Source organism: Phaenicophaeus curvirostris, chromosome 2, assembly GCF_032191515.1.
Source record: "Phaenicophaeus curvirostris isolate KB17595 chromosome 2, BPBGC_Pcur_1.0, whole genome shotgun sequence".
NCBI classification, from domain to species: domain Eukaryota; kingdom Metazoa; phylum Chordata; class Aves; order Cuculiformes; family Cuculidae; genus Phaenicophaeus; species Phaenicophaeus curvirostris.
Genome location: NC_091393.1, coordinates 95,229,715 through 95,373,893, shown reverse-complemented (window position 1 = coordinate 95,373,893; position 144,179 = coordinate 95,229,715). Strand labels below are relative to the sequence as shown.

Below are 144,179 nucleotides of genomic sequence, written 5' to 3'. Positions count from 1 at the left end.
TGACTAAAACTTTGTAACGCTGGCATAAAAATAGGGATGTGCCAGTATGTGGATGGAGACATACCATTCTCCTCCAGGGAGAGCAGGCAGCAGCTTAACAAAATTGATGTCATACCCAAACTCCACTGAGCCCTCAAAATAAGACAGACTAGCATTTTTAAAATTTCAAAACTGCCCTCTGCACCTTAACTTTCAGGACCTGTGTGAGGATTTACCATTTCTATATGGAGAGCTTTAGATTCCTGGCACACACCGTCCTTATAGATCAGCAAAAGCTATGGGCAGTTTGCTTTAAAAACGGTTCCTCCAGACAGACAATGCTGAGGTCTGTCCAAAATTAAAGTCAATGAACAGAGACTCATCTGTGTTCTCAAATCCATGGGCTGCTCAGGTTTAAGGACAGAAGATTTGAGAGCATTTTGCTGTTGGACTAAGGAGAGCTGTGCTCTAGCATATGCAAAATGTGAGGCAGGATCAGTCCCCCTGTTCCTCAGCTCTCTGCCTGGACTCACACAGACCATACTCAGCTGACCTGGATTCTGCTACATCTCCATGCCTTGCACTTTCCCTGCACATGGGCTCTAACAGATTTTCCATTCAGCAGCTCACATAACCTTTGGGACTTCCCCTCCCTGGACTTTCGTATTTAGGGTGGGGTCTTCTGTGCATCTCATCCTCAATTTTCTTTGTGCTTCAATTCCTCACTTGCACAGTAAGAACCACAGGACTTCAAAGGGTATTTGTGAGGGCACGCAGGGCTGCTCAGAGACTGCAGGAATGGAAGTCTTAAAGTGGGACACTGCAAAACACGTGACAGGAAAATCTTCTAAAACATATGCACATATTTAATAACAACTGATTTTTTGGTTCCCCATGCACAAGGACCCATAAGGACTCTTCTGTCATGTCACATTGTATTAGTCAGAGTCATATCAGTGTATTCCCTTTACAGCAACAGGGGTGGCTGGTTTTCTGAATACTCACGTTCACTATGAGTAAATTTGGGAGTGAGGGACAAGGGGTTACACTAGGACAATTAAAAGCTTATCCCGTTGCCAATTACTTATATTGCTATGCTACCCTTATGCTGTCCCTAGTGAAATTCTCTTAAGTTTTTGGAGTTGCAACGGGGACAAATTTGGCTTAAATGCTTCCAACCTAAACCATTCTATGATTCAATGTGCTTAAATATTTTTTTGTATTAGATATTCGTGGCTGTATTTATATCCAAAGCAATCTGTCTCTTATTACAAACATAAGTCTTTGTAATGGCATAAGCCCAGAATGCAAAGGACATTTAGCCCATAAAAATAACCAAAGTCGGATCCAGTCTCCATTGAAATCATCTACAAAACTCCTATAATTTCTAATGGGAACAGAATCAGGCCCTAGCTTTTCTGCCCTCTGAGGGAAGAGTTGCATTAAGAGATAGTGGTAATATCCCCATATTGATGAGTCACTCACTTTGCAGTACATAACATTTTATGAAGTAGAGAATCACTTTCCCTAAGCAATTACAATTTTGAGACAGGATCTCAAGCACTGGCGAGTTCCTTTGTTTCACAGCCCACTCTTGTGTGGCACTACAGCCATTCTTAACATGCCTGCCTGGTTATTTGCTAGGGTAAATAATTTGTAGAATGTGGTTTCTGTGATAAGAAGAGATCCCAGCTGGATATTAAAGTGTGGGTTAATATTTCAGTGACTGAGGGCTTCCCTTAGACTTCTCACCCTTTTTCTTCAGTTTATTGATTAAGGTCCTGTCAGTAAGAACAAGAATGTCCACCTCTGAAGCATATTAGATCTACCGACAGGAGTCCCTTTTAACCCTTATCAAGTACTGTGTGTGAACAACAGAAGCTTATCACATGTGTAATAACATAAGCAAGTGTGACGACTGCAGAAATCTTTAAAAATCTATGCGTGTTACCTCAGCACTGGCAGAAATGTAGACATTCCTTCTACCACATTTTGGGAAACGTCGCAGAACACCAAGAAAATCCCCACATGTCTCTAGCAAGACTGCCTAGATCTAATGTCAGCTCTGCCCACAGGAACAATGGGCTGTACTAAGAGCATTGCAACAACTGCAATCTACTGCTCTGTCAGAGAGAAAAGTACGTGTTGGTATCAATTGCGCAGCTTTGGTCACTGGAATGGTAAGATTTAATTATTTGGGATGAAGCCTCCAAGCCACACCTCTGTATTAAGAAAGAGAAAAGATGAAAAGAGACAGGGCATCAAACAGCATTTGATAGAGTGGGCCGAGGTGGGGGGTGGCTGCGTTCTTTTCAACTCAGCAACATTTCACAGTACTTAGGCAAAGCGTTACCTTGGCCACTCGCTCTCTCTAGTGGCCAGAATGGAGAACAACCTAAACCTTCAACAGCTTGTAGAAGGCTTCAAATGTCACTAAAGAAGAAACACTTTTAGAAAAGAAAGACAAACTACAAGCTATAAACGGAGATCATTAAACACTTGATCTGCCACTCAAAGCTTTGTCATCTCACCATCACGCTGGGGAGAATGTAGGAAGCAGGACTGAAGTATCTGATTTTCCTCTAAGAAACCTCCTTGAGCTGTTAACTGAACTCCCTGCTTCAGTTTTCGACGTGGTCAAAGTGCCCTTGAGGCACACTGCTATTGCACAGAATAACCTTATATGGGGGAGAGGTATGAATCAACAGTGAAGATCCCAGTTCTGGTTAGCTTTGACATAGTATAGCACGGAATAGAATCCGCACAAAGTCCAACAGCAGCAAAAATGATGCTCCCAGAATTTAAACGGCTATGGGGTCTGCAAAAATACCCAATTCCTTTTTGAAAGGTAAATGCAATTATTATAACCAACACAGTCTTATCAGACAGGCTTTCTGAACCAAAGTATCTGCTTCCTCTTCCACCATAGCTTCTGCTTTTATAAACTTCAGGTTGCCCAGCAGCACTGTAAATCCACTTCTATCATTTCCCAAGGAAGGGCTGTGGACCTTCGAATTATGTTCTACTAGCACTGGAGAAGATGACTTTTAAAATGTAAATAAGAAATAAGAGTTATAGATGAGAGTCTAAAACAAGTGGAAAATAGATGTAAATTAAACAATGACTTACTGCATAACGGCAATGCAAAAGATAGTACCATGGCTTTGGTTTTAAATAGAATACTTTCATTCCATGTATTTTTTTTAATCCAGAGATTGAAGCTACAAGGTACTACCTCAATCTATTGTTTAATGACATTTATAACTCTATAATAGTATTTTGCAAAAATTACTGTTCAGGCTTAACATTTCTGATTATGGAATAGACAATACAGTGAAGTCATGAATGCAAAGTTAGTAAATTATATTCTGTCATTTAGCTTTAAATAATTGTATTCCCGCATACAATAGGCATGATGAATATAAGCGCAAATGAACCATGAATCCCTCCAATTACTCTTATTTAGATTCATTTTCCTATGAATTTTCATTTAATTCCAACCACAATCTCTTAACCATAGATCAAAGGCAGCCCTGTCTTGCAGCAACATGTCTACTTAATATAGTGAAGAAACACCTATAGTCAGTAAAAACAGCATTTCCATGATCTTCCAAGGTTCTTTTATAGCAGTACAGTCTTGTGTTTGAGACTATATTCCGGAGTTTGCAATACTGTCTCTCCTTCTCCAGTATCAGATTGTTACTATCAAGCACACCAATTACATGGAAAATACATTAAAAGCCTTTTACCTTTAACACTAAATCCAGGTAACCTGTGGTGAACAAGGATATGATTGTCCTAGTGATAGAACCTCAGCTCATCTTCCCATCACCACTCACCTCTTGCCCTGATAACATGGAAATGAGCTGGTATGACCAAAATTGCTCATGTTGCCACTCTTGGACTCAAGCCCAAGGCCTGAAAGATTCCAGATCTGGCTTTTCAGTTCAGGCAGATCCTCAGGGGGACAACATGGGCCCTAATTGCAACAGTGCGAATAAAGATGCTTAGCTTTAGCTGTCCCGCTCAAGTCTACAGCCCCTTTGAACATGGCAAGCAGCAGGTCCAAAGTTTCCCAGCCAGAATCCTTGTGCTCCATCTGACTCATGCTTTCCTTTGAGTTGCAAACCACCTCACTTCTGAAATTCCCATGCTGTTCCTGACACCCTGAAACCCTCCTCCTGGATATCATGGTATCAGGTCAGGACAGGACCCCCTGTGAGAATAAGCAAATGCATCCCAACTCTCCAAAAGGCTCCAAAAGGGTCCGGTCATGCCTTCTGTTGGGAACCACAGTGGGGATTTTAAGACCCACACAAAGCCCTAGAGCCGTAGGGTACAAAAATGGCACCATAATTCCTTTGTGTTGTTTCTCTCTCACCTGTTTGCCTCGTAGTACCATAGCACATTTTACTCTTCTGATTTCTAACCTTCGTGGCATACAGTTCATCAGCTTCAGCCCACTTCCCAAGGTGATCCTGTTCACCCATGGAGCCTTCTGCTTCTCTCTCCTGACACTCTCCTATTGTAAGCTAGCAGAATAGGCAGAAGGCAAGGAGATAATCAGGCAGCCGATGTGGTCTGAATACAAGTCTCGTTATCTCTTTATGCATTCTCTCCTCAAATTGTATGACCTGCATTTCAGGCACCCTTGGGCTTGGGATTTACATTTTTAATATTGGGGGCTTGTGATGCCATCCTCTTGTTGGTTAATTGGTATCAGAGAGCAAGTGTTTTCCCTTCCACTGAAATAAATCTCCCCTAAAGCTGCAATTGCTCATTCTTTTGTTCCATCCTCATTTGAAATGGGTTCTGCAAAGCCTCCACACCATGCTAAATAATCTTCAACTCTCACTTTTTAAAATCTGTTGGTTTATGCCTTAATGGCTTTGATGGGCTTTGCTATTCAGTCTTGTTACTTAAACCACTTTCCTCATATTCCTAAACTCTGTGTTTTCATTCATCCTTACCACAGTGGACTCTTTGAAGCTGAAAGGATTTATTTATTATCCAGAATACTTTCCCCCCTTGATTTTGGAAACATACCTTTTTAAAAGACAATGTGACACGGTTCAGGGTATTTTCTTGGTCTAGAATACTGAGCCTAAAACAAACGCATTTTGTGTTCCGATTTGCTGAAAAATCCATCCATACCTCGCAGGGAATCATTTCTACAGTGGATCTGTGTCAGCTCCAAACAATAGAAATGTTGCAGTCATCATCAGTTTAATGTGATCTGAAATAACATTCTGTTTGAATTCAGTTGTTAGTGGTGTTAATAAAAGCTAATCAGTAGCAATGGTGAATTTCTGGAAGATTACTGCATTTGAGTTGTAATTCTCTGTCTTCAATATGCATTGCAATTTTAAATTAAACTAATTTGGACACATATAGGAAATGTCAGTCTGGGTAACACTGTGTAAACAGACTGAAGTATCACAGGGGAGGATCAGGAACAAATAAAATTGTCTGTGTGACTTTCTTCTTAAATCAATGTTGACACTTTTTCTGCTCCTACAATGATAATGCAACTTTCGCCTCTTTCTTAATGTGCTGTCATTATTGTGCAGCCAGAGAAATACTGAAAAGTGTAATCATCATTTTGTCGGTCATTTATTTTAATATTGTTCTCCAAATATTTGAAAATATCAAAAACCAAGAGCAGAATTTCCGAAGCTCATCTGTCAGTTGGAGGCAGTCAGCCCTCTTTCCAACACACACAGCTTCTTCGAAAACTGGAAAGATGTCCATGTATTTGAAGAGTTGCCAGTTGCTTCTAAGCCAGACAGCTGATGTGCCCAGATTCCTCCTTTCTCTGGGGAAAAAGAAATGCAACCAGAATCGGGAGCTGAAGTTGTTCGGTTTTCTCTAATATTTTTACACTGATTCCGGAAAGCGACGGCATGAACAAAACACTTAGGTCAAAAGAAGTTTTCTTCTGATGACTGAAGTTGTGATTCAGCCCCAAAAGACACAGATCTGGAGGCAACCTGAAGCCAGGGACTTCACTTCATCTGGCTTGTATGGGAAAAGAACTGAATCCACACTAAGCCCAAATTTCTGGGCTGATATGGAATAGTGTTTGCCTAATTAAAGTCCAGCTGGAGGCTTATTGTATAGCAGGATACAGTGGGCTTTTACTTCTTCAAAGCAGTTAGTCATGCACACAGGCTTGGCCAAAGACCCTTGCTTCTGTGGCCTAACCAGGCTACAATGGTATTTAATGGGACTGTGACTCTTTTAAATAGCCAAATGGCCCCTGCTGAGCTCTGATGTTCCCTGCAGACACGGTTTCTCACCTGCAGTACTTACACACTCCAAGCTGCAGGCTGAAATACCATTTTCAAGGGTGTGGCCAAATACAGAGGGAAGAGCCAAAGTTTGTTATCTGCATTGGGCGGCCTGTGGTTAACCCACTTAACAACATTAAGGTCAGCTTCACAGTTTTAAGTTGAGAATAACACCATCCATTTTAGTATGTCACAATTAGGGGCTGCACTACCAGGACTAATAGGTGCTTGCAAAGTGGTCTTGAGATTGTAAAGAATTTTAAGGGCTATTTTGTAAAGTTGTGTGCAGAAAGCGACAACAGAGGCCACTCCTTACCAGGTCAGCTGGTCAAGATGGATTTCTCCAGCAGCAGATTCCCAATTGATAGAGTTCCCTGCTCATATTGTTGCTTAGGTTTCACCAATGAAGAATTTGGAGGGATCCTGCTATTAGGTAAAAGGGAAAATCAAAATCCCACAAGAGAAAACCTTCCAGAAGTCCTTTCAGGTTAGAAATGTGTTTCTGCATTACTGGATACATTGGGGCAGGGATGAGGAGAGGAGGAAGTCACCAGCACTCTTATGTCCTTGCACAGTGAAGTGTTCAACAGGACAAGAAGAAATACACCCTGCTTTTCAAAATGCACCACAGACTAGGTGTCATTCACAGCCACAGCTCCCCATGCTTCAAGGACGACCATAAATTAAACTTAAATGGGACATAGCATACCACCTCCATAATCCAGTGGTGCCAACCAGTATCCATGAGGACTGAGACCCGCTGTTAAGCACAGCAAAGACAGCTAGTCTGCCACAGATTTTTCCCCAGTTTTGTACGATCAGAGAGTCTCAGGGCTCACACACGCTTTCAAGACATTGAGTATCAGCTGAGCTGTGGTAATTGCCCACATGTGGACAAAGTGTTTAATGGAGGATTTTGACTCATCTGAATTAGCTTAACTTTTAACAACAGAAATTAGCTCTGTTCAAAGTACATTACCAGCTCAGGGAGTAAGTGCCTGCACATGCATGTTTACCACAGGTCACACAATATCATTAAATATATTATTCCCAAAACAGGTTCACAGAATCTAAGAATGACTTGAGTTGGAAGGAACCCACAAGGATCATCAAGTGCAATTCTTGTCCCTGCATAGGATAACCCCAACATTCACACCATGTGTTTGAGGACATTGTCCAAATGCTTCTTGAATGCTGTTGGTCTTGGTGCCATGACTGCTTCCTTGGGGAGTTGTTCCAGTGCTCCATCAACCTCTGAGTGAAGAACCCTTTCCTAATACCCAACCTAAACCTCCCCTGGCACATCTTCCTGCCATTCCTCTTGGGTCCTGTCACTGGTCACCAGAGACAAGAGATCAGTGCCTAGTCCTTCCCTTGTGAGGAAGCAGTAAACTGCTGTGAGGTCCTCCCTCACACTCCCCTTCTCCAGGCTGAACAGACCAAGTGACTTCAGATGCTCCTCATATGGCTATCCCTCCAGACCCCTTACCAACTTTGTCGCCTCCTATAGACACTCACCAGTGCCTTGATATCATTTTTATACCTCTGGAGCCCAGAACTGCACACAATACTCAAGGTGGGGCCGCACCAGTGTGGCGTAAAGCGGGACATCACCTCCCTCGATCGGCTGGTAATGCCATGCTTGATGCACCTCAGGACACAGTTGGCCCTCTTGGGTACCAGGGCACGCTGCTGGCTGATGTTCAACTTGCTGTCATCCAGAACCTCCAGATCCTTTTCCACAGGGCTGCTCTCCAGCCTCTCACTCCCCAGCCTGCATGTATATCCTAGGTTGCTGTGTCCCAGGTGCAAAACCCGTCACTTGCCCTTGTTAAACTCAGTGCAGCTGGTGATTGCCCAGCTCTCCAATTTGTCCAGATCCCTGTGCAGGGCCTCTTTGCAGAGCTGACACTCTTTATCCTGATTTAATTATTTTAGATGTGGTATTTATTTCGTAAACTAACCAAAGTAAATCCATACACCCCCTTAGTGCTGATGCTTTTATAGAAGAGCAGTGGTATGACCTCTACTGCTTTTATATATTCTCTTGTGATCACAGAGGAACTACATCAGTCACTGTCCACCCTTCCACCTCTGCTGGAAGATAGTAAGAGCAAGCAGGTCATGCAACAGCTAGGTTTGGTCTAAATAAGTCAGGCTAAATAAACCAGCAGCAGGTTCTACTAAAAATTACCTAAGTTAAAAGGGCAAGGCTTGTCAACAATTGCTTAACCAAATAGTGAGGAGTAATTAACTTCAGTGGGCTTGTTTTGACCTACACCAGTTGAGGCAGTGACCACACATACAATTCAGACAGCAGATGGAAAGGGAAGGGGAGGAATTGGACCCCCATCACTGGTCCCGGAGGTTTCAAATTGATCAGAAGCTATGAGGGGAGACTCCTTCAGCCAGCATAACTACCTACCTTGGAAAGGGACATCTGGGATAGCACCTTTCTTAACTGAGAGTAGCAGTGGCTCTACCTGGTTTCTCCACAGGTTGTAATCCTTGCCCACAGCTCTTGCAGCCACTTCCATGCAGTGATAAGAGGCCAAGCATGGCAAACTGGCTCCTGCCCTGTGCTACTTCAGCTGCTTGCTCTGATTTTACTCATATGCCCTTTCTGCCCTAGCAGTGTCAGCCCAGAATTTGATTTGGGGAGTCAACCCAGAAACAAAACAAGACTGCGCCACCTAAGAGAGACAACATCTCTCTCCCTTTACCCAATGACTAGTACTTTTTAACTGCTTCTACTCCCCCTTAAAACTTACAATTCTAGATGCAGAAGAAAATAACTCTTCTCATTAACTTTTGCTGTTACCTATCCTACTAATTACAGGCATTGTGTTTGCAGTCCATTTGCTCTTAATCACCAATTCTTTTCAGTTACTCCTTGTATTCCTGCCTCGTCTTGCTCAGTGAATAGGAGAGCAGTATCTCTTACAGCTCAGATACTTTTTTTTGCATAACCTTAGTGAGGCCTTTTCACCCCTCTCCCAGAGGATATTTATGTGCAGTGAGGGATAACACTAGAAGTCCAGTGATGGCAAGTCCTGTGCCATCTCGTTACAGGCATAGCATATTCTAGCACAGGTGAGCAGTATTTTTCCATGGAGCTTTCTCTGTTCCAAAATAAAAGAAAGAAACCAATAAGCTAAATCTAGCAAGCCACTTAAACAGACATTATTTTCCTGATCATCCAAAGGAGCAAGTGAAGACAAGATACCTACCTCTATGCTTAGAAAAGAAGTTAGAATAAGAGATAAGCTCAGCATTCCAAACCGGAAAGAAAAAAACATGTTGATCATGTTAGCAACCAGACAAACCTCATTAGAGCTGGATTTCTGCAGAGCATCATAGTGACAGAGCACTTGCGAAGTATGCATTTTCTTCAAGCATCCAAGAACAAACTATCTGGACCAGGAGCAAGCTTCCAGTCTTTCTCCAATTTGCCAATTGAACATACAAAGCAAATAATGGGGAAAGGGAAGAAGAAGAAGGGGGATCACAGTATTGCTTTGCCAGAAAACTTCAAAATAAGTGAGAGACAGGAGCGAATTGAGCTACTTATACCACATTACAGTATGAAAAGCATTGTCTGCCTCCTGATTCTAACAGTAATTTGTCATTTTACTGAAGCTTCATTGCATTTGTTTCCTTTAAGAGAGCCAGAAATCTTATATGCCACCCCCTCGTCTTTGAATGAATGTGGTCGGGCTGCCTATCAAGATTTCTCAAGGGAAGGCCAAGATCCATGTGTTGGAAAGCAAACAGTTTCTCTGTGCGGAAACCTAATGGACACAACATAATGTGGAACAGTTTGTCCCAGCAAAGGGCTGAACTACTAATCTTCTCTGGTACCAGCTAAAAGCAGCAAATGCTCCTGCTCTAGAAGTACAGTGAGGTACAGCTCTCAGCCAGTTCACACAAGCAGGCAGCACTGCAATGGATGCCTTGGGATGCCTCTCCAAGTTTCAGTACCTGCCTTCTACCTATGCTCAGAGACAGATAGCCACACACCAGATTAAAGACAGGCTTGAGTAAGAACTCCTATATTAGATTTACCTTGACCTCCAATCTTGTTTGTGCACCAAGAACACAGCAACTGGACACCACTTAAAAATAGAACAATGGTAAAACCCTCTTATTTTATCTGTCTCTCTAGCACTCTAAGGGACTTTTCTGGCTGGGGACTGTGGCTTAGTCAGGTGGAGTGTCAAAGCGTAATCATTATGATAGCTCAGGTCTCTGTGCAAGCTGACCTAATCTCAAGGGGAAACCAGCTCACTGTCTCAGCCAGAGCTGGCCCGAAACATAGTTGCACCCCCAAAACTTCGCTCTTCCCTTCCACTTCTAACATATAACCTACCTATCTTGACCTAAAACTCCAGCAATGTCTTTCTACCCTATGACTTAAATTCCCCATGTCTTTACATGCAGAACTCAACTTTATTTGCAATCTTGCCCTTCCTTTTCTAAGTTCTCTCTTTTCAAGCCTCCAAAGCTGAGGGTAAGTTGCACAGTAGCTCAGGCTTTAGCCAGTTTTGATCCCATCTTCATCTCTGTAACACAAGTCGCATAATCCGTCTCCTTCCTTGCACTGTTATTGGTGATGATACATGTGGACCTGTTTAAGGTGCCAGCACAGCTGAAAATCACCCACACCAAACAAAGACAAAGAAGTGATTAAGTTTTGGACACATCAATCACCTGAACAAATTCACTGCACATGAATGGAAAAGGAGAGAAACTTTTTTCCACGGGAAAGCTGTAACAAAGCATCATGGACCTAGTACAGCAGATCTGTCCCCATAGACAGTGGCCTGGTAAGAAGTGAACCTGACACTTGCTAAGCCCAGGAAGTATCTGTTGTCAGCCGATGAATGGGAGCTTAACAAGATGGGGGCAGATGGACAGGAGATGAGGATAGTCCTAAGGTGGCTCTAGCAAGCAATGTGTACCCAAGGGCAGCTCTGAGCTTTGCACTAAACTGTAGCTTTGCAGTAGAGGCATGCATATTCATTGATCTCAGAGATGGCAAGAACAACCATCAGCAGTGACTCTGATTCATCTGTAATTTCCCTTTCTAACTCTAAATGTGCCCTGTGAAACAGTTCAAGAGTCTTTCTTTGTATGAATTAGGAAATGCTGATACTTTGCTTCATTCATGTATTTCTTTAATCATTAGGTGCCCATCTTGTAGTTGGAAAGCTTCTGATTGTCCTTTAAATGCAGTTCATATCCACCATTTATTATAATAACAGCAGCAACCCTTACAAAAGACAGATTACTCCTGTTTAGGCTACAGGACGGTGGCCTAAACCATCCTGGTATAGGCAATAGCAATAAAAAATAGCATTGGTAATTTGGAGTATTGCTGAACATGCCAATAGGTTTGTTTTGCACGCTGAAAAGGAAATCAGATAATTGTTTTGGCAAGACTGCACGCTGCTTATTACACATGGTTGTTGCAAAACCTCCAGCAAAGATATATTTAAAAAAAAAAAAAGTTTTCAGAGACTCTTAAACTTGTCCCCTTGCCTTGCGCTTTCTTTTTCCCCACCCCAAAATCTCACAGCTTTACTTTGTTCCTGACTGCAAAATCAGCATAAAAATTGAAAACTGACAGGAATTGGGCAAGCAGTTTTTAGGTAAAAGTGAAACAAATCTTTAAAATATTTTGGTAATTTTAAAATATTTAAAGATTGTGACCACAAAAATCAAAGTTCTGTGTTTTGGAACCTTTTATGTAGCGGTCTAACCAAAACCAGCTTCATATAAAAATACACTTTTGCAAGTCAGCCCTCTTCCATAGAGAGAATGATCCCCTTAAGCTACCGCTAAATGGTCATTTGGCCTGCAGGGACTTGTCCCCTTCTCTCATACACTCCCGTTACTAGAATGGAAATGACCCAGGATCCCATAAACCTCTAAGCCCTTTAAATATCAGAGGCATCCAAGTCAAAGAGTAAGAAAAGCTCTTAATTTGGTGTTCATTTCCCTTTTTAAATGCTTGGTGTGAGCCATTTCTGGACCTGGATCCTGCAATGGCTCAAACACAGGTCTAGCTTTTCACACTGCGTGGGATTCTATTTACTTCAGCAATTACAAACACTGGGAGGCTCAGGGACTTACAGGCAAACTGGAAATCAACCTCCACTATCTCTTTAAAAAGGTTCCCATCTATTTGAAAAGCCCATTTACTTCTGGGGGGGGTAGTGGTTGTTAACCTGTTACAGTTGCGTTACACCGTGAGTAGTCCAACTGAAAGAAAACAGCAAGAAGGGAAAAAAAAAACCAGCTCCTACTTCCTCTCTGCTCCCAAGTTAGTTTATTATGTGTATTTGATGGCCCTTCAAGAAGAGGCAATAAGACCCTGAACCTGCAATGACCCCTGTTTCCACACAGAACATATGGACTTCAGTGCAGGGGTTTGCCTGAACAGGGCTCATTGTCAACCGAGACGCAAACATCCCTATGCAAGCAGAAAAACAAAAACATCTTTTAATATCCCCTCTAAGAAGAAAAATAAATCTAGCAGATCTCAAATATTACATTTCTATGAGACACTTTCTATCCTCAGGTTTTAAAACAGGACACATCCCTGTCTGCGCTGGATGCTCTGAGGAGTCTGCACTACTTATGCGTGAGGCACCATTTTGTAGCATCCTGGGCTTTGTTACTCAGCATCCTCAACTCTTCCTGAGCCCTGCTAGAGTTGAGGGCACTCAGGCTTTCTCTGGATGGGACACAAAACTAGTTTACTTTGATCATAAATGCTGGAATTGTTTGTAATTAAATCTAATTACATCAAATCCTCAAATTTAGCCATTCCCCTAACATTTGCAACTTCACTGAAAACAATGCATGTAGAAATCACTAGCATCACACATCCTACTGAAGATGAAGTTAATTTGCAGAATCTAGCCTTTAAAATACAAGGATTTCACAACAAATGTGTTTCTATAGCAACAGAGTAAGCTTATGTGAACTTCAGGCATTCATATTCATAGAAACTCCTGAAGCAAGACTGACTGTTGGCCATAACATCTCTACTCTTGCCAAGTTTCAAATAGTGCATGAATTATGCCAAAAATAAATGGGTGTGACTAATACAAGCACACAGAACACTGAGGGAAAAAGAAACACCCAAGCTTTTGCCTCTAAGGCAACATTTGTTGTTAGAAAAGGTGGGCATTTGGAAAGCATGTCTTTTCCTTCCCTCTATCTTTTTGCTTTACTTGCACTTCATAAAAGCCCCACATGCACATTTGCCTCCCATAAATTGTACAACTGCTAGTAATCGCACATCTTTGCAGTTTATAGAACAAATCTTTTTTTAAAGACTTGCTCCCTTTGTACTCCCCTGGTATTTAAAGAGCACGTGTGCTGGAGGAGGAAAGTCAATCTGTTTTAACTCATACTCTTCTCTCTCACAGAGCTGCAAGCAATTCTTTTGCAGCCTCTGAAAAAAAGCATGCCCGCTCTAAGCCTGTGACAAGCTCTGCAACATCAAATCCATCTCCCTCACATCCTCTCTTGCCCGTCTCATCTCTGCACCCCAGCCCAGCCTGCCCACTCTCATTTACCAAGGTCAGACTTTTCTAAGGGCCAGCCTGCACTTAATGTGCTGTATCGAGATCCAGAAACTTCCTGCTAATTACTGTGGTCACACTTCCTAATCCAACAAGCATCAAACGCACAGTAGTCTCTCAAGTGGAATAGGTCACCCAGCTATCTGCTGCAGGTCATTCAGCTGGCAGATTTTTCTTGATGAAAGATAGTTCTGCAAGGTAGCTGTTCCAACATGAACAGCAATCTAGACTAATTACATGTGATACACCCACTCTGACTCATGAGCTATCATAGAAGGAAAGGGAGGGAGGAAGGGGAAGATGAAGAGAAACAGAAAGAGTAAGCACAGTAAGCCCTTATCTCATCTAGGGAAGAGAGGAAAGTTTCACATTTTCCACTCTTCCCTATAGAATAGAAAGGTTCTGCAGATTTTGGATTCCAAGAATTTATTCAAATCAAGACACTACCCCTCTTTCTCCGACAGTCCCAGCTCCTCTTCCTAGGCTGTACAGCAGCTCCATGTCCCATCACAATTCAATCAAAACCAACATTTCCTTCTCAGAACTTAGTAACTGCTTTGGGGTCTGATGAACTCCATAAAGGCTGAACAACACATACTTCAAAACAAACACAAAGGCAGTGGAAGTATCTCTCTGGCTGTCATTTCATGATGAGTTCCCACAGATTGTTTTACAGTCTTTCACTCTGTCCAAATCCTGATTTTTGCTTAATGGTCGAATTATCCCAAACACATGTTGAGAGAAGAATGTAAAGACATGGGAGGGCTCAGGAGACCAAGGTAGACCACCATGGAGCAGAGGTTCTGCAGCAGGAAAATATAAGGCCCATAGGATTAACTTTATAACTGAACTTGAAACTCAGCCTAGGGATATGGAAGAAACATATCTTCGTTGCATCCACTGCCTCAACATTCAGTCCACCTTCTTAGATCAGGTGTTAGGCCCCAAACCCATAATCTTTCACAGTATGTTTGGGAAAGAATGGTGGCCTCTGACATGCCTTCCCTCCTTTCAGGAGTGATGACATCCACATAACTTCAGCTCAGCAACTAAGTGTGGACAAAACTTTATCGAGGCCTTAAGATGATCATCTCACATCCCCCATAAGTTTATTAGCATAGTTATTTTTCATTTATCTTGACGTTAAATTGATTCAAATCAAGTGATTTGCATAGTTTGAAGAGATACGATTTGATAAAAGTCATCCAGGTCAACAACTGAATGGAAAACATGCCATCTCCTCAGAACAAAGGAGTCAGCCCAGTGAGTTAGACTAAGTAAGATGCAATTTGTGAGATGCAATTGATAGTTGCTTCAGGAATGAGGACACTTGTCTGGGTTTCCTTTCATGTGTCCTGGTCTTGGTGGAGGGTGCATCGATCTAAACGCTAGGTTGCATTTATTGTTTGCTACTGTGCCAAAAAAAGGAAGCCACCCTTCTGCTGCTTGCTAATTATAGTATCTTCTGTTAGGACGGCTACAAATGCTCAAAAATGAAAAGCTGTCCTTATGATTAAGGAGGATGAGAACAAACCTTGCTGATCCATTTTGACAGTCCATTGACAAGTCCACTTGTGCATGATAGAGAAATCTGTTTCCAGTTTCCAGGACCTAGATCTAGAAGCTGAGAGATCTTGTGTGAAGTATGAAAACAACAGAAAAATAAGGGGGAAGGGAAGACGTGAAGAAATCAAAAAAGCTACTCATGGTCGATGGATTATCAAAGAACACCTGTGTTACCTGAACATTAGCCTGGCTTTGCCCTGGATAATTCATAATGCTGGCATCGAGTTGCCACTTGCCTGGAAAATCACATTGGGTTACTCACCGTCACATGAGATGGGCCTGCCTCCAAAGACTGCAGATTCAACCAATGCTGAAAATTGCACGTATTCATAAGCCTTTGCCAATTGGCTGCCTATTTTCTGGCCATAAGGGTTTTGGTAGCTTGCCTTCCAGCCTTGCTGCTAACAGCACTCAACTGAACATAACAACATCTCTTCTGAGCATGCTGGGGCACTAGTAGACACTGCAAAGCCAGGTCTGCCCCTGAGGGCTTGCTCAGAGCTCACAGAAAGGCTTACCTTGACTAATACAGGCCTTGGGTCAAATTCCACTCCCTCATATCAGGCTACAGCAGCCAGCAGTGGGACAAGGAAACAAGACATGGACTCACCCACTAGATTTTACATCACTAATCACAGCTGGCTTATCCTTAGTTTTTATTAGAGGTCACTCCAATTGAACTGAGCCCTTTTATCTCATTCTGAAATGTTGGCTATGGATTTTCTTTTCTTGTTTCACAATCACATTTTGGTCTTGATTGATGGATTCTTGAACTATCAAGGAGTGCTTTCACTCCTATCTGGTCACAGCATAGCACCGTACCACATGAATAGTTTTTTCCTCTCAGAGATTTAATAAAGGGTTTCTGCAGGATGCAAACCTGCAGTCCCTCAGGCTTTAAACCTGTTGTGATTAGTTGACTTCACTGGAAACCTGAGCTTTTGTCAAGCTCCATCTTCCATTTCTTCCCTCTAGAAGATAAATTTATTTCTACCTATTTTAACCTTATGTACTTCTCACTCTTTTCTCCCAGAAAATTTTGGCTATTTCTAGGCTGCAGCTTTTTGGAGGAAAAGAAACACTAATTTCTGGCCAAAAAAAGCACATAACTCAATTTGTAGCTGTTACAACCAGGAAGCCTTTATTCTTCTGTGAACAATGAAAGGGCAGTCTCCGCAAAGGTGCAGGATGTTCTGGGTACTGCTACCAAACTGCCCACCATCTCTACAGCTGAGTCAGAGGCAGCCCATCACTTTGGCCAGGTGCACTAGCAGTCCTAACCATGCCTAGAGGAGATAAATTTGGTCTTGAGTCCCTCAAGGCTGCACTTTGTGTTCAATACAGACAATATCCAAAGGTCCTTTGATACTCTGCTCCCAGGTAAGTGGCCAAATACTTCTGGGAATTGAGGAGTCTTCTGCCAATTTGCAATGTCATAAGTATGAGTGACAAAGGACACGCTATTGCTCAGGGCTTCCCATTTGCCAGCTCACAGGATCCAAAAGACCATGTACTTTTAGTAGAGAGCACATTGACCTCACCATGAACTACCCGAGGCCAATGGAAAAGACTCACACAAATATTCATGGATGTTCAACAGAGCCACGGATAAGTGTTTGTGGATGAGTCCTATTACTTGCACTAAAGGAGTTTAACTACTTCTAAAAGAGAGGAGAGAAACTACATTCCTAAGTATTATATTAAATAACTCCAGTGCTTTAAATAAGTGCACTAAAAATCTATTGAAGTGTCAGATTCAGAATGACTCTGCTCTTGGCAAATGAAGGCTTCGGTTTTCCTGGTAGCAAGATGGAGATCTGGTGTGTAGAGATGAAAAACATTTCTCTCATTAATTTCAATGGGTCTGCCTGGAGACCCAAATCTTAAGCACATGCTTATGTACTTGATTGAACACAGAAAGGACTTAAGCACATGTTTAAGTGTTTTGATGAGTGTTGCCATATGAATTTCAACATGGATTTATGGATCTATGGCTTGACTGACAGACTCAACCCTTTCAAACATATATCATCTAATTAGTGCCTGAAGGGAAAGGACTAGATATAGAACATTTGTCTTTTAGCGCACAACTCACACAGCATTTCATGATGTCTTGGCACTTATTAATTGCATTCAGTTTGAATATAAACACCGTCACATGATCCTTAATCGAGAATTGGCTGAAATACCATAAACAAAGTATTACAAAAAGAGAGCAGGGAGGATGTGTCTCAGGGGGTGCCACAGGGAATTTTGGTTGTGTCCAGTCTTGTCCTCAAACAATAAGGCAAACAGAATCTAAAACAAGCCAGAATGTGTAGATGGTAGAAAACAGACATGAGAAGAGCTAGAAAAACAGAGTACCTAGAGAAGTATGAAACTTGGTGGAGAGAAAGAAAGGAAGAGTTATAATAAAAAGGAAGAAAGACATTTCTGTCTTCTTCCTCTCAGCTGGACCAGAGACAATATTCTTAACACCTTCTGTCCAAAGAGTTAAAAAAAACTGCAAATGATCCAAAATATGCACAGAGCAATAGTAGAGACAGCATCACAGCATTATACAAAGCAGTAAGAGTGGGATACTGCTTCCAGGTAGAAAGGCAGATGTAGAAGTTTTCTGTAAAACTACCACATCTTTAAAAAAATAAACCTAGAAGCAGAAATGGCACCAGAATAAATCCCCTTCCTGCCTTCCCTCTGTCTGCCCACCTTCTTCTCTGAGGCTCTTCCAGCTTTGCCATCTCCAGGTCTATAGCCTATGGGCTTCAGTCATCCCAAATCCTGTTACAGGCTGGGACTTATGACAGAGGCAGGATAAACTCCTTTTCCTAGCTTTGTCATGGCATCTGGGAAATTCCTTCCTTGCTCAAGTTATCAGAGCCCAGGATGAGGATGGGACTGCATCAGCTGGCAGTGGAAGAAGTGGATGACATAGAAGCACTCCTGGATTTGAATAGGCTCCTATAGGCATGTGTGCCTGCATGTGTCCACAAAAGCATGGAAGCTCCTGCAGAACTGCAGGAAAAAAATCTGAACTTGCATTGGAAATGAAAAGAATGACTGCAGACTTCAGTATCCTGATGGAATACACTCCTACCCTTCAGCTAAGAGGAAGCAAAATGCTGGAGCCTGCATTCTGGCCCAAAGACATTTTTTCACATTAGTTTGGAATTTGCTAAAAGCCACTACAGTTGCATCTATTGATTCATATCATTTTTTCAGATGACCAGAAGACTTACTTTCATCTGTCAATTAATTAATTTATCATTCGGACCTTCCCCTTAAGTAAAAGTGTTCTCTCATAACTTTCATACCATTGTAAATTTTTACCACATGAGGGAATCAAGTAAAATTCATCAGAGCTTTCAATCAATGTGAGATATATATACAGAGAGAAAGATGAAGAAAGTGTAGCAACAGTATTACATTTCAGAGCAAAATCATTTATTCTACCTAACAATGAAGCTGCTATCTAGAAATAAGACTGATTATTCGTAATACTACCCACTGCTATTACCAGAACTCTTTACAGCCCCAGATAAGCTTTTAACCAACATGTTTAACATGTCAAAGTCAATTTGGCTTTCCACATGTATATTTCATAAGATTACTTAGGTATACAACCAGACACCCAAGTATTAAATAGAGTATACATTTGTTTGTATTTATTTAATACTGCCCTAGCTCTTGACAACTTTAAAAGAACATACATCTTTGAAATAACTGCGGTTTCTTTCTGCCATGAAAAATTATGTTTTTTTCTCAGCACTTTAATGGTAGAGGGCTACTATTTTAAAGTAGGAAGAAAGATTGTGTAATTATATATCTTTACATATCACAATATACAGTATCATTTACATAGCTAGAGTAACAAAGGATATCTCCCCTAACAAACATCCAGCAATGGTGAACTCCAGGTAATATAAGCAATAAGGAGTACACCAGGGAGAACTCAGCAGCTAAACTGACCACACAGGTTCAATGGCACCAGTCCCAAGCCAGCTCCTAGAATCACTGGAATGCACTGCAGGTGGAGCTACAATAGCTCCACTAAAGCCGCAGTGCATAGACACAGCTCAGGCCCAGCACAGTCAATGCTAGATCAGACTTTTCAGCCCTGCTGACACAGGGAAGGCTGTCTCTGCCAGTGCTCCAACTTCTAGAGGCACCCAGATCTATCAGCTAATGGCTCAAGGGTTGCTTAACAGCAATGCCACCACTTCTTGCATCAAGCCACTCCTGAGAGACAGATAATTATTTCCACTTCTGCATCTGAGCCAACACACCCTGTGTCTCTGCATGCTCAGGTTGCCCCACATCCATAGCCCAACCATAACCCACAACCCAGACAGCCACTCACAGAACCCTGACAACATCCTACACATAGCTTTATCTGCAGATGGAGCACCACAGCCTCACCTGGAGCATCTGCAGGGATAACACTCACTGCTTCCTCCTCACGTTCCCCTGCCCACCACCAAGCCCATCCTCATCACCACCCATCACAGCCAGTGGAATTAACAACAGATCACTCACCCTTCAGAGAGCAGCTTCTGCTGCCTAGTAACCTCAAACACAGGATTTCATTTCCAGAACCCTCCTTCCAACAAGAGCACAGCTCTTCCACTTCACTCCACTCCAACTGACTATCTTTTTAGAGCTCAAGCTCCTCATGCTGCATGGGACTCCTAAGCTGACTGAACATCTTTTGATGTTCTTGTGCCTGGTAAGGGTGGGAATGTGCCTTCCCACACTGCTTTACAAATACTGAACAACTTCACACAGCCTCTGCAGGACACAGAAACTATTGTATCCCCAGTGGGGAAATTGAGGCAAGCAACTTGAGCGTCATCCCTGCTGACTGTCAGCACCAAGCCTGTGCCTCTCTTACATTAGCACAGTAAATCAGGAGTAGCCATGTGGGCCATAAGCAGATGGCTTATTTTCCTCACACACAAAAAACCTGCCTGAAGTGCCCAGCACCACCAAGCTCTGAAGCTAATTTCCAGACAGTACAATCAGGGCTCCCTTTTGGATGAAACAACTTCACAACCAAAAATGAAAGCCTGAGGAAAGGTCATTATCCATGAAATGCAGACTTACTAAAAAAACACAGAAACCTTCAGCACTTTGTATTTAGCTTACCTTGGAGCATATCTGCTAGTTTAATGGAAAGACACATATGCATGTAAACACTGAAGAACAGGTTAAGAACAACTAGCTGAAACCTAGGTCCCAGTTTTCTTCCTTCTCACATTTCTGAAATAAGCCTATTTAGGGCCAGGATGTTCCTCTGCTTTCATCTCACCAAAATCATGAGCAAAATCTAAACTATTCTTGGTAAAATTCTTCTGGAGCATTCAGCTTTAAAATATATGTATTCCTCCTTCCCACTGTACACTGCATGTACCTGGCAGCACAAGAGAGTGACAAAAAGCCATGGAAGTCTGTGTTCACCTGTGTTCTTCTAAATAAGTACAGAAAATACTGAATATTTTCCACAACTTACTTTGGAAAAGCTCCTGCAGTCATTCTTGCAGCCTACTGAGCAACTCCTCTGATAAATGCAACACCCAGAAAGATTGAGTTCATGTCACAGAGAAACATCCTCACAGCTGAGAATCATTTTCAGGCCTCAAATCCAGCTGAAGAGATGCATTAGCAAATGCAGACAATGTGTTATTTCCTTTTAAAGGAGGTCTGATCAGCACACACGATGAATTCTTAGACACATACATGATATAAATAAATAGCCATGATATTATTATTACTATTGGTGTTGCTGCTGTTGTTATTTGGAGCACCAGGCAAGCTTTTTCAGATTGAGATTTAAACTAAAGAGACCTCACTTTTCCCTATTTATAGCGCATACCTTGGACAGCGCTGACAAGAGTTAAAATCGGGAAATGGGGTAAAAAAGGCTTCCTAAATACCTTGGCATTGTCTGGATGACCACTGAATTTTAATAACAATTTCCTTTAATTGGTAAAAAACCCAAATCATAAGAACAGTTTTATTTTATTGAGGGGGGGAAGAGGAGTCATCTGTTGGCCAGCAATAATCAAAATAACTTCAAGGAGCTTCAGAGCTAGATTTTGTTCTTTACAGCACCCATTTATTGCAGTGGGATTACTCCAGGCAGATATTTTGGTCATGTAGCTGTTGAACACCTCGTGCAGAATAGAGCCCTGCAAGGAGAACTTATCTCCATGCATTTATGCTTTCTATCAGTCACATAACCCTAAGGGGATATAATGAAATGTTAAATAAATAAAGTAAAATAAAAATAGAGACTTCTGGCTCAGATTTTTACTCTGCCCTCCTGCACAAGGTTCCGACTGATTTACCAAGTTAGAATTGTGCCTGGGAGGCACAGGAAAGTACAAGGGGTAAAGAGCTCATTTCTCCATTAATAATTCCTATTATTGTTAGCTTGAATCAAGAATAAGGTGATTCAGAGTGAGGATGTCAGAAAAAAAAATCAAATAATTTGAACAGGCAATAACAGCACACTGACTAGCTGTAGAAACTGGATTACAGGTGGCAGTTCTTCCTCCCAATGGCTGGCCTAGGAGATGATTTTCAGGGTGGAACATGGGACGCTACTAAGGAAAGCAGGAAAATGTACAGTCTTTTGAACGTATTCTCCATTGCCGCAATGCTAAAGTAATATATCCTCCTAGAAGGAGGAAGATAGACTTCATATTTTCACATGCCCTTACATTTCTCAGTCACTGTGGAAGAAGGTTCAGCTGAGGATGAATATATCACTGGAAAGTGATATATTATATATGTGGCTGGAATCTATTCCCTGCAAAGGGTCTTTCTGGCAGGTTACACATGAAGGTGATGTCTTTGGTTGAGTCTAGTGCATTAGGAAAAGTTCATGTATGTCAATAGTTCAAAATAGTGTGACCAGGAATAACAAGAGAAATTCACTCACCGTGACTAGCTCAGGCAGCAGAGTCTTGATCTAGGTGGCTGTTTTTTCCTAGACTTTCTCAGTTGTGGCCCACTGGTGGAGCATATTAAGTCACGTGTACTGCCTCCATCAGACCCCTTCAAGCTCCTAAGTAAGTCCTTATGATCTCATCACAGTACACTGTGAAAAAAAAAAAAAAATCTGCAATATAAAATTCCAACCAAACTGATTCAATTTCACAGATCTTTAAGGACCAAACACTTAAGGACATGGTTTCAAGAGAACATATGCAGATTCTTCTAATTAGATGCAGAAAGAAGTGCTGGGCTGAATGAGAAGCTAGTGTGCAGCTGTGAAAGAAAGGCTGGCTTGTTAAGTGTAAGATATCTCACACACCTGGAATAATACACCTGCTTAAGTATGACAGGAGTAACTGTTTTGTGCCTACAGTTCCCACTGAAGGCCAGGCAACCAAGTTGTCTTTTGTCTTCACTGAATCTGCAGAAAAGTCTCAGGCAAACAACTTAACAGAGAGAAAACAGAGTGTTCCATTGCACAACTTGGATGACATTTTTCTTTAGAAAACACTGCAGGTTGATGGCAGGGCATTGGCACAGAGAAGTTATCTGTAGTTGGTGACTAATTCACCTTTGGAAGATATTGCTCCTACAGCTGACAACAGACTCAGACAGGAGTCCTGCCCCTGAAATAATTTCCCATCAACCTCAATCACTCTGAAAGGTTCTGCCACCAAAAGTTCCCAAGTCAGCTGGCACACAAATGTCCAGACCCTGCCAATATTTTGTGATCCACTTACTGTAAACACACAGCTAATGAATGTTCATTCCCTTAATGGTTCTTTTGGAAAGCAGAGACATGTCTAAGAGCATTTAAGATGTATGTAGTACTCAAAAAAACCTGACAAGCATTCTGACACATCTTAAAAGAGTCACCAATGCCTTCAGCCAAATAAATAATGCTAATGTTGTATAAAGACATGAGTTATCTCTGCATCCTCAATGTATTAATTTCATTACCACTAAACGTTGCAGCTGTTACATATTCTGACCCCATAGCTTGGAGAAGGACAGGAACAAGACTAATGCCGGCGAAAGTTGTTAATTGTTATGAAAACCTTTGCCTAATCGTGAGGGTGGTTTTATGTCAGTCTGTGGATTGCATAGTTCTGCCATCAGCAATGACCACTGCTAACCCACAATGTCCACTTAGCAGAATATAGAATCATGGAATCACTAGGCTGGAAAAGACCTACTGGATCATCAAGTCCATCCATTCCTATCAAACACTAAACCATGCCTCTCAGCACCTCGTCCACCCGTCCCTTAAACACCTCCAGGGAAGGTGAATCAACCACCTCCCTGGGCAGCTTGTTCCAGTGCCCAATGACCCTTTCTGTGAAATATTTTTTCCTGATGTCAAGCCTGAACCTCCTCTGGCGGAGTTTGAGGCCATTCCCTCTTGTCCTGTCCCCTGTCACTTGGGAGAAGAGGCCAGCACCCTCCTCTCCACAACTTCCTTTTAGATAGTTGTAGAGAGCAATAAGGTCTCCCCTCAGCCTCCTCTTCTCCAGGCTAAACAACCCCAGTTCCCTCAGCCGCTCCTCATAAGGCCTGTTCTCCAGGCCCCTCACCAGCTTCGTTGCTCTTCTCTGGACTCACTCCAGAGCCTCAACATCCTTCTTGTGGTGAGGGGCCCAGAACTGAACACAGGATTCGAGGAGTGGTCTCACCAGTGCCAAGTACAGAGGGAGAATAACCTCCCTGGACCTGCTGGTCACACCATTTCTGATCCAAGCCAAGATACCATTGGCCTTCTTGGCCACCTGGGCACACTGCTGGCTCATGTTCAGATATGAGACTGTGCAGCTCTTCCAGCCAACCGTATGCCCCAACTCAGGGAGAAATGCTGACCTCCAAGTGAAAATGAGACGCACCAGGGTCCCTGCCCACCTTCCCACTGAGCTAAACTGCAACTCAGCCACACGGTATCAACAGCCTACAGGAAGATTTGAAACCCATTCGTCTTGATGCCCAGCAGGACTGCTTTTCTCAATAGCTGGGCACAAGATAAGAATTGTATCAATGCACTCATGTGCACGTAGGCACACATACACTGAAACAGAAAGTTGAAAATGATGTTTTAACAATATTGTGCCAAGAGACACCACACAAAAAAAAAAAAAGTAAACATTTGGCTTTACTTTATTTTCTCTAGAAATCCTTAAAGACTGATGGTGGAACCCTTCAAACACAGCAAGAATTTGTCAATATGAAGTAACTTGCAGATGCAGGCAGACACAGCCCATCTCCCACAGGGCTGTATTCACTGACTGCCATCTTAGAAAGCTTCGAAGCACCAAGGGAGTCTAATTCAATCTTCCGGCCCCCTCAGTCCTTCCACGGAGAGCGTCTTACAAGGAAGAGAATAGGCAACCAGCCTCTGTGCGTGACCATGTTGCCATCTAGTGACCGCAACCTAGAGCATACTCGGGCCCTGACACTCCTCCACCAGCACAGACAGTCCAGTGCCTGAAGGAGCAGAGCCTTGAGCAACAATGAGACCTCAGCAGAAGGCTAAGCTGTTGCCAAGATATACACAATTGTTTCTCATGAAGTTACAAGTCTCACTTAAGAAGAAACAGCAAGCTCCTTGAGTAGGGTGATAAGGAACTGAATGCTCATAGAGGCTGTAGCTCTTCAAGAATCATTTTTGTGCCACTCTTCAGCTCTAGGGCGAACACGGGGGTTCCCTTCCCTCAGTTCACACAGAGAGCAGGCAAGACCAACCACAACAGTTGTTTGTGGCCAGCTGGTCTCCATCACTCCTGTGAGATTTGTTTGACTGCTCCTGTAAGGCACGAAGAAGAAAAAACCTTAGGTACTGAACAGCTCAAGGCCTCCTCTGCTGCTCATTGCACCTGGATTCATTTGTAGATTTTCTGGGAGGGGGTGGAATACAGTTCTTTTCTACAGCACAAAGGATGTAAGTACTCAGTACTCTTTTTTTAAATGGCCAAGATATCCAGGCAAATACATTTGTGAATTCCACACATGAGCGCTTCCGAAATTCAACTCTCACTGCTCTTTGGGCATCTTTAACCAATCCAGGCAGAAGACACTCAATTTCCATCAGAGTTGTTTGAGTGGTTTTCAGACTTATAGTCACACACTTCTTTTTGGCAAATTGAGAAGGCAAACTTTCTTTCATTAATATGTACGTGCTCAGTCCATTTGTATGCAGATAACTATACGCATGTATGTGTGTGTATAAATGTATCCAGACACACAGAGAACTCTCTACAGGGTCCAATCTTTTTTACCCTACCTACATGTTGCTACAGAGTCAGTCAGACATCTGGCCAAAGATATAGAGATGCATTTATTTGTGGCTTTCTGCAGTAGCTCTTGTGAGTTTTCCACCTTGCCTAAGCACCAGACATTACCATCCCAAAGTCTCTGTATCCTGAAAATGACTTCTCCCCACAATATCAGGTTTAGTGAAATTTCTCTTTGCTTTCTCCCACATTGAAAGGCCGTCTGTTTCTGTCCTAGCAGGATCACATGTAAATCTGGATCAGTGTCATCTTGCTGGTTCTGTCCATAAATACACACATGAACGCAGATTACAAAAGGCAGCTCATGTGTTTTCTACCTATTATTATCTTTCTTTTGCTTCTGGATCTGAAAAGCCATTGATTTGTTTTTACTAAAATATGAATAAATTTTAGGCCATATATTCCCTGATCAAATACAGACAACAAAAAGCTAATTTCAGCATACTTTTCTCCTTACGCTGCTAAAGAAGTCTCAGTGTGGTTTCCTGAGAGATATGATACACACGGGAACTGCTAGCAGATATAATTTACTGGCTCCAATTTATTAGAGATCAAAAAATGGGGAAAAAAGGCCTCATCTTTCTTGTTCTTCTTGGCAGTGGAACTTTTAGATCACTTAGAAAACTGAAGGGCAAGAAGAAAAGAAACAATGTGAGGATATACAATTGCAATGGGGAGAAAATCATGATCACACTAAAATACCTAAGGGATCTAAGAATGGCTTCCAGAAACCTTCAAAATAATTAGATGCATAAACCAAGTCAGATGCAGATTAGCAAGCACCATGGCCGTTATCCTCAGCAGCCTCAATCTTGATGTAGCTATGCCAGTGTGAAATAGCTGAAGATTTCCTCCGCTGCCGTGACGCTCTAGGGTTTGAGGTAGGGCGGGACAGTTCCCGTGAAATATGGAAAAGAGCCTGCAGCTACATACATCCCTGCCTGGAAGACAAGGGAATCACTCTTCTTAAAACCTTTTCCATCAAAATTCAGTAGCTGATGAAGCTGACTTTTGCCACTCCTGTGAGATTTGCTCAAAATTTCCTGTTAAGCACACAGAAGAAAAAAACATGAAGCACAATGACGGCCATGTGCAGGATTGCTATTTTTGCTTTATTATGCTATATATGATTATTCATGTAGTCAATTTTTCCCAAAAATAACTCACTAGCTGAGACTAGAGACTTAAATTTTGTTCTATTCTCTCCTGTGGGAACTTGTATTTCTCAGCCAATTCCTTAAAATCAGGTTTTCTTTTAGTCTTTAGCAAAGCGCTCCCTTTCCAGAGAGACCACCCAGAAGAATATAGAAAGTTCCATAGCTCCATATTCTTTAAGGAGCAGAATTCTGAGATCAAGTCCCAGCCACTAAGGAGTTAATGTGTCGAGCAGCTACTTCACTTTCTGCAGCTATGTATGTACTGATTAGCAGTGGTTGGAATAAAAGGCTACAGCCCAAGGAAGGCGGAGCATTCTCAGACATAGCAGTCTGGCAAGAAGTTGTCAAGGGAATAGATCCAGAACCCCCAAGAAGAACGAGACAGACTGACTGGGAACAGTTAAGGAACATTCCCTATAAAGGGGAGAAAAGAGCATCTTTCTGAGGTTGTAGAGTCCCAGGAAATTCCCATTAAAACAGGATACAGAAGGGACTAAAAGACCAACAGTCTAGACTGTTCCTAACCTCCTGGAGAGTAATAGCAAAATCCTTTATAGGGAGGAAATGGAAAGTCTTCCCCTGTATTATTTCCCTTTCAAATGTGCTGATGATGGTAGCAATGCTTCTAGAGCTGGTTTCATTCACTTGTTTTGGGGGTCACTGAAGAGACAGCACGGTAGTTGTCTGTCATCATCTATCTAGGCAAAAATTCAAATTGAAAAGCACAGCTGGTTGCCAGTCTCTCCACTCAGCCATGATGTGACCAGAAGCTGCACTACATTACTAAAGAAAGTTATCCCAAAAGGCAAAAGACAAGAGTCCATCCTCAAGCTCATTACTTCTTTGATTAGTTTAATGACAGCGCCAATAACTAGCAATGAATATGAAGAGATGTATGACTGAACTGACATGACCAGCTCCTTTTATGCAGATACCTGAACAACCTCCAGCCCCACCTAGGAACTTTCTTACTGAGTCTTACCCCATTCCAGCTGACAGCACTAGTCATCTCAGAGAAAGCATGGGACGCTAGAGATCAAGAATAATCTGTTCTCCATCCCTGCCTTTGTATTTCACCTTGATTCCATAAGGTTTTGTATCTTTTCTCAAAAAACATATTTAGCATAAACTGTTACAAAATCGGCTATCTTAATTGGGCAGACAAAGAGGATTCTTCTATCTCCTGCTGGATTTTGGTCCCAATGCAATGGGCAATGAGTTCCACAGACTAATTCCATATTATCTGAAGATGCATTCCCACAGGGCAGCTCCGATCCCTTCTAGGAATCAGCAGCTTTGAAGTTTTTCATTTACAGTGAGAATGTTTCTGTGGTCATCTCTGCTTCTTTCTTTCTTCTGTGGGATCTCAAAGGACAAGGGCATGTTTGAAACTGGGCCTGTGTCGCAGGATGGCAATCACAATACAAAAACAGCCTTCCCTGCAAATCAGTTTTAATACATGATCAGCAATGAGCAGGTCTCTTTAAAGATCAGAGACCTAACCGGACCCAACTCTCAATCTGGCATAAGGATAGCGTAAAGATCATGCGCTTTCTCTCACAAAACAGGAGTGAATGGGGGACCAAGTCATGAAAGTGTGAAATCTATGAAAGCAGGGTGCAATGTGCAGGGACTCAAAGACTGAGTCCTGTTGCTTCTGCAGAGAACGTGACAGTAAATTATACTCCACAGATGATGGAACAAGGAGAAAATCCATGCTATCATTCCTACACTATTCTTTATTTGGAGAACTTTATCACATTTCATCTCCTTGATCCTTCTAAGGCAAATGCATCTACCTTACAGCAGTGGCTTCCTTCTGGTACATAATGACTAGATGAACTGAATTCACTGCATGACCTCAGCGCGTGTGTCAAGAACTTTTGTGCCTACGCGCCTCTTTTGGAGGCAAAGATAGGAGCAAGGCTTGTGACTTGCATACTCTCAGTGAACAGGTATCCTGAAATTCTGCTGAGTGTAACATGTCCAAGTACAGCGAAAAGATAGTCCTGTTTTCCCTGAATAATATACTCAGCCTTGGTGTGAAAAAGCCAGGCAAATCCAGGGCCTGACTTTCAGAAGTGTCACAGAATTATGTAACGGTTGAGGCTGGAAGGGATCTATGGAGGTCACCTTATCCAAACACCCTGCTCACATAGGGTCACCTAGAGCTGGCTGCCCCAGGCCATCAGCCTTGTTCCTATTGGCTTTAGTGGGAAGTACTGGTGCTTACAGCACCTGTGCAGGATAGATCTCTCTCCTTAAGTATGCATTTTATTATATAACAATATATAGATGAAGAAAGCAAGTGACAGTTATTCCACAGGAAGTACAGTTATTTGGAATGGAGATGGACTCTCACGCAAAACAGTTTGTAAAGCAGCTATTTCCACGTGCGCCAGAAAAACAGAAATGTTTAAAATATTTATGTGCAGGATTAATTCATAGCCTGTAAACCTCTGATTACAATCTTATATCAGAATGAGACATCTGCTTATTTATGCATCTTAGTAAACCAAAAATGTATAGAATAGCAAAACTGCAAAAACTACCCCCTCCCATGAAAGAAAATATTTGTTGCTATCTCAGCTCTGAAACAAAAAGAAAAGCCATCATCTTTGCAAATAAATTAATTTATTGAAATTATTAAAGAACCAATTGAAAAAATAAGGCTTCTTAGGGAGTGAAATAATTCAGTAATGAGAAATCCTATTATTCTGTTTGAAAGATCTTGACATGCTTTGTAAGAGACTGTTGTTAACTTTACGGATGGGAAAGCCAGTGCCTCAGATGGTGATATGATTTATCCCAGGTCCTTTCATCACTCAGTAGTGGACAGAGGAATATAAACAAGGTCTCCTAATCCCCAGTCCGCTGCCTGTTTCCCTTAGCCTTACCTCTGTCACAAGGAGGACTGCAAGGGCAGTTGATAACTAATGTTTACTCATGTGTCCTCACATTGTTGTTTCTTCAGAAGCCATGTGGAAACCTGGTGGGATGTAACAACACTGGAGGACACTCTGCCACAAATCATTCTTCCTTATGCAACTAAAGACACTAAGATGCAACAGGTACCCACTTCTGCATGAAGGAAAACGAGCGCAATTTCGTACTAAGTTTGAGCAAAACAGCCTTGTGTAGGAAATGCTGGGGAAAGGTTTTCAACTACTTGATCCAAATCGAGAGAGTGCTGCTTCCATCTCCATAACAGGAGCCTCACTGCAGCCACTCATTAATTTGTCACCTCTTTCTTGTCTCCCACCGTATTACCGGTGGGACAAGGACACGTCAGAGCTTCCACTCTTGAGGGTGTAATTATGCATACCCCTGCTGCTGTGCCAACCCCAGCAAGATTCCCACTCCTATTCCCTGTACAGGTACGTCCATCTTCAGGAACATTAAATGACGCAGCAGATCCAGCACAGCCTGTAGGGACACATGCCAGCAGCTTGGGCATCTCCTGCAGGCTGCAGCAGAGGCTTTGACACTCTTCAGTAAGGATGACCAGTTGAGGAAATAATTTCATAGAATCATTAATAAGGTTGGAAAAGACCTCAGAGATCATCCAGTCCAACTGTCAGCCTGATACCACTGTGCCCACTAAGCCGTGTCCCAAAGTGCCACGTCTGCATGCTTTTTGAACATCTCCACCCAGCCTGTTCCAGCACTTCACCAGCTCCTTTGGCAGGGAAATATCTTTTAACATCCAGTCTAAAACTACCCTGGCTCAACTTGTGGTCATTTCCTTTTGGATGTTATTGATGCGTCACTCTAGCAGTCCTGGCTCCCACCTAGGATGCAAAGGGCATAATATAGGTTGTCTGGAGGCAGTGGGTATGGAAAAGGAGGAATATTCCTGTTCAGTATTTTGTACAGGAAATCTCATACATGTCCTACCCAAATTGCTTATGTAGTAGGGCAAGTCTATCATAGGGAAAGGATCATGCTGGTTTGGCTCACTGTGCTGTCCGAAGGGGCTGTTATCACGCAGGCGGTATCAGACACTGCAAGTAATTGTTCTGGGAGCAGCCGGTGCAGTGAAAGCTGCTTCCTACGCATCTTTAACCTACCCTTCTGTAAACAAAACCCTAAAGCTGCAGCTCCCATCAGTGGCTACTTATTATTTCCAGCCGCTGCTCAGAATCACTTCTCCTAGCCCAGCGGAGCAGGGAGCCACGGTAGCGAGCGCTTCCAGGAGAGGGCGGGCGGGACAGCGAGGCGATTCGGGCGATGGACCCCGACCCCGAACCCTCGCCGCGAGGTGTCGCCCGCCCCCAGCCCGGACGGTGCCGAGCCGGCTCCACCCCCGCTCCGAGCCGGTTCCATCCCCGCGCCATCCTGGATCCATCCCCACTCCAACCCGGCTCCAGCCCCGCTCCAGCCCGGATCCACCCCCGCTCCGAGCCGGCTCCATCCCCGCGCCATCCTGGATCCATCCCCGCTCCAACCCGGCTCCAGCCCCGCTCTATCCCGGCTCCAGCCCCGCTCAATCCCGGATCCACCCCCGCTCCAACCCGGCTCCATCCCCGCTCCATCCCGGCTCCAGCCTGGCTCCAGCCCCGCTCCATCCCGGATCCACCCCCGCTCCGAGCCGGCTCCATCCCCGCTCTATCCCGGATTCATCCCCGCCCCATCCTGGACCCATCCCCGCTCCATCCCGGATCCATCCCCGCTCCATCCCGGACCCATCCCCGCTCCATCCCGGATCCATCCCCGCTCCATCCCGGACCCAGCCCCGCTCCGAGCTGGCTCCATTCCCGCTCCGTCCCGGCCCCGAGCCGGCGGAGCGCAGACACCCCCGCGCAAGTCCCAGACCTCCGTCCCGCCCGCTGGGAATGGGAGAGTTTAGGGTCTCGGTTTGGGGAGCAGAAGGGCTCCCCGAGGTGCAGCTGCCTCCCCCCACGCCGCAGCCCTGCGTCCCCCTGCAAACCCAGCGCCCTCTCTGCGCTGGGCAGGGTCCCGGCTCTTCTGCTTTACAAAACTCTGTCCTTCCATGGCCATTCGTTCTGCTCTGCTCCTGTGACACCTGCCTTCAATCCAACCTGGTTTTCACTTGGATTTCGTGGAGTGTTCCAGAGATCAACAGAATTATTTTGGATAAGTTTTTTTTTTTCATCTCACACTGTGTCTTCTAAGCAGTGGGGAAAAAAAAACCCCACAAAAAAACCCAACCAAAAAACGCAAACCCAGCAGTCTTAAGAGGATGCCCAGTATTTCCTCTTGCTAGGAGCTACAGCAATTTGTTGTTAAGGTCAAGCTGGCATCTTTACTAAATGACCCCATCTGGCACAAGTATCTTTCCAAAAGTGACAAAACAAAACTTGATCCTAAAACGTGTCTCTTGCAAGGCTCAGCAGCCTCTGCTCCTGTTCTGTTGACTCCTGGAAGGCAGTTACAAATTGGGACTAAAAAACCCATCTGGGATGCAAACAGCTGCTTTGCTGGGAGAGGAACCCACCTCCTGCTTACTTGTCAGCTCCGGCCTGCTCGAGGGTTACCACCTTACCGAATCTGTAGGTGGGATCACCTTATCTAAGTGCTCCCTAATCCACTGCAGGCACCACCACACTGGCTGGCTCAAAAAGCTGGCTCAAATTTTCCTTCAGCCCATAGTGGATGCTAGATGAACAACTCCATCAATGTAACAGTAGGGTTATCTTTCCCTAGGTCTAGCCAGATGGAAAAGAAAATGAGCATTCTTCTGGGCTGTCACTCTCTGGTGGCTTCCCAAGCTGAATGACCCTTCTCAAACATACCACTAGCCTTTCAGTAAAGATATTTGGCAATCCTGGAGGAGGCCGCCTATCCCTACCATACAAAATATCTAGATCCAGCCCAGACCACATGCATTAATACTCTAGTTCTGAGTCAGAGAGGCTCACACATGCATAACCGTAAGTGTAGGGGGGACGGGAAGAAAGAGGTCACCCACAGCAGCCTCTGAGCAATCCTGTAATGATGGTGTGTATGTAAATGACGTAGGAGGCTTCAGAACAGGAATCTGCACTGAGGAATCTGCACTCAGAAGATATTTGCCCTCTGTGACACAGGGAGTCTCTCCTGATGTCAACAGGAGTGGCAAGGCCTGGTCCTCAGTAGGGAGTCAGATTTCCCTTTTTTCTGTATTCACAGGGTTATTATGAACATCTGGAAAACTAATTCTTTCTTAACGATTGACAAGATTTTGACCATTTCCTTTCAGACAGCTGGCTTAAAGTAGTAAGACACAGACTCTAGGGGTTTAGACTCACTCTTTTTTTCACACGCAGCTTCTTCCGTACAAGAACCAAGCAAAGTTTCTGTTTGTACATAATTGTATTAACCAGCAAAACATAACTGCTGGGGGGAAAGTTTTCCCTAAGACTGAATTTAAATCCAAGCATCCTCCTTCCTTTTCAAGCCAGTGTTCATTATTACAAGATAGATGCAATGGTACTAACTTGGTACCATCCAGTGTTTGTTTGGTGCCTCAAAAAAAAAGAAAATTTAACAATCCTAAACTCTGTGCAGGAAGTTAGAGAGAAGAGTTACACAGTGATTCAATGCACAACAAGGAGATAATTAAACTTGGCACACAGGAGAATCCTTTCTAATTGACTCCTTGGGTCAGATTTTGCTGGCAACCATTGGAAGTGAAGATTAAAAGAGTTTAACAGCTTCCATTTTTAAAAAGTGATTTTTAAGAGGAAATACCACACTTCATTAAGACTTTCATTGGAGCTGCTATGAATTATGTCCTAAACAAGACATACTTCATCACTGTCTTTGTTTGCATTGGTTCTGTAGATTCGAGTGCATTCTAAGGGTGGTTATTTTTTTGTTACCATGGTAAATATTATTTTAACTGTGTATGATCAGCAGTGCCTCCTCTGTTTGCTCATAATCTCAGAGAGTCACAGAATAACAGAATTGCTTAGATTGGAGAAGACCTCTAAGATCATTGACTCCAGTTGTAAACCTAACATTACCAAGAAATATAAAGGATCTCTTCTACTCCTCCATTTTCCCCTCCCAAAGATATAAGCATCAAGATTTTTTCCTTCTTCCTTTCACTCACATAGGTAACAGAAAAACAATCTCTCAGACATATGCAGTGATGACACCTGTTTATTAACCAGTCTGGATGAAAACCAGCTCTCTTTGTACAGCTAAGTATTAAAGATGAATCAATGTTTAATAGCTAGAAGTTAAACTATTTTTTTAGCCTGGCTTCTAAGCGAAATGAGGCTTATGTGATCCTGCTGTCTGTTTTCCTCTCCTTTCCCACTCTCCTCCTCCATTCAAACGCTTTTAAACCTGTTGGCCAATTCTGGCTAATTTTGGCAGAGGGGTAGGGAAACATCTTCGCAACCTCACTGAGCTTAATGAAAATCAGCACCGGGCTGAGAAAAGGTACCCAAACAAAGGAAAGACTGTAGTTCCACAGTCAACCATTCGGATTGTGGAGTGTCCCAGCAGCACGCATGCACTAGCCAGGCTGTACAGCGATTACCTGAGCTTTTCCACCACTAGTGGCTGCTGCTTGACTAGCTGTCGCTGTGGTGGGAAAGCAGGTGGGACTTATATGATAGCTGTGGAGAACTGAAGGTGGTGCAGGGCACTACAAGGCATTGGGTGAAGCTGTAGCTCTAGGGTTGTGTTTACAGAGGCATGGGATAAATATAAAGATGCATAGGAAGCAGCTTCCACTGCATCAGCTGCTCCCTGAACAACTATTTGCAGTGTCTGATACTACCTACTTGGTAACAGCCACCTTCAGATAGCACAGTAAGCCAAACCAGCATGATCCTTTCCCCGTGATGGACTTGCCCTACTACATAAGCAATTTGAGTAGAATGTGTATGAGATTTCCTTTACAAAAATACTGAGCAGGAATTTTCCTCCTTTTCCATAGCCACTGCCTCCAGACAACCTATATTATGCCCTTTGCATCCTGGGTGGGAGCCAGGACTGCTAGAGTGATGAATAAATAACATCCATAAGGAAAATGAAATGGAGGAGGCTCTTACTCAGTACATTTCTCTTTTGTTAATTGTTGCTATATTTCATTCCAACCCCATCCTTCCAAACAGCTGGGGTTGTGACTCAGCTTCAGCAGTTTACATGCTCAGAAGAAAGAGGAGTCACCCTCCTGAGGCTGTTTTCACTATCACTTCATAAAGTCAATTACTCGGCAGGCTTGTCCATCACGCTGATCTTCCTGCAGGTCTCACTCATCCCACATCCTGGATCCTTGTCTTCTCCAAGGCAGCCAACCACAATGGATAAGGAAGGAAAAGTGCAGCCACAAAATCAGGGTCCAGCAAGATAATCCTGCTAGCAGGCGAGCTGCATAGGGAAATGCTGCCTTTGCTCACCTGGTATCATTGTCCTGTCCTCATCAGGCACATATCTAAATAATGGAGCATGAACTGGGCCTAAAGACAGAGAAAAACAAGCCCCACCCTCCAGCCCTGCTGTAGAAATGCCAGCACTGATGTACAGGCAATGCAGACTAAAAAAGGCCATTATTTCTTTGGCTGTGGCACTTAGATCCAGTAGATTTGGTCTGTCAGTCATGAGTCATCTCCCAAGCAAGCTTGTGCCTTCAAGGTATGGTGTAGATGCTTCAGAGCTGACACTTAAGTCACTCTGTATGTATGGGAAGCTTAATATTGCTGTTCCTAAGTAGCAATTACATGATGGTAGGTTGGAAGGAGGGCTTCACATAACCAGTAGCCAGAAAGAAGGAGTCAAAATAAAGTTAATGAGATTTCTTTTTAAGATAACTGCTGTGTCCTTCTTCAAAATAGATCATGGCCCCTTAGGTGGAAATTGAGGAAAAAAGCATAGTGAAAGTAAAAAAAAAAAAAAAAAAAGCAATGAATAGCAACAGGAGAATAAACTGGAAACATACGTAAAAAAAACAGAGGCAAAACAGAGACAGGTCTTTTCAAGCTTCACCCTCCTTTAAGCCCCAGCTCCTTGAGCCAGGAGATTGCATATGATCCTCAGTGTCACTCAAGAAAGTTATTCTCATTTTCTTACTACTCTCTGCAAAGAAGACTTCAAAAACATAACCTTGATGTCCTTTAAAGGAAATCCAGAACAGGCACCCAGATTCGGTTAGCAAACACTGGAACTTTAAAATTGAAGCAACCTGGTGATTCTTTGAGATTTGGCCCACAACTTTTGAACAGCAAGGAAGTGTTCAAAATGCTGTTAATACTGCATAGGTTGGATGAAATAATATTTTGGGCCCTGGAAACACTATACAACTATGCTGCTTTGTGGACATAATAAGACTATTTTCCTTAAAAAGTTGCCGATGTGCAAATACGTAGCTTTCAGTTCAAAGAGAAACCTGGTATCAGAAAGTAAATAATAGGGACAGAAATGGCTACAGACATGCTGAAGCCTGTAAGCTTATTGTAAGGCTAACATTTCCAAGTGCATCTGGAGATGGTACATTTATATTGCTAGAAGACCCAGCTCACGACACAATGACAATGGGACACTACAATGTCATTGGCAGCTGACTGCAAGTCTTCTAACTGCTAATGTTTTAGAATAGGTCAGACACCACAACCCATATTTAGAGCATGCTTTGCAGAGACACTGGCCACCCACAATTCCTACAAGGCTGGGCACAGACATCAAACCAAGCTCTTATTTCCGATGCTGTTTCCAGTCAACACACAAACCTTAGGTAGGGAACATATTGTCAGCAACATCTTCTGGGTTTGTCTTTTTTTTTTTTCCCAGCCTGTTTCCCAGCTTGTCTTACTGAGGAACAAGAAAATCAAATGACTTGCATGGAGGTCACAGAGTGAGTCATCAGCTCAGCCCAGTGACGGTCAAATAATGCTTATTTGTAAAACTATAATTTTATAGTGCTCTACTGCATAGCTTTAAAAATGAACGTATGGGAAAAATACACCCACATATGACAAACGTACTTATACTCTCTCCACTTTGGGTGGACGTTCTGTTAGTCACAGGGAAGCATCTGTGTAAAGCTTTTTTTGTTGCTGCTTTTTGCTTCTCTAGACATTTCATCAAATGGTCCCTGAGTCAGAAGAAGTGGGTTTTGCTATTAAAGTCTGTGTGGAGGCTGCATTCCAAAGCTGTTGGAGGATTCAAAGATAAATATTCCTACTTTAAGGAAAAAGAAAAAAAAATCAAACATCTTGGATTTAACAAACAACAACAAAAATCCAAACTGAAAGTAATGTTTACAAAGACAGCAAATAACTAATGATCCTGCCTGCTAGTCACTTTGGAACTGAAACGTAAGAGGATTTTCATTAAAGCACAAGTTCCTTTGAAATGGCTTTCAACTGTATAGCGTATGTACCTTCCACACTAAAAAAACCCCTAAAACTAGATTGATTCACATTGAAACTAATTCCAACAGCAACAAAATATTAGCCAGGAACCTCATACAGCCACTGTGCAATGAACAAAGCTCTTCGGAGCAGGAGTCGTCTCTGTTCTGTGATTTGTATTTTGTGTGGTAAGGGTGGAATGCAACCCTGTAATAATCTGTCTCAAGGAAATATTTGGGGGTGAGCATATAGGCTATGGCTCCTTTGGCTCACTAATTTGGAAGCCTCATGAATCCTCTCAGATACATGGCTGGCATCAACAATGTATTGGAGAGTCATGCAGTAGAAGACGGTAGAATCATCCTGTGAAAGCTTTTCCCATATACACATAAAACCAGAAACTGCAGAACATACAGGAGGTGTAACACAGGGAGGTTGGGCCATGCTTACTTCAACTTATATCTAAGCATGTTGCTCAAAGCAGCATCCCTGACTTAGTTCAGGGCAGCCACTAAGTGATACTTCCAGACCCACAGTGCTTCCTGCTGTGGTCTGCCATGGACAACAGAAATGTCAAAGAAAGTCTATGCTCTCCCTGTGCAGTATTTGCCATCAGCCCTTACATGGGGCACCTAAGCCTTCATGGGCTTGGAAGGATTTTGTTCTCCTTCATGAAGAAAAAATATTTTCTCCATGTTGCCCTGAAGTGTGCAGACACACAGAATGGAAGGAGTGACTTGCTTAAGGAGGGGAAAGCCCACAGCAAAGCTGGGCCCAAAGGTTGAGTGCAGAGTTGAGTTCTTACTTCATCCCACTTTGCCCATGTCTACCAATATCCCATAGCTGAGATGATCTGCTTCATACTGAAACAGGAGAGGGTTTAAGAAAGTCATCTAGCCTCCTTCACTCACCTAGCTTTAACTTTTTATTGATTGGCTGAACAATGAACAGCTGAAGAGCTCTGCCTCATCAGCTGTTTAAGGTGGAGTGGGACAAGGGAAGGTGATGAGCCTCTAAAAGTGGAGCTTTGCAGAAGGAAAGCTGTTGAGCAAGACTGCACAGAAAAGGGGGACAATTTTGTTTGAGTTGGCCTGGTCCCAGCCTCACATTGCCATTGTTGTCATGGCCTAGGACAAAATAGACCTCAAGCAACATTGATTAGCCTGCTGCACCTCATGTCCAGTAGTTAGATCACCTAGCCAATTATAGAGCTTGTGCCCAAGAAAAGCTTAGAAGATGAATGAATAAAAATATTGACATATTAGCTCATCAGTAGAATAATGAAAACCCCAAACAGATACAAACAATGTTATTGCCTTTTTAATATATTTTTTTTTACTTCAAGCTGAAAACCTGTTTGGGCCAGAATTCTTTGGAATCATGCTACTGAATGTGCCTATAGTTAGGAGATAAAGAAAGAGAGGCATTCAAGCTGCTAGGAGATGTGATCACCACATTAAGGGACTGGTTGCAGCCTGCAGGAACCTGAAAAGAAGCTGGTGAGTGCAGGAGTTAGAAGGCATTGCTATGACAACAAAGCAAACCACCCCTGAAGAGAATAGAAAATATGTACAGCCATGCCAAGATCATGAGCAACGAAACGTATATGGTAAGAGGAGGCAAATGGAACACTGACTTGGAAAACAAAATTATGCCTTTAGCACTATTTCTTCTTTATACATGGCACCTCATCAGGAAAAGCATGCATTTAGCTGAAGGAAAGAAACTTTTGTCAAAGCACCTCTTTGCCCAGCCCTAACGATTTGAGGAGGTAGCACTAAGATCTTAGCTCTATGTTTGCGCTCTCAGATTTCAGTTAGCCATGGTCATTTAAGCTGGTCTCTATGGTTTTTTTCCAACCAACACTTACTGTACTTGTGAACAAATTTACTGCTAAATTTCTTACATTTTCCCTCCTAATAAAATTAATCTAGTTTACCAGAAGATGCCTTTTTATTCACATTCAAAGCCTAGGGTACTCCATGGAGGGTTAAACTTAGAAATTCCTCTAGCATTCTGGCAGAGAAGGTTTCCATGTTCTTCTACAGCTGCACATAAGTCATTAATAAGATACGTCCAAGCAGTTGTCTGGACCATACCTAGTAGAAAGCTCCCTGGTGACAGTGATGCTTGATGACAGTCAACTCTTGAAATCAGAGCCAGCATGGATGTTGACACAAAGGTCCACACTTTGTGTGCTCAGCAAGGAGAGGGAAAATCCTCCGATTACCAAAGTGAAGGAGCAAATGAGCAGGCTGGAGCAATACACTGTAACAGGATGTGCTGAAGAGGTGGTGAGCAGCATCTGGGGTTTGTCGCAGGGAGCAGAGCTGGGCAACTTAGTGTCACAGGATTGTTCTGCATAGGAGATGTCCTACACCGGGAGAGTGACACAAATACTGCTAGAGACAAAGTGGTAGCAGTCTCTACCTAGACAGTCTCACAGTGGCTTCTGAGATTTATCTTTTAAATTAGCTCTGGAATGGGGGGAGAGGGAGTCACATACACAGACTCAAGTGGGTTGTCCTGTCTTTACAAGGTCCTCACAATGCAGCCCCCTGCCTCCTTCCAGCAGATCGGAGCAGTCCTGCATCACTTTCTGGCATAAATACTTCCCAGCTTCAGCCTCAGAGATTTAGTTCCCCTATGGCCAGAGACTATAACACAGAGCTCAGCTGTTACAAACATACACTGTACTCCGTAATACATCTGGAAGACCAGCAAACTAACGCATGGAAAATGTTGTCCTGGGATAGGTGATATCTCATAGTAACAACAACAAAAATGTGCAATTGTACTTGCCTGCCCTGCAAGAGCTACCGTGGCATGGGTTGAACCTCCTAGCAGAGACATGGCCTGTGCCACCAAAGGGAATTTCAGCCTACAGCAATGCCACCTACATACCCAGACACGCTAAACTGTCAGAAACACTCATCTGTCAGCATAGCTCTGTCTACACCAGCGCCTTGCCAGCAGTGGGGGAGTTGATTTCTTTCCACACCCTAGAATTACACTGGCAAACTCTGTAGGTTACACTAAGCCACAGAGTGAAGGCCACGTGTGCATACACTTTATTGGCCTTCATTTGATCCTGTGCATTAAAGGCAGCTGGGCTTCCTCCTTTTCCAACTAAATAATAATTACACCTATTGTTCCCAGTGGGCAAAGAGACCCTGTTCGCACATATCCAGAAAGACAAGGCATATAATTAACACCTTGCTGGGATAGAGTGCTTTTGTTCAGGTTAGTTATTACATGTCTTGCAGCCTGAAAACAGTGCTTCTTACATTCATCTCAGCTCGTTTCCTCCCTGCCTCAGAGCTTAGCTCCCTGCTTCTTCCCAGGTCTTTGTGCACAAATATGTCCATCAGCAGTGCTCAGTAAACTGAGGCCAACCAACAGCTTAATCCAGATGCCCCGAGCAGGGGGTCCTAAACTGTCATGTGCACCCCACATTCCTGCACGCAGGCAGGTGCTGTGACCGTCATTGCTGCTCCTGCCAGACCCATTTGCAAACAAAGGGCAAAAGTCTGCCAAAGAGGACAGGTCTCTCACCTTGAGACTTGGGCTACCGGAAGAAGGGGAAGTTCCACCAAATGGCTGAGCTTAAATAACCTCTCATTGCTCTCCTCTTCCTCCTGCCTTTCTCTTTTCTTTCTCATCTCATTTCCATCCCCACTGCAACTATCATTTTCACTCTGCATTCTGTCCCTTCCTTTCCCATGTGCTGGACTCTACTCTCTGCTGACCAGTGTGGTCAAAAAAAATCTCCTTTTTTCATGTATGTGGATTTAGTTTTTTACTTTTTTTGCTTTAGCCTTCATTTTTCAAGCCTCTGGTTCAGCACATTCAACTGAAGGATCTCAAACAGGCTGAAGACTGGCACAAAGCTGGAAGCAGAACAGTCATGGTTAAGGATGGAAATGGGGTGGACAGGGAAAGGGAGGATATGCTCCTCTCCTAACAGCAATTTGCCATTAGATCAGCTCAAGCTGTAACTTCACCGTTTGTTTTACTAACACAGCAATTTGGATTATAGTGCTATGAGGAGGTAGAGGAGGTTGAACTACATCACTTTGTCGGTAATGATGTTGTCTAGGTTCAACTGTAACAGCAAAGAATCACTTCATTTCATGGCCAAAATCCCATAAGCAAAAGTATTTTATTACCAGAGTGAGGTCTATCTTTATGACATGAGTTTGAGTTTCCCAGGAAAGTAACTCTCAAAAATCCTTTTGGGCATGCTGCTCCCGAGCACACTGAAAGGCCCCAAAACACATGCAGACAGAGCAGGGAAATCCTCCCAACTCCTGTGCCCCTGGATTGCAGTCTCCATACAGGAACTGCTGACAAAACCACTGCTTGCACTGATAGACACCAGCACTCAGGAATACAAGGCAGATAGCAGAAGCTGAAGAGCAGAAGCTACACTCAAGACATGAGGAACCAGAGCAAGAGCAGAAACTAAATGGTTTGGCATAATCAGCACAGGTTTTGGCCATCATTTGACAAACAAACAGCTGCAGCTACTGCCTGACAACAAGAATTCTTGGCAAGCAGCCATGTTACCAACACCCAGCCAACCGGCATTCATGTAGCCAACACTTAATCACTTCACCCCAAGCTTGGTCCAGCTGGTACTACCTGATCTGGCAAGGTCTGTGCAACCCCAGGGCAGTCTTTTGCCCATTGACAGCTTTAACTATAAATGTTCAAAGCAACATACCAATACAACCTTGAGGGAGGAGGAGTGCTTACATCAACTTAAAAACGCCTTAGTACCAAGTTCCTCTGATGGGACCACTCTCTGCTGCCTGTCATCAACATGAAGCTAAAGGTCAGCTCTGTATCAGAGCACTCTCAAGTCAGCTGGATTAACTTAAAACCCCTTTGTCAGCTCCATAAACTAACAGAGTGCACGTCTGGGTTGGTAGCTTATAACATCTTCACTGTCTCAATACAGATAAAACAGTACGGGTGCTCCAAGGAGAAAAGGTCTAAAAAAGACCATTTCACACTAGTACTAACAATAAAAAGAATAGTAGCTGTATTTTGTAATTGGAAAGTGCAGTCACACTCACGCAATCCTGGCTGACTAAAAATTCCTCCAGCGTGCAGCTCTGTCTTCTTTTGCAGCCAACTCTAAATGCAATGGCATCTAGTGTCTTGGGGTCTCACCCCTTCCAATTAATCCAAGAAGCTTTGTCTCCCAGTGGTGCAACAGAAAGGTGATTCTGTGATCTGAGGAAACACTAACTGCTCTTTTTCTCTCTGTTCTAATTCAAATAACAACCAGTCCCACCCTACCAAATAGCCCCTGTTAAAAGCTTTAAAAAGATCTGTACTTAGCACAATGAGATTGCAGCAGACAGGTAAGCAATTAGGCAAAATAAGCAGCAAGTTCTTCTAATACAACAGCCATGCAAAGGTACTGTTCATTTCCTGTGACAATTACTGTATCTAAATGATGTAGGATGTTTAAATGGATTTGATGCATAAGATTTTGCTAATGATCTCTGTTTTCAGGCCTCAGTGTTATGAAGTGTCATGAAAGTCCCTTAGGCATGCAGCCCACCAAACCAGGCAGGACCTAGACAAGCACCTAAACCCACCATGACAGCAATGTCCCTAAAACACACGGTGATATTGTTGGACTATGATTTTGAAATGTTATTCTTAGAATTAACAGTTTAAAACCTGATGTATTCAAATAACCAGCAAAACAAGACAAAATAAAACAAATAAATAAAAGCCCCAGCTTCAGTTCTCCTTACTTTCCAATTATATTCTCAACAATATTTCAGTAGTTGCCTCTGGAAAGGCTAAAATATCCCAGTAAGAGTCAGAGAGTGCCAGGAGAAGGACACCGACTGCTGGAGATGGGTACTACTTCCCCTATCCCATGAAGCTAGCCCAGGGATTTTGGAACAGCAAGTTAGGAGTGTTCAGCAGTGCCCAACAGCCCAGGCAGAGGCAGAAAAAAATTGTCCCAACAGCCCAGGAAACTCCTTTCCTGCTTTCTACTGGCAGTCTCTAATCTGCTTTTGCTGGTGGTGGCTGGAAATAATAGTAGCTATACTGCCTTGGGCATTTTTCTCTAGGATCTCATCTGATCCTCTGAACAGAGACAGCAGATGCACTTCCCTGGGTTCCCAGTCCATTCCCTGGATGAGAAATTATCTGCTATCTCAGTTATCTCAAAAGGATGGCTCTGGGAAGCATGGCTTAGCCTTAAGAAAGGCCCCGTTGTGAGGAAGTAAGCTTAAAGAGAAAAGCAGCAGCAATGCTGGACCACAACATCTGATTAAAATCTCAGGTTTTACTCACAGTTTACTGAAATTCCCTTCCACTTCCAAATTTTCTCATGACAGAATGAATTGCTCTATCAACAAGCATAAAAGGAAATGATTAATTTACCCCTCCCATCCAAACTGATTACCAAGACTTCCATATCTTCAGGACCTGAGTAATGAATGAGCTTCCTGTGATTATAGCCAGGCACACCAAGAGGGCTATAGTGTTAGCATTCACGCCTCTGGGTCAAAAGCTGTAAGGACCACACAGCATTTCTGTGCTCATCAGAGACAGAAGCAACTTTCTAGCATGGTGAACAGTAACCCCTGTAGTATTTGACCTTGTGAACAGGAGTAATCTGGTTAATCATAGAGCACTAGGCTAATGGGAATATGCTGGAGCCCTGGTTTCCCTGCCAGACCAGAGCAAGGGTAGCATGCCAGCTTGGACTTTCTTTCCAAAATGTGAAGCTTAGCTTGCTGAGAGAAACACAAGAGGAATCGAAAGTTCCTATCTCACAGAAAGACAAAATGCTGCCAGTGATTAATGGATGGTATCTTGCTTTTGTACACGACAAGCCTTGCTCCTGGTGAGATGGGAATTCAGCGTGAGCTGGAAGCTGTAATTTCTTACAGCTCCTTCTCGTGTGGTGGCATGGTTCCCAGTTGCTGATCCTACTATGTGCCAGAAGAAATCTGTTCTCCTGCTATCTTTGGCCTCCATGCTATCAAATGCTGACCCCGACTCGGGGCTGTGCTGGTCTGAGTTAAATGGCATAGCAGTGAGACAGCAGGGCTCCTCTGCACTAATGCATTCCCCATTGCTAACAGTGATGGGAAAACCAGGCTGGAGATCCAAGTGGGGACATGATGGTCACCCTCCTCTGTTCTGTCCTGCAAATTGAGCCAAAGTTGTTGAGCCAAAGCCTCTTTTCCAGCTGCTTTCAAGGTAGAAATTACAAACTGTCACCATCATTCTCAAAGACAGTAAAAAACAAATCTCATCCTTAGCGCACAGGCCAGCTGCCCCCCTTCCCCTCAGAGGAAAATGGTTTCTGTGTTAAACTTTCACAACTAAACCTGAAACCCAGTGATGTTTGTTTTAGGTTTTGTTACAAAACTAGAACACAGGCCAAGTTTGGGGGGAAAAAAAACCAACCAAACCAAAAAAACAACAAAACTGGGCAAAGTTTCAAGCAAATCAAGACTGATTTATGGTTTTGAGTGGAACCCATACTCAATTCACTACTTTCACAGTGGTTTAATCTAAAACTAGGCACAATCTGGCAACCTCAAGCTGACTTTTGCTTCAGGTTGAATTGAAAGCCAAACGCAGCACACCTCCCCAGGTATCCAAGTCTACAGGGTCCTTGCAGGAAAGAATAATTCACCATCACAGATGCTCTAGATATCCCATGATTGCACAGCAGTACCTGCACATTGGTGTAAATCACTCCAGTCTCACATGTGCAACATTACTATAATATATGCTGAGACTTTCCATACAAAATACATTATTTAATTCAAATTCTAGCCTGTAATTTTTTATTTGTTGTTGTGTCCCATCCTCCCCTTCCCTCCCATTTCCTTTAATTGTCTGTTTTGCTTTTAATATCTTTGCTTTGGTACAGTTGGCTTTTTATCAGATCGCAGACAAAAATTCTGGGGGTCTTGTATCAAAGGCTGTAAGTTGCAGTAATTGAGAATGCTGTTGTGGCACTGATAGTAATGCATCAATTTTACTGAGAGATAAGGCACATGCCTTACTATGTGTATATACTGCATTATCTCTGAGCTTTCTCCCCCTCTGCCTAACACTGATATTTGTGTACGTTTTAGGCCTGCTTTCAAAGTACTAAACAGAAGCATCCATTCGAAAAAAGTGATGGCAGCTGTGCCACTGGTAGACAGTGCAGGAGTCAGAATTTCACAGAGGCAGAAGGAAGGCTGAAGTAAATAACAGACAACCAAAGCTATTATTTCATGACCCTGTGCCTGACTTCTACCATTATTTCACATCGTTAAATGTAACATCTTGCCTCTCCTTGCCAGCCCTTCTTCTTCCAAGTCCTACTTAATACCTTGTAGATCCGGACAGCGAGCGTTTATACATCCCAGGGTCTGATGAGATGCTCCAGACATGCAGACATTCATAACGCAACAGCCAAGTCAGTACATCAGTATTAGGGCCATGCAGTCCGTGCTTTATACAGATGTACGTGTGTGTTTGACTATACACTTGGAGTAGACTTTCATGGGATTAGCCACCGAGAACATTAAATGCATGCTTAAGTTTTTGTGGGACTGGCAGACCTATCTATTAACAAAAGAAAGAGAGACATAAATACTGCTTTGCACATCTCCAGTCCCCCATCCTAATTCTTTGTATTTCAATCAGATTAAACTTTGCAGAAACATATTATTTCACGACACAAACGCCATGAGGAACAATCCTTTGTATAGGATATCAAAGAACCATCTTGAGTTCCAGTTGAGTTGGCACAGAAGAGGTAAAGCATCCCCAGCCACGAATCTTCCCCAAGCCGGCAGGAAGCCACAGGGAAGTTTGCTTGCTGGAGCCAGGCTCCTGGAAATATGCTGCTCTCTGTAGTGGTTTCAACAGCAACAACAACAAAAAATCCGATAGCAAGTATGATGGGTTTAATTTATGAGCTGTTCCCCCTGCAGCCTACTTGATTCTCTTCAGTGGGTGCAGGGGAATAATTTTGTTGCCATCTATTTGCTCAGGTCCCTGCTGGGAGGGGCTTTGCCTCCTAGGTGGTCCTTTCCCAGGAGGAGGATACGGGTGGAGATACACATCCTCCCCAGCTGCAGTCGTGCTGGCCGAATAGCTCCCACAACCACGATCCCTGCAGGTCTCTCAACCTGCTCCCTTCAAAATATGCTCTTTAAGCTGATTCACCTTGCTGTGACAAGCACCTGGAGACACACTGCAAGCAGCAAACATCTGCTGGCACCTTCACAGGCACATCTCCCATAGGCCAGTGGGGGAATGTTTTGGCTTCCTTCTCTGCAACATGTTGAGCCCCAGCAGGCCATGATAGCCACCTCCAGGCTCTCCTCCGAGCCGACAGACAGTCAGTGGATTTGCCCACAATTCTTCACCTCCATGTAGACTTTGCAGGGAGTTAAACCAAAGTAGCGAATAGCCCAGCAATGCCAAGAAACCTGAGTAACTCTAGTCCTTGCAAGACAGAAGGCATTTTGGGTTGGTGTTCCTTTACTTATCCTACCCCAATTTACCAAGCTATGTGATCTTTTCAAGTGTAAATCATCTGAGGTGACTAAAGTTAGGAAATAATTTCTATATGTTAATAACAACCACCAGTGATGCCACCATTCAGCTTATGTACAGAGCTGTCAAGTAGCAGACCAAATTCCTCCCTGATAAAATCCCTACGAGAGGATGGTTATTCCAACAGGGGTAATTCTTAGTTCTTAATACTAGACACATGACACTTCTTCAGCCTAGTTTTCTATTTACATTTTAAGTATCCTCCTCAGAAGATAAGTGCATCAAGCAGCTGCGCTGTCTACTGAAGTTGACTGAAAAAATGGAAAAAGTATTCCAGCTGAAACACAGCTGGACAACTTCTTTTGTTCTTATTATTTGATGCCCTTCAGGATATAAAGGAAGTCCATGATCCATTGTTTCAGCGACAGAATAAGGCCTGCCGAGACCCCACCACTTCATTAAAAAAAAAACACATGCTTGAGCAACTACAGAAGGCTGTAGATGGTCAGCTCTGGGAAAATCAGAAAAAAATGTTTGCTAGCTTAAAATGTCTTGAATTCAGAATTTCTGTCCCCTGCTAGTTGGAATACACAGTGTTATTTGTTGGTTTGCAAGGAAATGCCCATCATCTAAGCTGCCAATTACCATAAATTTGGTTTTAAAGAGCTACTGCCTTCACGTTAGATGTTATGGCTGGAAAGAAAAGCTCTAGGACTCGACTGTCCCCTGGACATCGTCGTGCAGTCACATTCCCTCTGGACCAGCTCCCACCTTCTCCCTGCCTGAGAATGCCAACAAGTAGGGCAAATGCTTGAGCTGTAAACCACACTTCTGCTTCAGTCAGGTGCTTGGGACGTTTCTCTCACACCTATCAGTATCACCTCTCTTATCTGGAGTTAGCACAAGGCATTTCACTCCTTTGTATGACTCTAGTCTGCCTGCTAATGAGCAAGGAAGTCCCTGGATTGAGCCGGGAGGTAGCGCTGGGTCCACCTCCACACCCATAGCCCTAAAAGGGCAAACCAGCTGAAGGAGAGAACCTTGGAGAGATCCACAGGGCTTCATACTAATAAAACTAGCCACCGACATCTCTCATGTGACCCTACAGATGTACCTCTACAAAACCTGCCAGCAAACTGAGAAAACCAGAAGGTTATTGGGATGCAAGGCTGATGCCAACAATTAGTTTGTTAGAAAACCAGTCACCCAGCCACATGGCCATTTAAAACCAAGTGCCATAAAGCTTCTTGCATCCATCCCCCATTGCCTCAGCTCTTTCCTTATTGCTGCTGCTTCAATAGCTTTGCTGGAAAATAACAGAGCGCTGGTAATGTTCTTGCCTTCAGCCATAGCCTGGGCTCTGCCCCAGGCGCTGTTGTGAGCCTCATCATGTGCCCTTAAGACACAACCAGAAATTGCAAGCACTCCTGGGGCTTTTTGCTAACATGAGCTGTGACACCCCCTGCCCCCCCAAATTCCCCAGTTTACAGTCTCTCTTTTCTTGTTTCTGCAGAAGAAATTGCTCAGCAGGAATTGAATGAGGCAAAAAAAACACCCCCAAGAAGTGTCTAGGAAAAAAAAAGACAAACACAAACACACAGTTTTGGAGCTTCCAAAATGAATGAAACATGGTAAACATTTTCAGCTGTATCCAAAATACAGGGGGAAAGGATATGCATATCTACTTTTCTTGAAAAAAATGGTTTGTTTTGAAAATGCCACAGCATTTTATTGAAATGCCTTTTAAACACAAACCTTTGATTTACTATTCTGAAGTGGCATTTTCCACTCAAAAGGATCTGAAATAAAAGAAAGTGTGGGAAGCAAGAGGGGTAACTAACCTCAAAACAAAGCATTACATTCAAAATGTGAATTGGGCTGACTCAAAATAACATGTTGGGGTTTTTCTCATTTCCCCCAAATGAAGGAAAAAGGAAAAACAACCATTTCTTTTGCTTTGACCCGATACAGTTCTTTTTCTCTCCATTTTCCAGCTCAGACCCTGAACTGACGGACCTATTATTTCCCCAGGTCTTTTCAGAGGGCAGATTATCTGCCTTGTGCCTCTCTGCCATGCAGTGCATGGGCAAACACAGAGCGAGCAACAAAGCTCTGCTCCTTCAGGGCAAACCAAACGCTCAGGTGCCTTATTTTTACTCCGTCTTAACTTCTGCATAAGAAGTAAGTTGGTATTATCCAGGCTATCTGACTTACGAATTTCAGGAGCACCCAAACCGCTTGACACAGATATATTCTTTGTATGAGCACATGAAGCAGGCAGGGTAAGGGGAATCTGCTCATATTTATTCATTCTAACTCTGTCACACTTACTGTGTAGCTTTGGCATTTGCTCCCATGGCTCAGCTTCCCTAGCTCCAGAGCAGAAATGAGCTTCATCAGCACAGCAAGCTGCCGGGCCTGCTCAAGGGTGCACCCTTGTTAACCACCACGCTATTGTGCAGTGAAATTTCTTTGCCTCAATTTCAGCATCTACTGAATACTGAAAGGCTTTAATGGTCTAAAGTTGCCTAACGTATGTGTTTCTTTTGGGATGTTACTCTGCTTGTGAGGGCAGCCAAGCTTTGAGAAAAACAGCTTCTTCCTTCCCCCCTTTCCCCTTTGCACGTTTTTCTTTTTTTGCATCTTCCTCTGTGGGTTTCCGGCGGTTCCTCACAGCCCCACAACAGACAGCTGTGCTCACTGTACCTGTGTATGTGTCTGAGTTTTCCTCCCCAGGAGATTTGCCTAGAAGATAAGCATAAGCTTGCGGAAATCCTGTGACAGGGAAGCCTTTTGTAGCAAGGGTCCCAGTGGCATTTTGTCTTTCTGGGGGTGCTGCTGACAGACACATCCATGCATTTTGTGCCCCCTGAAAACTGGAAGTAGAGCTTTGGGCACCTTACACCATCTCCACAAACACACGAGGCTCTACTACTGCTCTGTAGTTTTGCTATGACCAAGCTGACTTTCATTTTCATGTGGTGGAGGGGAGCGTGGCATTGGGCTTTCAGCCAGGGAATCCTGCATCGTGGTCCTATGTATTGAACCCTGAAGACACAGCACACATGAGAACGTGCATGGGATCAACAAGGAATTTAGCCCTTGAGATCTGGAAGAGCAGAAGTGTAAGTGCACCGAAGTTATGAGGTGCTTACCTGAATAATCCTGAAATGAGAAAGAGCAGTGATGGGATGGAGAGTTGGGAAAGGTGGTGAGATGGGTCAGGCATGTGTCTCCTGTGCTGGAGAGTTCTTTGTATGGAATAAGGTTAGGTTATTGCAGATTAATAAGGGCTTGTTGGGAGAAACAACATACCTAGAAAAGAAAAGCAGGACAAAACAAAATCTCAAAGATGCTTGTTAGAACACCAGGGCAGACCCAAGCTTTGGGCATCTGGTTGCACTAAATCAGACAGAAGTGGAGCACCAAGCCCCCTGAGTTTGGCTGAAGTTATAGAGAAGTTCAGGAGCACCAAGGGCAGGCAGTCAGATTTCAACCTTTCCAAAGAAGCCACTTCAGTTCCTGAGACAGCCACCTTCTCAATTTCACAATAAAACTTCCCAAGACAGATCCTACAATGTTCATCACAAAGACGCAAAAATACACATAAAAAGACACAACCAAGCTCTCCTTTCCCTGAAGCTGGCACTGCATAAGGTGTATAAGACTTTTCCACTTTCACTCCAACCAGAGGGGTATACACATGCATTATTTTTCTTAGAAAAGCAAAAACTATTTCTTGGGCTTTTGTTTAAAAAAGTCACGGCACTGTGACATTTTTCAGCAAAATATTTCAGGTAGGGTTTTCTTGTTAGATTTTTTTTTTTTTTCAGTAAGATGGATTTAGTATCTGGTTCCACAGACTCAGCAAGAGACTAAATCAGAATTTATAGGAAACTGGGAAGTCCCAAGTGGACCTACCCAAGTACAGAGCAAAGATTTAAGATTTATTTGAGGGCATGGAAGCAAAAAGAACAACAGCATTTCCTTTGTGAGGAGCACCTCCTGTGTTCGTGGCTTCTACTTTAAACAGGAATGTTTTCCCTCAGCAATTTTTTATCACAGGGAACTTGGGAGATGTAGTGCAACTGGAAGAGGACAAGGAGGGGAATCCCTAGGGCTTGGTGACAACATTAAGTCATTCAGAGATTCACCTACAGGAAACAAAAGTCAAAAGAGGAAAAGGGAAAAGGTCGGCACCACCTTTCAGTTAAAAACTCTCTGTAAGCCATTGTTTTGTACATGAAAATGTCAAAGGAGGCAGTGTCTTCTGGTGGTGAATATTCCCATATTTCCTCTTCCTTGTGAGCTTGGATAGCACGTCTGGATAGCCCAGTAACCACACAGGCAGCTGAATAACATTTACTGCAATGTCCAGACACAGGAGAGCACTGTGCCTCCTAAATTAGCCCAGGATACTCTCTGACTGTGACGCTTTAGGAGAGGGATTGTCAATATGTGATACTTGAAACAGATTATGAAATCTTTCCCCCCAGTGGGGTTTTATAAGTAAAGAGTGCTGTCAAATAGAGGCAGAAAAGGAAGTCTCACTCTAGCTGGAGTTTGAGGGGTTCCTCTTCACACCTGCAGGCTGATAGAGCCCATCACTCTTTGAAGCTACCTGTTTGGCTCCTGGGAGCCATAGACGCAGAGAACAAATTGGGGATCAATCCCATATGAACCCAGAAAGGAGGAGACTGGTTCTGCAGGGGTGCACAGGCTGTGGCAAGGTTTCCATAGGTGCAGACCTTCAGGGAGCTCTGTAAAAGGCCAGCTGTTGGTCTCACCATGGTGTATATGTGTGTGTGTATATATATATATATTTCCCTGGAGGTGTTTAAGGCACGGGTGGATGAGGTGCTAAGGAGAATGGTTTAGTGTTTGATAGGAATGGTTGGACTTGATGATCCGGTGGGTCTCTTCCAACCTGGTTATTCTATGATTCTATGAAAATAAAGGTGCCAGTGGTATTATTCCTGGTCTACACCACCATACTGGAGAGGATTAAAAAATCTCCAATAGTCTTATTTAAGAGAAAGACACCTAGAGCTGAACAAATAATTCTTTATACTGGGCATGACCAGGCCGCCTCAGCCTGCAAACTACTAAGCACAATCTTCACACCATGGGGAACCACCCAAGCCTGACCCCTGAGCCTGAAAATCATGTGGAGGAGGCGCTGGGAGGCAGAAAGAGTCACCCCATCCTTGAGCTTTGCAGCTCCCTGGTCACGCCAGGTGCCTGGCCACAGTGGTTTTTGCACATACCCTCCAGGCAGTTGGCCACCCCCAACTCAGTGCTGGGTTCAGTTTTCACAGTCACACGTCTTCAAACCAGTCGGAATTAGAGGTTCTGTGATCCGACTTTCATGATTCAGAAGCTTGCAATTCTGCGGGATGTGGGTGCTTCCCTTTCATGGGACATCTGAAAGTCGAAGCCTTGCTCATCTTTGAAATTACATATAGTATTTGGATATCTTTCATGTCGCAGTGCAATTTCCAGGATGAATGCATATACTGCACCCCTTCATGGTAACTGTGTTTTAATTTAGCCCTCTGTGATGTAAGACCCTGAAAAGTGCATTTAAAATTGAAAAGGCAACTGGTCCTCAACACTAAAGGCACAAATATAGTACCGCAAAACATTTTCTGAAGGGTGTGCCTTCTTCAAACACACCTTCATTAGAAAGATTAAAATTCAGAAGAGAGACAGCATATGTCTTACAGTCATTAACAAAAAAAGTTGAGGGAAGCATTATAACTAAGACTCTAAGTGTAATCCTTTATCCAAGTTACATGTTGGCACAAGTGCAAACGAAAGGGCTCTTGTTTAGGCAGCAAAAAATATTTGTAGGTGAAAACACTTCTTTTGAATCATGAAAAATGTGCTTCATCTGTTCAGAGTTATTTTCAAACGTAGAAATCAGGGTGTAAAGAATTTTGCTAAGTTAGAAATGCACACTGGAGTGCTTCTACTCAGGCCTCACCAGGCAAATGATTACAACCATGTTCAATGTGCCACGATGGGGCAGCTTCACAGCAGCACTTCATTTTAATTCATGCTAATGCAAACTATGAGAAGAGAATAAGCAGTGTGTTATTTAGGCTTGAGACATTCAACTTTACTCCAAAATTCTCATAAATTTAGAGTAACTCTGCTACGTCTCACAAAGGTGTTAGAATTCTTTTCTGTCCGTTCTGATAGTAAATCACAGAGGAACAGAGGGGTTGCTTTGCAACTGCCCCCACCCCTGCCAAATTTTAAAGCAAGACAACTATCCATGTTTCTTTCAAGAAGGCAAAGACTTCTCCCTGTTTGTCTATGACCCCAAGAGGGGAGAAGAGCCAAAATCTAGACTGCCATCTCCCAGGCCTTTGATCAAACCTTTCACATTTGTTACCTCCTTAGGCTCAGAAACACCAAAGCAAAGACCCAAATCTCTTCAGAGCTGAGCAGGGACTGATTTATAAGCAGCTTTTCAATGCCACAGCTATCCAGAGCGTTTTATGTGGTAATAAATTAAACACTAGTAGTGTGGTGATGGCTTTGGTACGAGGGGCAGCAGTTATATGGGAGGAACAGGTCTGGAGGGAAAGAAAATTCAGAAAGTGAAAAATAAAGGAAGAGTTCAGACTCTATGACAGGTCTGATGAAAACAAAACTGATAACATTAGAAAAGAATCAGTCTCCAAAACGTGTTCTTCATAAGCTTTCTAGCTCCCTGTTTAAAAAAAAGAAAAAGTGATAAAATGCTTAAAATGCTAGACAGTGCTGCCACGTTGGGGATAAGAAGGTAAGTGTCTGGATCCTCTTGAGAATCTTCTTCTTCGTTCCTCCAGAAATGGACGGCAATTCATAGAATCATAGAATCACCAGGTTGTAAAAGACCCACTGGATCATCGAGTCCAACCATTCCTATCTGCCCCTAAACCGTGTCCCTGAGCAGCTCATCTATCCAACTTTTAAATACCTCCAGGGATAGTGACTCCACCACCTCCCTGGGCAGCTTGTTCCAGTGCCCGATGACCCTTTCTGTGAAAAATTTCTTTCTTATATCTAGTCTGAACCTCCCCTGATGCAACTTGAGGCCACTGCCCCCTGTCCTGTCCCCTGTCACTTGGGAGAAGAGGCCAGCACCCTCCTCTCTTCAACCTCCCTTCAGGTAGTTGTAGAGAGCAATAAGGTCTCCCCTCAGCCTCCTCTTCTCCAGGCTAAACAACCTCATCTCCCTCATCTCCTTGTAAGACTTGTCCTCCAGCCCCTTCACCAGCTTTCTTGCTTTTCTCTGGACACACTCCAGAGCCCCAACAAGCTTCTTGTAGCGAGGGGCCTGGAACTGAACACAGTATTCAATGTGCGGTCTCACCAGTGCCGAGTTCAGAGGGAGAATAACCTCCCTGGACCTGCTGGTCACACCGTTTCTGGTACAAACCAAGATGCCATTGGGCTTCTTGGCCACCTGGGCACACTGCTGGCTCATGTTCAGTCGACTGTCAACCAACACCCCCAGGTCCTTCTCCTCTAGGTAGTTTTATAGCCACTCTTCCCCTAGTCTGTAGCACTGCATAGGGTTGTTGTGCCCCAAGTGCAGGACCCGGCATTTGGCCTTGTTAAACCTCATGCCATTGGTCTCAGCCCAGTGGTCCAGCCCATTTAGATCCCTTTGGAGAGCCTCCCTACCCTCCAGCAGATTGACACTACCTCCCAGCTTAGTGTGGTCTGCAAACTTTGTAGATTGTAGAGTCAAAGAGAAAAACAGAATCAAAGGCAAATGTTTACCTGCCATGGATCTAGGAGGCCTACTTCACTGTCCCTAAAAAACAAGCCAAATCCTTCTGACTATTCTGTTTTCCAGAATGTCTTCCATTTGCTGTTCTCTGGCAGTTTCTAAATAATTCTTTGTAACAATAAACCTCAATTTAACCCCCACTCCTCCCCGCCTGCAATTTTAGCACGATGGTATTACCTGTACAATGAACAAAAAAAAGCCCTTCAGCTACCACTTCAGTACGCACCATATCTTGGATTGTTTTACTACCAGCTTTTAAGGTCAGAACATGCACCCAGCAATAACCAGCCCTTTTATTTTCGTAAGAGATTGGAGAGTCTCCTATCTGAAACAAGAGAGTTTTGTGAGCAGGCTGGGAGCTTTAGGGAGGCAAGCCCATACTTTTAGTTTTGCAGGCATGAAGCTCTCATAACCTAGGCTTGCAGCTCTGGGTTTCGTTAAACCTGGCAGCAAATGCTGCTGGAGATGCAGCTGGCAAGAAGCACATGAAAGGCCTTGCACCCTGTTTCTGCAGATGGCAGATTCTGTTAATACACACAGAGCAGAGCTGTACATTTTCATTCCCTTGTAGGCAGAGCAAGGATACATACCAAAGTGTATGTGCAGTCCCAAAAGATCTGTGTGGGGTGACTAATTGCTTTTCTCCTTAGAAGTGGGCAGGGAAGCATAATATGTTTGTGATTATGAGGACATAAAAGAACTGTGTGATTATTTTCCATGGGAATCCTCGGGAACAGCAATGCAAGCATCTTGGAAGACAGCTGTCCAAGGTGGTGCTCTCTGTACAACGATTAAACTCTCCCAGCATCTTCATCTTGTGCTGCAACTTATCCCTGGAAAAGTGATCAAATGGTTCATGGGGCTAATTCTGAACTTTCTTTAGCTCTAACTCTATGCCTCTGAGACCTTCCAGGACACTTATAAGCCATGTGCTGTATTTTCCTAGCTGGAGGTGTTATGAGGATGTTGACACAAGAGGAAGTATCTACCTGGAGAAGAGGGTAGACTGCTACCTTTTGAAATTAAGTTTTGTCAAACATCTGTAAAGGACTGTGTAGCTCAGCACCACTGGGCAGTTCTGAAGTCAAGGGCTCAGTTAAGGAGGATATAGGCAGGATACATACAACACTTGTTCCACTCATTTCCCCTGCATGCCAGACACCACTAAACGTGTGACCCAACTATGCCCTCACTTCCATATTTCAAAAGCTTAATTTAACTCCAGGAGTGTATCCTGATCAATACCGGGGCGGCGGGTGGGGGGGGCTGTTCTGCCACGGCTGGGCCTGGAATGGGTAAACTGGTGAATATAACTGCTTAAATACTGAGCTAGGACCGTCCACCCACAGCAAGACACTAGGTGAGAAAAGCAGGTCAAGTCATGAAAACTGTTTTTGCCAATGTAAGTAGTCAACAGTTCATCCTGTCACCTGCTGAGGCCAACCAAAGAGCTTTGCAGTAAAGGAGATAGTATTCAGGTGGAATGGTCTCCCATTAGCTGTATAAGAAAGGAAGGAACACCAGTTATTGAGTGAAGTTCGGGTATTGGAAGGTGACTTCCTTAAAATACACTTAAGAGTTCAAGTCCAATTCAAATAATCCCTAAGGAGGGGAGGAAAAGGTGATCATAGTTCTAGTGTTTCTCCCAGATCCATCCACTTTTGTGCTCCCCAAAGTAAAAACAAATTATTTGGCATCTGTTCCTTCATCTCCCATGAGACCCTGGAAACAGCTGTATCATAAATGCAGAAATCTCTCAAGGGTGGAAAGGCATCTTGAGAGGAGAGCAGCCTTTCCCTCATGCCAAAAGTAGCCGAGCTTTACGACTAATCCTGAGACTGCCAGTGCATCCATGACACTAGCAGAGTTCGTGCACACATTTTTTGATGGGATGGGCCAGGGCACGCTCTGAATGCACAGAAGCAAATCACTGCTAGGGAACCAATGGTGATACATGAATGTTTTATAGCAGTTTTTCCTTCCCAGCATTCACCAAAATAAGGTATGCAAGAAGTTCATGAAGCAGTTGTAACACCCATCTCTTGTTGAGTCCATGCCAGGGACTGAGCTCTATTAGGACTCCCAGAAAACATTATCCAGCATCACCACATCTGAAGGAATTGCCCCCGCCAATGTTGCTGTCTCACTAAACCTGCTAAAGCCACCCCATCACCAGGGTGAAATTTAGGGGAGTGTCAAGGGAGGCTGAAGCGCTGAACTCAAGATCAGAGCATTTTCCTACTATCTGCACCACAAAGACAATGTGTCATGTGCTTGTGAGATTACAATTTGGTTTTGTTATCACCTCTTTATATCAAAAGGAAGTAATGCACACAAAGGAAACACCAAACCATCATGTCAGGAGGGCTATAAATCACATACTTCTGAATATTAAGAGGACATCAGGGTGACCGGTAGGAAAGCAAGGGTTTTGAAAAGCCCCCTTTTACTCACAATCCCCTCATTTCAATAAACCTTGCTTTTTTTTTTTTTCTTTCAGAGAGGGCAAAGGAAAGCATGTGGTTTCATGAATACAGCTACAAATGAAACCAGGTTTATCCCATCTGTGTGACCCATGAATGACTGCATGTGCTGGTCAATGCCTTCCTGGCTGACAGGACATTACTGTTGCCCGAGTGTCCCATGGTGTCCAGAAAGGGCTGAGCTCCTGCTCCACCTCTGCTTTCGGCTGAAAGTGCTGAGCTGCTCCTCTAAACAGCCATTTATTTTATTTGAACTGGTGAGCAGTGAATTATTTTGGAGACTTCTGCTCTCCTTCCCTGTTCCTTCCTTCCCCACACATGGTTACAAAAACCAAGAAACGGAGAAATAGGGATAGTCAGACACTGGGCAAAGCAGCCCATGTGGCAGCAAAGTTCCCTTTCTGCTTTCTTGCTCTGGTCTTACCATCCTTCAAAAGGACATCCTGGGACGACTGCAAGGAGCCTTCCACCTCCTCTTCCCCTCGCAGATGTCCGAAATCCTCCCAATAATTCTCCAAACCGCATGTTGAAATCCCACTCTTGCTGAAAAACCCTTTCCATTTCCAAACCCTTTGACCTCCCAAAACGTGTCAACTCTGAAAGCTTTCAAGCTGACTGCAAATGTTGCAGATCATTTCTGTAGCTCTTAAATTCTGATTATAATGGGGGGAAACATGGGTCTAATCATTGCTTTTAAAATATGATTGCTGCTCAAAAGAATTATCGGGGAGGGGGGTAATTGTCTGGAGGATGGCGTGATTCAGGACTGCCGACTTCCACTTCTCACTCATTCAAAGTCACTGTGTGAGTCAGTGGAAAAGTCATTGAAACTAGCAGAGTCAACAGTGTACTGGCATTCATATTTAGGTTCCTAAATCAACAGCATGGAAGATTTCAGCTCAAAGGTACGAATTTTAAAAGCAAGAGCAGGTGAAGCTAGAAGGCTACATTGCAAGCCTGCAGTAAATGCCATCCTAAACTCTGCCACTTCAAATTCCAGTGTGTCTCACCCCAAAGAAGTGCTAGCTAAAGGCGTAACAGCACTTGAGGAAGTCCATTTTCAGTCCAAGCAGAATCAAGGTCCATATAACAGGTTCTCTGCGATAAGTAAAATATTTCTCTGCAAAATAAACATTCCTTTTGAATATAAAACCCAGAATAGTCACAGCACACAAATCATTAGTATGCAGAAGCTGCTGTCTTGAAGCAGTGCCACCAATGGCCAATTAATTCTAGGTACCGTAACGGTCACATCACAGGGAAGCGCTATTCTGTGTGTAAGCATGAGCTCTGTATACAAACAGTAAAATGCACAAAGAGAAATCACACCTCTGAGAGACTTTTCATTCAGTAAAGTCAGTCATCTGGAAAGTGCTACTCACAAGAACCAGCATAGTAACCCGAATATTAGAAAAATAAAATTCAATATTTATCAGTATGGAAGGCATATACACTATAGTAAGAGCTGTACAGTGAGAGAAATCATTCAGAGAATAAATAGCTTAGCAGCTTCCGAATTAGCACGACAGTGAAAGTAGAGATCAAATGCAAGACCTCATAAATCCACAGGAAATGACTCAAGAAACTAGATTGAGTAAAACTTCAGCTTCACAGCCTCAGAAACATTTTCTTCTCGCCATTGGGGCAAATATATGCACACACAAGACAAGTACATAAAAATACATCCAGATCATATGGTCAAGCTCTCAAGCATTTATCAGACAGTGATTAATACCCAATCCTTTTCAGTGGTATATGCATTATAATGACCTTTGAATTACATAATTGTTCCCTGTGTTTTTCATGTGCCCATAACTTTCCTTTTATTCTGGTTCTGCAGTAGCCAACTGCTAAATGCCATGCTCCCCACTTCACGCGTATCAATGCTCCTGCTGACCACGGAGATTTCTGGCATGAAGGATTTTAAGGATGTTAGACGTCTGTGCAATCTCAGCATTGTTTGGAAGGGAAAAAAAAGAGATCGGATGGGGGGAAGTGTGTCAAATCATTACATCTGATCTTTTATGGTACAGCAGCTGAAGACGTTCCTGCCATTTCCTTGCCCCCAACTGCTCACTCCTGCCCTGACACTTCCTTTCGCTGCCAGCTCAGCTTTGCCAAGATGTTTATCATGCTATTCTACAAGCTGGATCCTTGAATAACTTTCCAAAATAAAGAGGTATTAGGGAGTATTATTAGCTGGAACCATTTAGCAGATTTAGCAGTGTAACTCCCCAAGAGGGAGATGCATTAGCACAACCGAGGGGGTGTCAAACTGTGCTTTTGCAGAGGAATGAATGGGTGGGAAGGGAATGGGGAGAGAGACAGCACTGCCACCAGAAAGAGCATGCCACAGGCTGCCAAGGGTAGGGAAGCAGGTTTGCACTCTCAGGTGTTACCTGGTGTTATGGCTGAACAATGACAAGTGCGTTACTATAATATTGCAATGCTACCAAAGCTGCAGATTCTGGTACCGTCTCCAAAGGACATGCTGCTTTTCCTTGGGGGTAACCTCCTATAAAGAAGACCTCAAAGCTTTCATCAGCTCTTGCCTCCTTTGCATTACTAGCAGTCCACAGATTTTTCTCCAAGTTTCCACTTCTGTTCCTGAAAAGAAAATTTACAGCACTTAGAAACTGAAATCCAACAGAGCAAAACCACAATTTCCAGCCCAAAATCTGAAGGCCTCTTCAAGACTAAATCCCACTGACTAGACTTTAAAGACAAACCAATAAAGAGCATCCTTAGGAATTGCAGCCATGCGGGGTATGAATATCCCACTGCAGTGAGAGCTGTGGTGGGACATCTCCCTATCCGCAATGGGAAAGAGATGCTGCAGCCGAAGGGCTTATGGAGGCCAGAAGGGTAAGATAGGACAGATTGCTTGGGTAGGACAGACAGATTTCTTCTCCCAGCATTGCCTGGTCACAGTGGACCTGATGAAGAAAGCAAAAGCAAAACTCACTGCTAGTTATTCAACTTCACGAGCCAAACTTTCTTTTCAAAGCCGGCTCCTGTCTCTCCCTCCTCTGTGGACCAAGCAAGTTTCTAGGGCAGGGGAAGATGTCACTGGAGCTGCGGACACACCACAAGCTGGGCGAGTGTTTCCAGTTATGCCACTGCTCATTGTAGCAAAAAAACAATTAAACTGACAGACAAAAATAGCTGTGTGATGCTACCAGCATGCCTGCACTCACCCCAACGCACTGCTGAGCATGGCGCCACGGGTTGATTTGAGCTCTGTGGAGGGTAAGATGGGGGGGACACAAATGCAAGGGTAGCGAGAACCCCATCTGCATGGGTGGAAGGGCCCCATCACCTCGGGATGTGGCTCTGCAGAGGAGTCAAAAGGTTCTTCTGCCATGTCCTTCTGCGAACATGCTGGTAAGCCTTAATCTCCTATAGGAATGTAAATCCTTCCTATGGGGCCACATCAGCCATGACAAGGAGCTGCACCCAGCCAAACCAGGTTGAGTCAAATTGAGCCAGGTTGAGTTGGGCTAAGCCTCGGTGAGCTGGGCCTGGCAGAGCTGAAATGTGCTAGGTCAGGCTGAATGGGAGCGGCTGGGTGAGGGTGAACACCATTGGGGCAAACTGAGATGAGACCCAAGCTAAGCCAAGATGAGTTGGACCAAGCCAAAGCAAGTCAGATCCAGCCAAGTCAAGCTGAGCCCAGCTGGACTGAGCTGAAGCCCACCTGAACTAAGCTGGACCAACCCAGAGCAAGATGGACCCAGCTGAGTCAAACCAAGCTGAGCCAGACCAAGCTGAACTGAGCTGGGGCAGAGCTGGACCAAGTCAAATTGAGATGGATCCAGATAAGCCAAGCCAGACCAACCTGAACCAAGAGGGAGCCGATCCATATTGAGCCAAAGCAAGGCAGACCCAGCTGAGTTGAGCCAAGCTTGACTGACCTGAACCAGACTGATCTGAACTGACGTGGAGCCAAGCCAGACTGAGCCAAAGCAAGGTGGACCCAGCCAAGTCAAGCTCAGCCAAGCCAGACTGACTGAAACTGGACCAATCCGAACAGATCCGAATCAATGTGGAACAAGTCAAGACAAGCCGAGCTGGACTGGCCTTAACCAGACTGATACGAACCGAGCCAAACCGAGCCAAAGCAAGGCCGAGTCAGCCAAGTCAAGCCAAACCAGACCAACCTGAACTATACAGATCAGAATTGTGCTGGACTGGGCTGAAGCAAGGCAGACCCAGCCAAGATGAGCTGCACCGAGGTGGACCGACCTGAACTGGACCGATCCAAACTGAGTAGGAGGTGACACAGATTGAGTCAAGGCAAGGCAGAGTCAGCCAAGTCAAGCTAAACCAGACCAACCCGAACCAGATTGATCTGAACCGTGCCAGACTGAGCTGAAGCAAGGTAGACCCAGCCAAACTAAGCTGTGCCAAGCCAGAGCTGATCCGGATTGAGCCAAAGCAAGGCAGAGTGAGCTGAGTTGAGCTAAACTGGACCAGCCCAAACTGGACTGATCTGAACTGTGCCAGATTGAGCTGAAGCAAGGCAGACGCAGCCAAGCTGAGCTGTGCTGAGCTGGACCGACCCGAACCAAAGTGAGTGGGAGCCAGTCCGGAGCGAGACAAGGTAATGCAGAGTAAGCCAAGTTGAGCCGAGCTGGACCAACCCAAACTGGACTGATATGAACCGTGCCAGATTGAGCTGAAGCAAGGCAGATCCAGCGAAGCCAAACCGTGCCAAGGCAGACTGACCCGATCCAAACCAAGTGGGAGCTGATGCGGATCGAGCCAAAGCAAAGCAGAGTCAGCTAAGTCGAGCCGGGCCGACCCGAACCGAGCAGGATCGAGGCACAGCAAGGCAGACCCGACCCGAAGCGCTCCGGATCGAGCCACAGCGAGGCGAACCGGCCCCGCTCCGGATCGAGCCACAGCGAGGCGAGCCGGCCCCGCTCCGGCCCGAGGCGCAGCGCGGCGGCCGGGCCCGGGCCGGGCCGAGGCGGGGCGGGGGGCGGGCGGCCCCGGTGGCTGCGCCGCGGGGTCTCGGTGGGCCGGGCCGGGGCGGGCGGCGCCGCGGCGGGGGAGGCGCCACGGGCAGGCGCGTCTCCTCCTTCTCGGCCGCCGCCGCGGCTCCCTCCTCCTCCTCGTCGTCGTCGTCGTCGTCGTCGTCCTCCTCCCGCCGCCCGGGTCCGGCGGTGCCCTGCCCGCTCTCCCGCCGGGGCCGCCCCCCGCCCCGCCATGGCGTGAGCGCGGCCATGGGGCCGGCCCGGCGCCGCCGCCTCCCCCGCGCCTCGCCGCGCCCCCGCGGCGCGCTGACCGCCGCCCCCCGCCCTCCCCGGGCCGCCGCCGCCCCGCCGCGGCCCTAGCCCCGCGCCCCACGCCGCTCCCGTCCCGCCGCGGCGCGGCCTCCCCCCCGCCATGTGAAGCGCAGGAAAAAGATGCGGAGGCGCAGCCCGGCCGCCCGCGGCGAGGGATGAGCCAAGACGGGGAGAAGATGACCGAGGAAGCCTACCCTGACGAGTGAGCGGGGCCGGGCGGGGGCGGCGGGCGGGCGGGGGCCGGCGGCGGGTCCCTTCAACCCCCTCCCCTGCCCGCCCGCGCGGCCGCCATTTCGCGCTCCCCCCCTCCCCACCCCCGCGGGCGCGCGCTCATTTGCATACGGCCCTTTCATTCATAAAAAACCCCGCGGAGGCGCGAGGACACCGGGGGCGGCGGGGCGGGGGGGGGGGGGGGAGGGGGGGTTGGGAAGCGGCGGAGCGGAGCGGGGAGGGGAAGTGGGGGGGGAACGGGGGACGTCGCGGATCTCCGCCCCGGCCGCTGTTTTGTGAATAGGAGGGCGGCCGCCGCCGCCGTCACATGACGCCGCATTCATAAATCCGGTCACCGGCGGCCTCCCCATTCACAACCCCCCCACCTCCCGCCTGCGCCGCCTTCACCCCCTTCCCGCTCCCCTGAGCCCCATGCACCCCCGCTTCCCTGCTCCTCATTCACCCCCTTCCCAATCCCCATGCACCCCCGCTTCCCTGCTCCTCATTCACCACCCTGCCATTCACCCCCTTCCCGCTCCCCATTCACCCCTTCTGCTTCCCTCCCCTTCGTTCACCATCCCCCATTCACTATCTCCCCTTCTTTGCTCCCCTCTCACCCCTTTCCCACTCCACCACCCCCCATTCATCCCCCTCTGCTTCCCTGCTCCCCATTCACCACCTCCCTCTCCTCACTCCCCTTTCATCCCCTTCCCACTCCCCTGCTTCCCATTCACCACCCCCCATGCACCCCTCCTTCCCACTCCTGCTCCCCGTTCACCACCACCCTTCCACTTACCCCCCCCATTCAACGGATATAAACTGGAGAGGGGCAGATTTAAACTAGATATAAGGAGGAATTTCTTCACTCTAAGGGCGGTGAGGCAGTGGCACAGGTTTCCCAGGGAAGCTGTGGCTGCCCCATCCCTGGGGGTGTTCAGGGCCAGGTTGGATGGGGCCTTGGGCAGCCTGGGCTGGTGGGAGGTGTCCCTGCCCGTGGCAGGGGGGTGGAACTAGATGATCTTTAAGGTCCTTTCTACCCCAAACTATGATTCTATGATTCATCCCTCCTGCTCCCCATTCACCACCACCATGCACACACCCCCGTACCCTACTCACCCCTTCCCTGCTCCCAGTTCACCACCATGCTCCTCTCTCACCCACCACCCCCCTACTCCCTATTCACCGCCCTCAGAGAGGCTGCAACAGGGCTTCCCAAAAGCCCGACGGGGCTCTTTTCCCTTTTTTCTTCCCCCGAAATAAAACTTAAATGGTACTGCAGTGGAATTACAGGAAAGGCTTTTACAAGCCGTGTTGGCCCGAGCGTTGTTCCTGGCTATCTCTCTCTGGGTTTTGACAGTCAAGAGAAATGAGTCACTTGCGTGCAGGACTGGTTCTGTGCCAAGCGCCATAGGATGTACTGCGCTTTAAAATGACTTCTCTCAGGGCTTATAAAGCAGCGTCAAAATTGTGCAACTTTTCGGCTCAGTTTTTTTGGAGTCTGAAAAAAAAAATCATCATTGACGGCATGTGCTGTGCTTACACCGTCGTAACATCAAACTTATTTTAAGGCAGTTTACTGGAGAAATGTGAGCAGTGGAGGAAATGGCTTCTGCCTGCAATGGGTGTGCTGAGACGAATTGTTATTTTGGTACTTTTTAATGAAGAGACTATAAATACATGTTTGTATGTAGCTTCTGAAATTGTGGTTATTTTGAAGTTGGTATGGTTCTTCAAAAAAAAAAGGTTGAATTTCTCTCTCACGGATTGCCATGACCTAGCAGGCAGGAAAAATGCAGCCGACTTGTTTCCAATAAAAACCCGCCGGTTCTTGGTTTAGGTTTCTTGGTTTCATTTCTCAGTTTTGCCAAGAGGAGGAGAGGTGGGTTCTTTTCTCTGAGTTTGAGAGCACAGGGGTAAACCTAACCCAACTCAGTGGACGAAAGCTGGTGCTTGCCAGCCTTCATTTTGCCGGAAGACCTTGCTCCAAATGCGTTTTCCTGTAGGGCTCAGTGCAGAGCTGAATGTCAGCACAAAACAGTGAGCACTTGGCTTGTATGGTTGGGTTTTGGTTTTTTTTCCCTTTAATTGTGTAGGCTGCAGTTTGTTTTGGAGTACATTCTTCCTCCACGTGCCATTGCATTGCCATGCCAAGGGAGGCTTTGGCTAATGGGTTTCATGTGCATCCTACCTGGGCTGGGGAGGCAGCCTCTCGGGTCATGCTGCCTCTCCTGGGCACACAGCTTAACCCAGCAAAGTTGTGCTTTCTTCTCTGGAAGATGTGGATTGTCTGTGCCCATGGGGAGCTGGTATCCAGCCCTCTTCCCAGGCCATTGCCAGCTGTTTTCTGGGTAGCTGGATGTGTTGACTTTCAGGGTAGATGATGCAACACGGTCCATAGTCCCATGGACATCCTGAGCAGCTGGTTTGGAATCTGCAGTTGGGCTCGTTGCATTGCAGTACAATCCACGCCTTCGCCTTGCAGGGCACGGTTAGGTGTTTTAGGTAAGCCATGGTTTCCTTCCTAAGCTCTTCGCTTCCAGCGTTGCATTGATTGATAGCGTCGCTGAAGCTGGTGACTCATGGGTTGTTTTTCATTTCGGTGGTGGGTGAAGTGATTTCTTTTTTTTTTTTCTTTTTTCAATATATATGGTGTTAAAAGAAATAAGGACAGACTCTCCTGATAAGTTTTCTTAAGCTGTCAGAACAATGGTAGTATAGGGTGCTATTTGCCCTAGATATCTGGCTTTAATTTGCATAGCTATTCTCATTTCACTGAGTGCAGTGGGCAAATGTTAACATCCAGATTACAAAAAAGACCACTGTTAGGATGCGTTTTAAACTAACCCTCTTCAAGTAAGTTATGGAGATCCCCCCCACCCCACCCCCATCCCCAGTTTTGCTCTTTTGTTTTAATTCCTTGGGAACAGCTCGATAAGATTTTGAGGTTTGACACAATTTATAAAATCTAAGAGGAGAAAAAATATGGCTTAGAATGCTGGAAACTCATTGGTCCCTTCATGACTGCACCATTTCAGATCGATACTTAGAGGTCAATTTGTCATTGCAAAGCGAGTGCCTCTTTCTGCATCTCAGCCTTTACTTCGTCTCCCCTCCTTCCCTCCCATCACTGCTGCACTTCTCCTTTGCACGTTCTGGGGAGGGGACGCCTGGCAATAAATCAGAGACACGAAGCGTGAGCACTGAGCATGAGTAGTGGGAGAGTTTTGGGCAGCGCTACCAGTACCCAGGAGAAGGGCAGGTGCCTGCTGTGAACGATGACCCTCTCCACAGCCGGCAGCTCCTGGGTGGGCTGCTGGCATCTTTCCACTTGCAAGTAGGAGGATGGAACCGAACCCTTAAAGCGATTTGGTTACGCCCAGAGGCTGCTGCCTGCTAGTTCCAGTGCACTGTTCCAAGAAAGTCACAGGAAGCAATTAAATGGAAAAGGTCAGAGAACGAGGAAGTGTTGGTCTGCAGGCTTTTGCTGCTTGGGATGGAGCCGTGACGCCCAGCCCAAGCTAGGCAGCGGTTGCGTCCCCGAGGTCTTCCCGCCACTGGCGAACATGCACTTGATTTATTCCAGCAAGCAGGACCATGCATGCCAAGTGTTTGCAAGTGGGACTGGTCCCCCAGAGGTTTTTAAGTTAAGTGGGATGCATCTCCAGCAGTTTAGGGGGTTGCTGTGGAATTGTCCAGGACAGAAGTATGCAGCATGAGTTCACAGCGGTGCTTTGGAGTGATGTATCTTTCCCAGTCCAGGGAAAGAAATTAAACTTGACTCACGCTCATTCGTCCCAAAATCCCACTTCCCACCATTGCTGGTCAGGGACTGGTGATGCTTACTCTGAATGCCAACTTGATCAATACTGCAGTTTGCCCTTTATGCTAAAAAAAAAAATAATTCTTTTTTTTCTCCTTTTCACCACGCTTTTGCCCAATACTGATGATTTTTCTGTAGCTGTCATAAGCGGCTGACTCAGCTAACCTTTTTTTGCTGCAGGCTTAAGCCAGGGAGGAAGGCATGGGGCATACTGTGTGTCATGACATTATTGCTCGCAAATAGGACAGGAAATGAAGGATTGCCAAAATATAACTGTTTATTTCTTGGCCTGAAAACATGCCTGTTTAAAATATGACATGTAAGTGGCTGCTTTGTTCAGTGACTGGGAGAAGTTGCTGTTTACAACAGAATAATAGGTCTGTTGGATGAAGGATGAAAAAATGCGGGTTACCCTTTCTACTTCTGTCTTGGAAATTATTTGAAAAGGAGCTGTAGGTGGAAGACACGTGGAGGGGGCAAATGGAAAGGAGACCTGTGGGAAGAGTTGCCACAAGCAGGAGAGAGCCAGATTGGAATGTCTCAGCACATTAGTCCATGCGACAGCCACAGGCAGCCCTCAGACAACCTTGATCCTGTATTGAAGAGGAGAAACTTATGCAGCCCCGATTTTGAGCCAGAAAGTGAGTTCTTTCAGCAGGGCTCCCCTCAGCAAGAAATGTGGTGGGTTGGTGGAGTGTGTTGGTGTTCAAGCATAGCACAGATGCGACACCAGCAGTGGGATCATCTTTGACCTGTTTTTGCAGCCTGTTTTTTATCTCACTGGGGCGCACCCTCGAGCGTGGGTTAAAAGGTAGGCTTTATCTGCCTGTTTAATTAAATCCTGAGGCTGCAAACAAAAGTACATTGTGCGGCAAGGCTTGCTCTTAACGTGGCCTCGGTTCGCTGGTAGCTGGATTTAAACCACTAAATTGTTTCCTGTTGGCCACCAAACCGCAGGGAGATGATGGTAATTGTCCTCCTCCTTTTGGACCACGGTGGAAAACAGGAGTTGAGGACTGAGAGAGAACTTAACTCTTGGTTTCAATCCTTTTGCTTTCTTATACATTCTGGTAATCTTGGGTAATGGGTAGCAATCCCTGTAGCAGAATAAGAAGAAATGGTCCTCAAAGCATTTTTGAATTATCAAACCTGGGGGAGATGTACTTGGAAAGTTTGAGTACTGAAAGGGTGCAGGCAGTTGGCTGCATCCTGACACAAGCAGGGCTGCAAGTTGATCCAGCCCAGTGAATGATGGTGCCCTGTTTCTGCAGAACTTGAGATCTTGTGGCTCTTTGGCAAAGATGCACCTCTTGCTTCTCTGTTGTTAGGACCAGCTGTGGCCATAGGAACTGTTCCCTTCAACAAATTCATTGAAAAAATGTTTTGCTTTATTCCTTCTCCCCTGCCCGCCCCCCCCCCTCCTTTTTTTTTAAACAGTAGAAGGACAATCCTTGAAAAAGATGAGCAGGAGTGGAGGGGGCACAGAGATCAGAAAAACTGAAAGTACAGTGCTCTGCAGACTTACTTTTTTGATAGAAGCCCTCTTTGCTAAGCAGAGCATGTGACTTTTTAAGGTCTTAAACATCTGAAGCAATGCAGAAATTTATAAAGAAATAAAATAAAAAGGGTCAGTTGACTGGAAAAGACACTGATAGACTGCGGAGTTGATTGACAGCAGATATGAGCCACAGCAGTCCCCGTTTCTGTGGACTGCAGAAAGCAAGTGAGAAGATGTTGTCACATAAATCCCAGCATAGTAAGAGAGGTCGTCTTCCCCGAGCTTGCCAGCAGAGTGGTGCAGCACTTCCCAGCACCTTGGCTTGCACTGATCTGCTTTGGGTCATGGGTCAACTCAGCTGGTGGTTTCTAATGCTTCTGTTGTTTGTTTGTTTCTTTTTCCTCCCTGTTAGTTTTCTGCCAAAATTTTGAGAGTTTTCTTTTCCTTCCCTTTTTCTTTTCCCTTTTTCTTGTCAAATTACCTTAAATAAGTTATTCTTTTGGTGCTTGCTTGATACTGAAAACCTGACCTCTGAAGCTGCAGAGGAACGCAGCTGGCCTGCACTGGCCATCTCCTTTGTGGCTAACCCTCACCTTTGGTTTTGCATCAGCTTCTTGGAGCAGAGGTTGGGTTTATTCGCATAACTTCTCATGTTTCTTTTTCTTGTGTGGTGAGGCCAGTCATCCAGTGGTCCCCTCAGCTTAGTGCGTTGAGGGTGGTGGGTTGCAGGAGCACAGCCGGGGTGAAGGGTTGAGCCCTGCTAATGCAGCAAGAATAGCAAAACAGTGCTCAAATACAGCAGTTTTGCCCATTGGTGCAGTTGTTTTTAACGTTTTTGTTGTATCAGCATGACCATTGGTGTTGAAGCCTGAAAATATCGTAGCGGTGCTCCTCACCTCATTTCCTCGCCCAGCTCAATGTCAACCAAATGTTGGGTGGGCAAAGGAGGATGATCTCTGAGTCTAAGAGTCTGTCTTCACTCTGTCTCATTGCTGTCACTCTAGCAAACTCACTGGTGGTTCCATCCTCCCCTGCCCTGTACCCATTGTACCCAGGGAAGCGGGCTTACCCCAGCACCCTCAGGCCGGCTCTTTGTTGTGCATTACGTAGTTTTTCCTCAGGCTGAGTGAGGTTGGGAGCAGCTCTCTGCATGGAGCCAACCAGGGGCTGTTCCCTCCTTCCGCTGGGTTTCTGTGCTTTCTTCCCCGCTTTCTCTGTTTCACTTCTTGTTTTGTGCTCTTTCGTTTCCTTTCCCCTGCACTTTTGGGGTTTTTTTGGGGGTTGGGTTTGGATTTTTTTTCTGTTGCTTATTTTATTACCATTCTTTCATGTGTTGCTGTTGTCTGGAACAGGGTTTCTGCCATTGCTGCAACTCCTGCTTCGTGCCAAACCTTTCTTCCTAGCACTGGGAGAAGGTGGTCTCCTGTAACATGCACTCGATGTAGCAGCCAACATTTCACTCCAAAAGCTTCCTGCAATGGAAGTAGGTGCTTCACCTTAAAAGTAAGCTGTTTAAAAGTAAGCTATGTTTTCTCAAAAACAGCCTTACAAAGTGTGCTTTCAAGGCTGTTAGAAGTCTTTCTGCCAACAGCTGGCAGGTTCTACCTGTTGCAGTAGGTCTAAGTGAGATTTAACTCAAATTATTATTTTTGTCTTTGGTCTGCTTGTTCCGAGGCTCTTTGAGAAACTCTCTTCAACTTTCTTCCTTGCAACTCACTTCAAGGACTGTGTTTTGGGTTGTTTTGTTTTATTTTTTTCCCCTTCCCCTTTGTTCTCACTCCTGTGTGCTGTAATCAGAGGAGAGATCTTGAGTCTATCAGCTGAGCCCCACAGCTGATGGCTATCCCAGCTAGGAAGGAAGCTTCTTACTGGCAGGCGTAAGGAAGAGAGGTTGCAGGGCTTTCTAACAAAATTACTTGATCTTCCCATCTCTGAAGTTTTCAAAAGTGAGATCACGGAGTTGTCCACCTCCACAAAGTGCTTGGACTTTTCACAGCAGTGCATAGCAAGGAGAGAAGTGTTTCATGGACTGAAGACTGCCGTGGTGGTAGAGCTCACTCCATGCTAGCTAGGTCTTTTTGTCTGAGGTGCTAGAGAAACTAAGCAAAATGCGAACCAAAAATAGCATCTTCTATGTAGTTCAGGAACAATTAAATGTATTTTTCATTTGCACGTGTAATAAATGGCCTTTCAGAAGTAACACTAGGACTTGTTACCTGTATACATCTCTCTCTACGAACAGAAGTGTCACTTGTTGAGAGCAACCACCTCTCCCCTGTTTTAGAAGGAAAATTGGGTTGGTCGCTATTACACCTCTGCTGTTGCTCTTTGTGAGACTCAGGTTGATTGCACTGGGAGATGCATTGTAAAACCTGATAGTGTCTTTTGATCTAGTGTATGGGAAACATGCCTGTCTGCTTGTAAGGACCTGTGTGGCTGTGCAGGGACAGGAGCATGTTCTCCACATGCACTGAAGTCTGGAGGATGTCTGGAAATGCTTAGATTATTTTTTTAACTCCATTATACGTACGTCCTGTTGGGATAGTCTCATTACTTCTTTTTTTTTTTTTTTTTTTCTTGGTGAAAAGTTCTTTTGAAGACAAGGCAGCTTCCCTCCCTTTGCTGTGTGTTAAAATGTTTAGCACTGCTTGCCTGTTCACTGAGTAGTTAGGAGTGAGATTGCAATACCTGGAATCCACTGAAGGTGTTTGCACAGCAGTCAGTTTCAAAACACTGTGTGAAATCACAAAGCTCCTTCCCTAAACACTAGAGCCTGTTGCAGCATCATGGTCTCACCTGCCGGCTCCTTCCTCATCCTCCCTTCGCCTGGGGAAAGACAACCTTTCTTAAATGATGTGGTTTTATTGGAATTAAGTCCATGCTTAGGGTTAGTTGATGCCACTAGTGGCGATTAGCTTCTGAGCTAAAGCACATCTCTGTAATACTTTTTTCTTTTGGAGTTTGTAGACCATTTTTGCTTTTTATTTATTTATTAATTCAACCGCTGGTGGTAGAAAGCGTTTTTCAGGAAGAGAACATGAGGTGAAAGAAAACTCTCCAATATCCTTGTGTAGACCCCGTTCTAGGTGTGGGGTTCCTCCCTTCAAACATTTTGCAGCCAAAATGACTCCTCACTTGTAGCACCTTGAGCAGGTCTCTATGGTGAGGTAGATGTTACCCAAAAAGATATCCATCGTAATTACTCCTCTCTGTCACACGCTTGCACTTGATGAAAACCAAGAGCTTTGCTCAGCTTCCCTTGTTGCATTTCTTCTGCTGACATGCCCAAACACTCCTGCCTGTTTTTTTTTTTTTTAGTGCCGGGAAGACAAGCTGGCTGTTTAAATGGTTTTGTGAGTAGAAAGGTATGCCCCGAAGCTCATATAACGTTACTACTGCTTCAAGTTGCAGCATAGAGGGAAGTGTGTCCTTTTGCCTTGAGCTGGGATGAAACGAGGCAAAGGGGGATGAGTAGCTGGGTTGGGCTCTGGCAGCAAGTGGCAGCACAGGCATCTTTCTTCCCCTGCAGAGTCTGAGACAGCTCTCTGTGGGGGTAACTGACCCTAAGCTTAACCGTAGTCCTGACCCTAACTCTAATGGTTCCCAGTAGAGAGTTGTCCCTGTGGAGAGCTGGCCATGGAGAGCTGAGTTGTCCCTTCCTCCCCTGCAGCCCATCACCCTGCCTCTGGGCTGGGGTAACAGGAAGGTACCATTTAGACAGTTGTTCTTGGGGTCTTTAGAAGATCTCTGAGGGATGAGAAGGAAAAAGTTTCTGGATATTAATACTGGTTGCCCTTAGTGGGTCGCTGTAAGGCATCAGCAGAGCTGGGGGGTAGACTCGGCACCTGCTGCAGGGCTTTGGGGTCTGGGGTTGCAGGTTATTTACCAGCAGTCTGGTTCTTTAAAATTATGTAGAGGAAGTATTACTTGGGCTAATTCAAAGCACACTTGGATTTTTTTTCAGCTGTTTAACTTAGTTTTTGTTCAATAGCGTGATTCCTTGGACCTTTGCATGCCTCCACTGTTCATCTGTACTGCGTGAGTGGAGATGCAAGAGCAGAAGTCCAGTGGCAGGATGGGGAGCAGAGTGCCTGATTTTGCCTTAGGCACCTGATGCCACGGGACATCATGGTACCAGCTAGCTGAGAAGTTCACCCTCCTCTGCTGCCTGGTTGGCTGCTGAAGAGCTGTGTGGAAGACCACATTGCTGAAAATGGGTAGCCCCTGCCTTTGGCCATCTTCTCCACTGTGTTGACAATACAGCCACACTGTTTGATCATGTTTCTCCTAAAGCCCAAGATTCCAGATTCCTTAGCACCAGGGGTTTCTTATTTTTATTTTTACTTTTTTAGATTATATGAAAGCCCCCAGTGCCTCAGTGGGGATGGAGAATTAGGGTTTGGCTACCCTCTTACCCTGCAGCATGAATCCCTGGATTTCAGAGATTGTTAAACTCTATTTTTAAAGTGTGCACATACAACTTTTAAAAAAAAGCCATTACTATTTCGGCAGAGCATGCTTGTGCTTTTTTTTTTAAGTACTGGTGAAATGATAGCAAAAACTTTATGGCAGGAGATGTATAGTGCTGCCAACGTAATTCATCCTTGACTGAAACTTGGCATGGGAGGTGTTAAGCTGGTTATGGCCCATCATTACTTTACATGTAGTTACTGGATGTATATGGTTTGGTGGCTGTAAAGATAGAAAGGTTGGGAAATCGTACTGAGTTTTGTAAAATAGTAATTCTAACACTTGTGTTACTTGAGTGACCTTGTGCTTTTAAGATGACATCTGATGTTTAGTTGACTAGAGGTAAAATGTAGTGCAGAGCTTGTTTTCTGTGTTAAAAAGCAAGAATGTAAGGCTGCAGTACAACTAAACCACTAGAGCTGCTTAAGAGAAAAATTTTGTTGATATAATAGCAATTTTGTTTCTTTTTTCCCTGCAAGTAATTAGTGGTTTGGTATTGTAATACTACATGAGAGTCCAGATGTTGAATGGTTGGGAAGTTACTAAGCAATGCTGAAGTTGAGCTTTGGTTTGTTCTTCAAAGGAAGTGAAATGCAGTTAGCAGGCTTGCTTAAAAAAAAGTAAAATAAAAACTTAAGCAGGGAAGGATAGGAGGAGGGAGAAAAGAAAGGAGGCTAAATGTGTTTTAAAGTTGCAGTCCAAAACCCAAACAGCATTATGGATTACATCAATGAGGAGAACTTGCAGATTTTTCCAGGAAAAGCACCTCAACAAGAACTGTGAATTTTTTTTTTTTTTTGCGGGTGGGGGGAGTGTCTTGTCCACCTTAGTGATATGCAGCTTGGTCCTGCTGAACTGTGGTATTGCTCATGAAGCATCTACAGCCTCTGTACTTCCAGGGTCCTGGATATAAATATTGTGAACAGGCAGGCTGGTGTGGAGAGGAGCTGGAGGTACACGGAGAGTGCTGTCTCTCAAGTGCAGTCAGGAAGTTCTAGAAATACGCTTTATAAACACTGCATCCTACAGGAAGAACCTTAAAGCCCAAATAAACCATTTCCCCTTATGTCTATGTATACATAAACTCTACTGGTTTGGAAGATCTTATCGGGCCAGTGATGTGCCTTTTTACAGTAGTTCCTAAAACAAGTTACATGATAAATATCAACTTTTTTTTGGAGCTGTTTATCAAGTCCATCTGTGCTTTTGTCAGTTATTTAAAAGTCTGGATCTCCTTTGCCCTTACCAAGAATTCATAAACCTTCTCAGGTCAGTTCATCTGGGTAAGTGACTAGTTTTGGTTAAAATCCTTCCAAACACAGAGGTGCATGGCTTAGGTGCAGATGAGGGCAGGAGAGTCGGTGATAAAATGATGTGTGAGTGGGATGGGAGGTCTTCCCCCACCTAAAAACTAGCTTATATGTACATGGTATGTGTAGAAATTATTAACAGACAGCAGATAAAGCGGAGGCAGAAATAGGCTTGGGTTTTTTTAATGCATTGGAATGGACTCCAAAGGAGTTTATTGGTCCTGGAATTGCCCTCGCTGTCTTGCATGGGACTGGACTGGATAACGTTAAAATGCATGTGCTTGTGGTACAATGAGTTTTTTACCCAGCTTGTCTCCTGTGTTTGCACATTAAAAGTCTTCTTCCTTCTCTCCTAGTTTTACTATTAGATCCCAGAAATGCTTGTGTACCTAGAGGCCAAGATCTAGATGAGGTCTCCCAGTTTTCAGGTGTGAAACTAGTGGTTGGTGTACCTGTTGACCTCAGCTGTGCTGATCCTACCTGAGCGAACAGTTAAGGAGCCCTTCAAAATCATATCCCATAAATGAAAATAATTGTGGCTTAGCAAAGTCTGTACAAACCACGCATTTGGTTTGGTTCTGCATGCACTTCTTTAAACAAGATCCCTTAAATAAATTTCCAAGGTGTGCAGAAAAGCCCCTCTCCTACCCAAACACCCAGAAGCAACAAGAAAGACTGTTCACTAAAGTCATGGATTATTTTAGAAATGGCAATAAACTGAGACACAAAAAGTTGCATCTGAGACATTCTTATCTTGGACGTGAGGATTTGATGATGGAGCACTAAAATTCTGCTGCAGTTAGTGCCTTTGCGCGTGTATACCTCAAATACGGTGTGTCTTACCAATAGCATGTGTATTTTCTTTTTCACGAAGGCTCTGGGGGAATTGTAAGCCAGGTTAATTCGTTGATACAGTTTGCTGTTCTGTGCAAACGTCATTAAAAAGTATTTCTAGCAGCTTTGTTGCTGATAGGGGTGTTTGGGTGTGGGGTTTTTTTTCCCCCCTCTCTCCTTCCCTTTACTCTATCTCTAAGGAAACGTGGGCTACCGTTATCAGAGTATTAGCAGAATAGCTTCCCCAACCTTTCATAAGGTTGAATAAAAAAATAAACACTCCTCCTTATGGTAAGGAAGGGATGGGGAAAGATTGTGTACACTTTCCCATTCATGTTTTAAAAAGAAAATATATAAACTTTTGGAGTCAGTGCCACGTAGCTTGTGTGATTATAGAGCTGAGAGTCAGAAGCTTAATTTGCCTTCTCAGTGCTGACTTAAAGAAACAAAACCAAAGGGGAATAGCAGTGAGGAGGAGAGTACTTGCTGCTTTGGTTTTGCCTCCAACAGACAAAATGCAGTCCAATTTCTGCAGTGTTTCAAGCAATAAAATCACTGGGTGCTTTTTGTATTACAAAGGTCTTAAGGTTTGTGTGTTGATTTGAGGTAAAATGATAGAGAGGAAAGTGTCCTTCGTGCCAGCACTTGAATTTTCAGATTTCAGTGAAGCACATAGGTTTGTGCAAATTTTATATTAAGAAAGAACAGTTGCATGTTTCTAGATTATCTCCCTCTTCTCCTGATTCTCTGCTGCAGGAATAGGAGGAGTATTTTTTCACAAGATTATGTCGCAAGTTGTAGTTCTACATGGGTCTGGTGCTGTTCTGAAAATACTCAACTGCAAGCCAGGTAGCTAAACCTAGTTCTTCCTTCCCTGTACATGTTTTCATAAGGAGAAGTTTGCTCCAGTTTATGCGCTTGGAGTACAGATGGGATGGGACTAGAAACATGCTTTGCCAGTCGTACCTTTTCTAGATGATCATCCACCTTGAGTTACTAGTAGCGAGCCCTGGCTACTGACTCATGGCGCAGATGTTGAAAGCAGCCTGGTGTCGTGTTTGTCCAACAGTAAAGCAACCCCTGCCCTGTAGGTGAGGGTGAAAAACCCCGACTCCTTTGTAAGGGGCTTCTGGATCTGTTGTCTCTGACTCGTCCTGTGTGGAACAGTTGGAGGCGATATAGCAGGCTGTTAGTTGCAATTAATGCTATAACAGACTCATTCAGTGGACTTCCAGGGATCTAGCTGAAAACTGCTGCTAGGGTTTGCAGGGAACATGCCTGTGCTTGGAAGAGGCTGTCTCTTCAGCTGGTTCATTTCAGGTGGCCTTCATCTTTGAGCCGAGAGCATCAGAGCAAGATCCTTCACATCCTCTCTCATAGTTTTCTAAAAGTGACAGTCCAAATATTAGAATACGTTAAAGATACTTGGTGAAGAGCCACCAGTGTTGCTTTTGAATGCAGTTGGTACTGAATTCTTTTGCTGTGTATGTGGAAATAATCATCCCTGTGTGTAACTGGGGTGGTGGGAAGAGAAGGGAAGGATGGAATGGCCCAGAAAGTTGTTGATTTAATTGGTGATTGGTCAACAGAAAAAGTACTAGTGATTTTGGACTGATTAATTTCAGTTTGTTGTTTTATAAACTGCCACGATGTGAACTTGGGCCCATTGGGTTACCCCCTCCTCCAAGTGGCATGGGAAGGTGGTAACTGTATTTTTCTTAGATCAGTAGAAGTGAAACTTGATTATGTCTGCGGGCAGTGTCTTCCAGCGTCGGATGGTGTTGCATCTTCCTTGGGTTATCATTTAGGGGCTTGTTTCTTATCGGGTACAGAGCACCTGTGTTTTTTCGCTTACCCATTAAGGCTAGTACTGTGTCTTATTTTCTGGCTCCAGGCAGAGCACAGATGCGCAGCAGCATGGCAGGATAGCAGGGTTCGTTGTCTTCAACCCCAGCTGCTAGTTCAGGCACATGCTCGTTGCCTTGCACATTTAATGTCACCCAGATTGGTGATACCAGTGCAGCTTCAAGTGACTCCAGTGCTGCAATGACGCAATGACAGCAGCTTAATGCGCTTGCTTGGCAGCACTGAATTGCTGTAATGTTTGAATAGGACATCCCAATGCCGCTTTCTTTCGTGAAGCAATGGGGAGCACAAGGTCACACTGAGCCCCTTTTTGCAGAAAAGCTCAAGAGAGTGGTGTGTTGGGTTTAGCTCATACTTTAATTGAAAGATGCTCCCAACAACTAATACCGAACAGCTCTTTTAAGCCGTCATTTCCTTAGGTGGAAGGAATAAATACTTGGCTCCTTTCTTCTGCTTCTACGTATGACTTTCGTCAGCAAGAAACTTCTGCTGCTCCCTCAACTTCTGAGTAAAACCAGCTCCTCTGGACAGAAAAGGGAAACTCCTTGAGAGCACTCTCCAGTGTCAAAATGCACTGTACAAAAGCACGTTTGTACATTTTGTTACATGAAGGAATTCCTGGCCGTACCCAGCCTTAGGTAAATAGCTAGGGAGAGGCGACTGAAGCATGATGGATGTCTGTGGTTGGCGAGAAAAGGCACACGGCGTGGAAGTCCACAGTGCAAAGCAAACAAAGGGAACTGTGCTATGTTTTACAGAAGTGGTGGCGTTAAGAGAGTACTATCTATTGCCTAAAGCTATGCACACGGTCTCTTGCAGCAAGTGCTAGAAAATGAGGAAATGTTTTCTTCGGTCTATAGGTAAACTTTCCTGTTACGTCATGTATTTCAAGACTGTTGAAGTAATTCATTGATTTGTTTGGCTAATTTGCCTTATAGCTTCAAATTATGGACAGAAAACTCCTTCAGAAGTTTAACATCCTTTTCTATATGGTGTATAATATAAGGTCCAGAAAAGTCTTATTTATAGATTGTCTGAACTGCCCTTGCAGCTCCCTAGGTTGGTGACATGGAAGGAAACGAAGCAGGGTTTTCCTTGGATGGCTCCAGTAGGAATATGCCTGGTTGAGTGCCTGGTATGGGCATCTCTTGATGTATAATTGATAAAAGGGATTTACAAATCCTGTTGATAGCAAAGGTAAATTTTCAAAACCCAGAGAAAACTCAAGACTGGCGAGAGAGGAAAATGTTGGTCATTGGAAGGTGCTGTGTTACAGGGATCATGAATGCTGCTGTGTAAGAGTTTCTTTGCTCAATCGAAGAAAAGAAGTTGAAAGGGTTGCACATGTTCACAGCTTGTGCATGTTCTTACTATTTTATATTTAACTACTTCTGAAAACTGTAGGCCTGAAGTATGGGGAAGGAAATACTTAAAAGGCTAAAATCCAGTCTTTGTATATTTGTTTTATTCTGGAACATCTCAAATAAAGGAACTTCTTTTCAGGAATGTGGCTTTGTCCTTCATGATCTAATTAAAATGCTAGATGTGCCAACCTGTTTTGTGCTTAAGGAGGTATTTGCTTCTGTATGTGGCAAGTTCTCTCTGCAGGATACCTTAATTTTGTCAAGAGTGGCTTGTTGTAAAGGTCAGGTGGTTCCTGTCTTCCCTGTGATCAGATGTGCACAGGCAGACATGAGAAAAGTCTTGCTGAGATTGGTCTTTGTGGTTCTTTCATACAAAAACACATCACGACCTGGCACAGGGATACGTAAGCTTGCAGGAGACTTGTTTATGTAAGAAGATATTTCCCATGTGTTTGGTGACCAGGGGGTAGCTTGAAGATACAGTCTCTGGCCAAGAGTGGCCAGCAGCCTTTTGCAAGGCTGTGCCTTGGGCTGGATGGCTCAAGGATGAGGTTTGCGATGGGGTGCCTCAGCATGTTGGTGCAGGCATGGTTGGTGGCTTCAAAGGTTTGGTGGCTTTCTTCCTGTGTTGCGTAACTGCAACTTGTGGGACACCCTTGGTTTTCGTTGTCTGTGGCTGTAGCTCTAGTTTTGTGAACACTTTTTGCTATTTAGTGTTCTTCTGTGTTATGGATCATTCATAAATTAGTCTATGTCATGAGGCAGGATTGTAGTAGGGTGGACTTTTTTATTTCTTTAGCTAAGCAGTGTGCTGAACATGCTCTTCCTAAAATCAAACCCGACCTCAAGTTGCTCTCCCACCCTTGGACTTCACCTACAGATGAGAGACATGCAGAGCACACAATAGCTTGATGTGATGTTTCAATTAACTATTAAATTCTTTAGCCTGGGATAAGACCTAATTAAGCTTGAAGAGCATGCTTGCCCCGGGTGAATAAAAAGCCTGTCTGAACAAGCACTGGGACAGCAAGCAAAAATTATTCCATATCAAAGGAAAGCTTAACTTGAGCCTCACAAATTTACAAGGGGTGTAGCACCTTCAGCAGCCCGTGGATGTGGGTTGTTGCATTGCCAGATATTAGCAGATTAAAGTTAATAAAATATGCTATTTGGAAATGGCGTGAGCACTGCTGGGCTGGTAAGGAGTATGCATGCCCATTTCACAGCAGTGTTTCAGGAAAGTGAGGAGCCGCTTTGAGTGCGCAATGCTGCTTGCTTGGCAGAGGGTCACAAGGAAGTCCCAAGCACTATGCAGTAGCAGGATTTTTTGAATAGTCCCCGTGCCATCCTCCATACCAGCAACAGCTGGTCATCATAGGCACGATGAGCATCTGGGGTCCCTGGCACCAGAGCACAGTCTTCCCTGTCACTACCTTGGTTGGCAGGAGAGTCCACAGTCTAGGTGACATGTAAATTTTTTAAGCTGCTTGATCTATTATTATTATTGTGGTGGTGGTTATTATGAATAATAATTTCTAATTTACTGGCATGCATCTCTGACTTGCTGAAGTCACCATGGACTTCAAATACTGATTGATTTAACAGATGAGGCAAAAACACTCCTTGCAGCCAGGACTGTACAAAGCCAGGTAGCTGTGAGATGCCCTACAAGAAATGTCCAAGGTTTTCAGTATGTGATTCTTGTGCACCACGTGGTCTGTAACCAGGGTCGTCAAAGCTTGGAAGGCTGCTTCAGACAAGGCACTCATCATTTTAATATGCTTTTTTTGTTAATTCAGGCTATTTCTGTGTGCTTTGAAGAAAAGGAATTGAAGAACCAATCCATGACTTCTGAAAGTCTCTTGAGAAAAGGCAGATGCTGGAGAAAAAATGGACTGTGGTATATTGCTAATTGGCTCACACTTGGAGTGCTTGAATGGCAGGAGTCAGTTTCGTGTTTTTGTGGAAGTGTTGTCATGTTTTTGTTGGTAGCTCATTCCTTCCTTGTTGGCTAGAACCAAAAAAGAAGGGGTGAAACCAGAATCTGGGTGTTGTTTCAGGGTTGAAATGACATTTCTGGGTGTCAAGTGTGGGGAGCCTTGGCAAACACTGTATATGGGTGCAGCTTCTCACTGCCGCCTCAGATACTTAATTGGCCAAAGAGCGTGAATGTTAACAGTGCTCATGATAGTGATTTCCTAGAAGCTGATGCTCAAGGGCTCTGTGTCTGTTACTATTATTTCAGTTTCTCCTTGTAATTGATGTGGGTTGTTTAATTACCAATACCATCAGTTAACAGGAGGAGCTGTGAGGTGGTGTAAAACACTTTGCTGTGCAAACCCATGATATGCTAACACACATGGGAGACAAAATCAAAAATTAGAGAAGATTAACAGCTGCTCTACTTGGATGTGCAGCAATTCGGCAGGAATTCAATGCGTGATTGCTTGAAAAGGGAATGTAAATTGGCATAAAGCAGGTTCCCACTAGCTAGCCTGGCTGGCTTACATGGGCTTTTGAGCACAGACCTTTCCCTCATCATTGGGGAGCATGTTGATGCGCTCTCCACCACTGTTGCAGTACTGGCATTTCTCTAGGCAGGAATAATTAGCGTGAACTGAAATTTTAAATTGTTTCAGGGTCAAGTCTTTGCTTCTCTTGATTTTTACTGCAATTTAATTGACCAAACTGTTGTTACAGTCTGGCGCTCTTCTAGTTGCTATGTACAAAACCAGAAAACATGATATATTCTGTGTTACACAAATAGCAAATACCTATATACTGTGTCAAATAATAGTAAGCATTTATATTTCTATACCAGTTAAGCATGCAAGTAACATCTACCTGAACTGCACTAAAGAACTGGGGGTCAAATCCAAGTGCAAAGCTGGGTTGATAGTATTGTACTTGATTTTTTGATGTAGAACGTTGTCCTCCATATTTAACTAACACCTGCTAACTAACGTGGAAATTTAATTATATTTCCTAAGCAATGACTGCCTCAGTTCAAAGGCATCGCTTCCAGTGGACAAAAATAATTCAACTATATACGGTACTAAAGAGCAAAGTGACGAGAACATTTCAGAAGCATAAATATTCAAATAAACCTTTTTCAGGTTAAGTTAAACTTCTTCCTATAGTGATGGCTTTTCCTGCTCTGGGAATTGTGCAGACTGATTTGAGCTTCAGTCACTTCTTAGGGTGGCATTCGGTATGTGTGCATAGCATTGGTTGTAATGGGAATGATGTAAATTTCTTGCAGGCTTTTGCAAGGAGGAGGTGAAGAAATTGCTTCAAATAGTTCCTAGATGAGGATAAAATGATGTGGTGTCCCTGCCCCTATTGTCTCATTCTTCTTTAATAGCAGAAGACCCCTGGGCAGCACTGTGCCTCAGCCTAGCTCACTTAAGTAAGATAACTTATATCACAATATGAGTCCAAGGGCTCCTTGTGATGCCACCGTGAGCTAGCACGAAATGTTTTTGAGATGGAAGAAAAGGTTAGTGCCTCTGCACAAAGTGGTGGTGTCTGTTCAGCTTTGGTGCAATAGCCCGAAAGAAGTGGCGGTCAGCCACAGCACAACCCTACTGTATCCTTGGAGTGGCTGCATTCATGGCAGTAGTAGCTTTATTTTTATTTGAACAAAAACCAAAGCAGGAGAATCCAGAACAACTTGTCTTGGTAGTTTCTGTTTGTGGTAAAACCCCTTATTTCCAACAAGTACTACCTTAATATCAAGTATTACAGTGAATGTACCAAAATACTTGTCTGGAGGGAGTGCCTTCATCCTGTGGCTGTGGGAGGAAATGCAACAGCAAAATGATTTGATTTATTGGTATCACCCACAGAACATTGTCCATGCAGTGACAGCCCTTTCAGTGACTTTAAATGAGGTGAAAACCGAATAACAATGTTGGCTAGGGAGGCAGCTAATCTGTAATGTACAGGATGGCCTCTCTGGACTGACAGCTCTGGGGACCTGGGTGAGGAAACTCTGCAGCTGCTCTTGTATGGAGAATAGTGTGACCTGCAGATGGAGGCTTTTGCCGGTATCTTAAGCTTCAGAAAAACAAATATTCCCTCAAAATAACATAAAAAAATAAACTTCCACTTCTTCCTGTTTTTATAGTTCGCTTATTTCCTCGGTGTCATGGTTTTGTCTCCAGTACTGTAGATTATTAATCTTCAGAGGATCATGACCTTCATACAAGTATTTCCTGTACATGTTTATCTGTCTCTTTAACAAATTAGTATCTCGTTGTTCTATTCCGAATTTTCCTGCAAATAATAGGAAACTCTCCCTCAGTAATAAGGCTTTCTGCTAGAAAAAGTATCTAGATGAATCACTGCCAGGGGTTAAAGTACTTTTTGTATGAGGTAGTTGATGGCATCCTCTAGGGCAACTGCAAGTAGCCCCAAATTCCAGCGGTCACTGTCTTTGTGTTGGTTTTGGCAAAGCATTGTATCAGCTAAACTTCATTTATTTGGTTGTAAATGCATCTGGATTTCCTGTCCAAGTGTTACCTAGACTTCTTGAAGAGGGGTGCAGCTATGTCTAGAGCTTGTTTTGCAGTTGCTACAGGTCCACCTCATTAACAGGGAGATGTGTGAAGGGTGAGCATTTGCCGTTAGTCAACAGGAGAGAGCCTGTTTTGCGTATCCAACCTTTGTGTTACCTTGTTATAAAGGAATGGAGGCAATATTTTCAGTCACTGCACTACTAACTTCTGTTAGTTTTAGCTAATCTCAGCTCAGTTTTTAAATATATATATTAAATACATGTATTTAAATATGTTCCTCGTAAAATGTTCATGCATGTGCGTGGTGGTATTCAGGTTCTCCATGGACTCGTTATAGCCTAAGCACATCTGAACAGGCTGAATCAAGGATGCGGTTTCTCTCTTCTACCTAAAAATTGATGGTATGTGTCATCTGTGCATATCCAAGGGAGAGCGCTGGATTGAGATGAGTAGCTGGCTTTTCATCTCGGCTTTGTATTTGGATGTAGCTGTCATCCAACTCCATCGCTGAATCTGCCAAAGCAATGTCTGTTAAGCCATCCATAACTCCATAGCTCCTGCTGGCACTGCCTTGGGTTTCCATGTCACACACTTGATTGCATCGTATCTGCAGCATCCTAACAGCATTGGCCTGGTGGTTCCTCCAGGGCTCCCCCCATGGTGGAAGAAACATGAGTTGGATACATGCCTCATTGTGGTACTAACATTAATAATGGATGAATCAGCAACTTGTGGGTCCTTCAAGGCATAATCTTTTGGATTTCTTTTTGCCTTGCCTTGCAAATTAATATTGGAAGTAGCACTTGATCAGACTCGGAAAGGCTGGGGGTGGTCCTGTTTTGTAGGGTTTTTTTGGTTTGATGGTGGGTTTTGGGTTTTTTTCCCAAACTGCAACTTGTCCATCATGGTGGAAATTGTTTAGCAAAGCTCATATTCAACTTGCTTCTGGGCAATGCATGCATATTTCTCTCCCTTAGTATGCTAAGATGCCGTTGCTGTTTACTCTGGATATTAATTTCTAGTGGACAACAAGGCCCTGCGGGGCAGTCTTGGCACATTGCACTTCCGCTCCTGTCTTGTCTGGGAGCCAAAATATCCCGCTGGAACACTGGGTGCAGAGCTGCCCTTCCTTTGCATGAATACAGTCGAGACCCATCTTCAGACCAGGGCTCTTCCTTTCTAAAATTTCCATTGCTCCATGATATTAGTGGACGTAGTGGCAGAGGCAGGTAAATCCTAAGCCAGCAGGTCAAAGACTCATGACGGGATAGAACAGTCATAAGGAAAAAGAAAACCACGTTCATAGGTGGGGCATCAAAGGAAAAGCGTGCACCTCCTGTCAGTTTTGCATCCTTGGTAAACAGGAATTAAAATCCTAATTGAATCTGGTTTTAAGAGGAAAGGGGGGGAAAAAGCCATTTTAGTTTGGGATCGCGGTTCCATTATCGTCCACTAAATATGTGTAGAGGGGTTGCAACACAGCTTGAAACAGTGATAAATAGGTGGAAAGCTGGAGGAAAAAAATCGGGGTATATCTTCTTCCTCCTTTTTAGACGTCACCATAATAATTTACTAGTGGTGAGCAGCATATAGTATAGATGGGCTTTGCCTGAAGCATAAATGGCTAATGCTTTCTTCTCACAGGTCTTCAGCAGGAAGATAATATTGTGTTTCTTCACAATTATTGTTTGATGTTTTTAAACAGTTTTGTGGCCTGTTGAATGAATAGACTTGCATGAGCTGTTACTAGTTATCTAAGCTCAGCAGTTTTTTGGTCTTCTGTGGGACATTGATGTTCTGGTATTCCCTGATAAACCGAGAAGATTTGAGATTGGAACTCCCAGTTGATAATGAGAGCACCAAGAAACCTTGATGGGAACAGGATGAGAAGCTCCTTCACCATCTTTACTGCTAAAAGGAACGATTGTGGAAGGCTTCAGTTACCTTCAGATATCCCAGAGGATTTTCACTGTGCCTGGGTAGATCTACCAAAAACTTAACCTTTTGGAAGGAATTGGCATGAAAAGGTGAATATGCAGCGTGTTGAAGAACTTATCCTTACCCTTCAGAATGAGGATATAAGATTACCCCAAGGCGATCTTCTCTGACTTCTCTGCCATATGCGAACAAAGATGTTCTTTCCTGTTATATATTCAGCAAGAACTTCGTACCGCAGTATCTTGCAGTATTTAAAAGATCTGCCTGTTAAAATGAAGCACAGGAAATATAAGCTGTTAAATGCAAGTGACCCTTTTGTGACCAGGTGAAGGATGGTGGTAGGGACAGAACCATGCAACTGCCTGCAGCTTGAGGAAACGCTTGTTTGTTTGTGCTTTTTCCAAAGCCCTTCAGCTCTGCAAGGGAAGCAACGGCAGAGATGTAAACAGGAAAGCTGGCTGCAGGAAGAGCCAAGTAGAGGTTGTGAGATGTGATCAGTTGGCTGGAGGAAACCAAAGGTATTGGTGAGAAATCTCTGGCTGCAATAGGACTTAAATAAAATATCAGAAAGCTGAATAATTAATGCTTAATGTCCTAATACAGGACAGGCATGGCGAAGCTTGCACTACTCTCTGCCGGAGGGGGAACCTGCCCTGTAACATTTCTGTGCTCTGAAAGAGGCAGACTGCGAGGATCACTATCCTATATGACAATAATTGCCAAGTTACTGAAAATGAAAGCAAAATCATAAGCATTAATCAGCTTCCTTTAAGTCTGTAAAATAGCAGCTTGTTCCCAAAAACACTGGAAAGAGCAGGACAAGTTATATTTTAAGGGCAAGATAATGTTTTACTAACACTTACAGGAGAAGCAGAGTGATCTTGAAAATTTAAGCTGATTAGCTTAAGTCAGTCATCAGCAAAATGAGGGAGCTGGCTGAAGGATGCAGTCAACACCAGATGGAGTGTGTGAACTTGGAGCTGGTCATTGTGGCTTTATGGAAGTTTTCAGTGGATTTAGAAATGTAGATTGGTAAAGGTTTATTATATCATGGTGCTTGCCTCGTGTTCTGCACTATCTTGCTGCCTTTGCAGGTGATTTTAGCATGGAGTACTGAGCTCTGGCATCTTCTTTGCAGAAGCTATGGCCAACCCTTGAAAGCAGCAAAGGTGATCTGGAATCTAGCGAGAAGAAATTGGAGAATACAAGAAACTGGGTATACGCTGTCTGAGAATACTTCTACGTGAAAGATTTTTATCCTACAGAAAGGGAAAGCAAAGATGCAGTGGTTAAAAGACAGTTCACAGTTGAAAAGAAAATTTTTAATTTCTTTAGGGGTGTTATGGATTCTTCATCACTATTGCAGATAAACTGGAGTAAAGTCTTTGTTAGACAAAGAAACCTACATTAAAGCTGAAATGAAACAAAAATTTTATTAGGAATGATCAGCCAAGTCAAGCTCTTAAACCTGTGTTGTGAGCCATTGGTTTCCTGGCGCAGATGGAGAGAGGTGGTGTCAGAGGCATGAATCTGTTTGTGGCAGTGGTTTTATCTTAGCTCATAGGGGCAAGAAGCTCTTTGGATGGTCAACTTGAAAGAAGCAGTTGAGCTGTACTGTCTGGCCAGTCTAGGAGATATCAATACCTATGCAAGAAAAACACAAATTCAGATGCAAACCATGAAGAGGCAGGACATCAAAAGCACCTCTCCTTTAAGCTTAGTATTTAAGCATGAGAAAAGTGAGGAGGAAGGTCTTGGTTTTACCAGCTTTTTTTTATCAAGAAAATTAAAATGTGTGGCTTGCCCTGTGATACTCCAGTACATGTCACACGAGTAAAGCAGAGGGTTAGAGCTCCTGGAGTATATTGCAGCTGTTTGTCCAGGTATCAATTAGGAGCTATGGAGGAAGGGTTTAATTAGAAGAAAGGCACGTGAGGCTTTTCCGGTGTGAAAGAGCTTGGTGCATGTCATTTGCATAACCTTTTCTGATCATAGGTGTTTATTTGGAGTCAAGCAAGACACTCTCAGTGGCTTTCCTTTGATCTGTCTGCAGGAAAATTAAATCCACATGGCCTCCACCCAGAATCTTTCTGCATGCTGAATGAAAATACTCATCTGTGCCGAGGTTGTTTTTTATTGTCATCGCTATGTACAAAGGTCCATTCATCTGTGAGAATGACGTGTCTGTCAGAGGCCTGAGCTTTAAAACACCCAGAAAAGAAAGATTGTTGTAAGCTGTCAGTCACCTGAAGATAGACTTTTACAACTCTAATAAAGAATTGCCTTGGTTTGTGCAGTTTGACATGGCAAAGAAAAGCTGCCTCCAACTTGCCATGCTCCTTTAGCATCTCTATAGTTTATAAATAGATTGTGCCTTCGCTAGGACCTGAGGTTGTTATCCATGTAATGATCTGGTGCCAAAGGGATGTTGCACAGCCACCTAGCCTGTGCCCTGAGCTATGGAGCCATTGCTGCTGGGCACTAATGCCAAGATGCCCCCACCATGCCAGTGGCTTACAGCTTGCCAGAGCCAGCTGCAAAAAGGAAGAGGTATGGATCCTCTCTGTTCCGGATCAGATGATGTCTACAAGAGATTAAATACTGCAGCTTTCCTCTTTAGCCTTACTGCAGTACTCAGGATGCATTTGTGTTAGGAAAGCACCATGTTTGATGATGCTTAACATCTGGCTGAAGTCTATAGTGAGAAACGCATAAGCCGAATGCACTTTGAGCTGTGCTGTGACCAGAAGTGCTCCCGCATAGGCATTTAGGGACTACCTATTCCCCAGCGGACTCCTCTGTTTCTGAAGCTGTATGTGTAATAATCCTTTGGTTTTGTGCTGGCAGAGGTGTGTGGCAGATGAAAACCTTGCTCGTGTTAGAACCATACAACCATGGAATAGTTTGGGTTGGAAGGGAACTTAAAGATCATCTGGTTCCAGCTCCCCTGCCATGGGCAGGCACATGTAGATCAGGCTGCCCCAAGTGCTGTGAGAGAAGAGGAGAAAGCGTTGTAATGGTAGGTAGGGAGGAGCATTTCAGTGCTTATGAATGTTCGGCAGCTCCAAGCACATCATAAAAAGCTTGAAGTCATTCCAAAGGAAGAGCTTTTCTTCTGTTCTTCCAGTTCTTCCCTACAACACAACTTGAATGAGCATTGAATTCCAGAAAAATTTGTGGGCAGTAAGGACAGCATGAACGAAGTGGATGTGTCTTCCAATTTAAAAATACTTTAGTCTTTCTATTGATTTGTTGCTTTTTCTTTAAATTAAAACAAAAATGTAGGAAGGCAACTTTATCCTTCACAAGGCACAATAAACTACATTTTGGCAATACTGCTGCAGCAAACCTTGAGTGCTACACCTACAGTAGGTTGCCTGGTGTTCCCAGGTGATGGGACATTGTAATTTTCAGAGTATCAGATATGGAGCTGGGGCTGCAGATGCTCAGAAGCCTACGCCACACCAAAATTATGTGCACCTTTCTGACTGATTCACAAGCTTGGTCCTGTGTGCTGTGTTTATGGGTTGAACTGCAGCACAACGCTATATGACTGGCATTAATGAGGTCACTGAATTTCATTCTCTTAATCAGAAGTACTCCAGCAGCTACAGTGAAAGTGGGCTCTTTTTACTCTGACCAGAGTCTCAACTCTTTGAACTGTTCTTGTAGTTGGCCAGCAGGCAGCAGAAAATATATCTGCTGCCTTGTTGGCTCTCCAGTTGCAATATTTACTTTAAGTTTCTAAGAGCAAAACACTGTAGCATCCTGCTGGAAACAAAGGTATATGTCCATATATTGGAACAGCTGCGCACTAGTCCAAGCTAGGAAATACTCAAAAGCTTTGGAGGATATTTCACTGTTGCACCAAGCTCGTAGAGATGGGTGTGCTAAGGTGTTTAAAGAGAAAAATAACAACTTTAAAAAAAACAAACCCAAAACGTGCAGTAGCATTGCCAGCCTTGGAATTGAGGCTTGTTAGCCTTAAGTTTAAAGAACATTTGTAAAAGCAAGAAACCAATCAGTGATTCAGTTGATGCTTACAGCTATCTGGTGACTTGATATCTACTTCCTTTCAGAGAACGCCCTTGGGAGTAGGGCTTGAAGCCAACTGCATGAGGTGGTAGTGGTTCTTCTTGACTGATGCAACAGCTTCTCAGTGTAGATGGAAAGCCAGGGCATGACTTGATTCAGTTGCAGCCGTGCGGATGGAGCACACTGTAATGTTTGTAATGGAAAGCTTTTCTGCGTCTCATATTTTCACACGCAGAGTGATTCTCCCCAACTGCCCCCTGACCCCAGCACACCAGCAGATGGGTGACTTTGCAGGAAACACCCAACTGTCAGCTGAGCCCAGCCGTGTGAGCTGAGAGCTACCCTGTGTCAGCTGTGAAACCGTTAGCTTTACAGCGTGGTGGCTTCTCTATGTAAATCTGTATTTTGCTGTGTACTGCTGGGGTGGTGTTTCTTAATGCTGTTCCTCTGTAAGCCACCTTATGTCGGTGCTTAGTCCTGGTCTTGCTGTGTGCTGTCACGTAATGCCAGATGTTGGAGGGGTACCACTGGAGATCATCTAGTTCAACGCCCCTGCTAAAGCAGGTTGCACAGGAACATGTCCAGGTGGGCTTTGAATATCTCCAGAGGGAACTCCACAACCTCTCTGGGCGGCCTGTTCCAGTGCTCCATCACCCTCACAGTAAAAACGTTTTATCTCGTGTTTAAGTGGATCTTGCTGTGCTCCACTTTGTGGTTGTTCCCCCATCTCCTGTTGCAGGGCATCACTGAAAACAGTCTGGCTCCATCCTCTTGAAACCCACCCATTAAGGTATTTATAAGCATTGATAAGATTCTCTTCTCCAGACTAAACAGACTGAGCGCTCTCAGCCTCTCCTCAAGAGAGATGCTCCAGTCCCCGAGTCATCTTTGTGGCCCTTTGCTGGATTCTTCACACGTCTTTTCTTGAACTGGGGAGTCCAGAGTTGGACGTAGTACTCTAGATGTAGCCTTGCTAGGGTAGAGTAGAGGGGGAGGAAAACCTCCCTCAGCCTGCTGGCCACACTCTTCTTGATGCACCCTAGGATACCATTTGCCAGTTTGGCCATCAGGGCACATTGCTGGCTTATCGTCAGCTTGTTGTCTGCCAGGACTCCCAGGTCCTTCTTTGCAGAACTGCTTTCCTGTGGGTCCGCCTCTAACCTGTACTGGTACAGGCAGTTATTCCTCCCTGGGTGCAGGACTCTGCCCTTGCCTTCATTGGACTTCATTAGGGTCCTCTCTGCCCAACTTTCCAGCCTGTCCAGGTCTCGCTGAATGGCAGCACAGTCTTCTGGTGTATCAGCTGCTCCTCCCAGTTCTGTGTCATGAGCAAACTTGCTCAGGGTACACAGGGTGAGGAGATACTCAAACTGTCCTTTGACTTGCTAAGAGGACCTGTGGCAGGCTGATGTGTGGAGCAATGGGAAGGCAAGAAAATGAGCAAGCTTTGGGGAGATGGAACTGCTCAGGCTGTTGTTTCAAAAACAGGATTACACCACAGTTGATTCAAAGATAGTTTTGTCTTACACTGGGAGGCTAATTTCATCTTACGCTGTCCCTCTGGGAGAAAAACTTTAAAAACTAGACTTGCAGCAAAAAGGACTGGGCATATTTATTTGATTTTTCTGGTTGACACTGCTTTTGACTTGTGTTCTGAGTTCTTGCTGGGGACAGCTGAGGACGGACCTGATGTGTGCTGTGTTAAGCATTTGTGAGGAAAAGTGGTGCTGCTCGAAGAGGAAAGCAAGGCAGCAAATCCTGGCCTATCTGGGTAGGACTAGCAATGAGCTGAGGCAGTGCAACTTGATTATTTTTTAAAAAATAGTTGGTTTTTTTTCGCATACTGCAATAGCGCGATGCTTTGACCAGTTAGTGCATTAACAATTGGTTATAAATGCATATCTTTGCTGAAATGTAGTATGCATTGCCCATTAAATTAAGAGCCTCTTTATGTTGTATATCAAAGTAATGTAAACACAGTTGCCATTTGATCTCATAACAAACTTTAAATGCTGCCTGTTGCCTTGAGCGAGACTTTGGACTGTAGTGTTATGACAAAATGCAGCTAAGCTGCGAATAGGGATCTGCAGCTACACCTGCATACATGCTCGCTGGATGCTGGTGAGAAGCAGGGAACAAATACTTCTGTCCTGGTGGCTTGGGATATCTTCAGCATCCTCTGCACAGCCTATTGTCCATGCACAGAAATCAGGTTCAAGCCTCAGTGGTCTTGAGTTTGGTATTTTTGTGGCCTAAGCTTTACATTTTCAAAAATGTGTGATTTTAGCTTATTATGTCTGTAAAATGGGGGTGCAGCTTTCCTAAAGAATGCTTTCAGGCATCCTCAGTCACTCATCCTGTGAAGAAGGGGGATTTTTTGCCCAAAACTGAGGTTAAAACAGTTTAGATTTAAGGAAGACAGAAGCAGCTGAGCCTGGAAACACTTAAATTAGCTTTCTTCCCCCCTCTTCTCTCTAATCATCAGTGTAGATTACTTCCGAATTCAGGCAAGTATTTTTAGAAGCTGCTTTCAGAGCCCCAATGTCACAATTTTTATTCTTGTCATTGGTGCTGAGGCAGTTCTTGAGCAACATTTCTGCTTTAGAAAAATGAGAGGGCATTCAGGGATGATCGTGTAACTTTGTGGGGGGACACACAGGCTGAGCAAGGAATGAAACAAAGCAGTTGTGAAAGTTTTTGTGCAATAAGGGAAAGGAAGCTCGTGGGTAGGGATATTGCTGTGTCAGCACTTCAGAGCGTGCTCGGTTGCATGGGCTGCCCACAAAGGTGTGGTATGCAGGGACCTAAAGCTGACATTTATAAATATTGACTTGTTGCAAACTGGAAGTAGTTAAAATCCTGTTAAAAGCTGAGATGGGCCGGTCAGGAGGCTGAGTGCTTTCCCGAAGCCTGTTGAGTGGTTTGGACCCTTGGTCTCAGCACTGTTAGCAGCTTTTGGGGAATAAAGTGCAGCTGGGGTTACCAGAGGAAATGACGCCTGCTTTCAACTTTGGACCTGTTTGCAGTCCTGGGTGAGCCGGTGACGCGCTCGCCAGTCTGGTGCAACCTCTCGGCAGCGCCTTTGCTCTGTCAGCCACTGCTAAACGCCCCCGGTATTAGTTTATGATGGTTGGAGCATTTATTTTTTTTCGCCAGCCTATAACCGGGGTGGGGAAGCAAGGATCTTTGGTCGCTGAGTGCGCTTGAGCTCTCTGTGCAGGGAGGATGTTGAGAATGAGTAATGGTCCAGCCGGGGCTGTAATATGCAGGATACCTCTGGGATGACTCACCCGGTACGATGCAGCACATCCCTGAAGGAGACTGAATCACGCACAGGGGGCAGCCAACACTGAGCTCTTTTTCCAGGAGGCTGGTAGTGGCAATGGTGGTAAAGCGGAGCAAATGGGGTCTAAAATGTAAAGGAAATGGCATCCCCCAGCAGGTATGTGTGCATCCTCTGTGTATAATTTCACATTTTTTACTCTGTTTCCTTTTTTTCCTCTGCCTTCCTCCCTCTGCGCCCACAGCCCTCCAGAATCTTTTCTGAACCAGCATATAATTTATCAGTGAATATGCATGACTACTTTGGTGAAACACTGGCTTTTTTTATGATTACATATGGTGGTTTTTTCAGAAGCAATGGTTTACCATGCATCCTCTCCTAAATATCGAGAGGGAAACTGCCTGAGAAACATCAAAAAGTGTCTTTTTCCATGGGCATGTTTTAGGTTGTGGGTTAGAGAGGTGGAAGGCAGAATCAGTGTCCACACTAGTTTCAATCTCGTTAAGATCCAAGCTTCTTTTTTTTTTTTTTTTTAAGATGCATTTACCTGGCAAAAGATAAAAACATTTTAGATCTAGACCACATTTTAACTGTTTATTCCTTCCTCTGCAATAGATTCAACTGGAATTGAGTCACAGAATTTTTTAATTTTTTTTTGTATTTGTAAAATATTGCCAGTTCTTTGTAGATGTATTGTACGTGTCACAGAGGGTGCTTACAGGGCGGTAAATGTAGTTGCATTTTGCCTTGATCGGAATGGAAGACAGTGGGGTCAAATGCAGATTGTTCAGGGTGAGCAGTTTTTTTCCTTTCCTTTGTAAAATCTGAATTTTTCAGAAACATTATGCAAGTTTATATATACACAGCGATATATTTTTACGTTCTGGAGTATCGTTGGTTCTGTAGCTGTAGCTAAGCACCTGTTGCATTATTTTCTGTTGTGCTGTAACATGGCTGCGTTTAGGACAGGTAGCACTTAATCTGTAAAAGGTGCTGTTACATGTGAGAAAGGGGATACCTCATCTGGCCACCGTGTTTGGTGACATCATGGGCGTCACAGCGTGACAGCAAAAACTTGCTGCATGGGGAAAAGGGTCATGTGGAAAACAGGATTGTCTTGCGAATTGGATAGGTTTCTCCATTGTGTTCCTTGATAGTTTTTGATGAGCGGTATCAAACTTCTACTTCTGGTTTATAAAATAAGGAGAGCAATAAAACTTTGAAAGCTGGAATACTGTTGCTGTGCTTATTAGTCCTTAGTTTTGCTAAATATTGCCATTCATTAGCTGACATAGGATAACAGGAACGTTTATGGTCAGTATGTTACACAAAAACTAGGGTAGAACTTGGTTGTAGCTTTTTTTCAGGGTGTGTGGGGGGAGTCAGTTCAGGATGCAGATCTCACACAACTACCTGTTTGGCTGGCTAGGCTTTTATGTGTTTTTTGCTTATCTTGCATGTGATATAAAACAAATACCATCTGTAATGCAATAACAACTTCCTTTCTCATTACAGTAAATGATAGTACTAATTAGTTTTCCTTGAAATCTGTTAATATTTTGTACCCTTGCATGAAAGTAGGAGGACTTGAGTGTGCAACTCTTGCGTGTACTTAATGAGCTGCAGGGTAAATTATTTAAATGCATTATCTTATTGAATGGGGTTTTTTTTGTTTTGCTGCTCCTTACAACTTTCCAAGACCTACTGACATGTGTAGCCAGAGCGATCTACTGCAGAATTGATCAATTAAACAATTGTAAAGAAAAGTCTTTTTTTTTCCCCTTTAAATAAACACTAAACCTGTAATTTGCAATCACTGACAAAGCAGCCACCATGCAAAGCTGCAGGAGGCTGGTCCTGAAGTAATTCAGTTCTCCAGTGAGAAGGAGGTTCCCTGTGATTTTCTTGAGGAGGATTTATTAAGTAGTTGCTCATTAAAAGTTCTGTCATTAGTGCACATCCAAGTGGTGCTGTGGCTGTCTTTTAGAAAAAAAATATTTTGAGGGTTTTGTAACAACTCCTGTTGTGAGTTCCAGTAGTTTTAACACAGTTTCAACAATATATTACATAAATTCCTCATTGTGGCTCTGAGTAGTAAATTAATCAGCCCCTGATGCAGTTAGACTTTCATTTTAATTCAATATTGTTTGCGTAGTAAGCTAATTTCTGGGGATGGCCCTTAAAATCCCTGTTCTTGAGCTGTATCAGTGGATCTTTACTTGTCCATCAGCATGTTTGCAAGCTTGCCGGTTCATTTGGAGTTTTGCCGTGTACAGCACTACATGGAGGTTGTGGGGCAAGCCTGGCACAGGCAGAGAGGTTATACTGGCAGAAAAAAATCGATTTAGCCCACTTAGGGCTAAAAAAACCAACCTTCCAGCTGTGCGAATAGCAGTGGTGTTACCCTGCCTGCACCAAACCCAGCTGCATTTTAGCACCAGAGCCATAAGGAGCGACGGCCAAGGACTCCGTCTGCAGCACAAAGTTGCTCTCATCCCCTAGTTTGGCGCATCTGAATTAGTGTGGACATAGCATTGTAAAAATATGCTGCAAGAGTTATTCTCATAGCAGAAGCTGATGCTTTTGTGTGTGTGAATTAAAATACATATATCTAAAGAGAAAATGTATGAAAGAAAAATTATATTTTTTTAATACTTTTTTAAAAAAAACAAACAAAACAGTTTTCCATCTGCTTCCTGGAAGGATCTGAAATAATTATGGGATTATTAAATCCCATTCGTGCAAGTAGGATAGAGCTGTTTCTCATAAAGTCAATACAATCAGCCTTACATATTTAACAAACCTTTTGGTGAAAGGGTTCCTTTGTTCCTCATTGCCTCAGCATTGAAGTGAGATGTGGAGGCGGGTGGCTGGATTGTTGCAGGTGTCTTGGTTTTTTGAGAAGTCCTTTTCCTTCTGAAAAAAAAAGCCAAACAAATAGAAGTGCTATTAGTCTTCTACTGAGGCTTCTTGGATGCAGCACTGGAAGCCAACCCACGCTTGCTGGGGACGAGGCATAACCCGGCTACATAGAACGTGGCCCCTCTTTATTCTGCTTTTGGGACTGCTGTAGATCCAGACAGGTGTTAAGAGATAAAAAATAAAGGATACTACTCTGGGTCTGCCCCAGCCTCCCACAGTCGTGTTGCTTGCCTGAGGCCATGCGTTGTATGAGGCGCTTTCTAGGGTTGAAGGTGCTGAGCCTTTGAGCATCCCTGTCGTGTCCCTGCCCCTCGCAGTCCATCAGAGCAATCATCCTGACCAGTTGGGTTTTTTTTTGCTGTACACAACGAGAATTTTGGGCAGCACTCAGCCAGCAGAACCCCCCAGCACTGAAGAACCTATGTGCGGAACAATTCTGGGGTACTTTATGGATGTGCAGGTCGGACTGCAAGTGTCTCATAACTAACTGGTGGCAATTTCCACATCCTGAACAAGCAGTTCTTTTGGGGCAGGAACTTCCACATTCATCTTCCACATTCGGCGCTGTTGCAGCTAGCAAGGTTCTTGGAGTTAATATACTTTTTCCTTTTTTTTTTTTTTTTTTTTGTGAAGCGATCTATGTACAAGCTGAAGGCGTGCCTCTGAACTGAGTTGAGCAGCCAGGTGTGAATTGAGGAGTTGGAAGATGAAACTCAGTTGCATTTTCAGAGGAAAGCTGGGAGGAAATGCTAATAGCGAACAAAGTTTTCTCATTTTGTTGAAAGAGAGAGAAATGTCCTGAAACTGGACTTTTAAGGTTAATACCGATTTAAGGTGAAGTGCCACAAGACAAGTGTACTGCTGGACTCGTTGAGCATCGCTGGAGCAAGGTATATGGAGACTGAACAGTCTTGTGTTTATTTGCTATGACCACGCAGAACCCAAAATTTTCCAAAACACCTTTTTTATTCTGTCAATATTGGATTTGAAAGACAGAAAAAATATTTGCTCTGCTAGAGACGGGTTACATATATGGTGGTTCTGTGTTCCTGGTGCAATGCAGAAGTGAGGGCAGGGAAAGCCTTTGGGAGATTTTGTCTGGTTTTGTACAGACTCCATTTTGATGTTGGGTCTGACCAGAGTGGTGCACGTGGCTTGTTTTTTCTTGCTGGTATTTCCTGAAAAAGCTCCAAATCTGCTAGAGATCTAAATGATATTGAAATATCAGCTGTCTTTTGATGTGACTCTGTACACTGAGAAGCTTGCTTTCTAACAAACTCTTAAGTTAGGGGTTTGAAGAAGAGAATGCTGGTTATAAGCTGCAGATATTTTACCCTTGCTAGAAGGTTCACCAATCAAGAGTGAGATCAAGAAAGCAGGACTCCAGAAATAGCACTATTTCATTACTTCCATCAAAATGCCACTTCTTACCAGCTAGATGATGAACTCCAGAAAGGATCCTGGCAGTATTGATTTCCAGTGATCACCAGGGCAAAATAGCTGTTGGAGATCTGGGCATGGAGGGCAAAGCGAGAGCACCATGAAATACATCCAGCTCAACCGAAGACAGGTTACGTCCCAGTAATCATCAAGTCAATTTTTCGTGGATACAAAGAGTTTAAATTGAATTTAAGCACTTGATGTTGTTGGTTCAGTTCAGATGAACAGCCCAGCCTCTGCCACTGTTGCATTAGCAGCATCCTGCTGTTATTTTCACTCTTCTTGAAATCCAGGATCTGCGAATGTCAGTGCATTTAAGACAGCAGCCCATATGTTTGAAACCCATTGTATGCAATTACCTTTCTGTCTGAGACCTGAATCTCTCCTGGAATTGTAAGCTGGAAAGTCAAGACTGGAGGAAAATACTCAAGTTCTGCATGGCTGCATTAGCATGGAATTTTGTAGGTTTAAAAGTTTGTCTTGGTCAACTAGCCTAGCTAGAGGAAAAATTATTATTGAATTATATAAAGTGTCCAGGAGGTGTTTTAGATGCTAAATGTGATTCAAAGGAAAGTATTAAATGTGATGGGTTGGACTGCCTTTTTTCTCCCTGCCCTGGGAATTTTGGACATCTCATAGGGTGTTTGCAGTTGCTGCATTTGAAGCAATGTAGAAAAGAAGAGTGGATGGTGGACACAACCTGTGTATTTTCACCCTCCTGTTAATAAGATGCTGGCAAAATTAAAGCCTTAACTAACAAAGGAATTTTTTGCCATTTATTCCTGAATGTGGGATTGCAGCCATAAGCCCCCATCAGGCGTAAAACAAGGCTTAAGGCTTTGTCCCCCATGGGTTTTACTGAGGTTGCTGTAAGTGATGTGGCTTATATTGGAGAGCACTGGATGGTGTCAGCTACGTTTTACAACATGATCCATGCATACTGGAGGAAAGCACTTCTTTATCCACCTTTAATGTCACCTGTCTCTTAGACACAAATGCTTTGTGAAAGCTAGGCTATAGGTAATGCAACTATGGTTCAATTATTGCAAAGGTAATAATTCAGTCACTTCTTGTTTAGGAAAATTCTCAGTATCCTGCAGAGTAGCAATTATACACACACTTAATTTATTTTTTTATTTTTTTTTAGTGTGTGTGTGTGTGTATATATATGCACACCCACGAGCTATAATTTTTAAAGCTCTTTTCCTTCCAATAAAAACAGCACGTGGTTTTGTGTGCTACCTTTACTCCCCAGGTTCATTATGGTTTTTTGCTCTGGGTGGGGCGGGCAAATAACCTGAAACAGCCCTGGAACACCCTGGATGGCTGCCATGCAGCTGGGTAATCCCTACAGATGCTTTCTTCCCTACAGATACTTTAAGGCTGTTGAAGACAAATCTGTAGGGTTAAGACAGCAAAGTATTCCATTTAAGAGCATAATTAAGAATAGTTTGGATGAAGAGCATAGCGCGCAGGCTGTAAACCCAACAATTAGAGCAGTTTTAAAGTTTAAGAAGCCGATAAAGTGAGAGGAGCTAAGGCTGCTGTGAGTGGCTTTTTAGCTATTTCATTTTTAGCTGTATGGAAGGCTTGTGTTATCTAATCTCAGTGGCAGTCGATATCTCATTAACGGTACTAGACCAAATATTTTCATGTACCTCATTAACCATTTCTCCTAGAATAGTCAAATTGCACAGTTGCCATGATAAAATTGCAAGTAGATAACTTGAACATTGTTGTTCCGCTGGTTTGGAGCACCAAGGTTTCAGCAGTGACACGCGCATGGGATTTGCAGATTGCTCCTTCGTTCCAGAGGATTTGAGTGCTTGCAGCCAGCCAGAGCCTCAGTGCAGCCACATAAAATTAAATAGCAAAGAAAATAAATAGCTTTTACACTAAGGAAGCGAGTTCCTTTTATGGACCTGAAATATTTGAGTACCTCCCAAGTATTTATCAACACTGGCATGAGGAAAAGAAGTGTTGCCTATTCTAGGCTTGTGGATGGAAACAGCAGGCAAGATTTTGACATATATAACTGAAGGCAATGGTGCGTAGCCTGGAAAACTCAACATGCAGTGTTTGAGTCCTAGTCTAGTGCCTAAACCAAGATGTCAAGCCCTAAGATGCCTTAAACACTTTCATTTCTTTCTTTCTTTTCCCTAAGTCCATTGGTGTAGGTCACGTGTTGGGAAACGTGCACCTGTGGCTGGAGTCTCATGGGAGTGGGGATGGGGACGTCACCAGTGACTTTTGATCATGCAGGAAAGTGTGCCAAGGGTTTATGTTAACAGAGACAGAGTTCTGCTTACCTTGCCAACAGTGAACCCTTCTGCTGAACAAGGTCTTTTTCTAATAGAGGAGCAGAGGTCTTCTTGCCATGTTAGGGGCATGGAAACATAACTTTTCTGGCTTGATATATTTAAAGAGGTAGCTCTTCAGGTTATGTCCCCAGTATTCATGAAGTCAAATTTTCATGGATGCAAATAGTTTAAATGGAATTTAAGCACTCAGTGTTGTTGGTTCAGTTCAGATGAACAGCCTGATCTCTACCACTGTTGCATTAGCAGCATCCTGCTGTTATTTTCACTCTTCCTTGAAATCTAGGATCTGTGCATGTCAGTGCATTTAAGACAGCAGCGCATATGTTTGAAACCCATTGTATGCAATTACCTTTCTGTCTGAGACCTGAATATCTCCTGGAATCGTAAGCTGGAAAGTCAAGAACAGAAGAAAATACTCCCAACCTCTTCAGGCTGGGAGAAATGCAGATCATTTGGTACTCTCCTGGATGTTTGGGAGTAACAAACAAATGCAGTGAGTAATGAGGAAAGAAGTAAAATTTTAATGTCTTCCACTTTGCACTTGGGTTCCTTTAAGTTTGTTCACCACCACATATTCTTGAAAAGCCAGCAGATTATTCTCTAACATCAATCCACCCTCTTTCCTTTAAAGCAAATTACCATATTGCTCTGTTTGGGTCAAAAAGCTGCTGTTCCTGTTTGTTTCCCCACACACTTGCCCCCCAGCCCACAGCCCTCAGGCATCACAGTAGCATTTTGGATGTAGGCAGAAGCCAGGTGCCAAGCCCTAGTCTAAATCCTGTCTATCTTCTCATTGATCTTGAAGAACGTGAGCCAAGAGTTCATGAGACATCCCCAGGTGAGGATTCTGACTTCTTAAAAATGCCATGAAATGTAGAACCAGCAATCTAAGTTAATGAGGGCATCCATCTCTTTCCCTAATGGGTGTCAGGTATAGTCGCAGAGCTCTTGGTCATGTGGGTCAAATCAGTGGTCTTGGAGGTGGAGGATGTAGAGCCATGGGTCATGGTATCGCTGTGGATATGAAGGTGAAAATTGTGTGGCTTTGTTGCCCTACGAGGTTTTGGTTATAATAGGCAGGAATAGTAGTTGAGGGACCTAAATTTAATGTGTAGGCATCCACTACTATTCAAACCTGAACCAGGTTGCTGCTTTAGGGACTCTGAGCGAAAGTATTCTTAGAAGTCTTGATTTTCAGTTCTGCGAATGCCCTGTGTATGTCATTGTGGTACGGGCAGTACACCTGAGTGTTCTTTTTATCAGCCAGTGTGAAGTACTTACAGCAATAAGGGAGGAACCTGAAGTGTCTGTGTACTGCCTTCATTGTGTAGGTCCAGTGAGAAAGTTGTACTATAAAATGAACCCAGTGAAGGGGAAATCACAGTATGTGTTTTGTCCAGCTGCAGAAGGGATTAGCTGGTCCCAGGTGCCTCTGCCCAGAAGATACTTGCTGCCTCCCTTGGTCTGTGCTCAAAGCTGTCTTCAAGTAGAATCAGTAAGGCTGCTTGCCTAGTTATTAAGTAAAATCTGGACATACTGGAGAAAGAGGAACTCAGACTTCAAATATTAGAACTCAGATTACAAAAGTGATGCAAAAGGACTGGAAACTAGAGGCAGTTTCACGTGCTGCAGGGTGAAGAAAGCTGGCACTGCTTGTAACTTTGGAGAGAAAAGGCCTGTTCTCTTGTCATATTGTACAGAATGCTGGGAAAATGTTCACATGTAGAGCCTTCCTTGTGGAGGAATTTCTTTCCCTAAAGGATGATACTTGTTATTTTGAAAGGCCTCCTCTTGGAGCACTCTACAGGTTGATCATTCTCCTCCTGGTGAGCTTATCTGGAGGCCTGGAGGTGGGCAATTCCTCCAATTTTCTTTATACATCCTTTTTGTAGCGCCTGTTGATGTTCCCAGTTTTGCTGAGGTTTGAGTGCCTTGCAGCATCTTTGCAGGTGCTGGTGGGTGTGTCCGCAGCTGTGGTTAGGCATGGTTGACATCTGACCAAGCCATGGTGACGTACCTGTGAGGGCATCACTGCCATTGGCACTGTTCTTATTAGTCATTGAGTTAATTGATGTCAAATGAGAGGTCACGTCGAGCCGGGACTCAGTGGCAGTATGAAGATGGGAAAGCTAATTTTGGCATTTTCCAGGAGCTCTAGGGTAGGAACAACCCATTTTAGCTTGGAGTCTGTTGTGTGTCTTGTACAAGGTGCATAGATTTGCTTGCATCCTGTAGCGGCCTTTCTGTTCCCAAATAACCACCACCCTGGTGATGTTCCCAACAGATGCTAGAGTAACTGCACCAGGGGAGGCCCGGAGAAGCAAAGCCTCCCATTGCAGGGGTTCTTTTGACCCTTTGTGATGGACATGTGGATTATTCCCAAATATCTCGAGTGCTTCCAGAATAGCTTCTTATGAGGTTATGATGTGCCACCTTTGAATCATAGAATCATAGAATGGTTTGGGTTGGAAGGGACCTTAAAGGTCATCCTATCCAACTCCCCCAGCCATGGGCAGGAACACCTTTGAAAGTCATTTGAAATGCTGGTGGAGCTGTTCTAGGGACATGGTGTAATCCTGATGACTTGAGCTGAGATGCTTCTCATCTCCTTTCATCTGAGGTACCAGCTGGAGCCATGCCTGTGGGTATTTTTGATAAGGCTATTCCAGTTGTGGAGGAATTTGTCATCTTCCAAAGTCCGCTTTGCTAATTTGATAACAAAAACCTTAAAATGACTTGTTCATGGGTTGAGCTCCACATGTTCTTCCAATGCTTTGAAGACCTGATGCCCCAATGCATCTGCTATGGGTGGTCATATCAGAGTGCTGCCAAGCTCACCATGTTAGAGACTGATCACAGTCCCCATCTGCATGAGCAAAAGTGTGTCACAGGGCCATGGGTTCTTGGATCTGTATGTTGTTGGTATTTGGAAACCCAGTAGGGTCATTACTTGCTGATTGATCTCTTTTCTGTGGTGGCTTGAGCATTCAAGACCATCTGCCACAGAGGTGGACTTCCATTCAGGGCAGAAGCTCTGTGTTGAGACTGGATCACTGCTGTCTAAATGCCTCCCTCAGGAAAAACGCCACAACCAGACTGTATGATGCTCACAAAAGGTTTTGTTTTGTTTTTGTTTTGTTACCATTGCAGTGACAGCTATATTGTGCGAGTCAAAGCTGTGGTTATGACCCGAGATGACTCCAGTGGGGGATGGTTGCCGCAAGAAGGAGGCGGTCTCAGTAGAGTTGGCGTCTGCAAGGTCACGTACCCAGAGGGCAATGGAAGAAGTGGATTTCTAATCCATGGTGAAAGGCAGAAAGACAAACTGGTAATAGAACCTAATTCAACTTTTGTCTGTTCTTATAATAAGAATTATCCCCGATCTATTGCTATTGTATTCTTTTAAGTTTTTTTTTTTTAAATAAAAAAAGGCAAATCTGAGTAGTACCTGATTGGACAGAACAAACTCATCGTCATCTAGAAATTTGCTGTCTAGGTTGTTGTGTTGCCACCTGGAAGAAGCAGGTAAATTTTTGGCATCAATGTGCAAAGGCCTCCTTTGATGACTGAAAAAGGGCTTGAGTTTCTTTCTTTCGAAGACCTAGCAGAGGTCTGTGAGACGTGAATTGAAGTGTAAAGAAGCCATAAAGCCAGTCACATTGCACTGAGTAATGCAGTACAAGCCTTTAAAACGGCCATGAATTATGCATGCTGCATGCCGTTCAAGGTTTGAAGGAGCAGAGTGAGAATATGAAGACAAGTTGTCTCTTATGAATTGATGCACTCAGTTTCTCCTGGTAGCTGTTTATCTAAAAAGCTTTCCTCTTTCCCCGCACAAATCAAATTAATAAAGTCTTTTCCCCATTTCCAGGGTCCGTTTCAGATGTTGCAGTTTATCTCATTTTTATATATTTGATTCTTCTGAAATGTGCTTCTGTGAAGAGATTTGCTCCCTGCACAAGCTCTTTGAGCTCAGTTTGGGCCAAAAAATAAATGCTTCGAGATGGAAATAATCTTGCTTTCAAAAAGACTGGCTTTTTAAAGGTGTTTCAAATGCAATTTGTCTTTGTCACTACTATTTTGCTAAGGGTGGTTTTTTTGACACTATTTTGGAGCCATGCTTATAGTTTTGGGAGACAGACTAGGACTTACAAGCCATCCTGTTATCCATGGGCATCACCCTAGAGGTGTTTTTTGGCACAGCAAGGCTTGAGATGAGTGCCTGGCTGGGTGAGAGAGAGAAGAAAAAATCATGAAGAGAGTGTTACAGCACCTCCTAAATCTGCTCGCAAATAGAATTTCCATTGAGCAAAATTGTTGAGGGGAGTTTTCCCTCCACCTGAGCCTCCACTAACTGTAATCTATGCTGCAGTGGGCCTGGGTCCCAGACAGGCTTCTGGAGTAAGAAGCAAGCATCTACTCAAAGTGCAAGCAAAAGATGGGTGTCTGATGGCTTTGAGAACAATTGCAGTGTCTGTTGTTTATTAGTCATCCTTTGGTAGGGAAGGATGTTCCCCTACGCGAGGCGTGACTTGGCTTGCTTTTGGGTCTGGGCTGAGACGGTGCTGGCTGTGTCCTTGGGGTGGGAAAAGTGACTTTGCTCCTCTTTTGTGGCTCGTGCCCCGCCCCCCCCCCAGGTGGTGCTGGAGTGCTTTGTGAAGAAGGACCTGGTGTACACAAAGGCGAACCCCACCTTCCACCACTGGAAAGTTGACAACAGAAAGTTTGGGCTCACTTTTCAAAGCCCTGCCGATGCTCGAGCCTTCGACAGAGGAGTGAGGAAAGCTATCGAGGACCTCATCGAAGGTACTGCAGTGCGTGGCGGCAGCCTCTTTGACCCTTCAAAGAGTGAGGAAGGGGGCTTGAAGCATGGAGTTGGGAAGAGGGGTGATGAGGTGAAAATTAGTACTTGGGCTTGGCTCTTGCTTGTGCACATGTCTGAGTGTAGCCAGGCACTTACTCTGTGCTGAGCCTGCCCCAGCTTACTTTTAAGAACTGAGTTTTCTCATTCCTTAAGCAAAGAAGGGATTTTGGTCCGAGTGTTTTCCAATCGTGTCAGGCCTGGTCTGTCCAAACTTCCCCTCTTAATTATCATCAAGTCTGTTATCACTGCTTTTTTTTTGATAAGCTTGGGTTTCTTGCTAACGATAGCAACTCAGAACAGCCCAGGCTCTTTATATGCAGCCAAATCTCATCTTAACTGAGTCTTTGTTAAATCATAGTACAAATTCCTGCCTGGAATTGAATAAAACTTAGTTTTGTTTTGGTTTTTTCAGTAATTAGTTTTGTCTGCATCCTCTCATTTGAATCGTAGTTCTTGAAGACTTTGTTGTGTTCTTGGGTTTTTTTCAATTCTGTAAAAAATGCATTTGAATTGGTTGTGCTTTGAAGTTGTCATAAATTTTTCCTTTTCACATTTCATTGCAGTCAGGCAACCATAATACAGCTATAATTCAATAATAATTTATTTTAATGAAATTTGTTTCTTCATGAGTGTTTTGCTTGATTTTTTTTTTTTTTTTTAACTATCCCACTTTACATAGGGTCTTAGTGGTCCAAAGCCTTTCTCCTTCTTGCCTGGTGTGACTGGACTATTTATATATAGACAGATGGCACTATTTATTGAGGATACTAGCTCAAATATATATAGAGAGATGTGTATTCCTTTTGAGGACGTGATCTCCATAAGACAGCTTAACATTCTGGATGCCCTGTCCTCTTTTTAATGTGGGAATGGTAGATACCAGGAGAGAACTAATGCCTCAGAGCTCTTTCCTGATAAATAACCTCATCAGTTAAAGGAAGGATCTTTTCAATTAGTTATTCATTTGCTTTTTCCTGTGCCATTAAAGTGAAGAAGTTACAGCTAGGCCTTCCGCTGTCATCTTCTTGCTTGCTAAAACTGGGAAGCATTTTGAGTCATAAAAGCGATGTTTTACATAAGTGACACGGAATTATGCAAAATATCAAGCAGATGATAACTCAGCTGTACTGAGTAGTATTTTGGAGATACCAGTATGTGCCAACTCCTGTTCTGATCCATTTTACAGTGAAGGTATTTAAAATCAAGTTCTGCTGTATCTCAGATACTTCAAAATCTGCAAATCTATATTTATCCCGTTAACGGCACAGACTGATCCTCATGAATGTGTTCCTCCTTAACTTCCAAATAAGGCTTTCTGAATGAAAAACAGTAACTGGCTTGTGCATGCACAGCATCGAGCAGTGGGTTTCATATGTCGTTCATTTTTTGTTGGTGTAGTTGATCAAATTTAGCAGGTAATATTAAGCACAACAAACTGTGCATTAGATACTTCACTTCATGAAATCACTGCTTTATTATTAATACTTAACCAATAGTTTATTCTCTGTAGTATCAGAAGTACAGAAATTTTGTCTGTGTAGCTCCATAGAGCGTTTTTACTTTTAAAGCTAATGTAGCAAATGACACAAACTGTTTTACGTTACTTAATGTTTTAAGTGGGCTTTCGTACTTAGCTCTGCGCATCTTTGTGATGATGCAACTGAGAGCAGCCAAGGCTGGTGCAGGTGGTATTCTATAAAGCACATTATTTTTCCAATATTTCTAGAATGAAGGTAGTACAAAACCGTTCAGCTGTTTTAGTCAGGGCTGCAAAGTGCCCCTAATTCAATATAACAGTGGGCTTAGTTTTAAAAAAAATGGCTTTCACTTGGGATTTCTCCCCCAATCAGAGCATCTTGCTGCACTCACCCCCCTTGGGAGACTCTTGGTGGGTTAAGTCAGCTGGGAAGGAGGTCTTGGACCCTTGGCTGAGGGTGGGAAGAGGGATCAAGCCCTTTAAGCCACAGCAAAAACTTACTGCCAAGTCCAGCGATGGTGTGTGCCTCCCTCCCTGCTGCCTTTTCTGCAGTGTGGGTGTTGACCAGACTCTCAAGTGACTCCAGCGCAAAAACACACAGAGGGTGAGGAAAGACGTTGAAGGAAGGATTTTTTCTAATGTGATTTCCCACTTTTCCAGACAATTACCATGTAATTAATGAGAGCTGCACCCCAGTATTTTGCTCTTGTCTATGGTATTTATGCATCTTGGCTCCTTTCAAATACTGGCTTACAAGGGGCAACGTGATTCTTTGAGAAATAGCTGATAACAGAGAAGATTACAATATATAACAACTTCTGAAATTAGAAGAAGAAAAATAAACAATCTAATTTTTCATAGTCAAAATGAGGTTTATTTTTTAAAATAAGAAATTTTCCCCCCACATTTAGTGAATATGTGATGACTATCTCGTATATGGTTTCTTGACAGCTGAGAATCTGGTTTTGAGCACTGATTAGTACATAGTTTTACCGTTCTTCAGAAATGAAAGTCTTCTGTAATTGGAAATGTTAACTACTATTTTTAGCATAGTTAATTAGCATTGGCAGCCGTGCAGTTGCGTGTCAAGAAACACTTTCAGATTTTACCTTTCTAACCCTGCTACCAGTACGTGTTTTTTCTTCCTTAATTGAAGCCACATACAAACTTGTGAGAATCCAAATTTTTACCAGCCTAATAAAAACAGTCACATAGACATTTTTTAAATGCTGTGTGTTTTTTTTCACTAGGGTCTACAACATCTTCATCAACACTTCACAATGAGGCTGAGGTCGGCGATGATGATGTCTTCACAGTAAGTATATCTCACCCAAGGTGGTTCTACTGTACACTCGGTTTACACAGTCAGGTTGAAACGGGTTTTGGCTTTTTTTTATGTCTTGGGGCTGGCTTCCAGCCATCATCATGTTTGGCCAGTGGGTGTGTCTTATTTGATGGAAGTATATCCTCTACAGAAGGTAAACCATGTGTTTCTGTTGACCTCCCATCACCACGTGAACAGCATGGCAGAGCAGATTTTGTCAGGGCTAGAAGTCAGGAAATAATCACCCTCAAATTTCCCGTTGCTTAGTCTGAGTGGTACACACACCTCTTAATACCTCTCTGTCCTTGAGAAGCTTTCCACAAACTCAAGTAGGTGGCTGCTACTCAGGTGCATACTCAAGGAAATAAGATTTTTAATTGCAGTTGTTAACAAAAGCCAGCTTTAAAAGTGTTTCGTATATGCATGAAATGTAGAAAGTTCAAACAAGTGTTTTTCAGCTGGAGGAAGGCACAGTAGTGTGCCATCTACCTAACCAGCGGTGACTTAAGTAGGAGTGAGTTGTTTCTATTTAATTTGCTGTAATGTTTAAAATGTGTTTTGGAACTTTGCTGAAACAAAAGCAGCTACTGTCCATGCTACACATGCACACTTTAGAAGGGAGAAAAAAAAGATGATGTCAGATGAAATTGTAATCCGATCATGGATATTCCACGGGCTGAAAACAAGGCGCTCACAACGTATGCTTTGTCTTATTAAATTTATTTGTTCAGCTTCAATCGCACCCCCACACACACATGTGGACGTGTGTTAGTTATATTATAAATGCCCTCCTTGTCCTGAGGCGCAGGTGGGGACTGAATGGCAGGAGGGTGGAAGGTAGAAGGCGGGGCGTCCTCAGCGCAGCAGCAACAAACTAATTAAAGTCATTTTTGGGATACTTCCCTGTGTCTTTAGGGTGAATGAGGAAAAGGTGAGGACAGGCATCAAGCTGTTTGATGCCTTTGGGAAGCATCTGAAGTGAAAACATGTTTTTGAGGGTGATATTTCACCTATATAGGACCAGAGCACATTCCCTGCTGCTTTTTGACCAGATCCTCCTGATGGCTGGCATGTTGTCCGCATCTGTCCTTTTGTCATGGCTCCGGGAGACAAACAACAGCAGGCAGGGTTAAAAGGTGACTTCCCGTACTCCACAGCAAAGCTATCATTAGCAGCTGCTTCCCAACTACCTGCCAGAAGTGATTTATAGGCACTGGGATGGGATGGACCGGAGGGAGGCCCTGCTGGAGCCAGAGTGGTTTACCAATTTGTGCTGTTTGTCCAGCAGGCGAGCCATGCACTGGAGGATGTCATGCTAGACTTGCATGCAGCTCTTCTGTGCTCTTAGGAAAGAGGATGGCCATCAAAATGTGCCTTGGGCAGATGTCTGCCAGCTCTCACTGGGTTAGATGTGGAAATACTCAGTCTTAAAGCAATGAAAAATAGCCTGTGGAAACAGGAAAAGATATTTTTACTAAAATCCGACCAGATGATCCTTAGAGACCTCGGACTGCTCCTGAATTTCTCTACAAACTCAGTCTTGTGGTTGAGTGTTGATTTTTTTAAACTCGTAAGGTGTTTTTTTGCTGGGAGGAAGAAGTTGTTACCTTTAAGTAGGTGTTGCCTTACATTGGGAAGGTTGGATAAATAGTGCTGCAGCTGCATCAAAATCACTCAAGCTTCTGCATTCAGATAACCCCCTGCTGTGGAGTTATTTATGGGTAGGATGCTCAGCGGAGGAGGAACAAGCTCCATGATAGCATTTAGCAAGGAGGGAAATCTCAGCTGTGGTTGGCACCTTGTTGGAATCCAGGGGACATTCACACCTCAGGTTGTGCCCTGCCTGGCACCTTACTCTGCATGTTGTGTGATCTCCAGAGCAGTGAGAGGGACTTCACCTATGGTGGTTGCTCACGCGGTGCCATTGGTCAAACTGTCACATTGAGGCAAGTGTGTCGGTGTGCCCCAAAAATAATGCTTTAGGGGGAGCATCTTTTCCCACAATATTTCTTCTTTGCTTTCGGGTGGTGAAGCCTTTGCTTTTCCTGCAGCCCTTAAGCTCTTTGAAGCTCTCAGCTTCCTGTTTACCTGGTAGGTAATGGTGGAGTATGAAGTCTACATAAGCCAGAAATAATAGACTGAAGCATGGAGGGGTTTTAGACTGGAAGAAATCGATAGGACTGTGATATATATTGTTTTTACTCTTCAATATAATTCTTTCTTTGCACTTTTTTTTGACTTGTGTTGTAGTCCATTTGGTCAGCCTTGCACACCAAACTTCTTTACAACTTCCCTGTAAATTCTTTTTCCTAGCCACAGCAGTGGATTTTGGGGGTTTGGGTTTTGTCTTCTTTTTTGCTCTATTTTAAAGAGAAAGTGCATTGGTTCTTTTCTATCTCCTAAGGTAGTTATTAAAATCTTCACAGTCCTCCCCCTCTCCCACACATGCATGAATAAACTTAACTGTGTGCGGCAGAATTTTCAAAAGCATCTGCATGATTGAGTCATTTAATCAGTCACTTACCCATCTCTGAAACTCCCAGCCGTCGCTGCTGCCTCAAATATTTGGCCTGAGGTCCTGCCTCTCCTTGAAGATGTTTCAATCTGTTCAACCACAGCAGTCCAAAACTTCGTATTTCTTATACTGCTTTACAGATGGCCACCCCATCTTTATCTTGCATATCAGCACTGGTGTTTGCACCAATGTAATGGTACTGGCTTTAAAACATCCGCCCTCATCACATGTAAGCACTGACCCTGATACAGCTGTTTGATATTGATTGACACGGGGCTTTTATACTGTCCCAGATCCTGTTAGCTTCAATACTGCGCCGCTGGATGATGACTTTGTGTTTTAGTGCATGCAGCATGTACACGATCTGTTTTATTTGTCAGCCACCACACAACCCTTCAGGGCATCCTGCATGTTATTTACATGGTGAAGAGAAGGTTTGTCCCAGAGGTAGAACTCTCCCTCCGGCTATGATCTTGTGTGACTTAATGGAGGATCATTTTCTGGTACTAGGAGGTGGGGGGTTTGTGTTTAAGGGGTTGAATTATCTGCAGCTGTGTCTGCATGAGCATTTGCTGGGGAAGCATCACTGGTGTCAGTAGCCTTATTTCCTCCTGTCACTGTAACTTGCAGTGCCAAGAATTAACTTGGGCAGCAGTACCTTGCCCCATCCCTACAATGTGTGCTCCCCATACATTGTTCTGAAGTGTGGGTTGTATCTTTAAAAACAGGAATTTGCCATCTAATAATTTTCCTGTGAATTAGACCAACAGCAATTAGATTAATTGATAGAAACCTCTGTTCTGGAATTCATACCAGACGGGGCAGAAAGCAAAAGTATATAGAAGTAAATGTCACTGACTTGAGGGAAAAATACTTATTTCTAAAATGAATTCTCCATTTTGAAGTTTTAACAATGTGTAGTTGTGTTTCTTTAATTCCAGATCCTCAGTAGAGGCTATAAATGTTTTCCATATGTTAGCAAATAAATTTCTCCTGTCTCGTACATTATAAATCGTCCTCTCAAGAGATGCAGTCTGAGTAAGACTAGCCATCCGTTCTGTCTCCACTGGGGGAAACATTGTCTTTGCAACGGTCTGAGATTGTTCTGTTTGTCTTCATCCATCCAGCCTGCATCTTCAGCCTTCTTTAGTTAACATTCATTTCAGAAATAACATTTAATGAGGAGCAAATATATTCTGTAGTTCCTCAGCCACAGAATTTGCCATATAATTGAGCTCTTGTGCAAAAATTTTTCCTTAATCTACACTTTTACTTTCAATTACAGATGATAATCCCACATGACCATGAAGTGAAAAATGTGAATTGAGTCCAAGGAAAGAAAGGTCAATGTCTTCCAGAGTCTACTGAGTGCCTGAAATGGTCTCGTTTTAGCAACCCATCTGAAAAAGCAGAGGTGTTTGTTCTGAAACCTTAAGACCAATTCAGCTGAAACTGCTTATGTGTTTTTCAGATAAATTCTCAGTCCCGTGCCTGGTTTAGTGATAACAAAAAGACAAGGCAATGGGTCCCATGTCAGTCTGGGTTTGTGAACCTAAAAATGGCTGCGGTCCCCTTCTAGCTTAAAGGGAATCTGAGGGGGAAAATAAAACCCAGCCTTACTAAGTCTGATGCACATAGTACAGTGGTAGCTGTTTCATGTGACCAGTAATAATTGAAAAAAAAAATTTTATTCAAAATGAGACTTTCAGAACTTTGCAGATACAGCAGATGTGATCTAGAGGAGTGTGACTGAGTTACAAGGTTGGCTTGCAAGACAGCTAGGCTCAGCTATTTCTTCTCTTGCTAACTCCTGGCTAAAAGCTTGCTCACCTCAGTTCTCCAACTACAAGATGGGGAAAATATTCTCCCGCTTCACTGAGGTGATGTGGACAGATCGTGCTGCCACCACCACCACCAATTTTCTTATCTGTGTAAGTCCTGGTGCTGGGATTCACACCAGGCTTCCAGTAGAAGTCTTCAGATTCGTGTTTTCACCCCAAAGTTGTGTGTTTAGAGCTATCTTGAGCCCCTCATGCCTTTTTCTCAGCATGCATGTGTTCTCCTATGCTCGGGGATGTTTGAGTTAGGAAGTTTGTCATGTGGTTTGGACGCTACCGACAATCATTTAAGAGGCAGACACAATTACCCATTCTCTGCCGTAGTGCTGCAGATCATGGCAGATGTTAACGTTACAGTCCTCCTTGCATCTCTTCTGGTTTCCTAATTAAAAAAAGATTTTACCCTGCTGCCTTTCCATGAAACCTTTTCCCTACTTTCATCTCCCATGTGGGCCTCAAGCGTGTTACGGCCTCACTATTAAAATTTATAAGATTTATGTTAGCTAGATAAACACTAAATCTAATTTTTCTTGCTGGCTTGGTCATTTTATGCTCAGATGGTTCTTTTAAAGAACAACTGTAGCTCTCTTTCTTTAAAGTAGATGTGTAGAAACCCACTCCAAGTTCCTGTGGAATATACTTGTGAGTTCCATGTGATGCTGGAGCATCCCTCATCCCACCCCTCTATGGAAAACAATGTTGCTGAGAGCAGGGGGGCACTGAGTTGCAAGATGTATTTCTTATTCGTGAGTTGTGTTCAGGGATTGAGGAGCTGCAAGAGCTGTGATTTCCCTTTTCTTAAGGTTGAGCTAAAGTATCAGAAAGGAGAAAAACCTTTTGGAGGAGCTGAGCTCTGTACAGAGGTGGTTAAGTGGAGTGCTTAGGTTGTCACCACGAGCCAATCCACCTTACTTGCTCTGTAGGGCTAAGCAAAGCGATTAGGGGATTGTCACAGTGATAGGACTAGACGGTCTTACCTCTGTTATTCTTCCAGCTCAGCAGCCAGCTGTGTTGTGTGAGTATGGCTGAAGGGTTCATTGCTGGTAGCCACATCCTCTGATGTCTGGATTTTGGACTTAGATTGCAAACCACAGCTATTCTAATTCAGATTTTAAAAGAAAAATAAGTACTTGCCAAGAAGAGAGAAGTTCGCATACAGAAACCAGCAGGCTCAAATCCCTCCCTCTAAAGAAAAAAAGAAAAAAGCCTTTCCTGGATTTGAGTAATGAACTGGACTAAGATTTATTCATGTTTTTTTATAGTTGGGTATCTCAAGTTATATGCAGTGCCCTGGGCATCCCTGTCCTACACTTGAATGGCTAGCACAACCCCAACTTAGCAATCGCTGGTCATGCCTGAACACAGCTTTCACTCTTTGCACTTCAGCACTGTGAAATCTGCCTTGATTTGTTCCAGCAGACTGACTACCAAGGTATTCCTGGAGTCTCAAGTCATTGGTTTGTTCATAGTTTGATTTGTTTTTTTCTTCCTCTTTCTTCATACTTAAAACCATTGTGTATCAGCTTCTTGCTAGAATTCTTCTTGCTTTTATGCCTAGGGTCAAGAGGCAGGAGAGGTGCCACTGAAATAGTGAAAAGGTCCTGAATATCCAGCTATTTTAAGGCTAGCTTCTTTTTATTCCTTTTTTTTTTTTTTCTGTCTTTCTTCAGGTTAACTTTACCCACAATGAATTTGTGTCACCCAATGGGAATGGAAAACTATGCTCGAAGAGATTTTTCAGTAGGGAAAGTCAAGTGGAAAGCTTTTCTCTGGCTGTCGGGTTTTCTTATGGTGGTGTTTCTCCCTTTCCTTCAGGACCTTCTGTTTCTTTAAAGTAATGCTGGAAATTAACCCTTTTGTTTTCTTGCTCTTTCTATCACTACAAGCAAGCTGTAGTTCTAATGTAATACAATTGTCACTGAGACAGAGCTATCACTGCTGTGATCTGGGGTGGCAGCTGCTCTTTAAATACTTCAAAACTCCAGGGGCAATTTACTGTCTACTTCAGCCTATAGACTGTCCTCACTCACTCACAGCGAATCATCTGGACAGAAGGAAATAGGAAAATTACTGTGGTGTGGAGGTATGCAAAACAAAATCTATTTATTCTTTGTGTATGTAACAGATTCCTGAGATGTAAGTGAAGAGCTAAGGGGAACTGATAGGAAAGAGAGCTATGGGGTTGATTAGAAGCTTTATTTGCTTTCTTTAAAAGAAAGGAGGGCGAATTAGAGGTCTTGCACAATTTATGTATTGCTTTATTGTATTTAGCATATTTTTTTGCTTTCAGGTAAATTTGTCGTGGGCAAAGCAGGCTTTTCTTGCTGCAGATCAGTAATATGCAGTTTAACACAATTCCCGAATTCAATGAACTTCAGTTGCTTTGGCACTGTTTCGTTGTAAGGCTTTAAAACAATAAAACCTTCTGGGTTTTTTTTTCCCCTTTTTTAAACCAAACTATCAGTCTAGTAGTTTTGCCACACACAGTCTTCAAACTCCCGAGTCCCTGGCAAGAACAGGATCATCCAACCAGTATTGCAGTGCTTCCTGAGAATCCAGCAGTCACTGCTGTGCTGGAGGGGAGATGATGGGAATGTGGTCGGAAAATCGGTTGGTTACAGGCATCCGGGTGCACTTTGTGGAGGAGGCAGAAAAGTATTTGTTGTCACAAAACCAGACCCAAAAGAAAGGAAGTGATCTTTTCCTGCAAGTATCAGCCTACTGCAACCTTGAGCCATTTGGGGTGTCTTTGTGAAGACAAGATGAGGAGCATCTGTCATTCAGCGAGAAATTATTAGGCAGAAAATACCTGTATAGCTATCAGATATGCCAAGTCTTTCTGTCGTGTAGTTTTTATGTAGCTAATTATAGCAATGACTTGGATGTGTCGAGCTGCTTTGCTGAGGATAAGCAATTTCTTTTGTCACCGTTATTGCTCTCAAGACCCTTTTTGTAGTGTATTTTCTAGCTCTGTGCTGTTCTCATATACGATCACAGTTAGCCTGCACTGAGGTTGGGATATATACTGCAGGAAACTGAAATACGATCTGCTGTGCAATAAGGAAGTTTCCGTATAGCCGTACCTTGCCAGAACTTGTACATGTTATAATTTGTGCACCAGTTAAGAATTGGGTTTTGTTCAGTTTGCCCTAGCAGTTCAAAGGAGATTTTTTGTCAAGTTTTTTTTTTTTTTTCCTTTCTCACACATGTTTTCCCCTAGCCCTGTGCTTAAGTGTTGATATGGTGGCATATTTTAGTGTGCTGATTCTTTGGGGCTTATGCTCTATTTAATTATTTTGTTGTATATAACCAGACTTGCATTCATTTAAGTGACCTTTAGGTTGCTGAAAGCCTGTTTTCTAGTAATAAGCAGTCACCTGAGAATTCAGGATGAGAAGAATCACCAGCAAGGCTACCAGTAGGGTTCCTTGTCCAGGCGAATTGACTGGTGGCTTCCTGTCTGTCATTTCTATTGAATTTGAGATCTGCTTGTGTTGTAGCACCATTTGACATTTGCAATCAGCTAGCTGCGTATTTGACTTCCACTAAAATAATTTGGCTGTGTAGTAGTGTATTTAAACTATGTGATGAATTAAAGTGTGTGGCTGTTTGTGATTGTGTTGTCTTTTAATTCATCTGGAGCTAAATGCTTTAGTGCATTTGTGTTCTTAAGGCACAAATGTGTCAGAAGCAAAACATAGCCAAGATGAAATTGCCCTTTCTTAACGTGCAGCAAAACGGAAAGGGGAGTGATCTTCTTTCTTTTTTTTCTTACATTTTTTAAAAGGATTATTTTTTAAACTGGATCAGTTTACTGATCGGATTTAGTGCACGGCCCTGCAGGCAACAGCAGTAGCCCAGGTAAAGGGGGAGTGCAGGGGGTGAGCATCCAGAGGTGGAGCCTGAATTGCTGGCTGCTGACAAAGCTATCCCTGGGACCCCTTGCTGAAGGTGGGCTTTGCTATTCCTCTGTGAAAGTGACCACCATGGTCCTTGCCATTTCCCTTCCATAGCTCTGATCCCTCCCTCTCAGCCAGGAGGAGCATTTGCTTGTACTGCTTGTCTTCTCCACGTTTGCAGCATGACGGTTTTGCCTCCCTTGGCTCATCAATGGAGCTTCTCAGACTGCATTTGCGGCCATCTCATTTTGGCCTTGCTTTTTAGTTTGTCTGGGGTTCCCTAGGTATTTCTTCAACATTATGTAAAGGGGACCTGATTTGAGACAAGATGTCTGTGAAAAGCACCCCCCACAGCAGGGGGGTTGCAACTAGATGATCTTTAAGGTCCCTTCCAACCTGAACTGTTCTATGATCCTATGATTTTCCAGCCAGCTTGGTTCCCCCACCTTACTTTTGCAGCCCAGCCATGCCAAGAGCAAGACCTTTGTGGAGGAGCAGGAATTGATGTTGCAGGGATTATTTTAGTGCTGTATGCGAAACCACAGCCGAGGGATGCAGCTTGACTTGATAAGTCTTGAGCCTCAGTGCCGCTGAGGGCCAGCAGAGCGGAAAGGGGCTCCTGCCATCCCCCTTTTACCAGCACATCTGACCCCGCGCTGAGCCAGTAAGCGGAAGTGAACCAAAAACTAGCCGAATAAAAGAAAGCAAATGCTTTTCCAGTGGTTTAGGTCCTCTAGCCAGCTCTCTGTAGGGCCAGAGAAGCAGAAATGCTGGCTAAAGGGAAACTGTAAGAGAATTATCAGCTAAGAGGGTGGGAAAAAACCTCCACCACCCTGCTAATATTCATTGTGCTGCCTGAAATTAGTCACATACCCGCTGGCTGTGGTTGTGCTGGTTGGTTCTTGTACTCATGGCTGAGCCTGGCTTAGTATTTATGGCATTTTCTTCCTTCGTGTTGCTACTGCCAAATTCATCCTTTGACTGAGGCAAGGAGACGACAGCACAGCTGAGGCAGCATCAGTGAGGATGTGTTATGGCCAAACGTTATGCTTTTAGCTTGAAAGTTTTACCTTAGTTTTCCCTTAGGTTCTATGCTGTGCAGTTAGCCTTTGAAGTGTATAGTTCTGTATAGTTCAGCCACACAGTGCTTGAAAATTTAGCAAAGATAGAAAAATGGCCTTTTTCTATTATCATGTAGTAATATTTTAATATAAGGAAACCGCTTTCAGCAAGCAGCTGTATTTATAAGCTGTTCTCTCTCTTGCTGCTGCATCCAAACAAAATGCTCTGTCCCAGGATACTTGCAGCTGGATTTGAGGTGTCTTGGCCAGGGCCCTGGGTTCTGCCTCCGAAGGTGACGGACGGAGCTGGCCCTGCGCAGGATGTAATCCCGGTTGGGAAGAGGCAGCCTTGGCTAGGGGCAGAGTGATGATTGACAACTTCCCATGCTGCAGCAGAAAGGATTAGGGGACCTGCCACCTGGCACTTTACCCAGTGGTGCTGCTGGGGCTGGAGGGGTGCGGGTCCAGAGCGAGCAGGAGAAGCTGTGTTTAGCTCTGGTGTCCCAGTTGCTCTGTATAATTTAGTGGAGAGAGAAGCGTTTTAACTCCTGGTGCTGAGCTGGAGCATCAGTCTTGCTGGTGAAATGAAGGGGGCTGAGTTGAAACTGCAGGGCAAATTATTATCTCACCACTGCTCTTTGAGAGGGAGCCTGTAATTTCTGTGTGCTGTTTAAACATGGGCAAAACTGTTTTGAATCCTGTTGTCTCACATAACAAGTAGAAAAGAAAAAGAACAAAAGATGGAGTGTTCAGGCCACTCTTAAGTATGCACTAGAGTTTTGCTACACTAGCTGTAATTTGGTTGCATCCTCTCGAAGTCTTTTTTTTTGTTTGTTTGTTTTCAGTTTCTTTTTTTGGAGAGTTTACAAAGGAAAAGGAGGAGTTTGGTAAAACTAAACAATGAAATGTGCTTTCATGTGAAGCTTCAAGAACAATTTTCTTTTAAAGTGGCAGGCAATCCCTTTAAAAAAAAATGTAAAACCCTCTGACTGGCAAAATACTGCATAATGGTATTCCCCCCACCCCAGGCACATGTTTGGAAGTAACTGAGGATGAATAACAGAATGTAAGAGTCCAGAGAGCTCAAAATGGACCTCTGCCCAGTACAGAAATGCATTGTAAACAACTACATCTAAATAGCCCTATTTCCTTCCCTCACCTGCCTAATGTGTTTTGCCAGGGGTCTGTTTGCCCTGTATCTTGTGAATATTTTACAGAAATTAAATCAAAAGTGATTATAGGGAGCAGTTCATCTGTCTCTGGTTCTGTCTGCAAAAGGAGAAAGAAAGGCAGAAATAAATAAGTACGTTGCATTTTTAAGCAGAGCCTGACATATTTGCAGTGCATTTGAGGAGGGTATTTTAAAAGTTTGCATCAGCTGTTGGGTTCTATTTTGGTGATGAATTCCAGCTAAAATAACGTGGATGCTCATAACTGTGTGAATAAATGACCCGTAACTGACTTCTTAAAATATCGTATCAGTCTGCTGTGTTTACATGTGACTGGCTTTTTACCTTGTGTTTGTAACACGGTGTATTATACTGAAGAAGCACACCGCTGAATTTGGAGGCTGAAGTGTTTAATCTGTGCATTGCAAAAACATTAATGATGTCTGGTTCTTTTGGTGCACTGATTCTTTCAGCTTAGCCAATCTAATTTTCATTAGCATACCCCCCCACCCCCCCCAATCTTATTTTCTTCCTTCTCTCCCCTTGGAAATTTCTGTATAGAAGAGCTGAGATTCAGTGGTGAGTTTTGTGGAGCCATCTGTTCCTTGCCACAGTCAGAAGCAGCACAGGCTGTGGTCATCCCCTGCACACATGCAGTGTTTAACACTCCCCAGCTGAGCTTCACTCCTTTATTTCCTAGCATTGCTACCCATCTTCCAAAGGGAAAACTTCTCAGCAGCATTGTATGTGCTGAATTCACCTAAAATTAGGAGCTTGCGCTTTACTAATTAAATGCAGCTATGCTAATGACAAGCAGGTCAAAGATGGGAGACTTTAAAGAGGAGCTGATATCTACCTTCCTATCCAGGCCCCCCGCCCCATCTCTGCCCCTTGCTTTGCCTGGAGACCCTCCTACACCACTGGAGCAAAAGCCTCTACGAGTGGTCAGCTGGGGTTAGGGAGCTGTTAGAACTAGAAGATGATTTTGGGCTGGATTCCCATTGTCCTCCACTCAAGCGTGCGTACAGAGCAAGTGATGGGACCAGTGGGAGGGAGAAGCAGAGACCATCACCTCCCTACAGCAGTATAGACGTCAATGGCCATCCCTCATGGCCTTAGCAGAGGACAGCTGTGGTAATGTGGCTAATATTACTTGTGAGAGGAGGCAGGCTTTGCTAATCTTCACAGAGCTGTACGAACACAAATATTGGGCAGCTGATCATCCCGACAATGCTGTAGTCTGCACTGGATGTTATTTCCAAGGCATAAACAGATTAACGGAGCCTCTTATGCACAAAGGAGAAGCGTGCCTCTGTCCCTAGAGGGTTTTAGGCAATTGGTAGGTTTAAGCAGTTCCTGGGTTTAGGTAAAAATATCCCACTGAAGCCATGTAGCTTCAATCAGGCCACAGCCAGGAGGAGTTGCAAGAATGAAGAAGGGAACGGAGGACTCCTGGTGAGGAGAGGCTCTCCAGATTGACAAGGAGACAAGCGTCTCATGGGTAGGCAGAGCTTTCCCACCCTCGCCACTATACCATGGAATCGCTGTGGGCAACTGGGACTTGTGGTTTGGTGTTTTTTTTCCCCTTAGAGCATTCTGGTTTTCCCTTATAAGTACCTGATGCAAAAACTTCTCCTTCCATTGAAGCTGTATGCTAGCCCAGTGGTGTAGTAAGCGTAAGACAAGGGGAAGGAAATGTCACGTGGACCCACTTGTAGCCTCTGGTCCTGAGCTGAGTCCAGGCAAAATGGGATACTCTCTTACTTCAGCACTCTGTTGATTTTGCAGGCATTTTTCTTTGTATCTGTTCAAATGCCTGCTTTTGCAGAGATGTGTCTGAAGCCTTGTATCACTGGCAAGCAGTGAAACAGGAAAATCTCACTGAGGTTTTCCCCCTTACCACATCTGAGTGTTTGCCGTATCGTTTAACTGTGTCTGATTCTTTTATATTGTTTTTACTCCTTGGAGCGAGCTGTGAAGCCACATCTGTAGTTCATGCAGACTGACTGATGATGCCAGAATTGGGTTTAGCATTTGCTTAGTGGAGATGATCTTGTGCACCAAATCCGTGTAAATGTTAGTTTTAAGTTTTGCTGACTTAAAACAGCAGAGCCAGCAGCATCTTTCTGGCACTAAAAGCTATAACCACAAAACTCAAAAATAAAAAAGGTAACAGTAAAACTAGCTAGGCTTCTGCACTATATAATGTTTTTTTTGTAAGTGGTGACTAGGAAACAGTCCAGACATTTGAGACATTTTAGTCTGATTCTGTTTTTAGAAGAATCTGAATCCATGCTTATTGTAATGGTGTGTACAGCAAATTTGTCTTTGAACTGTATCTGGAATATGGTTTAACATGAAGCTTTTCCTTCAGACCCCCTGCTAGGGAATAGAACTAGGTTCAGCCCCAGCGGTCCTCAGTGGATGAGAGTGTTAAAACATTTCAGAAATGTATGGAAGTTACTTTCTTCAATACAATTACTGTCTTGTTCTCAGCAACAGGAAACAAACAAATTTGACAAAAGCATTTTCATCTGTGGCTTTATCTTGCCATGACAGATTAAAAGCTTGTGCTCAGGAGACAGGAGTCTCAAATCTTAAAAGATTTTTCACTCTAAACCTTTCTCTTAATAATTTCTTTTCTTTCTTAATCTAAGCCCCCTTTGAAGTGGGCTGTCCTGAGTATACAGGACAAGCTTACAGGTGGATGGAAACTGTCAGCTGTTTCTTTTCCTTATTTTCTTGAGTAGAGAGATAGAGGCATTTTGAGACAAAAGTTAGGATTTTTGCTCTTCCCCTCTCTGTGAAATTCAGAAGTGCTATATCTCTTTAGGCTAGGAAAAAAAGAAATCTAGAGGGGGAGAAGAAAGACTTGTTCTGGTGAGATCAAGGTGAGAGAATTCTGGGAGACAATATTTTATCTTAATTTCTCTGGAAAGGTGGAAGTTTCTTTCTTTGCCATGCATATGAAGTAGCTCTCAGACTGCCTCTTTGTGAAGTTCATAAACAGTGGAGGCTCTGCAGATAAACTTCAGATTGGTGCTACGCTCAGTGTTGCTCTCTTGCTGTACTATTCCGACAACTTTATCATTTTTCCTTTCCGTATTGATAGCACAGCTGTGTTTTCCGTTATTCCAGTGAAGGAAAAGGGCCAAGCAAAGAAGAGCTGGCTTGTGCCGGGGCTCCCAAGGGATTGCACCTGGGCAGAGCACACAAACAAAGGGCTCTGGCTGCCTGCAGGGAGCTTATCATGTGGGTCTCAGCCAGAGGCGGTCAGACTGTGGCCAGAGGAGGATGCAGCTTGCTGGCTGTCATTTTTCCAGGCTTATCCTCAAGCTGTGAATTGATGATGGAGCTGGGTCATCCTGGGGATGGGTGGAGATGTCTTTTCAGATGACGAGATGCCAGTGGGTTCTTCTGTAACATGTCCATGCTTCCCAAAGTGAACACAGGAGCTGCTGCAAGGAGGCTTGGCTTGAGCACCCATCAAGTTTTGCATTTCCATTCTGCATGTCAACAGTTCCCCTCAGACAGAGGTGATGCAGTGAGCAGGCTTGCACAGCAGTGGAAGATTAGCAAAGTGGAGCATGGCAATAGAGAGCAGATCATCTTGTTGAGGGCTTATGCTTTGCACAGGCCAGGCTGGCATGGGTTTTCAATTCCTTTAGGACCATTACTTGCAAAACTACTTGTTCAACATCATGACATTTTTATTCCCCCTTGCCCTCCCTACCTCATATAACCATTAAAATCCTAGAGGGGGATAAAAAGAAAAAAATCTCGTCTTGCTTAACCCACGATTATTTTTGACAGCAAACTTGTGAATGCTTTAGCTGGCTGAGAGCATTTCTGGAAGTTATAACTGACAGAGCTCCATAATTTCCCTCCGGCAACCAATTTCTGACAAGCTGCCGCAGATTGTATTGCTTCATAATTTTGAGATTAATCTTTTTTCTTTTTCATAGTCACAGTTGGATGTTGCATCATGCTGGGTGAAACTATTCTGTAAAGCCATTAGAGGCAAAGCAATCAGTTCAGGAGGGATAAGGCTTCTTTTTCTTATCATTTTTTTATGATAGATGCTTATCTCAGAATATTACTTAGGCACCTGATTAGCCGGCTGCTCTTGTGTAACAAATCCTTTTCAATGAGAAGTAAACTGCAGTAAATGATTAACACAATCTTCTTTACTAATGACTAGGGGTTTTTAATTTAATGAGTCACTTCTGACAGTCTGAGGGGGAAACACAGACACCTTTTTTTAAAAACGATTGCAGTGCAGTCATCTGTTTGTAGAAGCCCGGTGTTGTTTCTCAAAGCATCCATGTCAAACATGTGGTACGTGCGCTCGCGCAGCTATGTACAGCTCACTTGCAAAAGGAAATGTGTTGCATGGGTTTTATAAAATTGCTATTATGGTCATGATTAATGATTTTGTTATCTGAGCAGTGAAACTACAAAACTTCATGACCACCATAGCAATCACAAAGCTGTAGTACATGTGGCACAAATTTCTCTAATTGAGCAGATGAGGGCATGTTGAAGCAGTTTCTTGCTGGACTCTCTGTTCCAACAACTTCAGTTTTGGGTTCATTTCTCTTATGTGGCTACTGGGCCTGTTTTCAATAGTTTCCCCTCAAAAACAAATACTAGAACTGAATTGGTTTCGACGGGCTTCAGAGAAAGACAATGTTTCTCTGACAGACAAGGAGCTCAGTGGTTTAGGACATGCCTTTCCATTGGTGAAATAGCCTGACTCTGGAGACCATGTCCTTTCTAGATGTATTCCTGTAGGCAAGCGTGTTGTATTTGGGTGACCTGCAACAAACTTCTCATGTCTGCCTCCTCTATCATCCTCCCTGAAATTTTCACTGCTGTGCTGGTGGTAGAAAATCCCAGCCAAGACTTCTATTCCCATCTTCATGATTGCTTCAATCATCTCTTTTCCAGGGTGGAGAGACCCAGGCTATTTAGCTAGCTGCCACTGAGAAGCCATCCCACGTCCTCAGTTGTCTCGACCCTTGCTCTGTGAGCCTGCTATGGTGGAAGTATCAGAACTGCCAACTGAGTCGGGTAGCACAGCAGATGCTTGTAATGCCTTGATCAGCTTTGTTGCTGTTGCCTTTTTTTTAATCTGTGGCTGAGTCACCAAGCTGACACTGTGACAGAGCCGTCTGTTTTAACCCCCAAGACCTCTTTCCTGAGCAGTGATAGCGGGCTCAGAGTGCATTGTTGTACATGTTAGATCAAGGAGTTTCCGTCACTTTGCACTTCAGGGATGATTTTTTTTTTTTTTTAACATCCAGTCTCTCAGCATTATGAGGTTCTTAAGCAAGTTTTCAGGGTTAGCTTTCATTTTTACTCTGTTAAGTAACCTAAGTTTCATCCAAAAACTGTGTCATTTCATTCACCTCTTTCCTTAGGTCATTGATGAGTATGCTCACCAGTGCAGGTGATGAGCCTTTGGGCTTCATTGGTGACCTTCTTGGAAGGGGGATATTTTCTCTCTTTTATTTTTTTTCCTAATATCCAAGCCATTCACACCTGTGTGTCAAAAGCCTTTTCTCTTCAACGGACGTTTGAAGTTTTGATGGGGGACCTTGTTGGAAAGTAACAGTGGTTATTTATTCCATCTGATGGTTAGCAAAGTAACCCTGCAGGCGTTGTATTTATCAACCAGTTGCCTTTACCATCACCATCCAGGAGGCAGCATGAACTTGTTTACAGAGTGAGCAGAGACATGGTCTTGGATAGCTTGCTTTTCTCCCTTTCTGGGCGCTTAGAGTAAGTGTTTGTGTTGGCAAACTGCCCCTCTAATCTGAGGACATTGAACATGGAAATGCAGCAATTTTTAATAAGGTGGAAGCAGGAGCCGGAACCACAGCCTCTCTGGTAAGCTGCATACAGGTTTTGTAGCCATTTCAACATATGTGGAGGGGCGGCCTGGTTGCCCTGCCAGATCTGATGGAGAATAAGGTGTGGAGGAGAGCAAGGGTAGATAAGAATCAGGCAAGATAAAAGTCACTACAGCCTCTTTTCCAATTGCAGAAACACAGCTTTGCCCGAGAAGTAGCAAATAGCATGGAGCATGGAGGGGCTGATTATAGCTCCCAGCTGCCCTACTGAGATTATCTAGCAGTTATATCCAGTTTGGGATTTTTATTTTTGTCTAGGAGGATAGAGGAATTGCAGGTCAGTATGTGCAACTTCCTCCAGTTGGGTAATTTTCCCAGACTTCATTATTTTGACCATCAACTGGTTCTGAGAAGCTTGAATTACAGCTCAGCATCTGGGGCTGCAGCACTTAGAGCACTGCAGAAAGTAGTTGTGTGAGGCAGCTGTTGTAACTAAATCCTAACTCTTCTCAGGTTTTCCAAATTGTTTGGAAGCTCAATATTGTTACAGAGTACTTGTAGAAGCTGTTAATTTTCTTTTGAAATTCCCCCAAAATATGCTAGATACTGTAGGACCTAAAGTTACAGGCACAAGAGATAGTTTTGCAGGGTTTGAATTCTAGATTTGAGGTGTTTGAGGTGCCCGTGTCTAATAATTTATGAGAACTCGGGTCAAAACCCAACTTTTTTAAAAGAGCCTTACTGCCAGTGCAGTTACGTTTTAATAGATGGTGGTAACGATCTTAAGAGCTGTTCTGCTTCTAGGTACTTCTAGGATTTTTTTTAAAAAAACCAACTTGTGCATTAAAAGTCTTCTAATGGGTGGGTCAGCCATCCAAAGCTCATCCTGCTTGTTGTACCTCTTGAATAACTGAGCCTGGCTTTGTATCACACTGCAAACAGATCTGTGTACTTACTTTTCAACAAAATAAGTTGAGGATTCATTGCTATACCGGTTAAAGAAGATCAACATCTATTTCATGTTGTAATGCTTTAAGGTGTGCTCACCTTTGGACACAGTCTTGCAGTGTTGTTTTCAGAATAAACAAATACCCACAAAGAGTGTTCTTGTATTCTTGGAATAAGAGTCATGTTTAGCACGCTTCATTGGAAAACAATATTTGGAGAGTGCATTCTTGACAAGGAGAGAAGGTTTTTCAGGTAAAACCAGTCTGCTGATACAACCTTCTCTGTAGAGTTTGTTTCCAGCTATACTGTTGTGGCAAATGAAAACCTTCCCCTTGGACTTGTCATGTTTCCACTATGGATTCTTAGTTGGGGGAGGGGTAAAGATTTTTCTTAGTTCAAAGTAGCAATATTTTAGGCACATGCAGTGCTACAGCTCTTCTGATCATTGTGCATGGAGGCTCTTTTTCCTGCTTGTGATCTGTTAGTGCATTTAACAGCTGCCATCTGATATTCATAGTAATATGAAATAGCCTAACTGATCTATGAAAAGAATTAATGGGCAAAATCCTGAATGTCTAGATAGCAGATGGAAACTTGTAATCAAGGAAGGGCTATAGAGAGAGGATGGCTCTGACTGGTACCCCAATGTGTATTTCTCCAGGGGAGAATTACATCTGTTAAGAAGCTGTGGGTATTGGTAACAGCATGTTATTGCATGATGTTTTGCCCTTTCACAACCATTGCTGTGTAATGATGTAACTAATTAACCTAAAGAAAGTGTGCAGTGTGAGCCAGGAATGTATAAAAACATGAGACATTCATTGCATCTTAGAGATCAGTGACAAAACAAGGGAAAAAAAAACAACCTGAAGTCTTTAAAGGAAAGGTGATTATTCAAGTAGCCTATGATGAACTGGAATTCGGCAAGCGTTTGGAGAAGAACATGTAAAGAAGTCCTTAACTTAATGGGACACTTGCAGGTTAACGAAGTTGCCAGTATTTTTGCAGCCTAAGTAGCTCGTTGGCTACAGCCTGGGCACACAGACACTCTGTTTTGTGTGTGCTTGCAGGATTTGCATAGTCACATCATTTGATGGAGTCTACCTTTGTTCTTTAGAGATAGCTTCTACCGTAACCACACTCACCATTCCACAGTGTCCAGTGCTAGAAATGACATGCCAAGCGAATACAAGTGGTGCTGGTGAATATGTCATGGGTAGGCTGTGGCATATTATTTTTCTGTGTGTGTGGCAACTGCTTTTATGGCCTGGCAACAGATCTGCCTCTTTCAAGTATTTTATGTGAAACTTTATGAAGTTGGCTGCTGTCAGGTGTTGCCAATGTAGTAGGTGTGCACAAAGTCAGTGAAAGACAAAATCTCACTTTTAATGCTGCATATAGTAACAGCCGAATGTATGATGATTTTTTTTTTCCCCTTTCCATTTAAAACAGAACGCTACAGATAGCTCCTCTAACTCCTCTCAAAAAAGGGAACAGCCTGTGCGAACTATGGCTTCTCCTGCATCCTGCGAACATCGAAGAATTTGCACTCGTGGACACCTTCATGACCATTATAGCTCTGACCACTACCATCTAGAACAAGTAAGGTTTCTTCCCATTGTTGCCACCTAAGGGGCTGCATCTGCCATAGCCAAGACTGGTGTTTGATTTCCCCCCCCCGCATCCCTGAAAAGACCGCCCCTTTCCTTCTTTCCTTTTTCCTTTAAATGGGTTCCAATTATTAAAAACAAAAAGGGGTTATGCTGTCATTTATTATGTTACATTGTATCATGTGCACACAGGCCATTGCAGGGCTGTCACAGTTGTACTCATTCCTGAGCCAAAGGCTGAAACTCTGTAGTTGGGTCACAGTGAAAGGTGTGCAAAGCAGCAAAGACAAAATTGTTATATACTGGCTCTTCACTAAGCGAGGAGGCAGTGATTGCTGAAAGTGAGCTTATTTATCTTTTCTCTCTCTTAATCTCCATTCCTGCTTCCACAGTCAGTACCGCGATCCTACAGGCACGTCAACTTTCCAGACGATGATGAGGAGATAGTGCGCATCAATCCTCGGGAAAAGATTTGGATGACTGGATATGAGGACTATCGCCACGCCCCAGCACGAGGAAAGAACTTTGATCCTGACGACATGGACTCCTACGTACGTTTTGCCAAAAGTGAAGCCCCAAAACATGAATACACTTATCCTTACGTAGACAACTCAGACTTTGACCTGAGTGAAGATATTAAGGGTGCTGTGATAAAGACTCAACCTGTCAAATTCAAGCCTAGGCGGAAAGAAGATGGTGAGAGGTCGCGGTGCGTGTACTGCAGGGACATGTTCAATCATGAGGAGAACAAACGGGGTCAATGCCAGGATGCTCCAGACCGCGTCAAGACTTGCATCCATCGAGTGAGCTGTATGTGGTGTGCAGACACTATGCTCTATCACTGTATGTCCGATCCAGAAGGAGACTATACAGATCCTTGCTCGTGTGACACCAGTGATGAAATGTTTTGCCTCCGGTGGATGGCCCTTATCGCCTTGTCTTTCATTGCTCCATGTATGTGCTGTTACTTGCCGCTTCGGGCTTGTTACCACTGTGGGGTCATGTGCAGGTGCTGTGGTGGAAAACACAAAGCTGCTGGATGACTACGGATGTGTTCGAAGTGTTACATTTTTCCTGTAGTTCAAGGAACACATTGGTTTTGGAGCATTGAGATCACTTATTTTGATGCAGCCACTGTGCCCAACAGCATCCAGAAAACACCAGTTTGGATCACTCTACATTCAGTCGTCTGGGGCTCACACTGCATTGATTTGCTCATCAAGTGTTCTAACTAACTAACCTACAGCATAGACTTTTGTATTATTAATCTGTAATCAGAACAGACTGTCTTGTACATGTTTATATTATTTCTTTTTCTGTTAAAAAAAAAGTTTGAGAAAAGAACTGCTTTAAATGGTGGTGGATTGTAGAACATCTCCAGGTTGTGTCTGTCTTGCCTCCGCTTATGTGGTACTATCAGCGTGTTAGCAAGCTTTGGCATTTCCAGAAAAGGGGTGGTGTAGTGAACGAAATCTCACTTGGAAGGTATTTTAACTTGCCGTCAAGTTATTGTGTGTGTATAGAAGGTGTGCTAGTAACAAACTTGTACCACAACACAGTATTTCTGTCACTGGTTTTCTTTGGGGGTTTTGTTCTGTTTTCCAAAGCCAAAATAGCCATCAAAGCTGCAGTTTCTCTTCTAGAGTCCATCGTCATTTCCTTCAGCAAACATCTTAAATTATTTCTCTGTTGGTAAAGCTCTGTGAACAGAAAGCAAGGCTCGGTTACCATAGTCACATAACCATTGAAAATCTGGTAGTTCTCCTTACCTGTAATCATTTCAGACCACTACTTGAAAGGGAAACTTAAATGTTAGGGTTTTCTTTTTTCCCTAAATAACATCGGAACAATTAAATTGTGTTTTCAGAGTTCAGCCCAAAAGGAAGGGAACTTCTTTATTAGCCAGCCATGTAATGATCTGTGAATAAAACACTAAAGTTCCAGATGAGAAAATTGTTTTTATGCAAAGAATTACTAACAATGCAACGTCAAAAGCACTATTATGGCAGTTCTGGGGGAAATGGTGCATTTAAGTGGTGGATTATATGGAAAATCATATTTGTTTGTTTGTTTTCTCTGTAATACTTGAGCATGAGAACAGACGCGTCCACCGTTGGAACTACATTTAGCAATCTAAACAGGTATTTAAAATCAGAAGCCAGGATGTTAACCACCACTCCCATTTCCTGATCTGTGGTCCCGATCCTCCAGATGCTTACACATGTCTTGGCGTAATGCGCATGCAACCAGCATTTCTGTGAGTCTGTGTGTAGGATTAAGCATGTGAGTCTTTGTAGGAGCCAGACCAAAGCATCTCCCTGGCTTTTCCTTCCCCAGTTCACCACCCAGATTTTTCAAGTGGATGCAAAAGGTGCATACAGCAGGATAAGATTACTTTAATTTTTTTAATTTTTTTTAATGTCATGTTGTCTTGTGTACAAGGCTTGTAATTAGCTTGGAAAAAGAGTATTTTTCTAATATATTACAAGGAATAGCCAAATAATTTTTATTAAAAAAAAAAAGATTTAGCGCAGTGAGCTCTAACTAGCATAGTACAATCTGAATACTTTGAGGCAGCTAGGGATTGGCTTGTCAAAGCTGGCACTGCTGTTCCTGCCATAATTTCTTTCCGCAGTAAATTGCCAGTGGGCGCATGTCCTTTCCCTCCCTGTATTGCACATTGACATCAGTCTTAAAAGAGAGGATTTTTTTTTTATTATTAATTAATTTGCCAAATAAATATAAAAGGAACACTTGCCATTCTTTCTTGGTGGAATGTCCCAACGTTTCCTCTGAGAGTTAATCACAGCTTTTTAGTCAACCATGAATAAGTATGCAATGTGCTTATACACTATAGAGTTTGGTAGGCTTAATTCATAGCAGTTGCTGGGGATTTTTTTTGGTTAGGGGAAAAAAAAAAGGATGATAGTGGAAAAGGGATGGAGTGTTACACTCTGGGTGATGTGTCTGGGTTTGCTGAATGAAATATAAATATTTTGTGCCTAGTAGCAGTTGACAAATCTCTCAATGGTGTCTAGTAAACATCAAGCCAGCCTCAAAAAAAAAAAAATTTAATGGAACAACCTTTTCCTTTTATTTCTGTTCTCAAAGTTGTTTCATGTAAACAAACATCTGTAAGATCTTCTCTCTATAAAGCACAACACTACAAAAAGATCTTACAGTTTTTTGTCCGGTCTTGAAGTGCCCCTATTTATTTAAGTAAAGTAGACATACTCCAAGCCTTTCTGTATGTCTGGAAATAAACGTTTAAAAAAAAATAATCCCTTTTTATTTTTTTCTTCTTCCCCTCCTCCTCTTCTCCTGGGTTTTTGTAATACTTGTAGATTTTGCTGCGTATGTTATTTGGTTCGTGAAGGCAGTGGTGTAAGGGCACAATGATAGAAATGGCTGTTTTTTGTAAATATTTCTCCTTAATTCCCACACTGCTGCTGAACAGTGTGTAGCGTTCTCCCAGTCAGCTTTGCAATACTGACATCAATCATTTGAGAGAAATTATTCAGATTTTATTTTTGTATCTGTGGTAACAAAACATTAACCAATTTTTTTTTTCTGTTGTGGAAAGGGGTTTTTTGTTTTCTTTCTAAGCTATCGCTCACGTTAACAAATTAAAGTGCCTGAAGCCTAATCATTATTGTATCTATATACTAAAAGTTAAACCCTGTTGTATTGATTTTTATAAGCCTTTTTACCTCTGTGTAAAAATATATATACAAGTGTATGATGTACATTTTAGTTCTTAACTTCTTTTTTTATTGTTTCTAATATGTATGATCAGTGTAGCTATTGCTTTAAAATGTACCATGTAAATACAAATACATCATATCAAAATGACACCATTTATTATTATTCAACGGGCTGGAAAATGAGGGGAAAACCAAACAGTGTGGGGAAACATGGGGCTGTGGCCAGAGCTGCCTCCTCAAGACCTCAGGGTTTCTGAGAGGAAAAAAATAACCTATTTTACGTGTTTCAGTGGTGAACACTGCTAGCCTTGGGCGCAGGCTGTGCTTACCCAAAAGCAGTGGGGAGCATGGGGGCAGTTTTTTTCAAGTGTTTTTTAGGTGGTTTTCAGGTGTTTCACACATTTTGGGGAAGGACACCCCGGCACAGCCTGGCCTGGTGGCACTACAGGCGCTGGCAGCCGTCACAGCAGCCGAGATTCTCCTCTTGCTTTCCCATCTCTTCTCCTTGAGCCCTCATCCCACATGCTGCTTTGGGCTGGGCTGAATATGCCACAGGGACATGGTTGTGTTGTTTTGTTTCACCGAAGCAGAGCATCCACCCCCCAAAAAAAAGGAGAAATGAGAGAGAAGGAGAGAAGGGCTGGCAGACGTGGCTGCCAAGTGAAAGCCACCTTGCTTTGTGCAGGCACATGGCGAGAGACCACAGGGCTGGCTGGAGGAGAGGAGGGGATGCCGCTTGGCGAGGTTTAACATGGAAGATGGAACCCAGTTAAACCAGACACCAGGCGGCAGCCGATTGACTGGGGAAACCAGAGGAAAACCAGTGAGTATATCTGAATTTTTAGCTATTTCCAATGGGAGCCAGTTAGACCAACACCACGCGCTCTGAAAAGCCCCGTTTTATTTTTCTGTAGGTGAGCGATAACCAAGCAGTTGCTCTTTCCTTTTTTTTCCTGTGTGCTGCTGCTTGTTTCACTGCTGAATAATGAAGCTGCTTGAGCAGCACGGAAGAGGGGAGACCAAGAACACACAGGACAAACTCTATGTGTCCTCAGAAAGAAGTTTTGCTCCCTGCCATGTCAGTGCTTTGCATCGTCTGCACCCGCCGAGCACACGGGTCCATGCCAGTTGCATGAATAAGCTCAGCAGTTTAATTTGTTACTGCTTTGCTGAGATCCTGACTCCACGTTTGCTTTTTACCACTTTATGTTTGTATTCATGTATTTCTAGAAATACATGCTCCTCATGAGAAGCACGTGCCAGGTTGTGTGTTCAGGAGAACTCATTGCACACAAAATCCTTCAGTCTCCGTTGATGTTTGCTCCATCTGTGTCAGGGACTGTAACAGCCTGTTGCTTACAGTTCATCATACTCTCTTGGCTAATTACAACAGGAAAACTTCAGTACTGCTCCCTGGCCATTTTAATTCAGCTTGTCCTGCAGAAGATCTGGCTAAGCCATGTATCTTCTTGCAGCCTGCAGTGTCCTCTTGCTTTCTTCTGTGAATCAAATGGGTTGCTTATGCCTGGAGATTTCTAAATTGAACTAGTAAATGGTATGTTTGGACCGTGGTTCCATGGAAAATGCGAACACCAACAGCGTACAAGGCACCATGAAAGGCAATCAACCTTCTGCAGCCTAATCAGTGTGGAGGTCCTGGGCTTACACCTGCTGGTCATCTGGGATGGGAACTATCCTCTTGGCAAGATGCAATCAAGGAGATGGAGTTTGGAGAGGACACAGATGTCATAAGCTTGCAACTGTATGAAACAAAGTTGAATATTTTATGCCTTTAAAAAAATTATTTCGCTGGTAAATGAAATACAAATTGTAATTTAGAATATTGTCCTTTCACTCAGGCTGAGTTTTAGGCACTGGTAAATGCAGTTTAGCATTTTCTGGCAAAGGGACTTGACACCAAATGTGCTGCTACCATTGCCTGGGCCAGAGTGGTGCTCTTGGCCTTTCCTTTCCCCACTTTGGCAGCAGGAGCATTGCCGATCCAGTTCAATCTCAGGTCTTTCTCCTGGGGAGGTATCGTTGGGTTCAGACAAATGTCATCACAGCAGTCCCACCTGCATTAACTTTTTTATCCTTGTAGCCTGTGAAATTGAAGAGAAAGAGAGCAAGGAGAGGGTTTTCTTGGCTGTGTTCCTTCAAGAAACTTGCAAATACTTCCAACACGCCTCTTTATAAAAGCAGTATTAGGTCAGGAATTGCAGGGGGAAGGGAGGGCAATGGCGAGGGATAAACAATGTGGGTCTCTCCAGCTACGAAATCTGTTTTCCTGCAAGGCACCATGATAACAGTGTCAAGCGTATCTCAGAAGTGACTGTAGCTGCCCAGTGTTACCTTCAGGGCCAGATACTTTGCGTGAGGAGGGTTCACATGGCCTCCTTTGGTTGCTCAGTAATAAAACCTTTTTCTCTCCCTGCTCAGAGAGCTGTAATCTAAATAGGCAAATATGACTTATCCCTGTTGTGAAAATGAGGTAAGGCCAAGAGTTTTAATTGCTTGCATGATGTCCTTGGGGGAATTTGTGAGGAGGTCTAGCCTGGAGTATCCTAAGCTCAAGTCCACCACCATCTTCATCCAAAGGTCCTCTCTCCTGTCACCCCGTCTGAAGATTAACTGGGAGGTCTGGGCCTCTAAAGGAGCCTCATGTCAAAGAACACAAACTAAACCAATCAGCCAGGAATCTCCTTCTCTGCTACAGGAATGCAAATTGGAAGTAAGAGTCAGGAGGCCTGGAAACAAGGTACCATGGCACTTGTTCCCAGTGCTTATCACAGGCAGAACTCGGCTTCTTAAACAGACCAATGTAGCTCTTTCCACAAATTCGAGAGCAAGCTTGTGGCACTAGGAACCAGGAACTGTTTCCCATCTTCAATACATGATGCTGGATGAGATAACACCCTCTGAGCACCTTGTCTTTCTCTGGGATATTCAGACTTCTTGTATTTTCTTAACATTTTTAATTAGATACTAATTCCTTAGTATCTTAGTGGCATATGTGGAAATAAATAGAAAAATATTTGGCTTCCACCCAGAGACAAGATATTTAAATGGTGGAAAGTATGTGTGTATTTTTGGGGTGGTGTACTTAGATCTTCACAAATATTTTTAGTTGCTTCCCTGCACTCATGTGCAACCATCCCATGCCATTCATCTCATTCCCCTAACCCCTACTTGTAAATTCCCCTAGGTTTCTGCTAGCCTGCTGCCTAATGTCCTATGAGACAGTATTTCACAGCAGTTCTCCAGGCAGTTGCAAAGAGAAAGGTTTCCGAGGGCTGTAGCGCATCTAGCTCTCTTCACTGATCTGTACTCTGAGGTGGCAGGGAAAGTACAAAGCCATTTCCAGACTTAACATAATTCATGTAATGACTAAAGGAGTCTCTGATGTCAAGACCAGACATCATTGCATGGGTGAGCTAGAATTAATGCATTCTTTGGGATGGCTAAGACATTACAAAGTCAGCCTTACACTTAACTCTTATCTAAAATTCTTAATTATATAGAGTATGATATGAACTAACATTTATTTTTCCGCATTTTCTAAGGTTATGATGAGCTGCAGAACTGACCAGTATCTGACCAGTTTTAAGGGAACTGACAGGACTAGTACCAGGCTTTCCATTTTAAGTAAACATTTTTCTGATTTTCACACTCCTTATTTCTCACTTTCAGTGTTTTGCCAGTGTTAACTTGTTAACTGTTTAAACTCTTGATTTCAATCATATGGAAAAAGAACCAGGGACGTGGAACTTGTCAGTGCAAATGGTGAGGTCCTTCATGTTGAAATATCAAGTCTATATGCTCCCAAATGCACCCTGTCTTCTAAAGTGAGATTTCCAGTATTGAGATTATGTTTACCTCCAACCTGATGTAGAAAGTTAAAGCTCAGACACTTCTAAAATTTGAAGCATTACCGTCCTTGTGCCGTGGAGGGCACCTTAAAAGCTCAGTTCCAGAACTACTGAACTCAAGTGATTTCACTTTACAAGCACTTACTTTTTACAACTTCCTGAGAACAATGATAAAAGCCAGGTTAGAACGCACAACCTCCAACCACATTTTACAAAAGTGCTGGCCACAACTTAAAACAGAGAGCATTTTGATGTGCGCAGCCAAAAGAAGCAGCATTCTGCTGGTTTGGTTCATGAGTCTGAACATTCACAGAATCACAGAATTGCTAGGTTGGAAAAGACCCACCGGATCATCGAGTCCAACCATTCCTATCAAACACTAAACCATGCCCCTCAGCACCTCATCCACCCGTCCCTTAAGCACCTTCAGGGAAGTTGATTCAACCACCTCCCTGGGCAGCCTGTGCCAGTACCCAATGACCCTTTCCATGAAAATTTTTTTCCTGATGTCCAGCCTGAACCTCCCCTGGCGAAGCTTGAGGCCATTCCCTCTCATCCTGTCCCCTGTCACTTGGGAGTGACACATTGCAACCTTCAAATGCCAAATGCCAATAAGTTTGTTTCAGAATACCCTGAGCAGCTAGAAAAGACAGAGCAGAAGCTAGGACAGAATGGACATATAGGATATACGGTTCACCCCAGAAATATAGGGAGAAATACAGTCCTTCTTTTTGAGGGGTACCTAAAGTGAAGCTCCCAGTGTCACAGTAATGTATTGATATGGAGTCTGATGTTCAAGCTGAAGTACCCCCAGCAGTTTCAGTGTATTCCTGCCGGGAAGAGCAGATGGTCTGTGCCTCTGAGAGGAGTGTTCAGACCAAGGCTGTGGCTCAGGCTACCAAGCAGGAAATGTATACACACATACATATGCATGTATGTGTGCATGTATCCTTTTGGAGCAGAAGTCTGAAATTACCAGCATAAGCTAAAAGCCCAAGTGATAGTTACCTTTTAAATGAATAAATAAACAGGTAAAACTCCAGCTGTGTGGCTGGCCCTGGTGGCTTGGCAACAATGAATGGGGTTTTCTGTGCCATGGCCCCAAGTATTGGGTATCACTGCAGGATTTCGCTTAGTGAATAGACCTCAGTGAATGCCTTCATCTTGGGGAAAACCCCACAACCCCATAAAGTGGTTGAGCCAGCCACAGCAATAGGAAAGCTTCCAAAGTGGAAAGCAAAATAGCAACAGGATGAAGCAGAGATGTATTCTGCTCAGAGTCAATTGCTTTGTAATACGCTGAATGGTCAGTAGTTCCGTTTCGCTGGGGTCAGTGAGTGGACTGTGGGGAAGCCGTGGGCATTTTGATGCCTAGGAAAGCCTGTGCATTCAGTCATCTGCCTGGAACGGTTTGGTGAAAACCGTTTGGCCAGAGTGAGGCAGCTTTTGCAATGATGCCAGCACCACAGTTTAGATACGGTTTCTGCTGTTGTACTTCCACATGTGGCCAGAAGTGCCACAGACCTGGAGCAAGTTCTCACTCTTATCCCTGGCTGTAATATGTCAGAGGGGTAGCAAGAAATGCTATATAAATTCAATTACAAAGCTCTAGCACAGATGCAATGCTATTTGTTGTATTTGTGCTTCCCTAGGCTTTGAATAAATGGACTCCCATCCAGCATCAGCTAGGAGAAGACTAGAGAAGAACAGACCATTTGATGCCAGGAGATTGTGCTCCTCAGGTCCCTGAGGTAAAATCCTGACTTCATTTCAGTCAATGGCAAAAATCCTGTGCACTTAAGTGAAGCCTAGATTTGTCTCCCGGTATCTGCAGGATTTGGCACCCAGAGTACATTCTCCACTGGCAAGTCCCTGAGATGAACTTTACATGGTCTTCTCTCTCCCCCATTCTCCCTAAGCGACACTAGGTGCAATGACAGCCTATGTCTATAAAAAGGGATTTTTTATCCTACACCAGGCACCATCTCCTCAAATCCTGTTTTTAAAGGGCTGTGTTTGAAATGGGAGCCACTTTCTGCAAGTGGGTGAGTGAGAAGCGGGAGCATCCTGCTGACAGCCAGGCCATCTCATTCACTTGGACCTTCAGGAACCAGCTCAGAGAAGGATAAAAAAAAACGTATCTAGGAGAAGTAAGCAGTTTTGATCTAAAAAGTGACAAATCAAAAGGGACATTCCCTCCACCACCTTTCACTCATTTTTCACCACTTGCAGGGTTTTGAGCCGGCAGCAATTTTTTCTGAAATTTGGTTGAATTTCCAGTCAAAGACTAAAGGGTGAAAGGGTGAACATTCATGAGAAAAATGTTCTGTAACAAAGAAGAACCCCTGAAAGGACTATGTTTTCAAACCCACTCACATACATAATGTTTTAGGAGCTGTCACCAACAGAGCACATTTTATGGTCGGTTCCTGAAGGAAGTGGTTGTAAAGATGTGGCACGAAAAGCAGAAAATCCAGGTGCTGAGCAGAGAGCTTTTGAACTTAGAGAAAATGCGTGATACTTTTTTCTAACCAGAACAACTGTTGTTTGTGACCATCTGAACTTTCAGCTACAAGAAAATGTCTTTAGGGTTCGTCAGGCTGATATCCTGTCTCTAACCACAGCCTGTACCAGATACTTCAAAGGGAGAGAATACAAGAAACTCTGTATTGGAATCATCTGCTAGCAGAGGAAATTTCTTCCCAACATCAGACAATTTGTCATTGATTTATCCCTTCAAACAAGAAAGTTTATGTGCCTCTTGAAAAAAAAATCCAATTGAATGTAACAATGGTATGAGTTTATTCATTAAGCCTAACAAATTTTTATTTGAAATGTATTTGATTTCTCTGAAATACCGTGACAACCCTTCTACCACTTTCTCTTGAGATTTTTGTAGTGCTGGAATGATAGTTTGAGGGTTTTTCCCCGCCATTTTTCATACAGAAAGTTCTACAAACGTGATGATGTTCATAGCTGCAGCCGTATAGCAGCCGTTTTGCAAATGCCAGTGTCTCCTCCTTCAAATCCTTCTCCTGGCAAGTGTTCTTAATCCCCTTTTATGGATACTTTAACCTTAATTTTCTTATTGTAGAGATGATGTAGCGTTCTTCTTGTTGTACAGTTTCTCAGAACCTTCCTATGCGTCAAAATACACAAACAGATGGAGGATATGAGGCAGGTAGCAAAAAGATGTCAAATTTATTGTTTTGTTTATTTGTCAGGTTGCTGACATTGAACTGGATTTATAATAGCTGTTTTCTGGGGTTCAGGTACTTTCAGAGAAGGCTGTGCTGTAGCTGTGAATATCAGCTAAGAAGAGCTAGGTGTCTGGAATGAAGGTTGTAAAGCTTGTGTTTAGGCTCTGAAGTAAAAGTGGCTTTGCTCCGAGAGGTGTTGAATGTCTTAATTTCTTCCTGAAACCCATAAGATTTCCTAGCTGGATAGGTGTAAAACATTGGCTCCACTGAGGTCAATGGCAACCTTCCCACTGGCTTTAATCATGTACAATCACCCCTGTGATACAGAGTTAGGAGACTAATTCTTGACAGCTATTTTTCTAAGAGCCTGGCTAATATGTAGAACAATACCAAAACACCTCTTTGTGTTTATTTCTTTGTGCAAAGCTCCTCTGTGCATCTTCCCATCCCTTATAAAGAAATACAGAAAAATTCTGCAGCCTGAGTTACCATCACAATCTACTTTAAGGTCATCTATCCAATCTTAGTCACAAGCAACACAAGTGAAAGACCTGCTTTGCTTAAAACAAGGCCTGGCCAGGTGAGGAATACATCCAAGTAGTAGAAACTTCATGGAACTGATGCAGAATCTCATTGGTTGATGTTTAGGATCTAATTGGAGATTTCTAATTTGATTGTTTAGCAATTGTTGATTGCTTCAACATGCACTACAGCATCTCCAGAAATCAGGCTACAGATCACTGAAAATAGGAGGTATGAGGGTTTTTAAGATGTGGGTCCTAAGGCTCTGCACCTCATTTAATTTAATCATAGCTTGGAGTAAAAACACACGCACAAATTCAGCTCTGGCTTGGTTTCTAACAGATTCGAATGGGCACCATTAATCTTCTGCTTGTCCTACTCCTGTAACAGTTCTTGAGCCACATGGCCAGTATAAAACAAACTGAGGTCTTGATGTAGTTTATTTCCTGTGGGCTTCATAAAAATAGGCAGCTGGGTAAACTGGAGAGCTGTTAGTACTCGTGCTGAGCTTGTCCATGATAAGACACCAGGAAAACAATGTGGGAAAAGCCTTGCTATGAATGCTCTACCCGTGGATAAACTCAGCTTGCAGTCATGCCTTACCAGACACTAGACATCCACTCTATAAGAGCAGCTTCACTTTCACACCATAGCTCTCTCTTAAACAGCTAGCCGTGCTCACACACGTCCTTTGGAAACCAAGAGCTGTTGTTTTCGTCACTTGTGGAATACTTATTTTAACATATACCAGTGATATCTGGGAGGGAAGTGACATGTTTTCCCAATCAGGGCAAAGAAATGTGTCAAGTAATGCCCTTTTTTTTTTCAGTCTGGCTGTAGCTGCTAAAGGGTCTGCTTCACAATTTAATTCAGCTGAGAGTGTTGGCTGTGTCTTTGAAGGGCTGTGGGAGGATGATTTGGGGTTTTTTGTTCGCAGATTGAAATCTGCTTTCACCTTCTTTTTCTCACTTGCTTGTGCATCAATATGAGTGTCTTTCCATCTATGAAATTAAATTATTTTAGCTGGAAAGTCAATGATTCCAAGAGATCTCCTTGAGCTTCTGCTTAAATGATAAGAGAGATTCCTGGCTTCCAGAAGGCTTGAAATGTTTGGGTCTTGCTAATAGAACCATCCAAAGTGAATAGTCCTGCTGACTGAGTCAATTAACACACTGAGATAATGACATACCAGCTTATGGAGCTTCCTAACTATGATCACGTGTGAAGACAGCCACTGGCTACAAGAGCTCTGATGGCTTCACAAATTAAATAGCATAGAACTGCTGATGTTCAGATCTGGGATCTCCAGAAAGCCACACTGAGATAGAGAGCAACAGTGATTTCTGAAGAAACATGCAACTTTCCATGCTATTCTCTAAACTGAAGCCTTGGCTCAGGGGACATTAATGCTGGAAATAGACATTTTCAGCTGTGGTCCTTTATGGCTGGTGGTTACAAACTTGTATCTCTTGGAGTTGTTCAGGCAAAGGCAGTGGGGCTGTTCCTGCATATGTCTTTGCAGAGTAGGATCCAGAGTACAGAAATATTGCTTACTTTGGAAGTTTTGGCTGTGGATATCTCTGTATTGTTCAAGCTCATTTGAGCCAAAGTTTGCATAACAGCTTTTTAAAAAAGTGGGCCTCAGAATGTCAAAGGGAGCCCCCTTTCATGTAAAAGATGAAAGCCATGTTGTCTTGGCTGAATTCCAGCATCTATCCTTGTGTGTTCAGGCGGATGATGGAGGTTTTCTTGTGATGGCTCCTGAACCGGGTGCCCTTTTACAGCCAATAAAGCTAAGTTAATTCGCCTTGATTTTGCTGTGGGCTAAACTGCGTACAAAGGGGTTACAGTAAACTTAATTGGTGGCTGCTTGAATGTGCATGAGCCCTTGATTGGCCCGTCTGTAGGATGAGGGCAAAAGAGAGGTCCCTTCCTTTTTGACCCTTTTGTCTAATCTCGTTTGATTGTAAGATCTTCCAGGCAGAGATTGTTACCACATGGTTGCACATTGTCTACTGGGGTGGGGACCCTGGACCTGGTGGTAAATAACTGCCTTCAACAGTTACTCTCAAGTGAATAAAATACGACCGGCAGAGTGAGCCGAGTCATCTATCAAATAACCCACAGCTCCACCCGTGTACAACTCCTCCATATGAATCCTGAGGTTAATTAAAAGAATCTAAAGAATGATGGGGTTAGGGTGATTTTGGTTGAGCACTGAAGATTAATGTAACCTCGCAAGCTCCCCATGCTGTTCCTCCGGGCTAGGGTTTTGCATCGTTACTGGCAGGTCCCCGAATGACCAGGGCTAGGTTTCTAGCTGCTCTGTGCAGGCTATGCCAAACTACAGGTTCAAATATCCATTGCATTCTTCACGTGCCAAATCATCTACATTGGAAAGTAAGAGCCTAAGATTTAGCAAAGCTACTTTTGCACATAAAGACCATTAAAAATTCATTGTGACAGGGATAAAAGAACAAAATTGCCAGTAGTAGGGAACTTTATTTTGACTTGGCTAATGCTCTGTGGGGCTAAGTTAGAGTTAACCCACGTTAATCCACTTAAATGGAAGGGTGAGCCTGATCCAGTAAAAGCAATAAATCCTCTTTAGAGCTGACCAGACCCTGGCTGCTCTATAAGCAAATAGGGCTGAATGGCAAACAGTTGGCAACAGGTAACTGAATGGGGCCTGGATTTGCGACGCACAGGTAATTTAATTCACAGCATCCCCTTTCCCCCATATGTGCAGACCAGTTGGGAGTACAATCACATCCCAAGGCTCTTGGCCCCAGAGGTGGAATGATAGACTGCAGGGCAGGGAAACTCCCTGCCAATACAGAGCTGGAAGGGTTGAAGCAGCTCTTTGTCATCACAGGGAGTAGATACATGCACTGCCTGTTTTGGCCGAGTTATTATCCCAGGTAGCTCGAGCAAAAGAGGTGAGATGCAGGGAGTAGAGGAGACAAATGCCTGACCTGGAGCTAGTGAGTCTCTGCCTTGCCTTGGAGGCAGCCTGCCTATGCCAAGAGAGGACCAGCTGCTGCTGCCTTGTTGTGGGTGACGGACTAACTGGGTTGCTGCTAAACTCCACAGAATTATATCTGAAGTTGAACTGGTTTGGGACTAAGCAGACCTGCATGCCTGGGAAGCAGTTGTTACTATCAGAGAGCAATTTTCTCAAGGCTGGCCCAAAGCATAGAACTAAATTCAGACTGGGTGAATATCTCTGTTTCCTTATTCCTCTGAGACACTGGGCCTGAATTTAAAAGGCTGTTTAACACTTTGAAGCCACCCACAGTTCTGTCTTTGACTCCCACACAAGCTCCAAGGAACTGACTCATTCCCACCGTATTTTCAGCTGTGTGTAGATCCTGCTCACAGCCCAGGAAGATCCCTGTGCAGCCAAGCGAATCAAGCGCACATTGTGACTCGAGTTAGCTGGTCTTGAAAGTATTTTGCCGTGCCGACTAACAGTCAACTGCATGTGAAGACATCTGGCCTGCCTTTTAAAGTAGAGTAGGAACCATATTCTTTAGTAAGCTTTATAATTTATGCCTTGTCTGCTGTTCTCTACACACGATGCTTCCTTATGTTGACTGTTAAATAGCTGTTTGTGAAAATAAGTGATACTGTCATCTGCCGTTAAATGAAGAGAGGTCTGCTCTATGAGCAGGCATTCACCTCTTCTTTCTCCTCCTCTGTGGCAAAATTATGTTGCTTCTCTCCCCACGAGGACACTGCTTTGGGTTTTCCAGTGCTTTAAAGAGTGTGAGTGACGTGTACAGCTTCCAGTGGCTCGTAATTCAGGAAAATCAACAAGCCTTTCTGCAAGGGGAGACCTAGGGTTGTCCTGTCTGCTGCCAATCTGGTGAGAGCTCAAATGCTCTTTCTAATTGGGACTAAAGTCCTGACATCCCTGGATTTCTAGCTCACTAATTCTTCCACTGCTAAAGAAAACAACTCGCTTCTTCCTGACATTGTGCTATCCTCCCGCTATGCCGTATCCACTGTGAGTCTTTAAAGCTTCATGCTATGCCTGAACAATTACACCCACATTTTGGCTGGGAAACAGAGATGAATGAAGGCGGTTAGAAGGAAGACATGGGAGCCCTGCTTTCTGTTTTTATGTTCTTCACTGTGGGCTCATTACTGCCATCATTTCCCCTGCCTGGTAGCAAACCTCCAGCAAATACCTGTTGGAGTCACTGCTCTGATACTACAGAAGTATCCTGGGGCTATTTGGGCTCTGGGCCACTTCTGCATGCCATGACAGCACAGCACAGTCTTTATAGATTAGCATTTGCAGGTTTTTGAGTGTAAATCTGCTCACTATATCATTACAGAAGAGAATGGGAGTAAATATCCCTTGCAGCACTAAGGAAGTGTCATCAAACGCGGAGAAGAAGGAAGGGGAAACATCCAAAGGCATGCTTCGTTTTCAGCTTGTTGGATTTGGTTTCCTACTTGTAAGTCACTGAATGTTTGCCCCCTCTACAAAGGTGTGGGGCAAAGGCCTGGCTCTTGACTCCACTATTAGCTAGTAAAGCCAGGAATTTACCTCTGTCACCACCTGGGAACTGAATAATGTAAAACCCAAATCCTCCATCCTACTGGCTCTGGGATGAGTTCCATCAGCTTCTGAGGAGCTTTCGGAGTGCAGAGTTCTAACCTGCTCAGAGTGGCTAGTATTAGCTGAGACAGGAATAAACAACAAAGGAAATAAAGGAGACTCTGGGCTGAAAGCAATAGCCGTTTCCTATGGACTCCTGAATAAATTCAGGCTTCTCTTGCTGAGGGGCTCGGCTTTTGTCCTTGCGCAAACAAATGAACTGCTCTAGGCAGAGTGATGTTTGTTTATCACTAAATAAACAACTCAAAGAGTTTTAAGATGAAAAAAACCCATCTATTTTAAAATACATTTATTTCAGGTAGTTCCAAAAATTTCAGCTGTATTATCTCACTTCTGTTGTGACTCTAGGAACAGAACTACACTCCAGACTTGCATATGTAGATCATATATGGCAAAGAGCAAAGTCCTTGGCCCAACATAGCCTTTTGCTGGCTCCAGATGTGCTCCTCTTCCATAAAACACTTTGGAGGCCTGATGCTATGTTACATAAGCCACTCAGTGGTTTTAATGTCGATTTCAACACAAGGAGTGATCCCTTCTCTGTGTAACTAAGCAAAAGGTTTGGCTTGAGCCTGTTGCTATAACGAATTTCTAAAGCTGGGGTTGTGGGAGTGACTCCATCAGCAAAGCACGAGCCTCTGCTCTGCTCTGACCCAGGAGCGCACAGCAAGTCTCAGAGCATTAGGCATTTACTCCTGATTTCCACCAGTGGAGCAAAGAGAAGAGCTTGGCAAAGACAGGTGGATTTTCCTGGTACTTCTCTTGTGTGTAAGCTCATTCCATTTGTGTGGAAATCAAGCGATTTTCTTTTATAAGGAGATAGAGCCTTCAGTTGTCTCAATGGTACAGCAAGAGGAAATTCTAACAACATCATGATCCGGGACAAGATAAATGCCGTGTGTCTTAATGCAACAATCTCCTTTTCAGTTACTTCTAACGAAGTTACTGAAAATCGTTTGTAAACTCTGTTCACTCAGGTAATCTCTTAATTCACTGAGGGAGAGATGTTTTTTTTTGCAGGGGGGAGGACTGTTTTGTGTAATGCTTAACAAATCTTCCTTGAGCTGCTGTTACAAGGCCCCAGACTGTCTGTGCAGCCTGGCTGCTTTTGTTGACATGTGTGAAACCTGCAACAAATTTGAATTCCAGATTAGCTGATCCCTATCCCCTCCCTTCTGCATCTCAGCATTAGATGGGTGGCTGCAATGCTCTTGGCAGCACTGGCACTGTCACCACAGAGACCTTTCCCAAAAAAAATAAAGTGTTTGGAGATTTTGTAGGGAGCCAGAGTTTGAACTAGCCCCATTTTTATGTTTGCCTCCTTGTCTTGGATCTGTTAGTGTATCTACCTTTCTGATACAAGGCACTAGGCTCCAGCTGCAAGGGGAATCCAGGGCGGCTGGGGCTAGTGGGCAATGAGTTTGTGGCTCTCTAGGGTGGTTGCAGGGCACTTGGCCTGCATTGGGAGAACAGAAGTAAAATCCTGAAAGTAAAATCCAAGGGTAATCACGCCTTAAAAATTCTGCAGTTTGTCTATTTGAAAAGAGTAACACTTTGCCTTGGAACAAACCTAAACGTATAGAAATACAAACCTGTTAAATTTCTAATGCTGTTTTAGAAGAGGCTGTCTTTGTTTTAAAGTTTAATATTAGCTAGAACTCAAGCAGATCCCTTCAGCATTTCCTTTTCTCTTTCTCTTTTCTATTTTTTACCAAGTCTTGCCCATCTTGACCGCTTTCCTGAGGCTCTTTTTTTGTTTATCCTACACAATTTCCTTCCTTCCTTCAAGTCCAGACCCCCTTGCTCCCCTGGGGCTTCTTATGATAGCTCAGCACTAATCATGTACTTCTGCCGCAGAAGCACAGATAGAGGCTTCCTCCCCCAGCTTCCAGTCAAAGGAGGATGTAAGGCATAATGGTAATCTTAAACAACACTGCTATTCATTGTTTGGGAGATCTGGGAAATATCCTTGAATTCAGCTTGCTAAATTAGCTGCTTCTTGAGTAACCCGCAGCTGCTGCGTATCTGTCCCATTACATTTTACAAAAATGCAGCAGTTCTCATTTCATACGATATTCTCTTGACATATGGACCTTACATTAGTTTATGTCTCTGTGTAGCTCTGTTGCCATGAATATATACACAGAAACATTTTCTTTTGTACTTGAAAAAAAAAAAAAGAAACCCAACAATTCTTGAAAATAGATTAAAGACAGGTATTTGCAATTACTCAGATAGAGCAAAGATGTTGGAGCACCTCAGAATACAGCCTCTGTCAGGAGCCAATATTTAGATTAAAATGTTGCTTCTGGCAGTAGAAGCGTAACTACTGGTGGTTTTAAGGCTTCATCCTGCCCGTTGTACACATGAATATCTCCCTTGAAGCTGGCAGGTGGTGGCTTGTGCGTGCAGATACTGCAAGTCAAATGGACCATTGGTGTAAGGTGATGCATAACCTGAGGATGCATAGTCTGAGGTTCCTAAGGAGGCAGCGACATGGTTTTTGGATTTAATCTTCTGTGTTTATTTCTTCACAGCGATTCACAGAGGAATTTGGTTTGGAAGAAAATGGATTCCTGGTTTTACTGGATTTACACTCGCTATCCTTCCAGTCACTTCTCTTGCGGGAGTGGGGAACTTGAGCAAACCTTAACGAGAAAGGTTTCTACGTCCCCTGCCCCTTGTGCAATTTTCTAGGCTTTGCCCCTCAAAGTGCAGCCATGTCCTTGAGGAAAACCCAAGATTCCATCTTCGCTATGCTCCCTGTGAAATAGCTGGTTCCAGCGGGGTGTAATCCTTGATGCATCAAGTACTTTAAACAAAAATACAATGCTGGAACAAGTGAAAATTTTCCTTCAACCTCTAGACCACTGTTCAATACCTCTCTTACCCCATGCATGTCTTATTTCACAGACTTCAGAAGGAGTCTGGCCAGGGGTGAGTACCAGCTCTACGTTAAACATAGAGAAAAGTGCCACATGTTTTCACAATTATTATTGTCCTTGGTCTGTGCTTGATCACATGGTCACCAGCAAAGGCCAGCAAATGTGGCCTTGACTGTGTGACTATGGTTAGTAAGCCAGTGGTATCCATCCCATTGCCTTCCTTTCTTCCACCTACCCTGTTTTCCCTTTTCCCTCCTCTCCACCTCTCTCCCATTCTGTTTGGTTTTCTTTTCTTGATTGTATTTTCCTTCTTCCATTTCTGTTTTGCCAGGAGCTGATGACTGGACTTGTTGCTGTAATTTTGGGGCTCTCGATCCCTCATTCTTTGGGATGTTGCCATGATTTATCACACCTGCTTCAGGGGTATGGTTTTGGGGCTTCTGATTAACTGCATGCAAAATTAAAAATACGAAACTAACTCTGCTCCAGTTCTGTTTTACACCTCTTTCCTCCTTTTAGAACTAAACTACAGGCATGCCTCCTCAAACACATCCACTTTACAGAGACATCCTGCTTTATTCCTGTGTCTGAGCCTTCCGCAACACATTTATATACGCTACCTGCTCAGTTCTCCTGTGCTGCAGGAGGAGAGGACCATCTCTCTCCTGCAGGAGCTACAGGGCAGTAGGAGACCT

The 144,179-nt window shown here is 43.7% G+C and overlaps 1 protein-coding gene across 2 annotated transcripts; it reads left to right on the top strand.

Annotated features, from left to right (window-relative positions):
- The first annotated feature begins 62,246 nt into the window (after nucleotides 1–62,246).
- SPRED2 (sprouty related EVH1 domain containing 2) lies at nucleotides 62,247–128,526 on the top strand. Of its 2 annotated transcripts, none has more exons than XM_069850068.1 (6): nucleotides 62,247–62,485; nucleotides 101,265–101,442; nucleotides 102,752–102,920; nucleotides 105,706–105,770; nucleotides 124,517–124,666; nucleotides 125,067–128,526. In XM_069850068.1, exons 1-6 carry the CDS (start codon nucleotides 62,439–62,441, stop codon nucleotides 125,715–125,717), a joined length of 1,260 nt encoding a protein of 419 aa, XP_069706169.1. In that variant the 5' UTR covers nucleotides 62,247–62,438; the 3' UTR covers nucleotides 125,718–128,526. The 2 variants fall into 2 exon arrangements, with proteins under 2 accessions (XP_069706169.1, XP_069706170.1); XM_069850069.1 differs by lacking the exon at nucleotides 62,247–62,485 and adding an exon at nucleotides 91,190–91,590.
- Nucleotides 128,527–144,179: the final 15,653 nt, after the last annotated feature.

What these genes read in the sequence shown, in the direction of transcription:
- SPRED2 (XM_069850068.1), top strand. Translation starts at nt 62,439, where the DNA reads ATGAGCCAAGACGGGGAGAAGATGACCGAGGAAGCCTACCCTGACGA. An exon ending in AAAGGCAGAAAGACAAACTG is followed by an intron (nt 101,443 to 102,751) that starts GTAATAGAACCT and finishes CCCCCCCCCCAG; the next exon opens with GTGGTGCTGGAGTGCTTTGT. An exon ending in GCGATGATGATGTCTTCACA is followed by an intron (nt 105,771 to 124,516) that starts GTAAGTATATCT and finishes CATTTAAAACAG; the next exon opens with AACGCTACAGATAGCTCCTC.